Below are 144,179 nucleotides of genomic sequence, written 5' to 3' on the forward strand. Positions count from 1 at the left end.
CGATTGAGGAATATTTCGATGTTTGGTATATTTTGGTGTATTGTTTTAAAATATTTGATATTATTGATTATAGCATTTGATTGGATGATCACCTGCGTCCGTATCCTGATCTTATCTGCTTAATAAACTAGAAATTAAAAACGGGTCAAATATATTTACAATAACACGTGGAGTAGTACATAAACATGTGTTCTCTTGTCACTTTCACAAAGACTTCTGAATCTGCAAAGGATTTAAGGAAATAAAAAAAGGAAGACTTCGGAAAGGGCCGGAGACTTCTGCATGCGGGTACGTTAATGGTTGTAACTTCCCATTTAGTACAGAAGATGGAGAATGGCAACTGCTGAATTAATCCAAGCTGAGAAAAGTAACGCTCAAAAAAAATATTTTAGTCATAAAAAAAATTACACAAAATAATTAATAAACTCATTTAGTTTGCTATAGTTTATTAGATTATAAATTTATTTTTATTTTAAAATACATCTAACTTATTATATAAAAGATCATATCGATTTAGGTCTCGTTTAATTATATAAATGAGATAAAATTAAATAAAGTAAAAATTAAAAATTTAATAAAATATTATTTTTTTATTATTTAAAAAAATTAAATTATTTTTTATTTTTTATATAAATATTTAAAAAATTATAATAATTATATAAAATAATTATATTTAAATCAAACCAGGCGAATAATCTCTATACATCTGTGCTACTTTTAAAAGAAAAAATATACATTAAAGAGTGAATGATGTGACTTCACAACAAACAACCTTGGAGCTGTGACGCTGTCAAAATTTACTTTAAGGAAACGTCAGAGTGTGGGCATACATGCGTACAATTTCTCGATGAATAATGATAGGTATTACTACTACCTATCATTACTATTCTCGAAGTTAGATTTGAATTTTTTTATTGAGTTCTTTTTTAATCTATTTGAAATTTTAATTTAAAAATCCTAAATTCAATGTCCGAACGAGCTTTTATAGATACAGAATAGTTGAGATGGTTTATACGGAGAGTTGGCTTCCTATCCAAACGGCCTGTAACTTTCGCAAAACAAAAATTCATGTAGACGATTTTTCAACTTTTACATAGCTCTTCAATGATATCTAATTATATTACTGCATTTTGAATTTATTTAAGTTTTTTATTTGAATTTGATTCTTATCATGAATTCAAAAATAATAATCTTTTATTGAAATGATGCTAGAAATAAAAGTTGGAAAATATTTGTTTAAATTTCATTCCCCTTTACAAAAATGCATTTAATTTATAGAAAATGATATGATTATTATTTTCTTATTATTTATTTATTATTTTTTTCTATTTAATTTTTTTAAAAAAAATTATTTTATTTAATAGTTAAGAAAATGATTATAAGTAAAATTATATGTATTTTTAATGATTAAGGAGATTAAAAAAATATTTAAAAGGAAATAAATAAAATAAAATTTTTTTAAATACATATATGTAGAAGACCTTTTGCAGCAACCGTGGAATTTTCTTACATTTTGGGATTCGAATTTGAATTTTGAATTGGGGTTCCGAATGAGATTTTTTTTCACTTAAGGAAATAATTTTTATTAATATTGTAAATTTTTTATTTTTTTAAAAAATATTTATGATGATTTAAAAAATATATATATAAAAAGATACACTATTTGATAAACTTAGAAAATGGCTCATTTTCTTAGGCAGTGATCGGTGAAGCAAATGGATCAATTATTGACGGTCCCGCTGGTATTACAGACGGGATTCTGACTGTGACCGATTAACGTTTTGCTACAAAGTGGACTAGACTTATATATAGATGATAGATCGATGTTAGAGAGAAATCTGTTCATGACAATCATACTGAACAAATCAAGCCATCCATCTCAAGTCAACAATCGATTGATAACCGACTATCAAACTCTGCAGATCATGCAATCAAACACACGCCCGCAAGTTAAGGACATTTTCCTTGACTATCATTCATAATTATCTATAGGTACAGGGAAATGTTTGACAAATGCAGAGTAAAGTGAGCTAGCTGTCACGCATGTACATAAGACAACCCGTACTGTGTATGGAAAAATGCAGATTATTTTTCAATCTGCTTTAATCGATGTCCAACATAGTTGATTCTTTAGGCCAAGTAATTTGGAAGCTTGTGTCTTCTTCTAAAAAGAAATGTTTTTAAAAGATTAATGATACATACATAATTTTTTTACAATCTAAATTTATTTACGTAAATATGATATTAATTTTATAAATTATTTTACGTTACAAGATAAATTCAAGGTTACAAGATATATTATTTTACAATTCTGCTACGGGTACCCGTTGCGGAATCCGCTGACATCAGCTTTATATTATATTAAAAAAAAAAAGAACGGAAGAACAAAAATAAACCAGAAACCCAGAAATTCCTGCAGATTCGTCGTTCTCCATCTATCGTTTGTTCCAAAACCCAGAAATCATTTTTCTTGCGAGTTCGTCGTTCTCCATCTATGGTTTGTTCCGAAATCCAGAAACCATTTTTCCTGCGGATTCTTTCTTCTTTTTCATGTAAAAAAAAAAAAAAAAAAACAATTTCATAAGCAAGGAAATCCACTATCCCAGCTAGCGCCAATCCTTCATCTCAGGTCGTATTATTTGGATAGAATCTCAAAAGCAAATCTTCCAACCCACAATTCTACAAAGTGGCTGCCTTTTCATTTTTTTTTTTAATTATCTTCTATGGCCTAGTATTTGAAACCACAAAAAGCCATGGAAAAGTCTGAAGAGTTTAACCAGGCGACGAAAGCCCCACATTTGTGGAGAAACTTGCTCACAAAGCAGAATCCTGTTCTTTGGGTATACGAAAGGGAATGTTGCATTTCAGATGAGAAGAAGATGGGAAGAAAATGCGAAGAAGATGCAAAGGAGAAGACGAGAAGAAGAAGATGATCAAAGGTACTGAATCTGTTCTTCTATAATTTATGCTGCAAATCAAATGGGAATGCTGCGAAAAAAGTGAGAAGATGAAGATGAGAAGAAGATGCGCAGTAGATGCAAAGAAGAAGTGAGACGAAAAAAATGGGTTTGCACGAAGAGCCTGATCTTCGTGTTCTCTGTGGGAACGGAAAGCTTGCTTCCAAAGCTGTGTTCCTTCAGTCCTTTGTTTCGTCTTCGTGTTTGAATCAAGTTGCAGTGATTTTGGATATAAACGAAACGTTCCGTTTTATTTTGTACACGTAGATGGCCGTGTACGCCGGGTTCCCTAACCGTGGGTGCAAATAGCTTTTTTCATTATTTTATAATCATTGAGAAATTGTATGTATAGAGCTATTATACTCTGATGTTTCATTAAAGCCTTTCTTTCTTTCTCGTATTTTTTTTTCCTTTTTTAAGGTAGTGATTATAAAGAATAAAACACTGCACGAATAATTTCAATGGAAAGTTTTTACACACTTTCATTGATTCTCTGCTGAGTATTTTTATACAAGGCTAAAATTTTATCTTAGGAAATATACAACTTTTATGACTTAGAATATACAGCTATTACATAGTGTTAAATATGAATGGACAAATTGGTGAGATCACTGGTGATGTTATGTGAAGCTATCGAATCCATGAGCCATTTATTTTCACCTGCATGAGATGTAGCAATGCAATTTGTAGTAATCTCATTGGATTGCAATTGGGGGCAGAACTTGGCCATGTGGCCCAGTTGTTCACAAAGCTGACATTTGGGCTAAAAACGCCTATGATTAGAGTGGCTCGAGTTGTTTGATCGACGCTAATCCTTGTTTTGGCCATTGGGCGAGTGGGTTGGACCCTGTTGGCGAGAGGGCCCATTTTGCTTGTTAAAGCCTTTCGGTTGAGAGGCAGCTTAGAAACTAGATTTTCTAGTTGTGTAGTTGGCAGCAACAACAAGCTACTAGGTTGCCATCTCCATCTTACACAAGAAACTTTCTTGACCAACGAGCAGATCGTGGAGTTCTTCAAATGCAAGAGACTTTTCTCTTGCCCGAATAGGAGCTGCAATTTCCCTAAAATTGGGACCCAAGCCATTTAGGACATAAAGGGTGAGATCATCGTCTCAAATGGGATGATCGATGAGTGCGATCTCATCAACCAAGGCTTTGACAACGTGTAGATAATCCGGAATCGATCGATTCCCTCGCTGGATCAAGGTGAGTTCTTCCTTGAGTTGCATTGCTCTTGTGCGAGATCGGATTGTATACATGTTGTTCAATTTCTTCCATGCCTCATGAAAGGTTTTGGCTGTAGCAATGAGTGGTGTTATAGTGGTGGATGTGGATGCAAGAATAGCACTGAGAATAAGCTTGTCTTGCCTAACCCAGTGTGTTTTTTGGTTGGAAGATGAAGAAGTGCCATCGAAAGAGGGGCACTGAGACACCATTGACATAATCCATGAGGTTGTATTCAATGAGAAGTGCTTTAAATTGAGCAGGCCATTGTAGAAAGGTTAAGGGTGTAACTTTCTCATTAATCTGGGCAATGATGTTAAAAACAACAAGGGGACTTTCGTTGGAGGACGAAGGCTGCGTGTTTAGGTTAGACATATTTTAATTGAGGATCGGGATCTCGGTGGAGGATGAGTCTTCTGATACCATATAAAGAATAAAACATTGCACAAATAATTTCAATAGAAACTTTTTACACACTTTCATTGATTCTCTACAGAGTGTTTTTATACAAATCTAAAATTATATCTTAGGAAATATACAACCTTTATGGCTTAGAATATACAGCTGTTACATAGTGTTAATATAAAAACGTATAAGCATGATTTTCTCAATACTAATTGCAGAATATTCACACAGATTTCAGCTGAGAAGATTCATTTGTGATTGAATTGTGATCTGTGTCAATATCCTTAATAGTGATCAGTCCTTAAATTATTATTATTATTATTTTAACAAATTAGTCCTTCAATTAAATCCTTGGATATTATTATTAAATAGACCCCCTTAAGTTTAATTGGTGCCACTAGCAGAGGGAGTTATATTTGCAGAGTTGTAGAATATGAAAAATGCAAACTATTGTACTTATAATTTTTCTTCGATAACCATGAATATGAAATTCAAGCGCATCTTGATATGAAGTCACATCATTCCCTCGTAGCTGAAATTTTTTTTAAAACCTTGCAAGTCTTGAAATTTAGCATTTTGCCCTTCTCCATTCTCCTCTCAACTAATTGATAATGATCACCGACGGGACCGACTATCGTCGATGGGAACTAGCCATTGGAGTCCAAAATAGGCTAGAACAATTGGAAAACTAGTTGGACGGCAATAAAAAAATACAAGAAACCAACTTCGGCTGATCCTGTCTTGGTCAAATTACGTTGTTTCACTTAAGGGATTTAAACGGCATCATTTTATACCCACTGTTTTGAAAAAAATATAAATGAAACGACGCCGTTTGGTTTAACACACCAGACTAGAGCTTCAGCCCTTAGCCCCCGAGCCACCCCTTCCCCTCAGTGTGTCCTTCTTCCTTGAAAGAACTCTCTTCTCTCTCTCTCTCACATCTCTGATTCATTTGAGGTTTGTTAATGTGATTCTTGGAATGATTTTGTTGTGTAATGATTTTGCTGTGATGTTTGTTGTGAGATTTGTTGATGGGGTCTTTTAATTTTTCTAGTTTTCGTAATGATTTTCTTGTGAAATTCTTTGATGGTTTTCTGAAGTGTAAAAAAACAAGAATCGATGGTAACTAGCTGAAACTATGTCGACCAGTTTTATCCCCCCTTCATGAGCTGGTTTCGGTCGGTAGCATCCCCTCAAAAACATGTTAGTTTCACCCCTACTTTCTAATCGCCAAGTCTTTTTTTCTTTTTTTTTTCCCCCCTTACTTTTCAGATTCAGAAGTTTTTGTGAAAGTGACAAGAGAAAGAACACAGGAAAATGTGAGTTGAACATATAGAAGTGACTAATAAAAGTGATCGATTGAATTTTTTTATTTATTTTTATTTAATGATTAAGGAAGTGACTATTAGTGAATTTGTATTTTTTTTATTTTTAAAAATTTGTTAAAGATATATAAAAAAAGATTGAAAAAAGGAAAAAAAAAATACTTTTACACTTATCGTTGACTTTCTCGATAAATTCTCTCTATCCTCGTAGCATGGTCCAAGAACAACACACATTTGGGCTCGTTTGGGAAGTGAGATGAGATGCAAATTTTGTGAATAGTAGTGAGATAGTTTGTGAATATGTAATGACTCTGTTAAATCTAGTTATGTAATGACTGTTAAATGCGGGATGGTATGGATCTGAAATGTAGGAATGAACGCAGGCGCTCTATTTGTGGGTATGTTTGTGACGAAAAAGATAAGAAAAGAATGATATAGGGTCCTTCGAGGGCCCCTTAACCTCCAAAAGCTTCTATTCAATTTTGTGATAATTGTTCTGATGCCTTTTCCTGTGAATTTCCTTATTCTAATAACCATGCAGGAGCACTACTCAAAAGCAATAACATATGGACACCTATCCTAACTCTAACAGAAATAAAGCAAGAAAAGTCCTTACAAGGTTCTAGAACATCTAAAAGAAAATAACAAACAAAACAGTGCACTTAAACAACAATTAAAACGGTGCACTTTGGAACATTGAAATGTTCTAATGTCCACATGAAATGATGCGTTGCTCCTTACTGTTGCTATACGTTTTGATGCTTCAACCCAGATGGAACGCTGCGTTTTTGAATGGCTTCTCAACTCAACTTTCTTCCCAACACTTAGCTCTCGAAGTCTTCAGTTGTGTCTTTGTCTTCCATCGTCCTTACTCCTCTGTAATCCCTAAACCCCTCCATACTTCTCCTCTCTTCTCTATGGGGCCATCACAAAATAGTAGTGAAATAGTTTGAGTTGAATATTTTTTGAGTTTTGGGAAAGGAGAAAGAAAAAGTTGAACAAAAAATCTTATAAAATTAAAATTTTTAGAATATAGTTTTAGAATATTATTTTTGTTTGGAGATTTGAAAATTTTGAATTATTTTTTATTTTTTGTTTGAAAGTTTGGGAAGTTACAATGATTAGTTTAAAAAAGTTGTAATGATTAGTTTGAAAATGTTTGTATTTGAGTTATGTTTGGGAAGGAGATAGAATGAGATGAGATGAGATAAAATAAAAATTTTGGAATGAGATGTATTTCCAAACAAGCCTGTATACTACACATGTTATTGCATTTATATTTCACCCGTTTTTCTAGTACTTTACCTCAACAAATTCCAAAACACAAGATTAAGCAGATCAGAAGATCAGGATATAGACACAAGTGGTGATCCGATCAGGATATAGACACAGGTGGTGATCATCCAATCAAATGCTATCATTACTAAATGCTTCGAATCAAGAAAGATGGAGAATAAAATTGAGAAATACTACTCCCACCGCTTTTACCACCTGCTTGACATGGAATGCCCTTATGGCATGAATTTTAAAATATTAAAGAAACAAAAATTGAATATTTCCGTCTTTTTCTCTACTCTCAACGATTTTTGTTCTTCTCTCCCAAAGCCTAACTCTGCCTTCTTTGAATCCTCCATCCTAACACTTGGCTACAGACCGCCTTCGAATCCATCTATCCCAGTTCCTTCTTTGAATCCACATGTCTTTCCTCGACATTGTAGAAGGCATCCCGTCATTCTCACCTCCACCTCAGCAGGAACACCTACTTCTTGATTTAACATATGGACCTATAGACCAATGAGTTCAGGATCCGTCTTTTCCGCAAAGTCAATTCACAAATCAGTATCACTGTAAATTTGTTTTGAACAAAATTTATACTTTTCACCACTCTTATTCGGTAGGTGCAGACTGTTTGTTTTTTTATTTTTTTTGAAAAACCTAGTGTAAGCATTTTTTACTCTGGTCGGTCTCCTTAAAGACAAATGTGAACGCTATTGGTATGAACATTGGCTTGGATTTAGATGCAGCTCTGATATGCTTGTAAGGATCTATAAACACTAAATAGTAATAAAGCAGCTAGAAAACTTACTAGACCCCACAGGAGGTTACTACAAAAGTACATACGTGGGCTTTTGAAATGATAACTTTTCAAGCGTTTCCATGCTCTTGTAAAGAATTTTAGCCTGATTTCATATTCTTTTGGATTTTATGTTTTTTTTATCCACAGAAGTTTCGGCCGTAAATACACACATTTTTTTGGTTTAATGGATGTTTAAATTTAAAAATTTTGGAACCCAAAAAATTAGTTGGTTTGAAAGAATGATTCGATTTCATAAGCATGACAGCTTCATATCTGCCAGTGACAACCTTTCAGAAGATCGCACTCCACCTGCAAATTGACGAAGATACTGTGGAAGAAGAAACTAGGTACAATGTTCAAAGAATTAAACGATAGTAAACCTTTCCATCATATCACACATTGCATGCACTTCTTACATGAATTGAATTAACTAAGAGAAAATGGTGGCTTGAGAGAGAGAGAGCGAGAGAGAGAGAGAAAGAGAGAGAGAGGATGGGGTATGCTATTAATACAAGGAAAAAGAAAAAGAACAAATACAAACGAATTGTTTTCCTTTATGAGTCTGCCTTGTATTTTTATGTTGCTCAAATTTCGCCAAACATCTATATATGTCCATGCCTAATTGACAGTTGATCTACGTCAATGCTAATTTTGCAAGTTAATGTGATTTATGGTGCTTGAACTTCATCAAGTATGTTCTTACTTCCGTTCCCTTAAGAGGAGATCTTGGAATGAGAAATGGGTCTCGATGCAAGGAAAGAGTCCCCATTTATGTTTTTGTTCCATTCCTATTTTTTTTCTTATTATAATTACACATGGCATTACACGTCAAGCAGGAGGGGCGAGTAGGACGGACGAGCAATGGTCATAGAAGAACTCAATAAAATTAAGTAGGAAATTTTTTTGATTTATTATTAATTATTTGTTATTATTTTTTATTAAAGTGAGTATAATCTCTTGAGTAATAATTATTTTGATAGTAAATAACTCATTGAAAATAATTATTTTTTTTGTAACACGTCAATACTTTTGGTAAAAATTAACAAATGCTTCGAAAAGAGAAAGACCAAGTTGATGGACAACCTTCCTCGATCGAGCGATATTGTTGGTTGGTGGGGCATGTGTTTTCACAATAAAGACTGTACTTCTGATATCCAAACTCAAGTTTGAATACGAAAAGATAAAGAAGTCTCTTATGTATATATGTAAAGAACCTGCTGCACCCCTACAAGATCCAACATAGGAACCAAACCCCAGAAGCGAATACTAACATAGAGAATGAAGAATGAATGATGAAGATTCTATTGTAAATCTTGTAGAATTACAAGAACCAAGAATCGTCTCCAAGAGTAATCAACTAAAAGACTGAGAAGTGTTTCACCTCTGCTTATAAACTCATAGAGAGGAACTCATAGAATTACAAAGCGCATCGTTTTAACCAAAACGCAACCAACTTCCTATTCTTATTACAAAATGAATTGTTTCATTAATGACCCTTCCCACCAAAACGCACACTTTAAAACATAAAATGCTTTCCCCTTCTTATTTACAAAACTCACCGTTTCATTAACTCTCAATTACCTTTTCCTTTTCTTTGCAACCGTTATTCTCGTTACTTCATTCCTTGCATAGCAAACCCTCCTCCACCTATTAAAGGCCTTGTCCAGGCACCCGTGACAATCTCCACCTCTTCAAGGCCTTGCCCACAAGGCACCCATGACAACCAAGGGGAGCACCTAGCCACTTAATCAACACTTCAGTGAAGGCATGATTACCTACTTTTTTCATCCTTTGATCAAGAATTGCCTTAGGTTCAAGTTGCACATTCCAATCATTGTTTACTATAGGTAAAGTAAGTAATGGAGAAATTTGATCTCCCAGTTTTTTTTTTCAAGAATGAAACATGAAAAGCAGGATGAATCTTAGAAGAGGAAGGTAAATTCAACTTGTAATACCCTGTACCTATCCTCTCAGTGACCTGAAAAGGTCCATAATATCTAGGGGCCAATTTCATATTATGCCTCATTGCCACAAACTTCTTTCTATAGGGTTGTAGTTTGAGAAAAACCCAATCACCAACCTCAAATACTCTTTCAGACCTTTTCCTGTCAGCATACATTTTCATTCTACTTTGAGCCTTCTGCAAATTCTCCTTCAAAAGGGATAGTACTTCATCTCAAGATTTAAGCTGTTGATCCACTGCAACATTGACAGTGGTACCTGGAATGTATGTGAGTAACTTGGGAGGAAGAACACCATAAAGTGTTTGAAATGGTGAGATACTAGTTGATGAATGCGCAGTAGTGTTATAACACTACTCTGCCATTGGTAGCTAGCTGCTCCAGTTCTTTGGTTTAGTGCCAATGTAAGATCTTAGATAACCCTCCACACATTTATTCAAGGCCTTAGTTTGGCCATCAGATTGAGGGTGATAGGCTGAACTAAAAGCCAGAGTAGCTCTCTGCATCTTGAACAACTCTTTCCAAAACAGACTAGTAAAAATCACATCATGGTTATATATAATTGACTTTGGCAAACCATGGAGTTTAAAGACTCTAGCAAGAAAACCTTAGCTACCTTGCATGATGTGTATGGATGAGCTATGGGAAAAAATGACCAAACTTAGTCAGCTTGTATACAACAGTCAGGATAACTGATATGCCATTTGAAATTGGAAGTCCCTCAATAAAATCCAAAGTAATGTCAAGCCAACACTACAACAAATATGAGTTTTTTTCACGAATTCTTTTTCCAAGATACATGATCGTGGCAAATAGTAAGCTGATGACACGAAAACTGTTCGTGGAAAAAAAGACAAGCCTTTTGCCACGAGATAACGTTGGCGAGTAAAACTTTATGAGAAAACAACTTTTTTCCACGAAATAAACACTTTTTGAGGCGACTAAAAATCGTAGCAAATAAACTTACCAAAAATATCCGCCTTTCGTGGGTTATTAGTTTCTGCCACAAGGTTATTTTTTTCCGGCGACATTTTCTCGTCGCAAATAGTCTTAACCAGATTTGTATTGCTCTAGTGGGTAATGAGTTTTGGCGACGAGGTTATTATTTTTTCCGGCGACTTTTTCTCTCCACAAATGGCCCAACATTTTAATTCTGCGTTGTTAGTATTTGTGGCAGTGTAAGAAGTATTTGCGGTGATAAGAATCCGCCGCAAATACTAATAAAATTAAATCCCCCGCTCCATTCTCCCCCCCCCCCAAAACACTCCCACGACTCTCTCTCTCTCTCTCTCTCGCTCTCCTCTCAACTGTCGAGCCTCTCCCCCTTTCTGTGCCACCGCCACCGCGAACGGCTTCCCTTGTTGTCAAGCCACCGTGGGTCTTCCTCCTCAACTCCAGACCCTCTCGCCGACTCTCTCTCTCTCTCTCCCTCTCGGATCGCAGCAGATTCGTGCCCCTCCGCTTTCTCCAGCCATGGCTATCACCTCCCTCAGCCGCCCTACGGGTCCGCTAGTCACCATATGTTGCTCCACCCTAGCTCCCGCATCTGTCTCCCTCGCACGGTCTCTCTCGTGGGTCTCCAACGCACACCCCCCCACGGTTGTCTTATTACAATGGCCTTCCCTGCCGCCGTGAGCCGCCATCTCTGCCTCCAACGAAGACGTAGCACCACCACGAGCAACCCATGGACGCAAGAGCACCTCCCGCACGCCTCCTTTGTTGTCCAGCTCTTATGCATGGTAAAAATCCTACCTTTGTGTCTCAAGTGCATTATTTTAGTGTATATAGACGTGTATGGTGTGGTGTTGAGGGCTTAGGCAGATTTGTATCTATGTAAATTTACTATTTCAAATGTTTTCAACTAAATTGCACCTCACAGGGTTTTGAGTCTGCTTTGAAAATGGTTTTAGGCTAGTCGTGGATGAAAAGAGAGCTGAGGAGATGAAAGCACTTTTAAGATCCAAAATCCTTTTAGATAGTTTGCGTCCATTGTTCAAATTTGGATAACAAGTGTATGGGTGAGTATTTTAGCTTTTCTTTTCATAATCGAGAGAAATCTATACCATCTTGAAGTTCCAATTTTAAATTTTTTTTGACCCTAGCTTGGTGAATAACAACGATGCCACTTGGAGGTCAATAATGTGGTTGCCCAGAGTTGAACTTGATGATTTGGGATTTTTTCAAATCAGCATAACAAAACTATAAACAACTCCTCCCCATGGTGCAACAAACCAATACCCAGAGTATTTTTCCTTTGGAAATGCAAGTTGACATTTTCGGGGTTGATCATGCTTCTGTAAGTTTGAGGGCCTGGATATCTTGCTAGTTTTTCTATGTGAAAACAGTTGGCAAGATAAAGCTAAAGAAGTAGCATGGCTCTGAAGTATGCAATAGGAAATGTGTAACCTTGTAAATGTTTATAGGACCATATCCAGATGTATCTTTTTTCAAATTTCTTTCCCCCTTCTATTTTTTATTTTCAATTTTTACACCCCTTGTTTCTTTCAAATCCGACGGTTTTAACGACAAACCCATAGGATCTTGAACGATATTCAGTTTTTGCTAGAGACTGTATTTGTATTTTCTTTGTTCTGGGATAGGAACATAAGCAAATGCATGCAAATGTATGTGCATAAAGATACGACAACTTAAGGGATACAAGGCATTCATGTGTTTAGGTACAGCTACATGTATTCTTTGTCTTATCTAATATAAGAGAGTAAGCATGCCATGGAGTCCCCATGTCAATACAAGTTTGCGAAACATGTTGAATATCTCTAGGCAGCTTGAAGGTTTATTAAATTATGATCATATATGAGTTTGGAGATCAGTATCAGTTTGTGTGGGGAACCTACCATTTTACTACTACAGAGCAAAGTTGCAACTTCAACAATGTAACTTTGTATTATATTTTGACTGAACTTTGTTTGTGCTATGGATAGTGTAGAAGTTTGTTTGTTCCCTTGCAGTGCTCTTTATCCTGTTGAATTGACCTTGATGTAGTTATCTTTTGACATGCTGCTTATCATAATCATTTCTTGACAATGCTTCTTGGTCCATTTATGTTAGGTTCAGAGATGTTAACGATGCCTGCTGTAAGGGTTGTGCTCTATTCCAACATAATAGATGAAAAATTTCTCACTAAAAGGTACTGTTGGAGTTTATGCATTAATATACTTCAGGTCTGGAATAGGGAATGAAGCCATTGGTCCGCATGACATAGCTATCTTTGTATCATATTAAGATTCACTTTATATATATATATATTTTTTATCTATTTTGAAATTCTTTGGATAATAGATGCCTTGCTGCACCTTCTATTTCTATTCTGTTTTGTTTTTGAGTATTTACCTAGTGACTGATTTGAATCCTCCTCTCTCTCCTCTCTCCCTCCCTTCCTCCCCCCGTGTGGGCACCATTCTATATTGGATTCTACAATTTGTTTCTTTAAAATGTATGCCTCTGTGCCTAGTGGTGGTGTTGGCTGTTAAAGAAAATAGCTCTAATTAATTTCAAACCTCATTTAAGACTTCGTTATCCATTACGAATTCCAAGATACCTGCATGAATAATTAATTTTGTTAGATGAAAACATTTAAATTGAACCAAGTCAACATACCAAGATCTACATAATTTGGTAACTTTAACTTTAATTACATATTTATTAATTTTTAGTTAATTACATATATAATGGGGTATAGGATGATCATGTTGCTAGATTAGGAATAACAGAGCATAATATATATATATATATATATACACAGAGTGCATATTAAAAAAAAATGCTTTAAATGTCAAGGCTATGACTATGAAGTTGAGTATTGCCTTGTTAAAGTGGCGATGACATACAGGTTTATCTTAAAAAATATTAGTCCTTATCTATATCTTCCCTAGAAAAGGAAATCTTCTCTACAAATGTATGTACGTAATATTACATTATTGTTGTAATAATAGGTATAATGAATTTAGCAATACTTGCTAAACCATGGAAGATGATCCAATTAGTTGGAAAAATACTGGACTACCTACTTATCCACAGTTAAAAAAGGAAGGAATATAGTAATTATGATGCAATGTTTGTCTTTGTCAAACAAATTAATAAAAAGGGGGTTGTGTTTCAATCCCTACACCAGTTATGCACTTGAAAAAAAGTATTTTTATTGAAAAGATCGAGTGGGGGAGTTGCTTCTGTACACACAACTGCACTGTAAACCTTATAACAACTCAAGCAAAGTGACATTAATAGTCATTACTCGAGGGTGAAGAGTTGGTTGTGTTTTCCTTCATATTGGTGAGATCTGAGAAGAAGATAACGTTTTTGGAGATGGCAGGTGGATCTTTTGGTCCGGCTGGTGTGGCTAAAGAGAGAGCTGATCATAAAGCTTGAATGGATTGTATGATTGTGGTTTTGTAGAGCGAATTGTAACTTATAAAGTTTTGTGGTTGTATGGTGTATGTGTATAAATTGTTTGGACAATTTCCTCTCTTAGGTTCTAATTAGAAATTCTTATGTTAGCACAATTTTACATTTTTTTTTATATTATTATAAACGTGAATTTGGATCTCTAAGATTTGGATACATTTATTTTAGCCTCTATTAGACTATTTGTTTTGATTATTTTTGGCTTAGTCTCATTTTTGTATTTTACAATTTTTTTTTCTAAAATCTCTTAGCATTTGCCATGAATGCAACTCATGGCAAATACTAATTTTTTTTGCCAGAAGTGATTATTTCCCGCGATAACATTTCTCCATAGATAAGTATTTCTGATGAAATATTGTATGGAAAATATATATTCCCCAGGAAAGTATTTTATGGGCAAATAATCTTTACCCACGAAGACATGTCATGAGTAAATACTTTTTGCCTCAACCTCTTTCCATGGAAAATGGTGTTATTTCTCACCACATCATACCAAATGAAATCTTATTTGCCAGGAAGAAAAAAACTTTTAACCACCACGGTAGTTCATGGGTAAAAGAAAGTTTTTCCCATGAACTTGTGGTTTGGTGGAAAATGAATTTTTCCCCATCAGTTTTATGCCACGGGTCTCCCACCACACAAATTGGTGGGAAACATATCATTTTCCACGAAATCTAAACTTTTTCTGACCACAATCATTCCCCAGAAAAAACGAGATTTGTTGTAGTGCAAGGTCTTTGAGGAATGGGAAATGGTTGAAGCAACCATGTTGGAAGCACAATTTCATGCTTATTCATTTGACAAATTTGGAATCCTCTTACCATTTTCTTAATATACTTCCTCATGCCTCCCCAGTAAAATTCGAGCTTAGCTTTTTGAAGTGTCTTGTGGTATCCAACATGGCATGCTTCTGGATTTTGGTGAATGTACTGCAACACCTTCTACTGAAATGGTGAGGAGGGAACTATCACCAGTTTACATTTCCTGAAGAGGAGACCTTGTTGTAAAATACTCTTTAGGAACTTGCTCTCCTTGCTACAATGAAATAGCAATATTACTGATGTTAGTAGATAGAACATAACTCTGCTTCAATTCTTCTAACCACACGGGTGTAGGAAAGGATATAAGGGTCAATGTAGCTGAATCATCTTCCATCATCCTTGAAAGTGCATCAGCTACTTTATTGTCTCTGCCCCTTTTATACTCAATTCGAAAATCATAACCAATAAGCTTGGAAATCCACTTCTACTGAGCCTTAGTTGCAGCTTTCTGTTCCAACAAATACTTCAATGCCTGATGATCAATTTTGATCCTAAATGTTTGACTCAACAGGTATGGCCTCCAATTCCCAACTGCACAAACCAGTACTAAAAGTTCTTTCTCATACGTGGATATAAGTAATGCCTTACCTTTTAAAGCCCTTCTAAAGAAGGATATGGGTTGGCCCTCTTGCATTAACAGAGAACCCAGCCTCACACCAGATACACCACAATCAATTGTAAACTCAATAGAAAAATCTGGCAACCATAATGCAGGAGACTAAGCGACAGCAGCTTTCAAATGCTTAAAAGCCTCATCAGCTTCTTCAGACCAAAGGAAGGAATGCTTCTTCAATTACTCAGTTAATGGGGCAGCTTTGGAACCATAGTTCCTTTTGAATTTTTGGTAATAGCAAGTAAGGCCTGAAAAACCCCTCAATGCTTTCATTGTCTTAGGAATAGGCCAATCAAGCATTGATATAATTTTTGTTGGATTTGCCCTTACTCCACTACCAGAAATAATGCGGCCTAAGTAGTCCACCTCAATCTCCCCAAATGTACATTTAGACCTCTTGGAAAATAATGTATGCTGTTGCAGAACAGATAAAACTAATTTCAAATGTGTAAGGTGCTCAGAAAAATCTTGGCTATAAACCAAGATGTTATCCAAAAATACCAACACAAATTTTCTGAGGCATTATGAAGAACTCATAGTAGCCCTCATGAGTCCTAAATATTGTCTTAGCTATATCTTCCTCCCTCACTCTTATTTGATGATAACCTGACCTTGGATCAAGTTTAGAAAAATAATTTGCACCATAAAACTCATCAATGACAGGTATATGAAACTTATCTATGGTGGTTTCTTGATTGTGGGCTCGGTAATCAATACACATCCTCCAAGTGCCATCAGCTTTCTCACTAGCAAAACAGGTGAGGAGAATGGGCTTTGGGTTGGCCTTATAACACCATTTTTCAACAAATCCTGCACTATCTTTTCAATCTTAGACTTCTGATAGTGAAGATAACGATAAGGCATTACTAACACTGGTGGAGTACCATCTTTCAACAAAATCTGGTGGTCAAAGGCTTTAGGTGGAGGCAAACCCACTGGTTCATCATATATAGATTTAAACTACTGAAGAGCTCATTCAACTTCTGCTTGCAACTGAACATGTTCTACATTTGATTCTACTGCTACCAAATGAAACAACCACCCTTGCTTCATAACAAAAGAAGACTAACAAATTAACACCAGTCTCAACATCAATTGTCTTAGAAAATAGCCCCTGCAGTGATAGTTTCTTCCCATCCACCAAAAACTGCTTAGACATATATGTAAAATCCCAATTAATGGAACCCAATGTCTTGAGCCACTGGACACCCAATATGATGTCACACCCTCCAAGAGTCAATACATGGAAAGGAACCAAGAACTTAGCCCCTTGAATTTTAATAAGTTCCTCACATTTGCCTTAGTTGAGGATTTTAGCACCATTTGCCACCATCACCTGGAGTCCCACATCCTTAATCATATTCAGATTTGCTACTTCTACCACCAATGGGTCTAGGGAATTATAAGTACTTCTTGAATCCACTAGAATTCCAATTGAGAATGAACCAATTATACCCAACAACCTCGTAGCATTATTGTTGATACATCCAGAAATAGCATGAATTGAAATCTCGAGCTTTTCAATCCCTCCTTGACAGCCTGCATCAACTTCTGATCCCAACTCCCTTCCAATATTTTGTGGCATTTCCTCCTTAATACCATCATCCGCTTTCAACAAGTACACCTTTTAATTCTTGCACAAATGACTGGGGTTCACTTCTCATCAAAGTGGTGACACAATTCTTTTCTTTTCTTCTCATCCATCTGAAAAGAATAAATCTTTCTAACTTGTGCGCTTCTTCTTTGCATTTTACTAGCCCAATCTGTCACATTATCACCAGATAGTTTGTCCCTGAAACTCACATTGTGTTTCCAAGATCTTCTTGAGGATAACACATACCCTTCTTGGATTTTTGCCAATTGAATAGCAGCACCAGGTTTAGTTGGATTGAGCATCCTGTCTTGTAACCGAATCTCAACCTTTAAACCACTCAAGAAATAGATAAGATTATGCCTCTCAAATAAGCCTTTTAATCTATTTGTCAAGGTTTCAAATTGAGCTCTATACATAGTAACAAAAGAAGTCTGTTTCAACTTGGTTAATGCCTCCATTAGGTCATCATATGCTGATGGCCCAAACCTAACTTGTAACGACATAACAAAAGACTCCCATAAATTAAATTGACCACAATATAAGGCATCTTGGTACCAAACCAATGCCTCCCCCTCCATGTGATAAGAAGCCATTAAAAGCTTCTGATGAAAATGTGTTTGATGATAGTCCAAGTACTGGGTGACTTTAAAGATCCACCCCACAAGGTTATTACCATCAAAGTGTGGGAATTCTAAACACAATCCCCTATGAACAACACTTTTTTCCTCATAACCCACCATCCTAGGTTCATGAGACCCGTCACGATTAGAATTAACATGTGAAGATTCAACCAAAGAGCGAAGCATATCACTAACATGTGAAGATTCAACCAAACAATTAACATGTGAAGATTCTAAATGCAATCCCCTAGGCCCCGTTTGGATAATAAAATAAGATGAGATGATTTGTGAATAATATTGTGATTATTAGTTGGAATTAGATGAGATGAGATGAGATAAAGTGAGGTGAAATGGTTTCATCGCACCTCTGTATTCAAATGACCTATAAGTTTATCTAATCGTTCTGACATACCATTAATAGCCTGATATTGACTCTGCAGGTACCTATGCACCATTTTTTGTTGTTTCTGAGACCCTTCTTGCTAACCCTTCAAAGCTGCTCTTGTACCTTCTACCATCATAGGATCGACCACTGTTGATACCACTTGTAAAGAACCTGTTAAACCTCTACAAGATGGAACACAAGAACTAAACTGCAAAAGCGAATACTAACATAGAGAGTGAATAATGAATGATCAAGATTCTATTGTAAATCTTGTAGTGAATTTTCTTGGAATTCTCAACCTCCAAGAACCAAGAATCATCTCCAAGAGCAATCAACCAAAAAATTGAGAAGTGTTTCACCTCTGCTCATAAACTCGTAGAGATGAAATCATAGAATTACAAAAAGCAACCTATACAACCCAAAACACAACCAAATTCCTATTCTTATTACAGAACGAACCGTTTCATTAATGACCCTTAATGAAGTGTTTCATGACCGTTATTCTTGTTACTTCATTCCTTGCACAACAAACCTTGCCCAGGCACTCGTGACAATATAGTTAATTTATATAAATTTAATGTGCCTTGTAATTCTCAAGTGCATCCTCTCTCAATCTGGTGAGAATCATATCAGCCATTTTAGAACCAATTACCTCATCTTTTTCAGATAAAAGTAGAACAAATATAGAAAATGGGAATGGGGTGAACGCTTTGAAGCTTAGACTTGATATCCAATTAATGGGCAAAGAAAAGCCTAGAGAAGTTTCCTATTGCTAGAAGCTACTTGTGTTTGTTATCTGTTATTTATATCACTGTGTTTTAGGGTTAATTAATTAAAAAGTAAGTATCTGAATTTTTATATTTTTATAATGGAAAATGATACTCCGAAAAAATTTATTTTTTAGTATTTTTGTTAAAATACTAACAAAAATGATTTAAAAAGAATTTAATAGTACTACTGGTACCGATTTCAGTAGCTTTTATCTTCTTTTTTTTTTTTTTCGAAACATAACTCATTTCCATTCAATGAATCCAAAGGAATACAAGAGGGGAGAACCCCGAAGGTTACAAATTCATCATGGATGGAAAGAGCATCTTTTGCTAACAAGTGAGCCATTGTATTGCCATTTCTCCTAACATGAGAAACCTCCCATTTGGTAAAATTTTGAAGGATCTGTTTTGCCTCACTCACAAACATACTTACACTGTTACAACCTTCTTTATCACTTCTCAAGGCATTAATGACTTGTAATGAATCCTCTTCAACAATAACTTGAGATAGACCAAGCTCCACACCAAACTGAACTGCTTTAAGGGCTCCAAAAGCCTCTGCTAGTAGTGGATCAGAAAAGAGGAGTTTATTAGTTCTCATGGTAGCAATGGTATGACCAAAGTTGTCCCTAACTGCTACTCCAACTCCATGTTATTGGTATTTATGGAATAGTTCTACTAATGTATAGTACTTCTCATCAGTAGCTGTAGCTCCGTCCTTTCCTTTTAATGGAATAGTACTACTAATGTATGATTTTTGGTGTTTATGCAATTCAAGACCTCAATCAATTTCCTTTTACAAAAATGAAAATTAGAGGGTTGCATAGTATGTCAGCTTTCAATTAGCTGACATGGATATTGATCCTACGTATTAGCTTATTTAACTCAATACTTAATTAAATAAATATAATATTAATATTATTTAAATTAATACTTAATATTAATTCAATACTTAACCATTAATATTTAATGTTAATTCAATACTTAATATAAATTCAATATTATTATTCAATATTAATATTCCATCAAGTGAATAAAAATATTTAATTCAATACTTAATATTCCATTAATACTTAATATTAATTCAATATTAACTCCATACTTCTTTAAATAAGATAGAGTATACAGTCAGGATTGTAACTCAATATTTGTGCTCTAATAAACTCATCACTTATCCCAAAAATTTGTATTATGGAAGAGAAATAGAATTAATTATTTATATTATATTTATAAGAAGTATTAGAGGTTGTAAAAAATGATTATTTTAATATTGAATTATCTTAAACCGGTAATAAGTAATGACAAGTAGGACACTGATGTACCCTATAAATAAGCAGAAATAGTAGCAATGGGAGCTCAATATTATGCCTTGGAATATGTGCAAACCAGTTCGGCTACATACAAGCACAAGTGCGGAGGCACTATGCACGCCGCTGACGTGTTGTTTCGCCATGTCAACACTTATATTATTAAAAAAAGAAAGAACGGTGAAAACAAATGGAGGAAGAAGAAAAGCACATAATCTCCCTCTTAGCTATCTTCCTCTCTCTTAGATTGAAATCTCTTCTCTTATCGCTCCTCTCTCTCCTATTGCTGTTTGGACCGAGTGACTATAGAAATCTTCCACTCTCTAAGATTGAAACCTCTTCTCTTATCGTTCATCTCTCTCAGATCAAGGCTTATTTCTTGGACTGGTAAGTGGGTTCTGTTTGGGTAATTTGGTGGTCTATTTGGGGTTTTAAGTATGGCTGTTTTAGTGGGGTGTATGAAGGTTCCCTTGTTTCCTTTTTTTGGTGAGGCTAACATGTTCCTCTTGGATTCTCGCTAGGTTGTAGGTTGAGATGAGGTTGTGGGGTGAAGTATCCTCACGGGTAGTCTAATTTCATCTTTGAGGCCACTCAAGAAATAACTCAATTTGTATTGTTCTGATAATCCCCTAAGCTTATTGGAGATATTTTCAAATCGAGTTTTAAAATCCTCAACAAAATTGATCTGTTTGAGGTGTGTGAGGGCCTCCATGGGGTCGTCATAGCAATTAGGCCCAAATCTAGTGAGTAGGGCCTTCACAAAACACTCACAATCCACCAATCCCCCTTGATTTATCAAAGTCTTGAAACCATGTAAGGACTTTGCCCTCCATATGAAAAGAAACCAGTTGTAACCTATGTTGAGGTAAGGTGTTGTGAAAAGAACAGTGGATTTGATACTAATTTGTAACGAATTGAGAGATTTCTCACTTCGAGTGGACAGGGCCTCCAGGTTTAAAGAGAGAAGATGAAGAAATTAAAAGTTGTATTAATATTTTGGATAGCCTTCCATACAGATGCAATGTTCATTATAGAGGAACCATAACAGATTCTGTTGGACACTAGTGGGCCCCAACAATATTTGTATGTGATAACTACCGAAATTACAAGTAAATGAAATACGAAATGAAATGCAAATCCAAATGTAAAGTAAATGCAATTAACAATAAAATGAAATGCATCTTCCATATTCCCTTTTCCTTTAAGTGCTGGTGCGACCTTAGCCCTTGGTCTCATCAATGGTGCATAACTTTCCCGTTCCCTTCCCTTAATCGAACCCTACCCTTTCTTTCCCTCTCATCTGCCGCAATTAAGGTTCTCTTCTTTTCCATCGTAACACATTCCTAGCTAATTAATGAAGTTCAAACTGAAGCCTTGATCGTAATTTGGTGAAATTGCATGACTAGTTGTCATTTTTTCCCTAGCTAGCTGGCTTTCTTGAAAAGCCTATTCTGTGACCGGAAAAGGAACCTATTAGAACAGAATGCTGAGCGGGATATATCAAACCAAAGGCCATAGTGTAGGATAAAAAACAAACTAATTGGGATTGCGGGCGCTGCAACAATGATACGGATTGGAACACTTGTTTTGCTTTTAAAGACCAAAAAACAGGCTGCAGTAAAGGCTATCAGCATGCCTACTATTGAGATTAAAAGCGTAGTGAGTCCCAACGCCAACCTACGAGGTAATGATTTGAGGAAATCTTTTTCCGTGTAGCGTGACGTGAGAATTGATAAGAAAACTAATATTGAAGACGAAGAGAATAACATTGCTACTGCATCCGATACGAAGAATACCGTAAACCAGTTGTTTTCCAGAAACATAGGAATGCCTGTTTCTTGATTATTTCCACCTGGTACTGTGAAGGCAGTTGGAAAAACCACAGTGGCAATCAGTGCTGCCACGAGCATGCAAGAGTTTGCCCTGTTCCTCATCCACTTTTCACCATTCTTCTGTAGTTCTTCATGGGTCTTCACAAATCTATCCCTAGGCGTTTCTTCTTCTTGTCTCATCCGCTCGTTCACATATGACTTCGGCACGATCTTTTCTATCTCCTGAAATAATCAATTACTTGTAAATTAAAAAATATTGAAATGGTTTCAATAAAAAAAAAATATTGAAAGGGGAGAATGCATGCAATACGTCATGCGCGACGAGAAGAAAAGAAGTTGACATGATATTAATTAAAACCTTACGTACTTGAAACCACAACAACTCTCGTTGCATTTGAAGGGCTGCTCCTGATATGATATTTAGTCGATCTGAAGAAGGCAATTCCGCAGCTAAGTACAACATGTTGTTTCCTTCTTTGGCATAGTAGCTCGCAAGGTTGCCCTTCAAAACACCTATCTCATATATTAAATTAAAAACACGCTCTTGTCGATGTTTAATAGCAGCGTGAAATAAAGTTCCATATTTTTCGTCATCTATCCATATGAGATCGGGATAAGAGCGTATAAGTATAATTAGAAATTCAACGTTCCCTACTTTTGCAGCTTCAACAAGTAGTTCCGTATAACTGTCGTCTCCAAGCTCTTTCCAAAGGCGGTAAACTAATTGATGGGCTGATGCTCGCATCATAGCTTTGTTGCAGAACCGACCTCCGGAGCCTAGTTATAAGGATTAACAGAAGATCGTTAATTTGGTTAAAAGAAAACATAATTATAGATAGATTCCCAAAGAAGAGTACTTAATTCACACATTCTCATGAATTAATTGATGACTACCGTCTACCCTACTCTCAAATGAGTCAAATCGCACTGAAAAGAAGAGTTAATACTAAAAAGATTTAGTAAAGAATTAATATAATGGCCTCCTATCATGAACAACAAAATATGAGATTATAACTTTCTAATGGCAGCATCAGTCTACCACGACGTAGAAGGCACATGATCTGATCTATCTCTCTATGCATGATGAACAACAAAATATGAGCGAAATATTGAAGCGTCTGTAGGAGAATTAGCACAAGCAATCGGCCTAGTACTAGCCTCTTTGACCCCCCTGACTTTCTTAATTTTATGCGTTCCCCTTTATCCATGAAACTGAAAAAAAGTGATCAAGTGAAAGCTGGCTAGCTAGCTTCTACACAAGCAATATCTGTGTACAAAGGAAACAGTAAGTATTAGAATTGTTCAAGACATTTCAAATACAAAATAGCTAATTATCTAATCAGATGTCATCTAAAGAATATTTAATAAGATGAAGTAGTAAGACCGCTTTGTCATTCCAACGTGACTTGGTAACTTTTCATCATATTGTTATTATATATGTAGCCCAACAACTGGCTTGAAAGTTGGGACAAAGTGTCAATTTAATAAGCTAAACTGTTAAAAAACGGTGCTTCTTCACACATTTAAGAGTAGACACTTGGTAATAAATTTATATACTTCATTAATGAAGAAATTCCACCAGTCCAGTTATAAATATACATATACATATACATATATATATATATATATACATATAAATAGGCACACACAAGTACTAAAGTTATTAGTTTGGGTTGGAAATAAACTAAAAGGAGTTTAAGCCTCTTTTCCATATTGATGCCTGACTTTTGTTGCCAATTTCCGAAGGTTTTCTGGCCAACATTACCAATGGAAAGCAAAGAATTTGTATCTTCTCTTCAAGAGATGCTATGTTTAGAGTATCCAGAATTTTCAGTGCCGTATCTGTTCATAAAAACCAAATTAATACGATCATTTTCTTATATACATATATATATATGTGTGTGTGTGTGTGTGTGTGTGGCAATAAGTCTTGTGAAATCTATATATGATATACTTTTTAAGAATTAAAAATTCATGATCAGGTTAAACAAAAGGTAACGGTTATATTAATTGTAAATAATTTTGTTAATATATAAGTTAGTATTGATGATCATAAGTATTGATGCGTACGTAGGACATACATACCATACAAATCAGTGGAAATAGTAGCGATAAGGAGCTGACTGCGATCCATAGAAGCCAAGTCTTCAATTGGAGTCACAGAGTATAAATACGACACCATGTCTCTATTTCCAGTCATGATTGCCACGTATAGTGGTAAAGCTTTGACGTCATCCTTGGGCATCAATGGCAGATTTTTGTTCTTTTTCACCATCTCTTCTGCAATTGTAACGACTTCTGATTGGGCAGCAAAATAAAGGGCCGTGTAGTTTCCGTTGGTTGTCAATTCTAATTCTTTCTTTGTCATCAATTTCACCAGTTTTTTTACAAAACGGGTGCGTTTTGCAGCTGCAGCAAAGTGAAGAGCTGTCCCTTCCTCTTTTGTTATGGCGGCTCCAAGGCAGTTAATTTGAATCTTTCGATTTTTCTGAATAAAATCTTCAGCAGCTTTCCAGTCATCTTCTAGGGTAGCTCGAATGAGAGGAGCATAAAAGGCACGAGATTGAGATAATGTGCTATCACCCTCTTCCATTTTTTTCCTTGATCTTTTCTAAGAATATTGAAAATTAAAAGAATTAATACGATATAACATCTCATGTATGCATGGGATCGATGCTTAATTAGGTTATAGACAATATAATTATATGGGTGACGATTGCGTTAAAAAGAAAAAAACCAGAAAAATAAAAATCTCTGAAACACAGATTAATTTTCTATGTCGAAATACATTAATATTCATGCATGCATATATGTGATATATTAATTAGCAGGATGATCAAAACTTCGAACCTTAGCAATTAGAAATTGATCAGCTAGCTAGCTAGCTCCGGAGAGAGTACTTCTCTGCGTGTACTCCAAGGAAATGAAGAGTTTTGATGCTCTCAACCTTGGCCGAGAGTTTTGCAACAAAGCGGATTAGATTTATAGCTAGATCGACGCGCGTCCACCATCATGTTCGTGATAATGGATATATATTATATATAACAATGACTATATATCTATATATATTGTCCAAATTAATATACAGATAAGAAATGTTTTGATCAAATTAATCACCACAATCTCAGTGACGACTCATGTTTAATTTCCCACATTATATATGTCCGTATATTTTTATTTCTTTCGTTGGATATGTAAATAATTCCATCCATCCCGACATATATATACATTTGTAATTTTTAGAAACCTCAGTTATATTTGCAAATTAATTAATAGTTTTTTTCTTTATCAAAATTATTAAAAAAAAAAAGAACTTTCTTCTGTATTAAAAAAGCTTTTTCTTATTGTTTTTTGCTATAAACTGCATCGATCATGTATAAGATCATGAATTATATAAAACATCTGTATATCTTTTAAACATCGTTATATATTTTACATATATGTTGCGTATGTAAACCCTTTCTAATTGGATGCTCAATATTGTATACTATATATAAATTATTTCTGACTAATTTGTCGTAACAACTACAACTTTGACTTTGAATAATAAGATTAAAATTATATAAACAGCTTGCACTATTATTATTTTTACTCGAGTTGCTTAATTAATTCATTGGCAAACTCAAAAGTCTCCCAAATAATATTTAACTCATCAAGATGATATGATCAATTTTATAAGTGAAAGAAAGTTGATATATATCAGTTTTTAATGGCGATATTAAAACCCCAAGCTTGGAGCATATATCCAACATGTTCCTCGAAATGCAAATTATATAATATAATTTAATGGCGATATAATTTAAGTCTACTAATTGATGATAACGATCACCTACCTACCTGCATGCGGAAGTCTCCCTTTCCGAAGTCGATCCACGTTTTTTTTTCTTCGATCCTTTACAGATTCAACAGTCGAAAGTGAGAACGGGTGATGCTACACCCACAGACAGTTTCCACCGAATGGTGTAACTTTTGTTTTTTTTTTGTTTTTTTAAAACATTTTATAAATCTCTTTTAACATTTTTAAAAATAAAAAAAAAATACAAAATCATTAAAAAACACTTTCTGTAAGTAAAAAAAATTCGATGCAAAATTTCTGTACAAAATCTTGGTGGTTCTACCATTCTCTATAATATATTTCACCCGTCTTTCTAGTTTCTTTCAACAAATTCCAAAACAGGAGATCAAGCATATATATCAGAATTATCAGGATACAGATGCGGGCGATCGTCCAATCAAATGCTATAATCAAACAAATGCTTCGAATAAAGAAAGACCAAGAATAAAAGGTCAGCACTTGCGGCATGCAAGAATTAAAAAAAATGCTGCGAATACTATACAAAGATCACCAAGACGATCATGGACAACCTTCCTCGTATATACCATGTTCGTCGGTGGTGAATGTAAGGGATAAATCTACCAGCCCAAGATGGAAGGCCCAGTCCACTAGAAGGCCACCATACAAGAGGGAGGAATGGAAGTAAAAATCTGAGAAGAGGAGGTGATAGGAAGAGAGGAAAAATAGAGAAAAGGGCCAGACATGCAGTAAAGTCAGGCAGGAAAAAAGGGATGAGGGGAAACTATAAACAGGAGCTCAAAAAAGGGATCAGATCGACTAAAGTGCGGGGCGACTTAAGAAAGGGGAAGAGTGGGCTTCTTCAGAGGGGAAACTCCATTTTTAACTTCTTTGGGTAAAAGGGGTTCTGAATATCCCATTTATATTATAAGATATGAGCTAGAGACCATGAGACACTATAAAATATTCTTATTATAGTGACTCATGGATGTAGAATCAGTGTCTAACCGCATAAATCTGTATCTCCCACACTATTTATATTTGTTGCATTTATTTTATATTCACTACTATAGATATAGTACGGACACCGTATCATCGATTCGGACCTCTATCTAGACTTTAGACAACACCGATCAATATCGAGTGATAGTAGTGGGCCAAAAATGACTCTTTCTCTTACTCTCCCGTTGGAAAGATATTAGTAGCATTAGTTGAATTCACCTTCAAACGCGGTCATGATCAAGAAGATCAGGGGGAAAAAAAAATAAAGAATGTACTTCCGATATCCTAATTACTTAAGTTTCAATAGGAAAAGATAACAAGTCACCGATGTAATTTTATATATATAAATTTAATGCGTTTTGTAATTCTCAACTGCATCCTCTCTCGATCTGGACGTGAGAATCATATCAGCCATTTAATTAGAACCAGCCTCGTCCTTTTCAGATAAAAGTAAAATAAATACAGAAAATGAAAGTGGGGCCGAATGCTAATTTGAAGGTTAGGCTAATTCATACCCAGTGGGCTAAGAAAAGTGAGATTCACGTGAGAAGAAGTAATTTCCAACTGCATGCCGGAGGTGAGTACTTGTGTTTAACATCTGTTATTTATAATTTGGGGCTCGATTTTTATTTTAGAGTATAGGTCATGTGGTTTGGATCTTCCATTAGGGCGTTACAAATGGTATTAGAGCTTATCCCAACTAGAAATATGAGACTTGAGCTGTGCCACCTACGATTGACTGGCTCAACAAGGACGTAAAGAATTTAACGGGGGTAGATTGTGATACCCAATATGATAATAAGGATAAGGGTAGGTGGTGTATGAAATCTCGCATTACTTGGGAATGAGAAGTTTTTGCTCTTTATAAAATTCCAATGGGGCTCCAATTGTATCATTAACTAGTTCTTTTGGAGTATAGGTCATGTGATTTGAGTCTACAATTCGGGTGTGACAAAGTTTAAGTATCTTTCCCATACCGATGATGTTGGCTGATTTTTGCATGCTGCCAATTTTTGAAGGTTTTCAGAACAAAATCTCCAATGGAAACCGAAGAAGTTGTTTCTTCTCTCCAGGTTCGAACTTTAAGGTCTCCCACATTCATGATTAAATATTTGAATTATATACTTAACACTTATTCTCACATATGGGTCAGACTCCTTCTTAATAAGTCAATTTAATACATAGAATGTTTTATCGGTGTTCGAACTCAGAACCTCTACATTAATTATTGGGTTTTTTGCTCCTTGACTAATCTCACATTGATGGGAAATGAGAAATGGGCATGGTTCAAGGCTTATAAAAGGAGGCTTAACCTCCTTGGTTAAGTGCACCAGCCATAAGATTCTTTGCAAACGTGAAATGGCAATCTCTCTATCCTATGGCAAGTGTTATTCATGCAATTGTTGCTCATTCTGATCATGTGCCTATATTATTGAAGTTACAAGATGACATGAAATAGACAACAGGGAAAAGTTGTTTAGATTTGAGGCAATGTGGGTGGATGCTAAGGATTGTAAAAAAAGTTATTGATGAGGCTTGGAAGGGTGTTACAGGTACCAAGGAGATGAGTACTGTGATGAGAAAAACTCAAAGATGTGGAGAGAAATTGGAAGTGTGGAATAAAATTATCTTTGGGCATGTGCAAAAGAATCTAAATAAGGCAAAGCATCAGCTTTAGTTGATACATAATTCTGATCCCTTCTGCCATAATAGGGAGGAACATCGAGAAGCTAAGGCAAAGGTGCAAAAATGGTTGGAAAGAGGGGAGATAATGTGGAGGCAAAGATCAAAGGCACTATGGTTAGTTGAAGGAGACAAAAATACCAGATTTTTTCACAATAAAGCAACATAGAGATAAAAAAAAGAATCTGATAAAATGTTTTAGAGATTCAGATGGGAGGTGGCAAGTGGATGAAGGAAGGGATGCTATGATTCTGGACTATTTCAATTCCCCATCTCAAAGTGCTTCTGTGCCTGGAAGATTGATAATAGATAATGTGCTTGTTGCATATGAGTTGGTCCATTTTATTAGGAGGAAAAGCCAAGGAAAGAAAGGTTTTATGTCCTTAAAGCTAGACACGAGTAAGGCGTATGACAAAATTGAGTGGGGTTTTCTTGAGAAACTAATGACCAAGATGGGGTTTGGAGAGAAATTGCTAAGATTGGTGATGCAGTGTGTAAAATCAGTGTCCTTTTCAATTTTGGTAAACATAAGCGAAAGTGACCTATTTATCCTACTCGAGGGTTGAGGCAAGGGGACCCTATATCTCCTTATCTCTTCCTCCTATGCACTGAGGGTCTTATATCACTCCTTAACCAAGCGGATAGACATAATCAGATTGAGGGGATTTGTGTGTGTAAGGGAGCACCTAAGCTAAATCATTTATTGTTTGCATATGATGATGTGCTATTTTGTAGGCCAATTTGCAAACCAATCTAAATATTCTTCACCAACTGGAAATCTATGAAAAAGCCTTCGGACAGAAGGTCAATCATGACAAGACCTCCATGGTGTTTAGCAAAAATGTCCCTACCAGTCAGTAAGAGGAAATTATGCCATTTTGGGGAGTTCAACACTATCAAAATTATAACAAGTATTTGGGACGTCCACCTATGGTTGGGAGACAGAAATACAAAGCTTTTTATGATCTGAAGAACAAAGTGTGGAATAAACTCCAAGGGTGGAAGGATATTAAGGCAGCGACACTTTCTATCCCAACTTATACTATGAGCTGCTTTAAACTTCCTGCTTCTTTATTTTCTGAATTGGAGAGTTTGATGACTAAATTTTGGTGGGGTCAAAAGAAGGAAGAGAATAAGATAAGGTGGATGAGTTGGAAGAATATGTGTGTTTCAAAGTCAAATGGAAGGATGGGCTTAAAAAATTTGCAAATTTTTAACTTGGCCCTCTTAGCTAAGCAAGATATGAGGATTATTAAACAGGACACTACACGATTGCATAAAATTTAAGGCTAAATACTTTCCAAATTCTAGCTTTAGCAATTCTAAATTAGGTATGTTTGGAGAGGCATTTGGGAGGCAAAGAGTTATCTGCTACAAGGGTGTCAATGAAGAGTTGGAGATGGGAAGTCTATTAACATTTGGACTGATTTTTAGCTGCCTAACCACAGATTGATACCAATTCCAAATTCTGTCTCAACAACTCAGATGAATTCAAAAGTGGCTACTCTGATTGATAACAACATAAGATGGTGGGATGTTAAGAAAGTTAGGAGAATCTTACCACCTAGAGAGGCAATTGAGGTACTTCACATCATGCTGACTTTGGAGAGCAGGCCAGATAGCCTTGTTTGGGAGCATGAGAATAATGGTGTTTTCAGTGTGAAGAGTGCATATCGTTTGTTTCTTTCCCTTGGACAAGTGAGACAGTCTGGTGAGGCTTCAAATGTTGAGCAAAGGATGATTTGGAAGAGCATATGGAAAATGAATGTACCAAATAGAGTGAAAGTCTTTGCTTGGAGAGTGTGCAAAAATGGCCTCCCAATTCTTCAGAACTTAAAGATCCTAAAGGTATTGGTGGATGCACAATGTATGTGGTGTAATGAGGAAGAGGAAGATACCAACCATGCTCTAATTCACTACCACTTCAGTTTCCTTAAAGATACTGAGATCAAGATGGAGTTTACTCAGATTGTATCAACTGTGCTGAGTAGAGGAATTAGAGCATGGTTGGTATCTTCCTTAAAGATTGTATCAACTGTACTCAGATCAGGGTAAGTCTTCATGTGAAATCTCTATGATCCATAATCAACCATGCTCTAATTCACTACCAATCTTGCTTGGGGTATGTGGTATAAGAGATATCAAAAGCTCTATGAAGATAAAATTCTATCACTAGAGCAGGTTATGGATCATGCATTATCAGTATATAAGAAGCATCAATTTGTTGCTGATGAGCAAAGAAGAGGGATGAAGACTCGTTGATGTTGGCTGCCACCACCTGCAGGGGTCCTCAAATTAAACACAGATAGGGCTCTTTTCCATGATCAGTGCAGATCAGGTGTGTGAATGGTTTAAAGGGATGAAAAGGGGAGGGTCATTTTCTCTGCATGCAAACCAGAACATGAAGTGAAGGATCCTATGGAAATTGAATTTCTTGCTGTCCTGAGAGGCTTACAGTTATGCATTCCTTTGGGTATCATTGATCAGCAAGTGGAGAGTGACTCCCTTATTGTGGTGCAGGAATTGAATAGAGATGAATCTTCACTGTCCATATGGGGCAACCTGGCCTATGAGATTAAGAACATGTTGCAAAGGTTTCCGAAGTTCACTGTCCAACATAGAGGTCGTATGGCAAATGCAGTAGCCTATAATTTGGCAAGATATGCATGGAATCTTGAGGATCTGATAATTTGGTGGGATTCCTTCCCTGATTGTATTTTCCAAGTTATTCTGATTTTATGATGTAATGCCTTAATTGATGAATAAAACAATTTCTTTGTTATAAAAAAAATATTGCATTTGCGCGCTGTCTTTTTCACGAAAGAATGATTTATAAGATTAACTCCACCTTCGAATCTCGAAACTTTAATTGTTGTTTAATTTATTTTGTCGTTGTATCATTTTTTGTCATTAAGTTGATTCTCATAATAAATGGTCATTTTTATCGCAAGTAACTGATCATTCGCGCTAATTTTTCATGTAGCCTTCTACAGGGAAACAATTTTAGTCACAGTTAACAAATTATTCCGGCAAAAATTAACTTGCCGCTAGAGTTGGTGGGTAATAGATGCCCACCGTATTATGAACAGTATTTAAATATAAATACTGACCACTTTTTTTTTTTAATTCTTACAAGGTAGATTGCCTTAAATATTTTTACGATGTCTTTCGACAAGTCATGACCCTTGTAAATATTTAAGTTGGCGGTCTTGGAGAGTGAAGATTAATTGTGACCATTAACCAACACTAATATTAATAATTTTTTTTTTTTTTTAGTATGGATTGATCTTCTCTTTAGTTCAGTCCCGATTACATTTTCTCCCCCTACTTCGAATTTTAGTGTCCATCGTCTACCTCTGAAATGTGAAATCGAAGCTTATTAACTGTGAAATCCTGCAAAAATCTAGAGCTAAAGCTAGTAATACAATCACATTGAACCATTCCTTTGAAATGCCCAAATCCTTGTCGTATTTGAAACCCTCTTTCAAAATCCCCAAATTCACGTCTAAACCAAGAATTTGGAGTTAAGCTTTTAAATCAAGAAGGAGAGGCTTTCAAATCAAGGTTGATAACACAGAAAGACCCTTTGAACATGAGTTTCATTTCTTGCTTGTTCTCCCGAGGTTGTCGGCATCAATCTGATGAGACCCCATGTAGGCATAACCCAAGCTGATCGACGTTGAACTTACCCTGTTTCGAGGGTTCTTGTTGCCTTCCTCTAGGTTTGTCTCATGGGTCGTTTTTGCTTTTTCTTTTTCTTTAAATGTTTTCTCTCTTTTTTGTTTACATATGTTTTATATGACTTGGAAGCTGACAATCAAAAGATCCATGATTTAACCATTTTAGCCATTATTGCACTTGCTTCATCAATGTTGGAGTCTGAGCTATCTTTTGTTTTGTCAGAAAGTTAACTTATAATGATGATGTTTCAAGGACTTATGTCTTGGGTAGCATAGTATCTGAAGGCTAATTTTTTTGGCTTCACACCTGGTGTAATCGATGGACATATTTGGCTTGATATATATGGGGACAACTAGCTTCTAATCTCGCTTTACACATACTTGGGAATACTTGTGAGTTGGGGTCTTTTATATATTTCTTTGTTCATTTGCAACTCTATGCAAGTTGTTCTTTTGTTTTTTTTTTTTCTCTCTTTTGTGTTGCCTACTATTTTTAATTGCTTATTCCACATAATGCTCCTATTGTATATCGACTGCTATGATGCAATAGAAGATTCTATTTTCCAGAGAAAGGTCCATGGAAATTAATTGTCCCATCTATAGTACACGTGAAATTTTCTTAGGTAGGAATCGGTAAAACGCGGGGTTCGATTGATGGTCCTGCTAGTAATATAGACGGGTCTCTTATGTGATTGTGACAGATTAAGATTATGAAATATTGTGTGTGTGTGTATATAATGACAAACATCATAGAATTATCTTACAATAAGAAAGTTTCGAGAGTCCTAATTATTTAAAAGTAACAACTTTCATATAATAATTAGCAGCAGTTAGCACCCCAACAACTGTGGGTTTTACAAATTAAGGAAATTAATTAAGCACAATGAGAAAAACACACACAGAGTACACACACACACACACACATTTATATATATATGCACACACACACACACACACACATAAAAAACCAACAATATTCCTAGCTAATTAAAGAAGATCAAACTGAAGCCTTGATCGTAATTTGGTCAAATTGCATGACTAGTTGCTTTCCTTAGCTAGTAGCCAACCATCTTGCTTGCTTGAAAAGCCTATTATGTGACCAAAAGAGGAATCTGTTAGAACAGAATGCTGAGCGGAATATATCAAACCAAAGGCCATGATGTAGGATAACAAACAAACTAATTGGGATAGCGGGTGCCGCAACAATTATACGGATTGGAACACTTGTTTTGGGTTTAAATACCAAGAAACAAGCTGCAGTGAAGGCTATCAACATGCCTACTATTGAGATTAAAAGCGTAGCGAGTCCCAACGCCAGCCTACGAGGTATTGATACGAGGAAATCCTTTTCCGTGTAGCGTGACGTTAGAATTGACAGGAAAACTAATATTGAAGACGAAGAGAATAACATTGCTACTGCATCTGATACGAAAAATATCGTAAACCAGTTGCTTTCCAGAAACATAGGAATGCCTGTTTCTTGATTGTTGCCACCCGGTACTGTGAAGGCAGCTGGAAAAACCACAGTGGCAATAAGTGCTGACACGAGCATGCAAGAGTTTGCCGTGTCCTTCATCCACTTCTCACCATTCTTTTGCAATTCTTCATGGGTCTTCACAAATATATCCCTAGATGTTTTTCCTCTTTCATTTGTCTCGTTCACATATGACTTCGGCACGATCTTTTCTATCTCCTACAATAACGAATTACTTGTGAATTTAAAATATTGGAAGGGGAGACCATGCAATATTAATATGTGTACGTGCAAAGAGAAGAAAATTAAGAAGTTGACATAATATTTAACTCTCTTACATACTTGAAACCACAATAACTCTCGTTGCATTTGAAGGGCTGCTCCTGATACGATATTCAGTCGATCTGAAGAAGGCAATTCTCCAGCTAAGTGGAGCATGTTGTTTCCCTCTTTGGAATAGTAACTCGCAATGTTGCCCTTCAAAACACCTATCTCATGTATTAAATTAAATACACGCTCTTGTCGATATTTAAGAGCAACATGAAATAATGTTCCATGTTCTTCGTCAACTAGCCATATGAGATCGGGGTAAGAGCGTATAAGTATAATTAGAAATTCAACATTCCCTACTTTTGCAGCTTCAACAAGTAGTTGCTTATGATGTTGAAGCATATGAGTTGACGAGAAATTGTCATCTCCAATTAGCTCTTTCCAAAGGCGGTCAACTAATTGATGGGCTGATGCTTGCATCAAAGCTTTGTAGCATAACCGACCTCCAAAACCTAGTTAGGATTAAGAGAAGATCGTTAATTTGGTTAAAAAGAAATATTAATTATACATATACATATATATATATATATATGTATGACAAAAGAATATCATGATCAATTAAATGATTAAATTGACATTATCATGAGTTAATTATGTATGCTCGATTAATTAGCATTCTGTGTCAAATTTTGCATGAGTATAGATAGTTCTAGTATATATGGGTCGTAATGGAGTATAAATATTTGAAAACCTAGCACTTAACAATTTATTTTAAGAGTCTGAGAGATTAATATAACAGATCAGAAATGGTATTTATATTAATTGTACTTGTAGGATATGCAAGTCCGTACACTTACTTTTAAAAAAATAATAATAATAAATATGAGATTCACATGATAAAATTATTTCTTTTAATAAAGGATCCTATATTTTTTTAAAATGAGCGCGCAAACTATCATATTGTAGGACTCTATTTAACAACATTACTTAATGTAATATGTCTCCCAATCTACTTCTCAATGCCACGTGGGGTATATAACTGTGCATCATGAACAACAAAATATGAGATAACTTCCTAATGGCTGCAGCTAGCAGTTTACCACATTAGCGTAGACGGTACACCTGATCTCTATATATGCATGATGAACAATAAAATATCATCGAGGGAATGGAAAACACATGATTCTAGAAGGCAACTTGCTCGACGTTATCACTGCCACTAATTTCAGCTTTTTGGCAATAGACTAGAGGATCGGCCCTATAATCAAGGATATTAATTAATGCAGCTAGATTAGGCTTCGGTTGGATTCTCGTTAGATTCAATTTCAGACTTATCTTAACATCTAAATATAAATATTTTAAATCACTAACCATCATTTAACTTAAAACTTTTTTATATTTAGAATTCATAATTTTTTTCAACTCAACATCTCTTTACACGTGAGATCCATAATTTTTTTTAACTTCTTATAAATATATCTAAATTTATATTAATATCTAAATACAGTTAAATTAATATTAGATAGATTTCACAAAATTTATTCTATTATTATAACTCATTATTATTTATAAAAAACTTAATTCATCTTAATTCAACTCAATAAAATGTAGCAGCTCAAAAAGTTCACAAAGTGCCAACTTCACTGCCCACAGGCCACAACCTCGATCGCCAGTTGGGCTGCTTCCTTGGACATCATAAGGATCTTTCCCATGACTAGACTCCCCGTCACAACTACATCCCTCCGGACTTTCTCAATTTTATGTGTTCCCCTTTATCCATAAAAAGAAGAAAAAAAAAAAAAAAGTAAAGACAAAGGCTAGCTTCTACCCAAAAATTCTGATATGCTCTCGCATCTATGAGTACAAAGGAAACAACAGTAAGTACTATTAGAATCGTTCAAGACATTTCAAATGCAAAATAGCTTATCTAATCAGATGTCATCTAAAGATTTATCAATATTCCAAGGTGACTTGGTATAATTGCTCTTCATCAAATTGTTATTATTGTAATAAAACATGAACTGACCTGACACTGACGAAGTGTCAAATATTTAATAAGCTGAAAACGTGCTTCGATCTTCACGCGTTTAAGGCCGGACATGACTTCATAAATTTATATACTTGATTGAAAAGCTTCCTCCAGTTTTGTTATAAATATACACTTGGATGCATATAGATATATATATATATATATATATATATACACACACACATATATATAAATATAAATAGATGCACACATGCAAGTAAATTATTAGTTTGGGTTGGAAATAAACTAACAGGAGTTTAAGCATCTTTCCCATACTGATAGCTGACTATTGCTGCCAATTTCCGAAGGTTTTCTGGCCAACATTTTCAATGGAGACCAAAGATGTAGTTCCTTCTCTTCAGTTGTTAACTCCAGAGTATCCAAAATTTTGAGTGTCGTATCTGTTCATAAAAACCAAATTAATAATATGATCATTTTCTTCTATATATACACACACACGCAAACACGTGTGTGTGTGTGTATTTGGTGAGTCTTAATGTGAAATCTCTATGATATACTTGCTAAGAATTAAAAGTTCATGATCAGGTCAAACAAAAGACAATCGGTAATATTGTAAATAATTTTTTCATCGTCATTTAGCCTATTTTAAGTAACTACCATTTAATTGGTTGATATATGAAGTTATTTAAAATATGTCATATTACAAGATTAATATATAGCATTAATAATGTTCATTATTAAAATTCTCAAACTGATGATTCCAAATATTGATGCATAGGACGACATACCATACAAATCAGAGGAAATAGTAGCCTTAAGGAGCTCAATGCGATCCGCAGAAGCCAAGTCTTCAATAGGAGTCACAGAGTATAAATACGACACCATGTCTCTATTTCCAGTCTGTATTGCTGCGTAAAGTGGTAAACAATCGATGTTGTCCTTGGGGATCGAGGGTAGAATTTTGTTCTTTTTCACCATCTCCTCTGCAATTGATACGATTTCAGTTTGAGCAGCAAAATAAAGAGCCGTGCAGTCGTTGGAAGCTTTCAATTCTAGTTCTTCCGGCTTCATCAATCTCACGAGTTTTTTTACAAAACAGGTGCGTTTTGCAGCTGCAGCAAAGTGAAGAGCTGTATCTTGGTCTTTTGTTATGGCGGCTCCAAGGCAGTTTGGATGGTTCTGAATAAAAGCTTCAGCAGCTTTCCAGTCATCTTCTAGGATAGCTCGATAGAGAGTAGCATAAAAGGTAGGAGATTGATATAATGAGATATCACCCTCTTCCATTTTTTTCCTCGATCTTTTCTATGAATATTGAAAATTAGCAGAATTAAAACGATATTACGTATGTATGCATGAGATCATGCGCTTAATAAATAGGTGAATAGATATATATATATATATATATATATATATATATATACGAACACATATATATACATATACATACATATATATATATATATATGCATGGGTGAGGGTCGAAATATATTCATGCGTAAATGCATGCGAAATTATTAATGGTCATGATTTTTGAAGCAGATCAATATATATATATACTTAAATATATATGGATTGCAGAAAGTTAAAGAAAAGAAATCGGCCGTGGAGGCATCATGATCATGCATGAGATCTGGAAGAGCTAGCAATTCATGTGCTGAAGATTTAATATTTGAGGTGGTGAACATTAACACTTACAGCTTCTATTCTAGGCGCAGTTAGAAATTGATCAGCTGAGTACTTCAGAGAGACTTCGTGTAGTACGTCCACCATCACGTTTTTGATACCCTCAACCTTGGACGAGAGTTTTGCTACAAAGCGGATTAGATTTATAGATCCACGTTCAGCATCATCTAGATCTAGTCATGATCATCATGATAATTAAGACTAGATATATATTATTATAATGACTATATCGTCCAAATTAAGATACAGAAGAAAACACTTTTATTGATTCTTTAACCCAAGTATTATTTTGGAAATTTGTCTTCTTCTCCACGTTGTTTTATTATTAAAGTCTTCTTTCTACTGACGAGGTTAGCTGTTAATTCACTGTATATAAGGTAATTTTCTTTGGATATGAAAATGTCTTGAGATTTGAGAAATTAATGGTCACGTCCACGTGATATTATTATTGGAAAAATCTACTCTTCCGTTGGAGCTACTGTCTCCCGTTAAGATTTTTTATTTTTTTTATATAGTGATTAAAGAATTATTTTTTAATAATATTATGAATTTTTTATTTTTTAGAAAAATATTTTAAAAAAATGTAAAAGAAAAAGAAAACAACAATTATGTAAAATACACTAGCAGAGCTCCCAACGGTTGCTGTAGATTATTATTAGATAGAACAGTACACATCCGGCTCCCACCCCCATAATTAAAGTGCATCTTGATGGATCATTTCACATTACCTATTATCTATCGATTATTATTATAAAAAAAAAAAGGTTATATGCAGTACTTATAATTTTATTTATTAGTTTCTTTTATTAATTTTACTTTTAAATTTAAATTTTAAATTTTAAATTTCATAATTTTTAGCATATCAATAAGCAACACATAGATAATTAATTGTTTTATAAATTTTCTTAAATACATTTAGCATTTCTCTTACTATATATATATATATAATTTTGAAGGAAAATTGATGATATTTTTTACAAAAGTACCCTCCGCTTGAAATATGATCTAAACAAAGTTTCATCTCTATCCAACTTTCTCAATTTTAACATTTCTTAGATTCGAGTACTACGCTCTTCCCTAGAGTGGTGCGTGAGCCGTATAAGCTACCACTGCCAGTGACGGTCCTACATCTGCGTATCGGCTCATGTTCATGTTGTTATTTCTTTACGTTCCTGCTATTACTAATCAAGGATTAAGATAGTGGTCGTGAAAATCTCATTCAGTAGGACCATACTAGCAAATTAATGCAGCACACAATTATTAATTGCGGCTTTTAGTCATAGTTTTATAGTCTGTTCATCAGACTATGTTAAAACCATTTTAAGCGGCTTTTCTTTAGTGGGAAATATGTGAGAGTTACTGCGTTTGAATTTTGAATTGAGTTGAGTTGAGATGATAAAATATTGTTAAAATATTATTTTTTAATATTATTATTATTATGAAATTTGAAAAAGTTAAATTATTTATTATATTTTGTATTGAAATTTGAAAAAGTTGTAATGATGAGTTGAGACGATTTTAAGTTCAAAAAATTAAATTGTTTATTGAATTGTTTTGATCTTGCTTTTTTATTTTCTCTGGTGTTGCTTTTGTTGTTTTGGGATGATTGTTGGGGATTCTCACACTAGTATTGAATCTTATATTTTTGTAACACTTAGGTAATCTATGTTATGCTTAAAAAATAAAAAAATAAAAAAATAAAAAAAGCACCAAGCTGGTAATTGGTTGTTGTGAAGTCACGTCATTCCCTCCTAGCTGACAAATGTTTTTGAAGCCTTGCTAAGCTTGAAATTTAGCATTTGCCCTTCTCCATCGTCTCATGATCGATTTACCTAGCTAGCTATACCCAGCAGGCAGAGGTCTCCCTTTCAGAAGTCCCCTTTTCTTCTCTTTTCTTCTCTTTATTTATTTTTTCTTCCTTTTCAGATTCAAAATTCTTTGTGAAAGTGAGATCAAGAGAACACATACTTTTAAGTACTCCACATGTTATTGCAAATATATTTCACCCGTTTTTATAGTTTAATTCTTTCAACAAATTCCAAAACATGACGAGTAGTACGGCAGTGATCATCCAATTAAATGCTATAATCAATAAATGCTTCAAATAAAGAAAGAACAAGCTGAATAAATTAATGGACATCAGCACGAGTGGCAAGAATCAAAAAATGCTTCCAATAGAGAAAAAGACCAAGACAATGGACAACCTTCCTCGTAGCATGTTCTTCGCTGGTGCATGCATGTGTTTTCACCTTCAAGCGCGCGCGGTCATCAAGAAGCTGAGGGAAAAATTACAAAAATAAAGAGGCCCGATATCCTGACTCAACTTTCAATACGAAAAGATAAATTAAGAAGCATGCAGCATTGCATCGATCCTTATCTTTTTCAGATAGAAGTTGGGTGGCGCATGCTTTGAAGGTTAGGCTTGATTTAAAACAAATACAGAAAATGAAAGTGAGGGTCGAATGCTTGGAAGGTTGGGTTTGAAATCCAATGGGCAAAGAACATGAGTGATCAGAATAAGTTTCCTACTGCCAAAGGCGACTTGTCATGTTTTAACATCTGTTATTTATATCACTGTGATTTTAGGTTATTTAATTAAACACAATAAGTATATGAGTTTTCATATTTTTTATAATTTGGAGCCTCAATTTTCAATTTTCACAAAGTTAATATATGAGTTTTCACATTTTTCTAATTCAAGGCCTCTACAATATGGCATTATTAGTATGTCACATTTCGATTAGCTGACGTGGATATTAATCCCACTTACGTATTAGCAAATCAAAGACTAACATCATGGATTCACGTGGATATATAGTACTTACGATTTTGAGCAGAATTACATTTATTTACAATTTTATTTAAAATATTCATGAATTTAGTAATTCTCTTTTGAAATTTAAATTTTGAATTTTAAATTTAATAATTTTCAGTATATCAATATTGAAATGGGAGAAATAAATTTTTTATAAGTCTTTCATAAATACATTAGCATTTTCCTAAGATTTTATGTGATTTAACATCAGGCAACGAGGATGATCACGTGCTGTTCACATGCATGGTGATCAGCCATTGCAATTTTGGATAGCCTTGCTATTCCCGCTTAAGTGAGCTGTAACTCTTGATCCAAAGCCTTTACATATTATTTAGAGACTTGCGGAAAAAATAGTCTTCAAATTGTGCTTATTGATCATGTAATGAGACAACTGGCTTTGGGACAGTAGTACTGTCAACTTAATAAACTATTGTACTCTTAAAAAAACACGCACTTTCCATATTACTTAAAAGAACAGACTTCAACTTTTTAAAATCCTCGTAATTTTATTCTCCTCAAATATTATTTAAACGCAAAATACATTTTAGTTTTAAATTTTTAATTTTTTTATCTAATCATTATTCTAATACAAAAACTAATACAACTAGTTTGAAATTTGCTAACCTTGAAATTTAGCATTTGTCCCTATGGAGTCTGTATCCTTCATACCATTCATTCTATCAGAGTCTTTTAATATGGCGTGACTTTGTGAAAGCGTCATTAATGTGGCGTGTAGCTCGAATAGTAGTACCATTAATACGGCGTGCTTCCCTAATTTATTTTATCTTCGGTGGTCCGTCAATACTCCCGTATTAGAGGATTAAGGGTTCCCTACCTTTCCCTGCTCTACCATGTACAAGTCCCTGAGATCAAAAAGTGGCCAAGATATGTCAAGCCTCTGTCCCATCAGCCATCTATTTTCTTTTCCCTGTAGACACCTTTCTTTAGGGGTAAGGTTAGACCCTGGGGCCGAGTATCGGGCTGAGGCCTAGTGGGCTTGTGAAGTGGAAAAAATCTCCTTATAGTTACCTTGTCAATTCCTCTCGAATGAGTCCGAGGGGAATTCTACGTATCTTATGCAATGTGAAATGAATAATACATACAAAACTATAATATGGAGAATGAAACATGATGAATAACGTACTTGCAAATATCATGACATACATGGTACATAAACATTGGCGTTAATAATAATAATATATATAACTAGCTAATATAAATCCTAATTTATGATCAAGCTAGTTATCTCGCAACGTTAATATAATATTTCTGGCATGAAATCGATCATGTGAATTAGAAAGAGAGAGAAAACGTGAGGGATGTTGTGAGAGGAATGAGACAATTGGCTAGTAGCATGGTGAACGTGGGACACACACAGTGCTGGACTGGGTGTCTTGGGTTCGGTTGTTGCACTTACGGAGATTTATGATTTTTTCTAAATAACATACGGAATGAAAATATTTATAAAAAGATTTAGGAGAGAGTGCCAACGGGTTCGAGTTCGAGTTGGACTCGGTCGCATTCATTCAAGAAGAGATTTTGAAATAAAAAATATGATCTAGTAGTTCATTCAATGTAAGATTGACCATGATTGAGACTGTTTAGGAAACTTCAATGAGTGATGATTTTAAATTAAAATAAATTTTTAATGGCCGATCTTTAAATTCTAAAAGGAATCTAAATTGTTTAATAAATAATAAATAAGATTTAATATAGTTATTGAGTCTAATTAAAACATCTAATCAACTTAATAATTTATCGTCTATGGACTTATCCAATATAGCCCATTAAATATTATTTAGGTCCAATAAAACTATCAATATTCCAACCTTAGAATTATTAGGTCGGGTCGTTACAACTTTGCACCCATCCATAAAAAAGAATCATATCCCCACCGTTGGTTGCAACCTCCCAAATGTCACACTAGATAGATGGTCGGATAATTTCCTTCTCTATCATCTCTTCCTATAAGACACAATAAGTAGCCTATATATATGACTCACTTATTACGTACACTACTCTTACCTAATTACCTAATTACTTGTATTAATTGTCTACTCTTACATAGTGTTATTAGTATAACATATATTATTAGCTTATAGTATGCTAGACAACAAAATTAGTTGTTAGTTAGACTTTATTAAACTAATTAACAACATTAGATTAATATATATTGTATATATACTATACTAGTGCACTACGTACAAGTATAACTTATATAGTAATACATAGTGTTATTAGTATAACATATATTCTTTGTTTATAATATGCTAGACAACAAATTAGTTGTTAATTATACTTTATTAAACTAATTAACAACACTAGACTAATATATATACTATATATACAAGTGCATAGTGCCCTATGTACTAGTATACCTTATATACTAGTACATATTATTATTAGTATAACATATATTATTAGCTTATAATATGCCAGACAACAAAAGTAGCTATAATTAGACTTATTTAAATTAATTAACAACAATAGATTAATATATATTGTATATATTATAGATAAGGACAGTTCATCCTATTGTTAAACCTGCTTTGAAAATGAAAGGAATTTCTACTTCCTCTCAAGTTACTTCTGCTTTTTACTCAGCAAAAGGAGAAACTGGTTCATCACAAAACCAGAACATAAATGAAGAAGCAGACAAAGAAGATACGTCTTCCATGTCACCAACTGCTTCAGATATGCAAGCCCCTGTTGCACCTGTTTTTACAACTGTTCATCACAGTTTAAATGTTTTGAACAAATCTTTTAAAATTGATTTACCTGCTTTGTTAAAAGATTTTGCTTCCTCTGAAAACAAACAAAGGCGAAAAGCCTATGTTACAAAATTTTCAGATTTAGAAAAACAACGTGTTAAACGCAAATGGAAGGAAGAAATGAATAGGCTTCAACAGCATATTTCTCTTCTGGATTTTGTAGAAAATACATATATTTCAAAAAACACGTTGAATGTTGTTAAAAATGAATTTATCAAAGAAGAAGGTAGGACTGTGATTCAATCCAGTCATCCTCCTTTGGAGACTGTCGTTATCCCTTTTAAAGGATCGGAAGTAATTGCTTCCCCTTTCAAACTATCTGATACTATTGTTTCAAAAGATCCAGAAAAGGACAAGATTCTGAAAGAAACAAAAAAGATTATTTCTCAAAATAATTTTGCGAATCTTGCTCTTCGAACGATCGGAGAACAATTGGATCGGATTGAGGAAAAGGTAGAGAAACCTGTTTTTACCTCTCCTCCTATTTTTAAAAATGATCATCCTTTGGTCTTCCCTAAAGATCAGCCAAAGAAAAAGATTGAAAAACCTTTGATCAGTCTTCCTGAAGAAAGGCCAAAAATTGATTTTAAAAATCTACAGGCCACAAATTTAGAGAAAATTGATCAATTATTAGCTGACCTGAAGAAAGAACGCCCTTCTACCAGTACTCTTAACAGTAATGGTGATGGATTTGTTCATGAAGAAACTTCAGAAGAATCTTCTAACGAAGAATCCTCTGAAGACAAGGATATTGATCTTATTGAAAAGAATTTTCAAAACCTGGAAATAGCCAGATTTTCTTCAAAAGGACCTAAGCCAATGAGTCTGACGAAGAATTGGTATTCCAGACCCACACCTCCTGATTTACAGTTCGAAGAAAAAGTTTTTCAAAACCAATCTTCTTACTCTGCTGACAAAGTTTACGAATGGAATATTGATGGATTCTCTGAACAAGAAATCATCAATACCATGAGTAAAATGTCAATGGTTGCTAATGCTTATATCAACAATAACATTAGACAACCAGATATTGTTATAATTTTAACTCAAGGTTTTACCGGAGTTTTAAGAAACTGGTGGGATAAGTATCTAACCAGTGATGCCAGGGAATCCATCCAGCATGCAGTAAAATGCAATAAGGAAGGATTACCTATTTTCGATGAAGCTGTTGGGACTGCACATCCTGATAGCATCAACACTTTAATTTTTACTATTTTAAAGCATTTTATTGGAACACCATCTAATATAACTAGTCGTGTGAGCGATCAGTTGAATAATCTCAGATGTCACCAGATGTCAGATTATAGATGGTATCAAGATGTTTTTATTTCTCGAGTAATGCTTCGTGACGATAGTCAAAAGCCTTACTGGAAGGAGAAATTTATTGATGGATTACCTCGTCTATTTGCTTACAAAGTCAAGGAAGAACTTACTGGTGCTGATGGATTACTTAACTACGAAGAATACACCTATGGTGACATCTTCAGTGTTGTTAAGAAACTTGGCATTAGTATGTGTCATGATCAAAGAATGCTTCGTGAACAGATGAGAAATAGTAAGAAGGCCAAATACGAAATGGGCACATTCTGTGAACAATTCGGTCTTCCTAGTATTGCTCCATCTAAAAGAAAGCATAAAATTACTAAACCTCATGGTGGCTTCAGGAGAAAACCCCGTGATGAATTTTATAAGAAAACTTATAAAAAACCATTTACCAAATCTTTTCCAAAGAAAAGGAATTTCAAAAATTCCAAAGATGATTCTTCTGGAAAATGTTATTTATGTGGCAAGACTGGGCATTTTGCTAACAAATGTCCCAAGAAAGCCAAAGCTTTTAAAAAGAAGCTTAGCCAGATGGATATTAATTCCAATGATAAAGAAGAACTGTTTCGACTCCTAGAAACAGATTCATCTTCATCATCGGAGATTCTTGAGTACAGCTCTAGTGATTCAGATTATCACTCTGAAGCTACTACTCCTGATCCCTCTGACTTAAAGCTAGGTTGCAATTGTAATTCTACTCATTGTACACCCCCTAATAAGACAATCAATGTCTTAACCAAGGAGGAAGAAGAGGAGAATCTTTTGCTAACCTTGATTTCTCAAATTACTAACCCTGAGCTTAAAGAAGACTACCTTCTAAAGCTAAAGAAGTCAATGCTCCGTAAGGATCCTAAACCTTCTATTCAAATGGTTAATTTTCAAGAAACCTTGGAAAGATTTTCAAAGAAAAAATCCAAGAGTATTTCTGTTTCTGATTTACAGTTTGAAATAAATTCTGTCAAAAAAGAAATCCAAGATCTCAGGTCTGAAATAAGCAACCTCAAATCTGAGAACGAAGTTTTAAGACAAGAATTTTTATTAATTAAGATTGACAAACAACTTGATCAAGACATTCCTTCTGATAATGAACAAACTGAGGCTGGTTCTAGTCAACAGGGTTCCCCTAATGACAACCAGATCTGTTTAATTCGTCATTCTATTCCTCCTAAATGGTTTTCAAGAGTTAATATTATTATTGCTCATGATTTTCAATTTTCTGTTGTTGCTATGATTGATTCCGGATCAGACTTGAATTGCATTCAAGAAGGATTCATTCCAAGCAAATATTTTCAAAAATCTACTGAAAGATTATTCTCGGCAAATGGCTCAAAGATGACCATTAATTATGAGCTCAATAATGCTCATGTTTGCCAAGATAATATTTGTTTTCGGATTCCCTCTGTTTTAGTCAAAAACATGTCTGACAAAGTGATTTTGGGAATCCCTTTTATCTCTTCTTTATATCCTTTCATGACTGAAAAAGACGGTATCACTACCGACCTTTTTGGTCAGAAAGTAAAGTTTCACTTTGCTTCCCGTTTTGAAATTGATTCGGATAAGAGCAAGAAATCTTTGTTTTTAGCAAAACAAAAACATTTGAATTTCCTCCAACAGGAAATAAAGTACAAAAAGATTTCTGAACAATTATCCAATTTCATTTTGATTTCAAAAATTGATGCTTTCAACAAACGTTTAATTACAGATGTTTGTTCTGATTTACCCAATGCTTTTTGGTATAGAAAGAAACACATAGTTTCTCTCCCATACATTAAAGGGTTTAATGAAGCCAATATTCCAACAAAAGCTAATTCTATTCAGATGAATAGCAAGACGCTGGAATATTGTCAAAAGGAGATAACTGATCTTCATAATAAAGGCATTATCAGGAATAGCAAGTCACCTTGGTCTTGTCCTGCTTTTTATGTCCAGAAAAATGCTGAACTAGAACGGGGTACCCCTCGTCTGGTTATTAATTACAAACCCTTGAACAAAGTCTTAGAGTGGATTAGGTACCCTATTCCCAATAAGCAAGACTTAATTCATAGGTTGAGTGATGCTATAGTCTTCTCCAAATTTGACCTTAAGTCCGGGTTTTGGCAAATCCAAATAGCCGAGTCAGATAGGTATAAGACTGCTTTTGTTACCCCTTTTGGTCATTTCGAGTGGAACATGCATTTTAGTTTAAAAAACGCTCCTTCCGAATTCCAAAATATTATGAACGATATCTTCAATTCGTTCTCTACTTTCACCATTGTCTACATTGACGATGTTCTTGTTTTTTCCAAATCTATTGATGAACATTGGAAACATTTGCAAACGTTTCTTGACATCATCAGATTCAATGGTCTTGTTGTCTCGGCAACAAAAATTAAATTGTTTCAAACCAAGATTAGATTCCTTGGTTACGACATCTCTGAAGGCAAAATCAGGCCAATCCAAAGAGCTATCGAATTTGCTGATAAATTCCCTGATGTCATTCTTGATAAAAATCAATTGCAGAGGTTCTTAGGGTCTCTCAATTATGTTGCTGATTTCTACAAGGATATGAGGAAACAATGTCGTCCTTTGTTCAAACGACTCCTTTCTAATCCTCCTCCTTGGACAGAAATTCATACTAATTTAGTAAGGAAAATTAAGGCACATGTCAAAACTCTTCCGTGCCTTGGTATCCCTACTTCTGATTCTTTCAAAATTGTGCAAACTGATGCCTCAGACATTGGTTATGGTGGCATTCTGAAACAATGTGTTTCACCAGGTTCATCCGAACAAATTGTTCGCTTCCATTCTGGAACCTGGAATCCTGCACAAGAAAATTATAGTACTATTAAAAAAGAAATTTTGGCTATAGTACTATGTATTTCCAAATTTCAATCTGACCTTTTAAATCAAAAGTTTTTGGTCAGAATTGATTGCATGTCTGCAAAATCTGTTTTAGAAAAAGATGTTAAAAACATTGCATCAAAACATATTTTTGCACGATGGCAAGGTATTTTAAGTGTTTTTGATTTTGATATTGAATATATCAAAGGCACAAAAAATTTTATCCCTGACTTTCTCACACGTGAATTTTTGCAGAAACCTCACCATGGCCAGCAAAAAGAAACCCCGAGAGAGAGAGAAAAAGGTGAATCCACCACCACCAATGCCCAGTATAAACCTCATCAAGAGTGAGGCTGGATCTGCTTCTACTAGTGCTGTTTCCACAGCACTTGATATTGCCAACAGGTTCCAACCACTTGGCAAACCTATTCAACCACAGACTTTCTCGTCTGCGGTAACTACTTCTTTTGACCCATATGTGAAAGCAATTGAGTCAAAACCCATTCCTATTACCCCTCAATTTTTCCTCCCAAAAGGAAAAGCTGAGTTCTTGAAAAAGAATTTTGTTTCTTATCTGTTTCATATCGAGCCCAATAGCACGATATTTACAGATCCCTTCAAAATTTCTTCTTCATATTTTCCTCCTCTTTTTCACTGGATCCCTGAAGATTTCTCAAAAAATCTCCAGTTTTATTCCAGTATTTTAATCCAAACAAATTCGTTGGTTATCAAACCCATCACTGACAAGTTTGATCCCAACAAACTGATTTATCACAGTGCCTATATCCACAAAGTCATTACTCAAGCAGAATGGGGATCCTCCCCATATGCTACAAAACGTCTTGACCAAATAGACACTGCTTTTTCTTATTTTGATTATATTGATGCTTGGAAGCGCTTCATGTTCTTCCAAACCCCTGCTATGGACCATTCTTGGTTCTTCTGTTTTGATAAAAAAATTCAAAGGAAACCTTCCTCTTTGGTTCATCCAATGGTGGAACCAATATGGATACGCTCCTGAAATACTTCCGGATGAGCTCTTCAAAGCTTATCAACAATTTTCAAAAGTCGCTGGTCCAACTTTAGATCAGCACTCCAGAAAATTTCACCATACTTTACTGTTTTGTAAAAAATACCATTTCCCGTGGATATTTAAATGGAACTATGAAAGAAATGGTGATGTTATGACACGAGTTTATTTCACAAAATGGTGGGATAAATTCGCTTATGTCCAAAAAATTGTTGATTTCTTGATCAGAGATTTTCCCCAGTCTGCTCCAAATTTGCAGAATATTACGAAATTTCCACAGATCATTACTGCCCCATCCAAAGGACCTGAATACCCACTTTTACTTCAGGCCCCTACTTCTCCACCAAAATCCAGGGGGGGAAAGGACAAGGACAGTTCATCCAGTAAATCCTCTAAGTCCAAGAAGAAAACAGACTTACTCTTCGACAGACTTAACAAAAAGGATTTAATCAATATTTTAAAAGAAGAATTATCAAAGTCTTAAAGCAAATCTGAAAATGACTCAGACACAGCATCAGAGGCTTCATACAGCAATCTCTTTGGTAATTCCGGATTTGTCGGGATAGACACAGATGAAGAATAATTGCTACCTACTTTCGACAGAAGGTACCACTTCTGTCAACTACTACTTGAGTTCAAAGAGGACTGGATCCACCAGTCTCCTTTAAGCTTTGTCGTTTTGTGCCAAAAGCAGCTTCAGCCGCCAGACACAATGATGACACCCGTGGTTAAACAGTACTAACACTGTTCACTCACGGATTTACTTTCTGCTTTTACTTTCCTGTGCTTCAACAGTAAATGACAACTGTGAGTCACGGATCCCATGTAAATAGGGACTCCTTCATCTATAAAAGGAGAACCTCATTTCATTTCTAGGCAGAGATCATTTTAGCGAAAACAATCTTGTAAGCTATCTATACCTCTCTGCCTATTTCCCCTTATTTTTCAAGAGCAAAGATCCTTTGGTGATCGCTCTACCCTGTGCCATAAACTTTGTAATCTTTGTTAAAGTTTATGAATATGTTTATCTTCATACTATCTGTATTACTTTCATTATTTTGCATTGCATTCATGCATATGGTCGGTTCAACCGCCTGCCTTTAATTGTGCATATTTATCTGCTTTATTCTTCCATATTCTCCTTCCTTCTCTTCTTCTCCAGTTCCCCTTCTCTCCATTCCGCTGTATATGGTATCAGAGCCTTTCTGGTATCTAATTGTTGCACATTATTCTTCTTTATTCTATCTTGTTTTGATCATCTTCTACCGGGTGCGGGAGTTTCTGCACTAGGTGGTTCAGTACAGTGTCTGTGTTAGACCTAGCACCTTTATAAGACCCGTTTCCAGCCGAGGTAGGCGTCCAGGGCATACTGGGTGGACCGTTTAATCAATCAAGGTATAGTTCGCAGCCTCTTTGAGATGCAACCTTCCCTGTAGATTAGAATCAAAACCTGTTAGAATGAGGAGGAGTAATTCCTCAATTAGTTCCAGGACGACTTTGCCTCCTGACATTGTTAATGAAGAGGATTGCTCTTATGGAGAAGAGCTATCTCCTGATCTAGGATCGTGGAAGATCCCAGATATTAAACCCACTGATATTTACAAAACCACTTGGTTTAAAAATACTTTTTTGAATACTTTGAATGTTCGAACAGTCGAACAAACCTATAGTATATCTAAATCCCAAGAAAAATGTTATCTCCTCAATGAGAAAGACATTTTAAAGTATATAACTCAGGGATTTAAATATATTCACATAGGTTCTGTGCAAATTGCTGCTAAACCTTTAACCAGGTTAGGCATCAATGCTTCTGTTCTTTTTTGCCTAAGAGATGGCAGATTCCTCGGGTTTGAGGATAGCATTCTCGGAATGGTCCAGTCTTCTTTATCAGAGGGACCAGTCCATTTTGATTGTTTTCCTAATATTACTTTAGCTTTAACTGACAACCATATTTTGAAATGTTTGATCTTAAATATTTTAACTTCTGGATATCATATGATTGAAGGAAGTAAACCTCTTGCTTTAATTTTCAGGATTTATTATCGTCTTTTAAAAACAAATTTAGATCCAAAAGCTATTGCAAAACCTTCTGGAAAGCATACTCTCCTGATCCAGAGTAGCTCTTCAGATGTGGATATTAAAATTCCGAAAAGGATTTATTGGGATGAGATTTCTCTTCCTAATGAATGGATTTTGGAACAAGAAATGCCCTTGCCTCTAAGGAATATTGCTCCGGATGCTGGTGTTGACATCATCCAACAATATCTCAATGGAGATGTTAAAATTTCTTTTGATAAATCTGAAACCTCCAGTAGTAGAAGAAGAAATTCTTTTGCTGGTTCCAGATCTAGTTTTGTTGGCCCTGTTCAGAACAATCCAAGAAAGGATATTAATTTCCATCAATTTCTTGAAGATTCTGTAATATATTATACTAGTGCACTATGTACTAGTATAACTTATATACTAGACTAGTATAACTTATATATTAGTACATAGTGTTATTAGTGTAACATATATTATTAGCTTATAATATGCTAGACAACAAAATTAGTTGTTAATTAGACTTAATTAAATTAATTAACAAAATTAGATTAATATATATTGTATATATACTATATTAGTGCACAATGTACTAGTATAACTTATATACTACTACATAGTGTTATTAGTATAACAAATATTATTAGTTTATAATATGCTAGACAACAAAATTAGTTGTTAATTATACTTTATTAAACTAATTAATAACACTAGACTAATATATATAGTATACATACTAGTACATAGAGTATAAATATCTGGCATTGAGTAAAAGCGTTCGCGCGTACTAATATAACGTTTGCATGTAACGAAAATTAAGTAATTAAACGTTTGGAGATTATAATTGAAACATTGGGATGTCTTTCTCCCTCATCAATTCAAGTTCGCACGTTAACTATTAAACGTTCAAACGTTAAGTGTATAAAGGCTCAAGTCCGAACGCAAAACGGCACAACTCACATTTCCCTCAAAACTCAATCCGTAGCCTCTGTCGCATACCACAGTCAAACTCCACCACAACCGTCACAAAAGAGGTAGGCATCCCTCTTTAACCTTTGGATACATTTTTTTGGATGTTTAATGAAGGTTTCGGTGGTTCCTGAAACTCAATGGTGGTCGGACTTTCATCTTCATTTTCTGGTCACCACGAATTGCCAATGGCCAAACGGCCACCGTAGAAAGTTTTCTTGAAGTCTATACTTCATTTCTACGGTGACATTTGACCAATTTCCTGGTGTTTGACATGTATGGGAATGATTGAGTCGACTCACTTATTTTTGTATCATAACGTTTGAACGTTACATTATAACGTTCGAACATTATATCTTCGAAATGAGGAAGACAACATACACGTTCGCACGTTAATCATATAACGTGCTAATATTCTACAGTACGTGCGAACGCATTTAGTATGCATGTGAATTTAAATTGTACATGCGAACGTACGTTTATAACATTTGCACGTATGATCGTTCATATTCTTGAGCGGCACATACGTGCGAACGTTAATATTACGTGCAAACGTTATTTGTAATTCGTGCAAATGTAAAACCTTTCAGTTGCCATAAACCAAATATACATTCGAACTAATAGTTATGTACTTTCGCATGTATTATTAAATACGTTCAACAGCTTTCTCACGTGCGAACGTGATATGCTTTATACGTTCCAACATGTATTTGAGTCGTCAAGTTCAAACATTTATCATATTACATTCGAATGCTTACACTAGATAATCTAACGTGCGAACGTAATAACCAAAACGTTCGCATGTATAAGCTTATCCTCTTAACGTTAAATTTTACGTTCGAACGTGTACCAGAAATAATTTAGATTAGAATACATAATATGTTTCATAATATTAATATTGCTCAATTTTTTTTTTCTTTCAGGATATGACTCATTTTCTGACTACTAGGAAAGGGGGAAGAACAAGTGATGACACGTCTCAAATTGGGGGGGCTCGAGCAGTGATGTCTGAACAAGAAGTCATGATCAACCACTTTCATGAACTCATATGGGAGCAGAACAGCGTTCGAGACGTGTTCATTACGAGAGGTTGGATGGTATTTGCACATTGGTTCGGGAGTTTTATATGCAAATGTGCTCCATACCTAAGGATACATCCTCTCATACCGTGACACTACAAGGTGTTCAATTTGAGGTCTTGGCGGATGTCATTGCTAAACTTTTGGGGATCGGTCACATAACTGAGATATCGACTGCTAGAAATGCTCAGCCTATGGATGGATCCCGAGTAGATGTAGATGTAGGCACTTCTGCATCATCTACTGGCCTAGTTGACCAGTCGGAGGCTAGGGATACTAATGAGGAGGATGGCGACCGAGATGAGGATTTCTACATCCTCACTAGGATTGATCAAGACCGGATCGATAGGAAGAACTCCTTCAACAGGTACAGCTACCCCATTTTTTCCGCATGTTGCATCTTATTATTGCAATAAATATGGATCATGTGGGACATAAGGCCACATTTAGCCGAAAACGTGCACAGTTCCTTATACAAGTGGCACATAACCACATCGACTTGCCACTTCGTATTTTTTAAAAGATCCGTTACGAGGCGAACGTCGTCTCCATGGACAACCTCCAATATGGAGTCCTTATTACCAAGCTATTACTGGCCCGGGGTATGCAACTCATGGTGGAGGAGTGGAGGATAGATCATATGAGCCCATTGACATTACCACAGTACACCGTCGAAGCATTGGCCAAAGGAAGGGGCATGCTCGACGTCATTTTGGCTCTGTACTAGATCTTGTTCCTCTGATCCAGTCCGAGCCCGGTGTTGGGAGTACTAATTAGCTGCCGACGGGTACATCTATGAGAGATGCGCGACCTGCTTGGGTTGATGCGATGGTTTCAGATATTACACATCGACCGAAAGATCGAGTTAGTAGAACAGAGTGTTGGAGATTTTGTCGCCGATATTCTCCATCGGATAGATATCCTAAACATAAAGGTCAACGCATTGACTGACGATTTTAATAAATATGTAACCAACATGTTTTGAGAACAATATTATTATTTAATATATCTGCTGTTTTTGAATTTCAATTCTTAATCTTTTTTAATGTTAGCTTATGCAACTTTAATATTAAATCACTGCATTTCAATTTTCAATCTTTTTTAATTTGAAATGTCTAATTTTAATATTAAATCAATTAACATTCGCACATGAGAATCAATAACGTTCGAACGTGGTGCCAAAATTTTTTACGTTTGCACGTAAATAAATCCCACGTTCGAATGGTCAGAGAACGTTCTAAAGTGAATATGTATATGTTTGAACGTAATGCAATTTCTCAACTGCTTTTAGTGAAGGTTTCCACAAACTTGTGACGGTTTGGGCATTGTCACAATTACCAAACCATCACAAAAACTAATTTTTATTGTAGTGATTTTTATAGCCTATATTGAAAATTGATACATACTAACGATATCATTATCTATTATTCTAGTATACATACAAATAGTTAATTTATAGCTAGATATATTAAAAATCTCTAATTTATATGAATGAGCTCCTAGCTAACGAATGCTGAAAAGAATATTTGGCGTTAGTGAGCCTAGTCTAGTTGAAGTAATGAGCGAGTTTAATTAGGTATGCGTCATTTACTAAGGTTATCCTTCATGATTCAAGGTTTTACTGAGCGCATATTGAGTGAGTTGCCAAATAGACAATATTATAGAGTACTATTTCATGATTTTCATGAATTCTAATTGCATCAAATTGTTTAAAATATTTTTGTCCTTTTTGTCTGGTTAATATTAAAAAAATGAGAATATTCAACAACATATTACATGACAAATGGGAAAAATTACAAACATCATAGAAATCTTGTAAGAGATCATCTACTTTCGAGAGTTCTTTATAATTAATAGCAGCATTCATACAATCAGCCAACCCGTACGTGGACGGTTTTACAAAGGAAAGCATGATATATAACGAGAAACACATAGATGCTGCGCGCACACACATAAAAAAGCAACATTCCTGGCTAGCTAGCTAATTAATGAAGATCAAACTGAAGGCCTGATCATTTGCTTAAATTTTGTACCGAAACGTAATTGCATGCAGACTGGAGATTGCCATTCTTTCCTAGCTTCAAAAAGCTTATGCTGTGACCGGAAAAGAAGATTAGAAATAAATGCTGATCGGAAAATATCAAACCAAAGAGCATAATGCAGCATAACAAACAAACTAATTGGGATAACCGGCGCCGCGACAATTATACCGATCGGAACACTTGGTGTTTTGCATTGAAACACCAAAAAACTGGCTGCGGTAAAGGCTAGAAGCATGGCCACTATTGATATTAAGAGCGTACCTAGTCCCAACGCCAACCTCTGAGGTAATGTTTTGATGAAATCCTTTTCTGTGTAGCGTGACGTAAGAACTGACAGGAAAACTAAAACAGAAGACGAAGAGAATAGCATTGCTACTGCATCTGATATGAAAAATATCCTAAACCAATTGGTTTCCAGAAAGATTGGAATGCCTGTATCTTGATTGTTGCCACCCGGTACTGTAAAGGCAGCTGGAAATACCACAGTGGCAATCAGTGCTGCCACGAGCATGCAATAGTTTGCTGTGCCCTTCATCCACTTTTCACCTTTCTTCTGCAGGTCTTCGTGGCTTTTCATAAATATCTCCTTAGGTGTTTGTCCTTTTTTATTCGTCTCAATCACGTAGGAGTTCGGCATGATCTTTTTTATCTCCTGCAATAAGCAATACATGTGTATTAAGATATGATATAAATAATAGAATCTACCTAGCTAGCTATTTTCAGTACGTATCAAATATAGCAGAGATATAGCATGATCGATTCATTCTATTAATTAACTATTTTACATGTTGAATCCATCCGCTTGTACCTGAAACCACAGCATCTCTCGTTGCATTTGAAGAGCTGCTCCAGATACGATATTCAGTCGATTTGGAGAAGGCAATTCTGCAGCCAAGTGAAGCATATTGTTTCCTTCTTTGTCAATATAGGTTGCAAGGTTAGTCTTCATAACACCTGTCTCATATATCAGATTGAATACACTCTCTTGTCGATGTTTAACAGCAACGTGAAATAAACTTCCATATTCCTCGTCAACTTGCCATATGAGATCGGGGTAAGATCGTATAAATACTTTTATAAATTCAACGTTCCCTACTTTTGCAGCTTCAACAAGTATTTTCATATGATTTTGGATCGTGGACGTTGACGAGAAATTCTTGTGATCTCCAAAATCTTTCCAGAGGGCTTCAACTAAGTCATTGGCTAATACTCTGTTGCTCATCAACCCTTTGAAGCCTAGCTAGGAAATTAAGAATATCAGAAGAAGTGATTTAATTTGGTTAAAACAAATTATTAATATTTCTCTCTATACTACTCTTAGAATTATATGAGCTAAATGATTAAACTCATTTTTTTCATCAACTAAGTTCGTAATTAGCTTTTGGACAAAATAATTTATTGAAAGATCAACAAAAAAACCGCAAAGATGATATTGCATCTATTATGTAAAATCGTTTATGTTAATTATAAGACAATTAATGCATCATTGAGTTCTTACAACTGGTGTTATAAAAAAAAAAAACACACACACGTATGTATATATATATATATATATATATATATATATTTATATATATTAGGAGTGCTACGTACCTCCATAAAGAAATTTTAAAAATACAAACTTGCAAACTGCCAGTGTGGATTAATATGTTATATTAGATTGTAATGTTCTTTTTATTATGAAGTAGATCTGATATATCATATAAAGTCATGCTAGTAATTTGAGAGTTTATTTCTGTGAGATCTTTTTGTGAATAAAACATCTATATATAAGCACATATATATATATATATATATATATGATGTATCGACATGCACAAAAGTAAAGTGAGTTTGGGTTGGAAGTAAACTAACAGGAGCTAAGCATCTTTCCCATAGTATTGATGCCAGCGGCCGACGTACTTTTGCTGCCCATTGCCGAAGGTTTTCTAGCCAACATTTCCAACGGACCCCGAAGTTGTCCCTTCTCTTCAGGACTTTCTAACTTGAGATCTTTCAAAATTTTTAATATGCCGTATCTGTCCATAAAAACAACTTGGGCTGATCATGATTTAGATAGCAAAATCCCCTTATATCAATATCTAAATATTATAAATATAAACACTTTTCAATTTTAAATTTTAAATTTTTTTATCTAATTATTACCTAATCATTATAACTTTTCCAAACTTCCAAACAAAATATTAAAAAAAAAAATCAAAATTTTGAAATATCATAATAGAAATAATTTTAAATAATTATATTCTAACAATATTTTAATTTTATAATATTTTTTCTCAACTTTTCTTCTCATTTCTCAAAACCCGATAAAATATTTTAACTCAAATTATTTCATTATTATTCACAAATTATTTCATTATTGTTCACAAATCATCTAATCTCACTTCACTATCTAAATGAGGCATTTTTTCTCAGCATCTAAATGAGGCATTAATTAATTAGATTCTTTTCTTTTACATATTGTAAGATCCATCGTTAGCAATCAACCAATATAATTCATGTGTCATTTCATTAAAAATAATCTCAATTTTATATTACAGCCGTTCATTTTAAATAGAATTATAAAATAGCTATAAAAGAGACGTTGCAGAACATACCATACAATTCCGTGGAAATAGCAGCATTAAGAAGCTCAATGCGATCCTTAGAATTCATGTCCTCTTTACCAAGAGGAGTGAAAGAGTATAAATAGGACACCATGTCCCTATTTCCAGTTTTCACCGCCGCGTAAAGCGGTAAACGCTCGGCGTCATCCTTGGGAATCGCCGGCAGTTCTTTGTTCTTTTCCACCATCTCCTTTGCAATTGCTACAATTCTTGATTGAGCAGCAAAGTAAAGGGCCGTGCAACCTAAGTTGTCTTTCAATTCCAAGTCTTCTGGTTTCATCAATTTCACAAGTTCTTTTACAAAACGAGTGTTTTTTGTAGCTACAGCACTGTGAAGAGCTGTCCTTTGCTCTTCTGTTATGGCAGCTCTAACACAGTCTCGATCTTTTCCAATAAAAGCTTTAGCAGATTTCCAATCATCTTCTAGGGCAGCTAGAAGGAGGGGAGCATTTCTGGCACGAGATTCCATTAATAATTTGTAGCTCTGATCCTCTTGATCCATTTTTTCCGTCTTTTGCAAGTTTATAAATACAAAAATTAATACGTCAGTATATATGTGTACGTATGCCGATGCTAAATCAGGTAAATACACAAAAGGGGAACAATTGCTTGAAAAAAGAAACAGAGATCAGAAGTGTTAGGTCTACAAAGCAATTCTACGAAAGTAAACTTACAAACTGACTGTGTAATACAAATGCATGAAATGTAGTGGCATTGCACATCAACCTTTCATATTTTTTTTTTTTTAAATAAGAGGTGAAAAAAGTACCACATTTTATAGAATGAGATTTGAGTATAGTATTCAGTAGTATAACTCTGAAAAGAGAAAAATTGTGCTGAAGATTCATTAATGGAGGTGGTAGACAACACTTGCTATAATTCTATTCGTGCAGTTTGAAATTGAGCTTCACGGAGCAGCTGACTGCGCGCGAGACCTCAAAGGAAATGGAAGTGTTTTTTTCTGCTCTCAACCATGCACGAGAGTTTTGCTACAAAGTTGATTACATTTATAAGTACCATTAAACAAGTAAGGAATATATTGCAATGACAACATTGCCCAAATTAGAAGACAGAAGAAAACATGACTTTTTACTTCCAATATTGACATACTGATCCAAAAATTCCCCCAGGCGCGCGGTTTCTTCATTATTTATTTTTTTTTTCATTTTCTTTTAAGAAGAGTTTAAGTTTTTTTTCTTTTTTTAAAAAAAAAATCGAATTTCTTAATAGTTTTTAGCTTTTATTTTGTACTTCAACATGTTTGCCTCAGTAGTACATAACTTATTGTTGAATTTTTATGTGGAATATGTGCTATGCACTTCATCCAAGAATATGTCAGGATAGACTCCTTTTTTTTTTTTTCCTTTTAGGAATAACTTCTTGACAACTCCAAGTCCAACACGTGGCTAGCATTGAAAAAAAGAGACTGACTGTATATAAAAGAGGTAACATATTTATTCTAAAAAACTCTGTTATTAATAAAAGAGACTGACTTAACTCATTGAAATCATTAACGTCTTCTACTTTTACTCTCAACTATGTCAAACATAGGTAAAACAATGCTACCCTTCTTTGTAAATGTAATAATACATTTTAAATAATTTCATATGTGAACCATTAAACTAAACGATTGTCAATAAAAATATGTTGCATCAACGATTGTGATTATTGGATATGAAAAATATAGGACAAAGAACAGCGCTATTTGATCCGGAAATGTCAAACTGGTGTTTACAACAACCAACTTAACTGGAATCATTTACAGAGCACGCATCATAACAATCCTTTAGTTCAATATATTTGTATCTTGAACTAAAAATATGGATCATTGTGTACAATCAACTCTAACTTGTAATAGGCTTCTCATAAATTTCTCTTGGGATAATCGAGCAGTTCTGTTTACCTCTCTTTGGCAGTCACGACAGCAGAAGCAGTTGCTCTTATGGCTGCTAGCTAGCAAGGTCCATTGCATTTGTATCACAACACGGCACGCAATTAAAGATAAGATAGGGTTATACAACTTTTTCCCCATAAATTCGTATCAACGCAGGTGTAGGAATATATTGAAAGCATTAGCAGCACTAGCTAGATTGGAACGACAAAATGTTACATGTTACAGAACATTTTGAGCCATTGCCCATTATCATTACAAACAGCCTGATATTTGGAACCGAGCATCATCATCTGGCACTAAAGGGATAAATCTCTAATGTTGAAGTTTAATAATTAAAGCATTAAAACAAGAGAAATGTTTGGTCTATATAGAGGTTTTATAAAAATAAACTTGCAAACTGATACGACTGAATGTAAAACGTCAGATCTACTTTATGTTAACGAGTTTTATAATCTAATGTACCACATCAAAACACGTCAATAAGTTGTTATAGCTTAGGCATAGCTTCTCAATCACATAAAGGCTCCTTAACAAGAAGATCCATTTTCTCTTGAAGAAATTTGAGTACATCTTCTCTACCTTCCTTTAGAAGCAATTGTCGCAACCTCTCAAATGTCCACCTTGATGGTCGGATTCCCTTCTCTATCATTTCTTCCAATAAGACACAAGCTTTAGTAGCATTCCCCTTCTGACACAGTCCATTAATAAGAACAGAAAATGTGTGCATGCTTGGGACAAAACGCTTCAATCTCATGTACTTCCACACTTTAAGAGCCATATCTACCTCATCTCTCTCACAAAACATCTTTATCATCATTGTGTATGTGTCTGCATCTGGTTCACATACCTTGATCATCCTACGAAAGATTCTAAATGCCTCATCCGTCTCCCCACCAATGATCAAGCTATTTAGAATAATGTTGCAAGTTCTAGAATTGGGTGTAATGCCCTTGGAATTCATATCATTTAAGACCCTATACACATTCTTTAACTTTTTTACGTTACAGAAAGCACTGATCAAGGCATTGTACACTCCCACATCAGGCTTAATTCCATTTCTTTCCATCTCTAAGAACGTATCTACGGCATCTTCAATGCGGTTTTCTATCCCATATGTATGAATCAAAACAGTATAAATTAAAGATGTTGGCTTGCAAGCACTAGTATCCATGTTCTTAACAATTCCAATGGCCTCGTCAACTCTCCCTGCCTTGCAAAGAACGTCAACCATGATGCCATAAGTAACTATATCAGGGTTGCATCCCACGTCAACCATTTCCCGGAAAATCTCCCTCGCCTTCGGCAGATTTGGAGCCTTTCCCCATCCCTCAAGTAATATACTGTAAGTCTTTGAGTCGGGAATAAATCGATCCTTCATACTGTCAAAGATCTCCTGAGCCTTCCTTATATTCTTGGACTTGCACAAAGCACTTAGAAGGCCATTGAATGCTGCTAGATTTGGGGGGATGTTATATTTCTCCATGACATTAAATGTGTAAACTGCCTCCTCCACCTTCTGAGATCTGGCATACTTCCTCATCATAATGCAAAATGTCTCAACATTTAGCATCCCCATGTTCTTCATAGTATTCACAAGGTCCCACATTATCTGATACTGCCTTATCTTGGCCAGGGAATTGATCATGGTGTGGTAAGCCCTGACACTGTGCACATAATTTTGTTGTTTCCCAGCCCATTCAAAGAACCGATATGCCAACATACCAGCATTCTCAAATCTCTTGAGGACATCCTCAACTATATCTGGAGCAACCTTAATACCACTTTGGTTAAGAGCAGTATCAAGAGCTAATGCCGGGCAAGACATCATAATTTCACAAATTCTTTTCAGGGGATCTGAAACCTCTGCTCTTAGTTCACTTGAACTGTACATTCTGGTGGACATAATCCCTCTAAAAAGTAATTTGTTGCAGAAGCTGTAAATCATACTCATATTGTTGATCTGAACAGAGTATCACAATTCACCAGAAGCCCTGACAAGTAGAGGATAATAAATATCATGGTTGAATATTCGAAGGAAACAACCCTCAACCTTCCGGGGTATTTCGTCATGATTATGTGCAACACAATGGAAGAGTGGAATTATCTTAACATTAGTCATTACAGATAGAATTCCTTTTTCACTACAGATTAACATGCTGATATTGTGATATTACTACCTATTTGTAGGAAAAGGACTGTTTTCCCAACACTCAAATACACAATATTAGTGTTTACAATAGCATGGATGGGAAAGCTTCAAGCACCCATATCTAAAGCACTACCTGAAAGTAGATGGAATTAATTTCTCAAACAGGAGGAGCCGTTCTAAAGCACTCAGAAGAAATGAGAGAGCTTTCAACACGGCAATGCAGAATCCCCCATCAAATGTCATAAAAAAGTTCTCACGAGGCCATTTCGGGTGAACTGCAGGAAAGAAAAGACAGAAATTCAGTATCAATTCGGCCCCTCGCTACCTGCATAGCAACAAAATAACAGTAACAAGAACGACAATAACAATGTGTAACCTCAGCTAGAATTGAGGAAAACAAAGATTTCCAATGACTCCACCCAATGTTTATATTTATTTTAAACTTTGAAGGAGCAATGCCACGCTAGTATGAAACTAACTAAACGACACAGCAGGCGCAAGGTTCTTTTGGAAATGTGAAAACCACTTCTTACCATTATGTTCTGGACCTTTTAAAGTGGAAAGCAAGCAAAGCCAAGCCAATCAAATTCTTACCAAAAGGGGCAACCATGCTTCATTGTGATTTCCCAAAATCAACTGGAAAGCAAAAATAATGTGTTTAATGGGACACAAAGGTACTCTTTCCATTTCTTGGAAAATTTATCCCCATGGGATTGGATTCATTGTAGCGATCCAGAATATGCACCACATTTTTTCAATCGAACGCTTGCAAGATTAAAAAAAAAAAATGTGCTGTCGTCACTGAGATGCAGTTTCACTGCTACAGAGAAATTTGGTCAAACACTTGGTCTGCCATACATAAAGTTGTTAGATTGTTCTCACAAAGCTTCTCTAAATCTTGCCAATGGACCCACGATTCGACAAGGCCAAGCTTCAAGAGAGTATTGGAATTACCTATTGGGCGTTGAATATGGTGGAGCTCAGAGAAGTGAAGCACTTCCAGAGAGAACTTGTCTGTGATCAATTAACCGCATCGTACTTTCTATAGGTACGCCGCAAAACCCCAAATTTATTTACTTTCTCGTACTTTTGTTTATGTCGGAGAAATTACGCACGCTGGATTGAGATCGGGGCCTGGAGCACAGGACTCGGCTCAAAAACTCACTCTTGTGTGCATCTGCTTTTGTTTCCGCGCAGAACTAGTTGCGAGATTTTCTGGCGTTACGTAAAAGTTAAAACTGATGGGTAAATTGGATTGGTTAAAAAAAAAAAAAAAAACTTTTTTTTAAACTTTTTTTTATACTTATAAAAATAAAAGTAATAGTTTTAGAATGTATAAATTTTATATAATTTTTTTAAAAAAATTAAATAAATTTTAGATCTATATGAAAAAATCTCTCGAAAAATGGATCTCAATTTTTTTAAATAAAGTGTGCAAAATTTACACACTTTAATACTGTATTTGATATTACTCTAAAAATAATGAGTTTTATCAAAATGTTTTTTAAAAAATAATTTCCCAAAATATAGTTTGACTTTTTTGTGAAAGTGGTTCTAATTGTGTATTATTTTTTCGTGAGAATGCAAATGAAGATGTGAAATTTTAATAGATATGAAAATCATAATCGATTTCCTCACCCTCCTTGTATTTTTTATTTTTATTTCTAATGAATGTTATGTGTTCACTAAAAAAAGAAAAGAAAATATTTTAGATGACAAAGCTATCACTTCTATCTTTCATTGCAATCTGTCCATGTGATTTCAGAGTTGACTAGTACTATAAACCGGGGAAAATAAAAAGAAAATAAAAGGAAAATAAAAAGCTTTAGTACATGTCAACAACAGCCATCTTTGAAGATCTGATTTGAATATTCAAAAGTTGGCTGGTGGGTTTGGATGTTTACCCAATAAAATGCAAACCCAAAAAAATTTCTCACTACCAAGTTTTTCAGAGTCTCGTGCAAAGATATCAAATCTACACACTGCTAATGCTTGAGCTGAGCCTTGATATCTCACTTCTTGGTGTTGACACACTATTCAGCAGCGAAGATCTAAAGGACTCGTGACTAAGTGGCAATGGCCTGTCTGGTAATTTAGGAATATCAATGTCACCCTCCAACATTTTGAGTGCCTCTGCAATGGTAGGCCTAAAAGCCACCATAACATGGGCACAAAGCATCCCCACAAGCACAAACCTCTCCATCACACCTTTTGGCCCTTCTTCCCTTATTGATTCATCAAAGATTTCCTTCACATGTCCTGATTTTGCAAGCATCCAAGCCCAATCAGTGATCAGCAGCACTGAGGAGTTTGATGTGTCCAGCACTTTCCTTCCACTCATAATCTCAAGAATCACAATCCCAAAGCTGTAGACATCGCTCTTCTCTGTTAGTTGTCCATAGAGTGCGTACTCAGGTGCCAAATACCCATGTGTGCCTGCAACTCTGGTGGTAAGATGAGATTGGCCTGCATTGTTTTGCTTTGCTAACCCGAAATCTGCAACTTTAGCCTTCATTTCCGAGTCTAAAAGTATGTTGGTTGTCTTTATGTCTCGGTGATAAATGGCGGGTTGGATTCCATGGTGTAAGTAACCAAGCCCTTTGGCCACATCAAGGATTATGTTCTTGCGCTGAGGCCATGTTAGTTTCTTTCTGCTATGTTCATGATAGGAGCCAGAAGTATACAATTGGTCGTTGAGACTGCCATTTGACATGAAATCATAAACCAAAAACCTCCTCTTACCTTTCAGGTTATCGCTTGTAACACAGCAACCTCGAAGAGAAAGAAGGTTTCTGTGCCTTATTTTGCTAATGATCTCAACTTCATTGCAGAACTCCTCATCCCCTTTCGAGTCCAGATCAAGAATTTGCTTCACAGCAACCAAGGTGCCATCTGCAAGAGTTCCTTTGTACACAACCCCAAATGAGCCTTGGCCAATCAAATTCCTCTGAGAAAATCCATTTGTAGCTTGTTCAAGCTCCGATACCTGAAACCACTTTGCCCCTGAGTTAGGTAACACACTAGCTCTGAAACTGCTCACATATTCTTCATGCAAAGCATTTTGCCTTTGTTTCTTTCCCCATTTCCTGTACAGGATGACCACTCCCAAAGCAAGTAAAACACCAAGAACAGAACCCAAGCATCCAAAAATCAACTTGGTTGAAGTCTTTTTGCTCCAATGGCTCGATGATTTGTCTGCTGAGCTAGACAAAGATAAGCCAAGGATGCAAGCAGCAGTCCTAGCATCTTTTGGACCGAACTCATTAACAATTCCTGCAGCATATAAGATTGTGAAGTAAAAGCATTTTGTGCCATTTGGGTCTAGGCCTGCCAACTGGGAAGTAACCCTCATGCCAGCATCCACGCAGGAGCTACATCGAGTTAGTCCTTTCAAGTCTCCCTGGCAATACTCGTCCAATGGAGTCATTGAACCAAGCTTTTCAGTCCAATCTTGGGTTGTCATGATTCCAGCACAACTGGAATGATTAGCAACGAACTGAGTTGAATTCTCAAAGCAGATGGGGACCAGAGAGGGTTGGATTGACAAGGAAACGAGCTTGGTTTGGAGATCGGAAAGGCAGGAAGATGAAGCTGCAGCATCTGGGAGTTGGAACATGGAGGTGTCTTTGAGGTGTTGCGCAAGTCCCATGCCAAAAAGGCTGAGAAGGGTCTGGCAGCAGTGCTTCACATCTGGTCCTTGACACAGTGTAGTGTTCCATGGGAAGGTTTCAACATAGCTGAGATCTATGGGACATGAGGAATTGGTTGAACCAAAAATGGAGAAGGATAAGAGAAAAAGTATAGAAAGGAAAGAGAAGCTGGACGCTCCCATATCCCCCAAACTCTCTGTGTTGATGCAAAACAAAGTGTTAGAACCACATGGAATACATGTCTTACAGAATTGGATTTTGGGGAGCAAACCATCAAAATTGACTGCCTTGGCTGGCTGTAGTTAAAAGGGCACGTGGGATTTGACATTTCTTAAATAAGTACACTTTCTGTTGGTGGTCCAATATTTAAAAAACCCAAGTTAGATCTTTGGGCATTATCCAAAAAGAAAAATTATATATAATATAATATTATTTTATTTTTATCTTATTTATTTAATAGTGATAAATATATCATATATTATTTAATATAATTAAAATAAGATAAGAATGTAGTGTATAATATTATTCATTTGTTAAATTATAAAATTATTTTTTATTATAAAATAAATCTAATATAATTAATAAGTTTATTTTTATATGATATTCATGTTTGCGTTATCTTGTTTTCAAAAAGTCAAGCTGCTCTTCGTTGAGCAGTGACAGCTTTGTCTTCACACTGTTCATTTTGGTCAAGATTTTACATCGTATAATAAATACCATAACCACCGGCCACCAAGGCAGGAGGAAGCTTCCACGAGGCATGAACACCTAAATTCATATTTTAAATATGGTTTTTGGAATTTGGTTCAAAGGCCGCAATCTGCTTTGTTGAATAAACTATTCATACTCCGTGTTCAATTTGAACTATATTTAGGACAACTTTGGTGCACGAAAATACTTGGGCATAAAATGATATTTGGCCAATAAACATTGACATTTCTTTCTAGAAAATTCAAAATTTCCTTTAAAATTATTAAAAAATATATATGAAAGATTCAAAGAGTTTTCGAGTCTCATATTATCTTGATGTGATTATTATGATAGAGTAGTGCTATCAACTTTTCTTTTTATTATTATTCTTCTGTTATCTTATGATGTAATATTTAATAATTAATATTATTTATTATATTAATTCGGCCGAATTCTTTAATATCACGTCAAGAACTGCTGAGCGACTAAGGCTTCGTTTGGATCTTAAATTCATCTCAACTCATCATTACAACTTTTTCAAATCTCAATATAAAATATAATAAATAATTCAACTTTTTTAAATTTTAAAATAATAATAATATTAAAAAATAATATTCTAATAATATTTTATCATCTCAACTCAATTCAACTCAACTCACTTCAACATTCAAACACAACATAACGTTAAAATATTATAAATAGAGGTTTTCTTAAAATGTTTTAGTTGTTGCTGGATCAATTATCGTTTTGATTAAGGTTGTTTTTAGAGGAGAGACAAGCCCACAATCAGTGATGAATTAAACACTTTTAGCCCACATCCATATGGTGATCAACCACACACGTCCGGCCCACAAAGTAAAAATCGAGCAATATACAAGACTACAAGTCAATAACGTGTAAAGTTTTTTTTTTTTATAAAAATATAATCCACCATAAATTTAAAAAAAAAAAAAATCAGTTATTCAGGTGGGTCGCAATTTTAAAAAAAAATTGTACAAAATTTACACATTTGTTTTCTAATACTAAAAATTCATAAAAGTGGATAATAAATAAATGATTTCGCCTTAGGTGTGCTTATTGCGAAAAGAATTTCTCATAAAAAGGAAAACAATTGAGAAAATAATGATGTTCATACCTTCTTACCACTCTTTTAATTCTTTTTTTTTTTTTGATAGGGTTCATACCTTCTTACCACTCTTTTACTATTCTTTTTATTTTTTTTAATTATTTTTATTTACTTAATAGTTAAGGAAGTGATTATTAGTGAAATTGTATATTTTTTCAATTTTTTTTAATGATTAAGAATATTAAAAATATACTTAAAATAATAATAAAAAAAAATTCAAATACACAAGAGTAGTAAATGGATGGTAAGCGGGTAGTAAGGTTTTGTCAATTTCCATTTTTTATTTTTTACTTAATGATTAAGTAAATTATTATTAGTGAAATTATATATATTTTATTTTTTTAATGATTAAAAATATTAAAAAATACTTAAAAAAAAAATTTATAACTAGTGGTATACCTAACAGTAAACACTGGACAGAACACTAACACCATCATTTGATTATTATATAATTTGTGCGCGTAATAAATAATAAGTATTAGAATTTGAAAGAATGATTATATATGTCTAGTTTTTTTTTTCTCTGTAGTATTAAAAATGTTTAACCTAGTGCAAATTTAAGATAAGAAACTTTGGATTAAAATGCTTTTAATTTTTTTTGTTTAAAATTAAAACTTTGGGTGAAAAAAAAATAGTAATATAAAATGAATATTACATTATTTATTAAGTCGTGAGATTAATTCAGATTTATTTTAATTTATAAAATAAATTTTATTATTTTTATCAAATTATAAAAATTAACCTATAATTAGTTTATGGAATTTGCAAAATATACTAGAAATAAGAAAACATAGAGGTTCTCAGAGTCACCGACAAAGAAAATATTTGGGAAAAATTGAAATTCTGAAGGCTTCCGCATATTGTGCGCACCGCACAACGTTGTAGAGTAGAATCCACGTCGTCGTTTCCCAAGCTTTTGCCTTTGCCTCCGACAGAAAAGGACCAAGACAAGAAACAGAGACCTGTGCCGAGACTCTAGTAAGAGAGCGAGAGGAATCTCTGATCCAAATCTCTCCTGTAAAATCTCTTTTCCCTATCTCTCTTCGTTACCCAATTCCCGCCAGACCACTTGAGTCCCAAAACTCTCTCTCCCTGCCATTCGTCTGGAAATTCATCGAAAATTACGGTTCGTTTTCTGATCCTCAGCGCAAAGATTACTCACTCCCGTTATTCAACCTTTTTCATTCCATATACAAAACCTCACAGTTTTTCCACAACCCATATTTCAAGTTCCTGTAAACCAACCTCGGTTGGTTGCAATTTAGCCTCAACTTTAGAATCCAATTCTCGAGATTTCAATTCATAAGCGCAAAAATGGACGAATTTGACGTCCTAACAGAGCGGTTCGGCTTGAAACCGCAAGGGAAAGCTGCTCCAATGGCAGCGTCGAAGGAATCAAAACTACCCACCAGCTCGAGCAATTTCCATAGCCGCAATTTGGGATTTGATTCTGGCTTTAACCCCAACCCGTCCTCCTATTCATCCAGATCTTCCTCGCTTTCAAATACGAGAACCCAGAACTATGGAGGATTTGATGATTACGGTGATTTATTATTCCGGGGACCCAATAAGTCCACGAAGCAATCTGATACTTCATTTGATTACGATTCCATATTTTCGAATAATTCTAGTGGGGGTCCTTCGTCGTTGCCTATTTATAATGGTGACGATATATTTGGAGGAATGCCCGGGTTGAAGAGCTCCGTTTCTGCGAATAATGACGATGTGTTTACGTCTTTTGCTTCGCCACCGAAACAGAGTGCTTCGATCGATGATCTGTTGGGTAATTTCGGTGGAGGAGAGGCAAGATCGAAGAGTCGGAACCAGAATGGATCAGTGAAGAATGAGAGTGATTTCAATGACTTGATACCTGGGTTTGGTGGAAGCAGTACACCAAATAGTGGGTATGTAAAAGTATTATATAGACTTTGGTAGAATGCCCATGTCCATAATGCCAATAACAATAATAGTACCGGGTTTAGTATGAATTCACTACGTGATTTTGGTTCTTGTAAAATTTATTCAATTTGCTAGATATGTTGGGGAAATTTTTCTCTGTGAATAATGAATTTTATTGATAGCGAGGAGTGTTTGAGAAGAACATGAATAAAAGTGAAAATCTTTATAATAAAAAGTGTTTCCAAAATTCTGTAGGCATTTCAAACTGGGTTAATTGAAATGTTCATATTTAGTGGAGCATCTAGTGGAGAATACGTTTACTGATTATTGCCTATCATTTTCATGTCAAAACCAGAGATTGTTTCATAAGTGTCTCATAAAATTCCCTCAATTTTGGTGGACAGATATTAGTTATGTAGAAGGAAGTAATTAGTCATGCTCTTCATTTACCCTTCTGTAGTTATGGTTCAGCTGGTATTAGCTTATGCAAGTAGTACTGTTGTTCTTTGTTCCCGAGCAGTGGCATGTGGAGTTTGTCACTTCTGAAGATCACCAAATTTAGATTCTTTTCTGATTAGTAGTGCATATAAATTCTAAACCCTCCCCTCAATTTGATTATTTCTCTGAGAGTGGAAGATAGCAGTGTACACAAGTGAGCTGTATGGACTTGTGGAATAATTGTTCAGAGTATAGATAACAGTAAACTACGGGTTATTAACTGGTGGTTGTCATAATTATTACTTTGTAGTTGCTTTTTTATTTTTTTTCATTACTAGCAGTCCTCACTGAACAGCTATGGTTGGAAAAGCCTATGGTAATGCAAAATTCCTCTGTCTACATATTTTTAGACAAGAAGATTCTATGGAACATGTGCAAGAAAAATATACATTTTTTAGTTCAGGGGTAAAAAAATCCCAAACTTACCCACATGTTGCATGGATTACCCAAAATTTTTAGGCTAATACAATCTCAGCTGTACCTGATGGAATGAAGAGCATGACCTTGCAGCTCTGATTGAAAAGAGGTGCTGTGCTGGGAGGGATCATTTGCATCTTATTTTAAGTTTATCCTTCCGATCGATTACTTTCTAGTTCTTTTTTTGAATGTGGTTCTATTACTTTTTTAAGTGCCTTTCATTATAGGTATTGTTTTTCTTGTCATTGTTACCATTGTTGTTATTTCTATTTATTAGACCGGATAGCCAGGAAAGATCTGTATCTGTCTATGAACCCTGGCTGAAGTGGTAAAGGCCTTGGTCTTGGTGGTATGCTCCCTCCAGGTATAAGGTTCGAATCCTCTTAGGTGCAAACAATTTTTAGGGGTTATCGGACTGGGGGTAACTTCCCCTTGAATTACCCGAGATGCACTTGCGGGAAACTTTTTGCCGACCCCCGGGATTAGTCGAGACTTTGTTCTCAGACACCCGAGGCCAATAAAAACAAAAAAACAAAAAGATCTGTATCTTTCTATGAATATGTGGCCCTGTCAAATATAGCTGCTTATTTTTTTTGTTAATTTGTTCAACAAATCCGTTATTCTTAGTTTGATAATTTTTTCACATGACAAATCTTAGGAGCAGGACTAGTCAGCCTCAGCAATCACGTGTTCATTCAACTAAATCAACCTTTATTTATTCGGAAGATCCTTTCACTGTATTAGAAACAATCTCAAAGCCAGCATATACCTCCTCAGAACTATTCTCCGATCCCCTTGAACTACTTAGTAGGCCGAATAAATCTGAGGGCACGAAACTTGGTGCTATCCCTATATTGAGGCCCCCTCCAAAACCAATGCAAGTTATGAATGCACAAAAAGGTTCTTAGCTTTTCCCTAATGAAATTCCTCTTTTTCTTTCAGTTCCCTCATAACCTTAATAGTTACAAGATGGTTTGTTTGATGCAGTTAAAAGCTCTCACGCATCTTCAATTGACGAACTTGAGGACTTTGCCATGAGTAGAGTGCGAAATAAAGCCGGCAAACAATCAGATGTACGCACTAGTGAAAAGGCTGTAAAGACATCAGACACCAAATCTAGTTTGCATAATGAAGCTGAATATGCTTCAAGCCACAGTATGCAGCAGGGTGGAGATGATCTAGAATCCTTTTTCAGTGTAGGTTCTAGATCAAACAGTGTACCAAGATCAAGGGCTACTACTTTGGTGAGAACCATGGATGTGACAATCATCACCATTCTTATTATAACACTAATCAGATTATATTATTCACTTTCTCTTGCACTTTTTAGGACACTCTATTTGATGCACCAGTTCACAAGAGAAGTCCTGAAGTGCCCCAGAGGATGCCGTCTGAGGCCTCAGCCAGCATAAAGAAGTCTTCTTCTGCACCATTCATGGTTGATGACCTTTCTTCGATGTTTGGAGGTAATTTCTTATTGATGTGTTGTTTTCATTTCCAGCATGGTAAATTTTGTTGGTATCTTTTCTAAAGCCAATTTCTTTAATGTTTTTTGTTTGCAAAAGCTGCTCCATTATTTGGAGAATTTCAGGACGTTGAAGGAGAAAGTGAAGAAAGACGAAGAGCCAGATTGGGCCGTCATCAAAGGACTCAGGATCGTGCGGTGTGTGTTTTCACCCTTGTCCTTTCTATACACTTTTCTTCCTTAGGTGACACTACATTTTATATTCTGGGATGGATGAGCTTATTTTGTCTCTCTGTACTTATTTTTTTAAAATGAAATATATAAATATGTTCATTGATTTCCTCAATTTCCATTTATTCAGTTATAGTCTGAAATGGTGCATTCCAGAGGCTTTGTTGCCATTCTATTCCCTGTACTGCTTTGGCCTTCAGAGCTTGACATATCTACGATCATTGGTTAATTATTAGGCAATTTAATTATCTAGCCTTTCAGCTTCAAGACTTAGCCTTTCAGCTTCAAGACTTAGCTTCATGGCCTTGATGTTAGATTTGCTACTGGCCAATTTCCCTTGTGTATCGGCGTACACTATCTATTATTGAGTTTTTGTGCTATATGTCTATACGCGTTAGTGGGATGGTCTGATAATTTGTGGCATTTGTGTTTTCAGGCACAAGCAGTGGCTGATATGAACCAGCGTGACCTTCAAACACAGTGGGAGCAAGAAGAGAGGCGTGTGAGTGTTTGTTGTGTTGAGCCATATGTTTTGTATATTCATCTAGCATCTATTACAGCATGGTTTCTAAAATTATTCATCGACAAATCTTTTTATCTCATTTTTTAAATTTATTTACCTTTTCCTCCTCGGTTAGGTGGGGTGGCATTTAGTTTTCAAGCAATGCTTATCTGTGCTCTGCCATATAGCTACTTAGTATTTTATAATCATAATGTTGGCAGAGGATTGCTGAGACCGTGGACATTCAAGTAAAGCGGTGGGCAGCAGGGAGGGAAGGCAATATGCGTGCATTGTTATCATCATTGCAATCTGTGCGTTTCCCAACATATAAACAGTTATTTTTTTACTTGTCAAGAATTAACTATTGATGCTCAATTTTACTCATCACAATCTACTGTAGCTTCCTAAAGTGGTTGGTTTTTTCACATCCTTGATCATTTTGTAAGTTTGCTTTTGTAAGATCTATGTGTGGACCAAGAATCTCTTTCAAAACTATTATATTAAGTAAAGTTCAGAAAAGAGTCTCTAAAAGTTCCCATACAGAACAGTAGCTGAACAGTATTCTCTCGGTAGGAAACCATCAGTTGTTTTTTGCTTGAATGAGGCTGACCTATTCAACTACTGAATCCTTACAAGTGTGGTATTTGATCCTTCTAACTATAATAACCATAAATACAATATATATATATATATTTATACACACATATGGCTACACACTTTTTGAAGATAACTAAATTCTTCATCTTTGGAATGATAACAGGTGCTTTGGCCTGAATGTGATTGGCAGCCCGTGTCTCTGACAGATATGATCACCTCTGCCTCAGTTAAAAAGGTTTATAGAAAGGCGACACTATTTATCCATCCTGATAAGGTTCAGCAGAAAGGTGCAACTCTCAAGCAAAAATATACAGCAGAGAAAGTTTTTGATATCCTTAAGGTACCTTATTGGTATTTCACAGATATTTAAAAGAAAGACCTGATATTGGTAATTCATGTATCTGAGATGCATTAGTCTTTAGATTTCTTCATTCTATTGATATGACCTTTTCCCATTAATGTATTTTTTTAGCATATGGTGATCTTATTGGTATGTTTGTTGGAACTTACAACCAGTAATGATCACGTTAGTCACCCCTCAACCGCAGAATGCAATTATGTTACTCTTGAATGATGTTTCATAAATCTGGTACAAATTTGATTATCTCAAGTGTCTCCCCCTTTCTGCTGTCTATGGATGAACCCTGCAGTTATACAAGGTTCTAAAACAGTTGGTAGAAAAAAAGATAACCACTAATGCTTTCCCCAATTTGACCCCTTGATGATGATTTAAATCTGTGACGTTTCCGTAACTGGTCTTGAAGAGAAAAGTTCCTACCGTCATTTGGGCTACCCTAGATGATGGATTGTAGGTAATGGATATTTTATTTTTCTCTAATTTCTACCAGCAACAAAATGGTGGTCTTCTCATTAAATGGCCACACATGCCTCATGACAAGTGTTTGGTATTATAAAATGGTTTGTGGTTTACTTGACAATGAAAAAGTGGTGTACAATAGTGGTTCTTTAGGACATTGCTAATTAATTATATTTCTACCGAATACTAATTTTGTTAATTGTCCAGCACAGTCCTTGTTCAGTTAACATGACCCCATGTGCGTTTTAGTAATTTCAAACATTTGTATAGAGAAGATATAACCTCCTGAGGTAGTTTAGCTAACAAAAACTGCTAGCAGGTCTACCAGTCAAAGAAACCATTCCGTACTAGTTTTTAATTAAATTCAATCACCAGGAATAATTTGCGAATTCATATGAAAAATATGTAAATATATATGAAGTGCCTATTACATGATCTGAATATGATTCTTTTATAACCATATGTCTACTGTTGCGCTATTTCTCATCTGATCTAATAATTCTTCATTCTCAGTGGGAAAGTACATATAGAAATTGTCATCCTCTTTTTTCCCTTCGACAACTATTGCTGCATCTTGTTACGTGCTGGTTTTCATTCTTGATTTGATTTGATTCTAATACAGGAAGCTTGGAAGAAGTTCAGTGTGGAGGAACTTTCTTAGATATCGCTGGTGATTTGTTCATTTTGTGTTTTTGGAACATATTGGATTTGCAGTTTCAAGTTCCCCTTTCACCATGGAAGAGGCAGTGCTTTACCAGTGGAATTGCTTTTCTGCCGGTTTTAAAATACTGCCCCCGACTGCCGGATGCCCGATAAGGTATACTTGAATATAATGTAAGATAAATGTCTTTTGGGAAGTCATGTAAAGTAATGAAGTTTGTAGGAAATTCAGATTTTACAGGATACATCCCCCCCCCACCCCCCAAAAAATATGTTTACAGTGTTCACAAAGTTGTTGATTTTGAAGTATAAATGTCACTTGTATCCAGATCTTTGGACAGCCCCTAATTGGCCATTGAGCTTATGATTTATTTTGCTTATGACAATTTTTCATGGATCATATTTCTGAAAAGAATCAACATATCGACAGATACTCAAGCGATCGGAAGGGTTATAAGTAGCCCATGAATTATGATACAATTCATTTTACCTGCTTTTTTGGTCTAATTTATCATATTCGACAATAATTGACTTGATTCCAAGCAAGATTTTTTTTTTTTTAAACAAAGTGGACGATATCACGTAATTTTATTTAGTGTTCTTAATTGCAGGAAAGATTGACAAAATATGGCTTTTTTGTGCACAAGTGTCTATGTTTGCTCTCAACAGCATTTTCAAAAGCAAGCAAATTGTCTATGTTTGCTTCCCAAATTTCCAAGTTTGACTGATCCCTTGGATGTTATTAATCATAAGAAAAAGTAGTATTCTTTAAATTTATGGTAGACAAGTGCAAAAATCCCAATATTGACTTGACGATTCAAAAACTAAAACCGAAAAAAAAAACATTTTAAATAGTTAAATATTTTATAATACATAAAAAGAGCCAATAAAACATTTTTCCATCATTACAGACAAAGAGGGGTACTTCCATGGAAAACCCACCCCACCATTGACATTTTTCTCTCTATCCTCGTGTTTAAAGTTTTTTGTTGGAAAGTACCTTACTTCCATCCTTATGCTGTGCATGGGAAACGTGCAGAAAGTATTTCAACAACCTCTCATGAGCACTTTGTGGTAAGGCCTGAGGTGTCTGCTTACTGATCAGGAATCTCCAAATTAAAGGGTAGCGATCGTTAGTTTCTTTCCCCAAATAGATTTCATTGTGTTTATATTAGAGCATGTGAAAAATAAAATAAAAAAGAAAACTTTTTTTCTCTTTTTCCAGCATGATGTCGAAGAAAAAGTGGTAGGAAAAGTGCTCAACAGCTACACCTTTTCTGCAAATGCTCCATTTCTTTACTTGATGAAATCAAAACATAACCATCTGTTTTGTATATTTCCCTTTTATCATCATGGCTCAGGTACTTGCACCAGTTACTCAATGAACATGGAGTTTGACTGTTGAGTAAGTAGTGCTGCACATGTTTCAAGATCCAGCACTCTCTTGAACGGCTGTCTTGGTTTGCCATTTCTTTCTAATTCTTTCTTAGTACACACTGCCTTTCTGGCTGTTCAGTTGGGATTAAAAGGACACTGTGCCCATTGAAAACTAGTATCCCTAAAAGGAAAAAAAAAAAAAAAAAAAATCTCTAGGTGTGGTATTTGTCATATATGGATCTCATTTTCAAGTGATGTTTTTCCACCACCATTACTCTTTACTGGTGGTGGGGCTTCTCATTCAGATGGATAGTTGGTTAATGGCTGCTGAAGCTGACCCGTCTCTTACTGTTAGAGATTCTAACCACATCTTGGATACTCCTACCATGATTGTCATAACTTTACTCCTACTAGGATTAACAACACCCATTTCAGCTTGTTAAGACCATGAACAAGAACTGAAATCCCAAAGATCAATTCTCTCCTTGCTTTAGATCAATTGTTCAGAAATGGTGACAGCATTAAATCTCAACCTTAGTAGGTGGGCGAGAAGGGCTTATAAGACTTAAGATCAAGAACAACCCCTGCAATTGAGCCAGCTGCAGCAGCTATGGTGACGATGATGTAACGCCCCGTCCCCGAGGGTCCGGAGAGTTAACTCATATAACCTGATGATTAACTCTAACAAGACTAGAGTACTTCCAAATTCAAGGATATATATATTTTTCTCAAACCTCAAATCAAATGTAAATACTTCAATTAAATAAACCATATAGACTCATCTATCAAATTTCCAATCCAGCAACTCAAATAAAATCAACTTTTCTTCATGTCTCAATAACAAACTAGAAATAATGAAACATTAACATAAGTCTCCATAAACCGTCTAAATCCACTGAAGCAAAACTTAAGAAACATAAATAACTTCCAACATTAACACTAATATCATGAGATACCCAACAATAAATCAATGCTAATCTTCTCCATAGACTTTAATACTGATCCTCAGCCGAACCATCAATGTCATCTGAAATATTATGGAGATAAGGGGGGTGAGTTATCAACAACTCAGTAAGCAGAGAACATATACCAGTGTATAAACATGAGCATTTACAGAAATCAGAATGCAGAACAAAACATTTTCATTTTCAGAGTGCGGAAGCAGAACATGTTATCAAATTATCAGAGCGAAGATTTAGAAATAATTTCATTCAAAATATTCTTTGGCATAGCATAAATGATCATCGTCATCATCAAAACATCATATCAGAACAGAGGCCATGTATAACCCCCGTGGTAGGGTTGTGCATCTGCGGATAGCCAAGCAGAACATAAAACACTCTGTCACCAAGGTGTGCACTCAAAACAGAGACCACTACTATAACCCGTGGCAGGGCCGTATCCACTATTATTACCCGTGGTTGGGCCGTATCCACTATTATAACCCGTGGTTGGGCCGTATCCACTATTATTACCCGTGGTTGGGCCGTATGCCACTATTATCACCCGTGGCAGGGCCGTAACTGAACAGAACAGAAACAGAATCAAATTCAGAATCAGAGAGTCATGCCAAAGGTTTTCAGAAATCACGTCTTTTCCAAACAGTGTACTGAACAAAATTTTTCGGAACAGAACAAAATCATATCACCACATAATTTATGCACAAATTTCATATTCGCTCTCATTTTCAAAGTTCAGAAATAAAATATCAAAAATAAGCTCATGTTTACACCAGTCATGACAGAAAATACGTTATTCTTAAACAGAATCTCATGAGTAATGCAGAACAAATATCTGAGGTTGTTTTCAAATTTCTTTTCATAGCAGAACATGCACATTTTCCAAAAAGGACCTCAGTTCATTTTATTTAATGCAAAGTCTAGCATAGGAACCCCGCTTACCTGAACTTCTTAGCTTTTTCGAAATTCCTCAAAACGTCGGACAATAATTAATCGTCACCTATAAAATAATCAAGTAATTCCCGTAAATTCTCAATCAATCACGTATTTCGTATTTGAACCTAAGAACCTATTTAAATCCTCAAAACCTAGAATTCTAAAAATTTCCTATAATACCACCATTATCTAAAAACACCAATATTGTTTACTCTTAAAATAAACATTTACTTAATAATATAAAAAAAAATACTTAGTGATTTACTTTAATCATAAATAAAATGTTCAAAATACACTTTCAATAAAATAATCGTTGCACATAGTATAATTAAAAAAAAATACTATATAAACTCGGTACAATATCCTATACATCCCACAAAGGGTAAAAAAGTAATTATCAGACAAAATATTTCCTAAACTACGGAAAGTCTACGGAACAACACAACACAAGCAACGTGACCATGCCGCGCGGTTGAAGAGTAACGGAGGACCTACCGAGAGAAGTGGAGCTGCGACGGAGCTGGGCGGGTGTGCTAGTGGTGGTGGGTACTGCGGCGGTGCACTGGAAGAGAGAGAGAGAGCTGAAACCGAGAGAGAGACGGTGAGAGAAGGAGGGAGAGACCGAGAGAATGGAGACACCAACAAGAAATGGCGTGAGCTTACCGGGGAAACAGAGGCTGCGTGCGGCGGACAGGGGTGATGAGACGTCCTCCTCTGCAGTTTCTGTGTGGGCACAGCGCGGAGGGGCTTTCGGTGGAGGATGCTTTCAGCGGCTCAAGGTGGCTGGAAATGCTCTGTTTTTGGATAACAAAACAGAGCAGTCCGATGCTTGCTGAAGAGGCTACGGGAACGCTAGGCGACAGCTTCGCGTGACTGGGCAGTGGGCACGGTGGTTTCGTGTAGGTTTACGGCGGCTTAAGGAGGTATGGACCTGGCGGCTGCGGTGGCTTCCCGCGGTATGCAACTCGGTGCACGGTAGGCTGAAGGCAGAGGCTTTTCTGTTAACTGGCATGGTGCTTTCCGAAAGGGTGAGGACAGGCTGCGGTGATGCTGGGGCGGCGACGCGGTACGCGGATAAGTTTTGGGGTGCTGCACGACTCGGGGTGCGAGGAACCGAGGGGATGGAGGCTGAGGAGGAAAAACTGGGCTATGGTTCCGCGTGGGAAGGCAGCGGCGCGAGCCTTCATCGTGAATATAAGTAGACGATTGAACATGAAAAGAAAACCCTAGATGAAAACCAAACGGACGCGGGACGTGCATGAGGGACGTGTGTGTGCCAGCATGCCGTGAACGAAAACGTGCGTGTATGCATGCTGTGCGACGGAAAACAAAATAAGCCGTGCGAAAAAAATTAAAATAGACGGAAAGAGAAAGAATTAAAAAAAATGAAACATGCGGGAAAAAAATAAAATAAACGGCCAAGAACTTCAAATTAAAAGAAAATAAAAACGCTACTCAAAATCGTAAATTAAGAACTTAAATAAACAATCAAGTTATAATAAATAAATAAATAAATAAGTAAAAATCTAAAGTCCAACTATACCAATATTGGGTCCGGGTGTTACAGATGAGGCATGCGACGCTCAGGATTTGAAGGCAAAGCCATTTTGTGCTCCACTTTGGTATCTTCTTTTGCCCAATATACATCTCCACAGGGAAGTAAACTGTGAGAGGCCAAAATCCTAAAGCCCCAAGAAGTCCAACAACATCATTAAAGAATGGTAGAAGCATTGATATCACAGTGGTTATGATAACAAAGATTGTCCTCCAAATCAACCGGAAGAGGTTGAGTCTGTAGGAATGAAAACCGGGGATTGGGATTCTGATTTCTTTGGTGATGAATTCACTGTCCGGGAATCTCTCTTGTGCGTTTTTCTCAATCAAGGCGAAAAGGGGTTGGCAATAAACTTGGTATGTACCAACAAGGTGGATTACTAGGGCAACATTTGCCATGTCCAGCAGCCAATATGGGTTATAGAAGCCGAAACCAGTGAGGAGGTTTCCAGGGGAGAGATCCCCAAAAGCAGCATAACCCATGCAGCCACATAGCATGTAGAAAATGGTTGTGACAGCAACGCTAATTAGGGTGGCCTTATTCATTGTCTTGGCCTCTGATGGTGGGCATTTCACTGTGTCCTGTTTTAAATCAGTATAAGTTAGTTCAAAATACTACTCTCGTTTACAAGGAGAAAAGACCGTTGTTGCTCATAAATCTCTAACGGAAATATACCTGGATTTCGATGAGGATCATGGAGTAGGAGTATGCAAAAGCTATGTCTCCGAGTGCTTGGAACATCCTCCATATCTTTTGCGTTTGAGTCACATAGCCAATGCTTACTCCAGTCAGACTTCCCCTGAGCTTTCCAGCTTCTGGTGTTTGAGCAATCAAGAAACAAAACACCAAGTCAGTGCATAAGTTAAGATTCAGGAAAATGAAAAAATGTAAGACAAAAAACATTAACATGGACCTGCTACTTTTGCGATTCCGAGGCCAATACCAATTGTTGAATAAGTGAAGGACATCACGGCTGCGACGCTGGAGAGCCACCACAACTGATCAAAGTCGGGAATTTGGGAGAAAACTATTTGAACGACGCCAAATGCAATCATATATGGGTTGCTGTTTATTTGACATGGATTTTTGCCTTGACTGCTGTGGAAACAGTTAGACCTTTTGATTGCCCTGTTCGATCAAAAGCTAAAAGACCCATTAGTCTCCCATACACAGAGTTCCAAAACCCCATCTATATATGATTTCAAACTTACATCATGATTATGGATGATGCTATTGTGCAGCCAATGCCAGATCCAAAAAGGTTTAAGTACTGGACTAGTCCACATATCTTAACCTTCGCTCCACCTAGAAAATCAAAACCCACAAATAGATTGAGAATTAAAACTTCAACAAAAGCAACCACATACCATATTAATTTATTTGCAGAAACTAAAAATTTAGCAAGATTTACCGAGGTTTGATCGCACAGCATCCATGTAGGTATAGTTTCTCTTGCAAGTGGCAGGGTCCCCGGAACGATAACATGCAGAGAGGAGCGTGGAAGTGTAGTAAGTCACGAGGGAGAACAAGAACATGAAAACGGGACCAGCAACCCATCCCAACTGAGCTGTGGCCCAAGCCAAGGACAGAACCCCAGACCGATCACAGCTGTTATTATATGAGCACTAGCAGTCCAAACAGTCCCTGAATCATGAACAAGTCACACGGAAAACAAACAGAGTTAGTAACAAACACATTCAACTCGAAACTATTTTTGGTTGGCATTTATGGGGAAAGCAGTTTTAAAATGCTAATGGAAGAATGATAGAAAGATTATGCTGAAGTAATTTACCAGTTCGCTTTAGACGGCCATCGTCGTCGAAGCAGTTGGAGCTGCCTTGTGGATTTACGTCGACGGAGACGTTGAAAACTTGGTTGTGGGGAAGATTGTTCTTTGTAGTAGTGTTACCAGACATCTTTGTTCAGGAAAGGGAGCCAACACAGACGAGGCTTTTTTTGTATGAGATCCAAAAGAATCACGAACGTTGAGTATGCGCACCACGTAACATGCAAATCTAAGAAGTTATAAACGGAGAGTTCAAGAAAAGGGGCTTTTCTGTGATGGATCTAAAGCAGAGTTATTGTTAAAATAAGAGATGCGAATGATGGATAAACTTTTATGTATCATTTACAGAAAAATATCTGTATTATCTTGTACAACATGGAGAAAATCAACACAAGAAACCTACACAGCTAAGGAATATATACGAATCTATAAATGGAAATAGGGCCAGCATACTTTACAAGGAGATGAGTATATTCAGTATTACTCGCCCTCGAGTTGAAGAATGAAGGTTCCGAATGCCCAACTTGCCAATGAGATATAGAAGTTGTTCACGATCCAAGGCCTTCATGAAGACATCGGCAAGTTGGGAAGTAGTGGGAACATGAGCCTTGGAGATGAGGTGAACACGTAATTTTTCTCGGACGATGTGGCAGTCAATTTCAATATGCTTAATGCGTTCATGAAAAACTGGATTTTCTGCGGTATAGAGCGACGCTTGATTGTATCTCACATTGAGAAATGCTATCTCAGGTTGAGATAGGTATTGTATTCCTTATATTCATGAATTTCATGGTGTATATTGCCCATTAGAATGGGTCTGTACATGGTTGCTACTGTTATGGAAACAGAGAATTCCTGATATCATGCATGTACAGGTGGGCCTTGCGAGAATAGGTTTGATTCTTGGCTGGAGTATTAATTAGCAATGCTTGAATCATAGGAGGTGATTGTGCTTTCTCTGTTTATTTCTATCTATTTGAACGGATAATCAGGTCCAGATCTGTACCTGTATATGAATACGAAGCATACCTTATGCGACCCTTTTCCTCTATCAAATATAGCAGCTTCAACCTATTTGTATTGTTATTCTTAGTTTTATAAATTTTTGTAAGTCATCCAGAAAAGAATTACACAAAAACAATCTCACAAATTGAAGTGATTTTATCTGATCCGTTAGATCTAATTTACAATAAAATTAACTTTATAAACTGACTTACCACATCAACCTACATCAATTTATAGAATTATTTTTGTATAATTCCTTTTATGTTATCCCATATAATAAGAAATGAGAAAGTTCTTGCTTACTATAAGGTTTCAATGGAATTCTAATTATATCATTAACTAATCATTTTAAAATATAAGGCATGTGATTTGTGACTCCGGTACACCCTTTGTGGTTAGATGATTTTCCAAAGTTTTTCACATGATAAACGTTGTGAGCAGGACTAGTCAGCCTCAGCAATCACCTGTTCACTTGACTAAAGACGCTTTCGCAGTAGAGACAACCTCAAAGCCTGCATGTGCCTCCTCAGAACTGTTATCCGATCCCCTTGAACAGCTTAGTAGGCCGAATAAATCTGAGGGCACAAAACTTGGTGCTATCCCTATATTGAGGTCCTCTCCAAAACCAATGCAAGTTTTGGATCCACAAAAAGGTTTTTCCTTAAACTTGTGAAATTCTTCTTTTTCTTTCAGTTCCCTCGTAACCTTTATAGTTGCAATATGGTTTGTTTGAAGCAGTTAAAAGCTCTCACGCATCTTCAATTGACGAACTTGAGGACTTTGCCATGAGTAGGGTGCGAATTAAAGCCGGCAAACAATCAGGTGTACACACTAGTGGAAAAGCTAGTAAAGACATCAGACACCAAATCTAGTTTGCATAATGAAGCTGAATATGCCCCAACCCGAACAGAGGCCACAGTTTTACACTCGTGGTGAGGTCAGAACGGAACAGAAACAGAATGTTATGTCAGAGGTTTTCAGAAATCACATCAGATCATATCAAAGTACAGAAAATCTTCAAAACACTACATAATTTATGCACAAAATTTTATATTCGCTCTATTTTTCAAAGTTCAAAAACAGAATGTCAGAAATAAGTTCATGTTTACACCAGTCACGACAGAAAATGATTTCTTCTTAAACAGAATCTCATGAGTAATGCAAAACAAATAACTGAGGTAAATAAAATTTCTTTTCAACATCAAACATGTATATTTTCCAAAAAATAACCTCAGCTCATTTTATTTTAATGCAAAGTCTAGCATAGGAATCCCGCTTACCTAGACTTTTTAGCTTTTCCGAAATTTTCTCAAAAATACCGAACAAATATTAATCTTCACCTATAACACAATCACGTAATTTTCATAAATTTCCAATCGAACACGTATCTCAATATTTAAGCCTAAGATGCTAAAATAACCTATTTTAATTTCTCAAAAACCTAAATTCTCATTATTCCTAAAATACCAACATCACTTTCTAACTCATCAATATCCAACATAATAACTCCGACTAAAACATTATATTCCAATTTATTTACAATTGAGATCTTACTATAATTTATAAAACTAAAATAGCGTAACTATATCGAAATCATTATAAGTAGAAAATCATACTTTTATTTAAATCAAAAATATTCTTCTAAAATGATTTAAAGTAAGATTTTACACATCAGTATTTTCATAAAAATATTTCGTTAAAAAAAAATCAGTCTTTTACAAAAACAACTTAACAAAATAAACCCACATGTGCCTAAGTCTAAAAAAAAAAAAAAAATCACATGCAGTCCACTTTATAAACCAATGATTTCAAAACCCAAAGTACATAACATAAACTCATTAAATTAAACACCTGAAAAAATAAAATTGGAGGCATGCTTTAAGGGGTAAAAAGGTAATAATACTTCCTACTATAGTTCATGTAAAATACATATATATATATATATATATATATATATATATATATATACGCACATCTTGTAATGAACTACTAGAGAACGGAAATAAGAAAACTCAACAACAGTGTAGCGGCAACACTTACGGAGAGATGGTGGCACGACGACGTGGAGCTAGCGGTAGACTACAGAAGATGTGGGGTGGCGCCTGGTCACTGGCTGAGAGAGGAAGAGAGGGCGACGAGCAAAAGAGGCACACTGTGAGAGAAAGAGGGAGAGACCGAGAGAACAGAGACACCAACAAGAAATGGCGTGAGCTTACCCGGGAAACTTGAGGCGGCGTGAGGTGGACAGGGGTGATGAGACGTCCTCCTTGGTAGTTTTTGTGGGGCATAGGGCGGAGGAGCTTTCGGTGGAGGGTGATTTCAGCGGCTCAAGGTGGCTGAATATGCTCTGTTTTTGGATACCAAAACAGAGCAGGCTGAGGCTTGCAGTAGTGGCTACGGGGCGTTGGGCAACAGCTCCGTGTGGTTGGGCACGGTGGTGAGGTGTACCACGGTGGTTGAGAAGGGGTGCGTTGTTTGCAAAGAGGAGGAATTGCTGGGCTACGACTTCGAGTGGCAGGGCAGCGGCGTGAGGCTTGTTCGCGCAGAGGGTGACTCGTGATGATGATCTCCCTCTGCTAGTCGTGCGTGGTGGAGATTTCCAAAGTGGGTTATCTTTCGATGTTGGTGGTTTGTGATGGAGGTTTTAAGGTGGCAAAGTCGACGAGCATAGAGCCGAGAACGTGGAGAGGCAGTATGAACGAGAGGGAGTTAAGCGTGGTTTGCGTCGACTTCGTATGGGGCAGTGAACGTAACAGAGCAGTTTCTCTAAGGCCAAAGTGTGAGTATATATGATGCGAAAACTCTAGAGATACGAGAGAGACGTGCGTGTGGAGAGTGCTGAAAAAAAAAAAAACGTGTGCATGAAGTGGACGAGAGGAAACCCTACGGGATTTAAAAAAAAATAGACGGAAATAGAAATAAATAAATAAACATGCGGGAAAGAAATTAACGTGTGAAAAAAAATATAAATATAGTTATAAATATAAAAAGAAAATGAGCTTGACTCGGTCCGAGTGTTACATGAACTGCCCCAGAGGATGCCATCTGAGGCCTCAGCCGGCGTTAAGAAGTCTTCTTCTACACCATTCATGGTTGATGACCTTACTTCAATTTTTGGAGGTAATGTCTTATTCATGTGCACGTTTCATTTCCAGGAAGTTGAAGGAGAAAGTGAAGAAAGACAAAAAGCCAGATTGGGCCGCCATTGAAGGACTCAGGATCGTGCAGTGTGTGTTTTCACCCGTCCTTTTCAATACACTTTTCTTCCTTAGGTGAAACTTATTTTATGTTCTGGGATGGATGAGCTTAATTTCTCTCTATTTACTTATTTTTTATGAATGCGATATATAAATATTTTTTTTTTAAGAAAGAGTCGAAGGTCACATGTCCAATAGTGATCCCGTCCCAATTTTATTGATACCCTCACTTTTGGCGGAGGAATACCGAGGTTACATCCAGAGGTCTGGGGTTACAAATATAGAACTAAGACCAAAACCAGACCTCAAAAATCCAACTTAATTTAACAACGGTACAAAAAAAACCAAAGGATACAAAACCGAGACCCAAAGTATTAACCTGTAATAAAAACATACCTGGATCAATGTCCCCCCTAGCCAATTCTACGAACTTTTCGAATATAGGGAAGACCCCATCTATCAAGTCTAATGTTACCTCTAATGGGAGCAGGCAACTCAGATAACGTAGCCCAAGAACCAGTTAAACCTTTTGCCCCCATTTTAGCCAAACCATCAGCAACCGAATTACTTTCTATGTAACAATGAACTAAAGAAACTTGAAGTCCAGCTAGCCTTTGTTGTACTTCTTCCCAATAATCCTCCATATACCATAGACCACATCTCTGAGCCCTCAACCAGTTAAGCACTAACAAGGAATCCAATTCAATTTCCACACATAAAAAACCCAACTGATCAATGTGCCGAAGCCCATGGAGTAAACCCATCAATTCAGCAAAGTTATTAGAATTATAACCAGTCGTAGCGGCAAACCCACAAATCAAATCCCCTTTATAATCCCTAATAATTCCACCCGCACCCGAAGCACCGGGATTTCCTAGAGAACAACCATCCACATTCAACTTAACCCAACCTGGCTTAGGATGTTTCCACATAACCGAAATGGCAATCTCCTTTCTCATGGAAGTTAAGGGCAAATTGAAACATTGTAAAATACCTTCATCTCACCGAGTGAGCACATTTACCTCCCTAAGCTTTAAAGTAATCCAAGACACCCAATATTTTATGGAACACCAAACCTGTTGGACCGAATCCCTCACACCTTCCATCCTAGCCTTACAACGACGCCCCCATAGCCTCCAAGTAATGATAGCCGGGAGAATACCAAATAATTACCCAGGACGATTAGAATTCCTCGCCCTCCAATGCCAGCAATCCACCCTATGTCTCCATGAACTACCTACCATCAAAGGTACTCCCAGAACAACTGAGCAAATGCTCCAAATTTTTTCTGCAAACTCCCATCTCGCAATAATATGATTAAGGTCCTCATCACCATATGACAAACAACAATCACAACGGGAAACTATAGGAATGCCAATTTTCCGTATGCAATCATCCACCGGAATGTGATGCGATATATAAATATGTTCATTGATTTTCTATATTTCCATTTACTCATTTATAGTCTGAAATGGTGCATTCTGGTGGACTTTGTTGCCATTCTATTCCCTGTACTGCTTTGGCCTTCAGAACTTGACATATTCACGAGCATTGTCTGTATTTTTTTTTTCTTCGCAAGTAATAGACTTCATTAATAAATCAGGATATACAAGCAATGTATGTAGACTAGAAAATAATTATATAGGAGATCCTTCCCACTATGAAAATCCAGCAAACATTGTAGAATTTTTATTAGCAGGATGCTTCCATACATGTTGTTTAAAGCTTCCAATTGCATAATGGAATGCGCGCATCGATTCTAAAATCGATGTATTTTTACTGCTCACTGGCTTTCAAAATTCTGGAGTAGGAATCTTGTATCTCTGGCTATACCTTCCAGTATCCAGTCTGATGCTTTTTGAGGCTGCTCTATGGCTCTGATGGTTACTAGCATTTGTTAATTATTAGGCAATTTAATTTCCTAACCTTTCAGCTTTAACACTTTGCTTCATGGCCTTGATGTTAGATTTGCAGCTAATAGCCAATTTCCCTCGTGTATCAGCTGTGACAGTCTTTTATTGAGTTTTTGTGCTATCATATGTCTATACACGTTAGTGGGACGGTCTGATAATTTGTGGCATTTGTATTTTTAGGTACAAGTGGTGGCTGATATGAACCAGCGTGACCTTCAAACTCAGTGTTTGTAGTGTTGAGCCATGACTTCTAAAATTATTCATCGACTAATGTTTTTTATTTTTTATAAATTTATTTACCTGACAGATATGATCACCTCTGCCTCGGTTAAAAAGGTTTACAGGAAGGCAACATTATGCATCCCATTATGCATCCATCCGGATAAGGTTCAGCAAAGAAAGCTTTTGATATCCTTGAGGCTTTTCTTTTTTAAATTAAATAACTGTTTTTATTGATATCCATCCTGATAGGCAACATTATGAAAACCCTCACTTATGATGGAGGAAAACCGTGGAAACAACCTTCATCACACCAGAAAAAAAAAAAATGAACTAATAAGAAAAGCTCAAAACCCTATTACTTACAACGTATTTCCGGCAATCCTATCCTATCCAATCTCAACAGGCCTATTATCTCCTTTGGGGCCCGCTCAAAATCCATTGTATTTCCTTTGGTACCTTCTTTAGCGAGACCTGATATTGGTCTTGATATCAATATTTCCTTTGGCACCTTCATATTTCACAGATATTCAAAAGAAAAACCTGATATTGGTAATTCATGTTTCTTTTTTTTTTTTTTTAAATAAGAGGACGGGACCCCAGTTTTATTGATTGTCTTCACTTGTGGCGGAGGAAAACCGTGGTTATAAACACGACACCTGGAAGTTACATAAAGTTAAATCTAGAAAAGGATAACCCAGACATCAAAACCAGTATAACCATATAGAGTACACGGCCTTAAGAAAGATACATAACCTACATTCGAACAAGCCAAAGAGGGGAACCTGCAAAAAACCAAATACACAAGAACAAATAGACGCAAATAACGAGAGAGCAGTGAGAGACAAGCAAATAATGCAAAACAAACCTGTCACGAAACTTATGATATCCTCAGGTAGGGCATACCCAATTTGTCCATGCGAGGAAGACCCCTCAACAGGCTGGGCAGCATGTGGATATCAGACCAATCAGAGTTCAAACCTTCAGCCCCACACTTAGCTAGAAAGTCAGCCACAACATTACCTTCACGAAAAATGTGATTCACTGTAGCTTGAGCAAATTGAGCAATTTTACCTTTGTCAAAAGAATTCTTAAGGAGACGAGATAATCGGAGTCCCTCTAGCTTGAGCAAATTGACCAATTTTACCTTTGTCAAAAGAATTCTTAAGGAGGCGAGAGAACACCTCTTGCATTATAATAAAAAGGTAAAGCGATAAGGGGTCACCTTGTCTTAGGCCTCGCTCTCCTTTAAAGAAACTCATGGGGGTCCCATTCATCATGACTGAATACCACGGCGAAGATATACAGGAGTTAATTAGGTCACAAACATTAGAAGAGAATCCAAAACTAATCAAAACATATAATAAAAAATTCTAATCCACTCAATCATATGCCTTGGACATGTCAAGCTTAACCAGAACATTACCCCCAATGGACTTCCTATGAATAGAATAAACAATTTCCTGAGTTAAACTGATATTCTCAAAAATACTGCGGCCGGGCATAAAAGTCCCTTGCTCCTGCGATATTATTTTAGGGAGCAAACTAGTCATACGAGCCACAATAATTTTTGAGCAAATCTTATAGACCACGGAATAAAGGCTAATAGGCCGAAATTTATCAAAGCCAGAGGGTTTGTCCACCTTCGGAATTAGCACGATATAAGATGCAGTGAAATTTTTTGGGAGCATATGGCTATGGAAAAAATCAACAATGGCTGAGAGGAGATCATCTTTAACCAATTCCCAACAAACTTTGAAGAAACCTGAACCAAAATCATCTGGCCCTGGGCTACTATCGATGGGAATAGAAAATAGAGCATCCTTTACTTCCTCTATGGAAGGATCTCTACCAATAGTCAAGTTATCCTCATTAGTAATAATGGGAGAAATCAGGTCACTCAAATTCGGGAGAGCACGGGAACTACTCTGACCCAGAAAGTCCTGAAAGTGATCAACATCGACTTTATGAATGTCAAGAGGGGACTGTAAGACCCTACCATCTGACATACTCATCTCCTGAACTCTTTTATGCACTTTGGCCTTTAAGTAAGCATGAAAGAATTTAGAGTTCTGGTCCCCATCTTTCAGCCAGTTTTTCTTGGCCATATGAGCAAGCCTAGTATCCTCTCTACCCAACCATGTTAAAAGTTCAAGCTTGGATGCTGCGAGGTCAAGATCATCCTCGGCATGAAAGGCAACTTGAAGACGGCTGTCCAGATTATCAATACAAGCCTCTAGACCTTTGATTATAATGTTAGTCTTACCAAAGACACTTTTATTCCACTTTTTTAAAGCCACCTTGACCCTTTGTAATTTAGAGGACAAGTTGATTAATCCATGACCTAGGCCCTCACGTTTCCACACCCCCTCCACAAAACTATAGAAATCCAAATGATCAGTCCACATATATTGAAAGCGGAAAGGACTAGGACCATACCTGAATAAATTCTCCCCCATTTGAATAACCAAAGGGGAATGATCCGAAGTAGAGCGCGCCAAGACCTGGTAAGAAACATTAGAGAAAGAATTAAGAAAATTAGTATCAATAAAACATTTGTCTAACCTAGCCCAGCTGCGCTCTTGTCCGCATTGACCATTGCACCAGGTCATATTCGGGCTTTTGGAACACATCTCTATCAGACCACAGGTTTGAATACACTGGTTGAACTCTTCCATGGCCACAAAAGGGCGAGGACGACTACCTCTTCTTTCTGAGTTATCCTTGATGATATTAAAGTCTTTACAATTCGTGAATGTCATGTATCCTTAGCATTAGTCTTTACAATTCTTCATTCCATAGATATGACCTTTTCCCATCAATATATTTCTTTAGCATATGGTGATCTTATTGGTATGTTTGTTGGAACTTACAACCAATAATGTTCACATTAATCACCCAGAACCGCAGAATGCAATTATATCACAGTTGAATGATGTTTCATAAATATGGTACAAATTTGATTATCTCAAGTGTCTCCCCCTTTCTGCCTTAGTTTTTCATTAAACTCAATCACCACGAGCAATCTGCCAATTCATATGAAAAGTTTGTAAATATTTATGAAGTGCCTATCACATGATCTGAATATGATTATTTTGTTAACCATGTCTACTGTTGCGCTATTTCTCATCTGATCTAATAATTCTTCACTCTCAGTGGGAAAGTACATATAGAAATTATCATCCTCTGTTTTACCTTCGACAACTATTGCTGTATCTTATTGCATGCTGGTTTTCATTCTTGATTTGATTTGATTCTAATACAGGAAGCTTGGAAGAAGTTCAATGTGGAGGAACTTTCTTAGATACCTCTGGTGATTTGTTCATTTTGTGTTTTTGTAACACATTGGATTGCAGTTTCAAGTTCCCCTTTGGCCAAGGAAGAGGCAGTGCTTTACCAGTAGAATTGCTATTCAGCCAGTTTTTAAACACTGCCCCTGCCTGCAGGATGCCCAATAAGGTATACTCGGAATCTAATGTAAGATAAATGCCTTTTGGGAAGTCATGTAAAATAATGCTGATACATGAAGTTTGTAGGAAACTCAAGGTTTAAAGGATACATGCCCCCATTAAGATTGAATCCAACATCCCAATTGTTCTTATGCTAGAATCTTTAGTCCCCGTACGGTAAATCTGCAGTCTTAACATTTTATTTGGGCGCGTTGTTTATAGTGTTAAAAAAGTTGTGTTATTGATTTTGTTTGCAAGTATGAATGTCACTTGTATCAAGATTCTTAAGCAGCCCAAAATTGGCCATTGAGCTTATGATTTATTGTGTCATCCATATGTTGCTTATGTATGCACATATCTCACTATACTGCATCACCTTGAGGTGAGGTCACAAGTTGGCAAGATGATAAATTCATATGGAATAAAAATATAAAATCATGGATTAATTCAAACGTATACTCGATGTAGCTTCACTTTGCTAATTTATTAAAATCAAAAGGGCAAAGTGTGGCACAATACAAAACTCATGATCTGTGCCTTGTCTTGCTCTAGCATTAACAAGTCCCAGCGCAGATCCTAGAGTAAATTTTGAGAGACTTTTCATCTTCCCTTTGAATCTTGGAGATTCTTCTTTACCTCTCCACCGCTGATAAGTAATTATGATACACAAAAAGAGCCAATAAAACATATTTCCATCATTACAGGCAAATATGGAGGTACGTCCATGGAAAGCCCCCACCCCACCCCACCATTAACAACAACCCACTAGTGGGTCACTGCCTTGGGCCCTTAGAAAAGTACTAAAAGAATTCTTTTAGCCACATCCGATGGGGTTACCACCAAACGCCTACCACTTACCTCCGGCTGCCGCTTGGTCACTTTCCTCCTGCTCCACTACAATCAGACATATCAAAGTATGCATGTGTGTATATACATCAATAATTTGTTGGGGGTGTCAATAAGCGAACTTGTAAATGGATTTTTTCTCTATGCTGAGCATGGGAAACGTGCTGAAAGTATTTCAACAATGTGTCATGAGCACTTTGTGGTAAGGCCTGAGGTGTCTGCTTACTGATCAGGAATCTCCAAATTAAAGGGTAGCGATCGTTAGTTTCTTTCCCCCAAGAGATTGTGTTTGTATGTGCGTGTATTAGAGCATGTGAAAAATAAAAGAAAAAAAAAATACCAGACCAGCTGGCTGAGATCTTAAACCCAAGAATTTTCTCTTTTTCATTTACTGAAAAGGTTTAGCTGTTTAGTGTTTAGCATGGTGATTACTGATTAGATTTTTTCTTTTTCTTTTTCCAGCATGATCCCGGAGAAAAAGTGGTAGGAAATTAAGTGCTAAACAGCTAAACCTTTTCAGCAAATGCTCCATTTCTTTACTTGAAATCAAAACATAACCATCTGTTTCGTATATTTCCTTTATATCATCGTGGCTCAGATACTTGCACCAGTTACTCAATGAACATGGAGCTGACTGTTGAGTAAGTAGTGCTGCACATGTTTCAAGATTCAGCACTCACTTGAACGGCTGTCTTGGTTTGCCATTTCTTTCTAATTCTTTCTTAGTACACACTGCCTTTCTGGCTGTTCAGTTGGGACTAAAAGGTCATTGTCCCCATGGAAAACTAGTATCCCTAAAAGGAAAAAACGTTTTCTAGGTTTGCTATTTTCCATATATGGATATCATTTTCAATTTTCCACCGCCATTACTCTTTAGTGGTGGTGGGGCATCTCATTCTGATGGATGGTTGGTTAATGGCTGCTGAAGCCGACCCATCTCTTACTGTTAGTGGTTCTAACCGACATCTTGGATACTCCTACAAGGGTTGTCATAACTTTACTTATGGTTTCTGTCTAGCTAGTCCCATACCTTACCATCAGATCAATTGTGCATTGGATGGTCTTGATTGTCGATGCCGCTTCCCTTCATTTGTCAGTGAAGAAATAAGCGGTGCACCTTCAAGGGTGCTCATGAAGGTGCCGTATCTGTATATTTATGTACGTTGGCCATCTGATGGGACCTTTATACTATGAACATTGAACTGTAGTTGGATTTGCAGTAAGATTCATTAATCGCCATTCACTGCCAATTGGTACTAGGAATCAGCATCATATGGTTTAAACCAAGACATGGTTGAATCCCCACGAACAGAGGCTAGGCCAATGAAAAATGCTACTCTACTTGGCGTTGCAGACTTGCAGTCACATCCCTTTTTTACATGCTTTATTGGATACTGCATGGGATATTCTGCCTTTTGAGTTCACCTCTCTTAAGATATAAATTAAATAATAAAATCTATCTCTTCTTCCCGGCCGCTTAAATCTTTGGGATAAGTGGTGATATTCTGCTGGCTCAATTGCAGTGGTTATTGATGATCTTCATTCTGACAAGCCCTTCCAGACCAGCTTCAATGCTATCACAATTGATGAATAACATGAATCGGTCATTATGATCGATTTCAATAATTGTTATGCTACTAGTAGTTCAACATTTTTTACTATTATTATTGTTATTTTACTGTTAGGAGTTCAACACTAGCCAGTGTCTTGGATACTCCTGTAAAAGGATCATAGTTGTACTTATGGTCTCAAGCTATTTTGGTGGTGATATGGAGTGGATGGCCTTGATGCCATGTCCCGCTGTTTAGTTGTCAGTGGTGAATATAACATTTGCACTTTCATAGGTACCAATTATTCCATGCATGTATGTATATATGAATTTAGGTGACTGACTAAATTCACAGTGTGCAGATTCAATTACTTTTGATAGCTAGTTGGATTCATCAATCACCACACGCCACCAATTAGTAGCTGCAACCAAGCATCAAATTCCTTCGTAATCTTGTGCAAGCGATATGCCACTTTTCATCCAGAATTTTTTATACTACATCGTTTGATGTCGCTTCTTACATCAACTTGTGTAATTGGGAATGAAGATATTGAGGATGATGAAGAACAACATTTTCCCATATATAATGATAGACGTTAAAAATGGTTGTTGAGATACTAGTCTGAAGAAATGATAAGCTTTGTTTAACTTCTTCATCGTGGATATATATTGAGAAAACTGGGGTTAAATTCCAAATACATAAATAGGGTCCCGCCTTTCTTTTCTTCAAAACAGTTAAAAAAAAAAAAAACAGAAGTCTACTGAGGAAGAACCATGATAGTTAACAACACCCATTTCAGCTTGTTAAGACCATGAACAAGAACTGAAATCCCAAAGATCAATTCTTTCCTTGCTTTAGATCAATTGGTCAGAAATGGTGACAGCATTAAATTTCAACCTTAGTAGGTGGTCGAGAAGGGCTTATAAGACTTAAGATCAAGAACAACCCCTGCAATTGAACCAGCTGCAGCAGCTATGGAGATGATGAGGCATGCGACACTCAGGATTTGAAGGGAAAGCCATTTTGTGCTCCACTTCGCTATCTTCTTTTGGGCTATATACATCTCCACGGGGAAGTACACTGTGAGAGGCCAAAATCCTAAAGCCCCAAGAAGTCCAGCAATATCATTAAAGAATGGTAGGAGCATTGATATCACAGTGGTTATGATAACAAAGATTGTCCTCCAAATCAACCGGAAGAGGTTGAGTCTGAAGGAATGAAAACCGGGGATTGGGATTCTGATTTCTTTGGTGATAAATTGACTGTCCGGGAATCTCTCTTGTGCGTTTTTCTCAATGAAGGCAAAAAGGGGTTGGGAATAAACTTGGTATGCACCAACAAGGTGGATTACTATGGCAGCATTTGCTATGTCCAGCAGCCAATATGGGTTATAGAAGCCGAAACCAGTGAGGAGGTTTCCAGGGGAGAGATCCCCAAAAGCAGCATAACCCATGCAGCCACATAGCATGTAGAATAGGGTTGTGACAGCAACGCTAACAAGGGTGGCCTTCTTCATTGTCTTGGCCTCTGATGGTGGGGATTTCACTGTGTCCTGTTTTAAACCAGTATAAGTTAGTTCAAAATACTACTCTCGTTTACAAGAAGAAAAGACCAATAAATCTCTAACAGAAATATACTTGGATTTCGATGAGGATCATGGAGTAGGAGTATGCAAAAGCCATGTCTCCGAGTGCTCTGAAGCTGCTCCATATCTTTTGTGTTTGAGTCACATAGCCAATGCTTATTCCAGTCATAGTTCCCCTGAACTTTCCAGTTTCTGGTGTTTGAGCAATCAAAAAACAAAACACCAAGTCAGTAAATAAGTTAAGATTCAGGAAAATGAAAAAAATTAAAGCCATAAAGCAGTAACATGGACCTGCTACTTTTGCGATGCCGAGGCCAAGACCAATTGTTGAATAAGTGAAGGACATCACAGCTGCGACGATGGAGAGCCACCACAACTGATCAAAGTCGGGAATTTGGGAGAAAACTATTTCAACGACTCCAAATGCAATCATATATGGGTTGCTGTTAATTTGGCATGGATTCTCGCCTTGACTACTGTGGAAACAGTTAGACCTTTTGATTGCCCTGTTCGATCAAGAGTTAAAATACCAATTAGTCTCCCATAGACAGTTCCAAAATCTCATCTACATATATATATACATATATATATATATATGTATATATCTGTGTGTGTATATGATTTCAAACTTACATCATGCTTATGGATGATGCTATTGTGTAGCCAATGGCAACTCCAAAAAGGTTCAAGTACTGGACTAGTCCACATATCTTAACCTTCGCTCCACCTAAAATATCAAAACCCACAAAAAGATTGAGATTTAAAACATCAACAAACGCAACCACATACCATATTAATTTATTTGGAGAAACTAAAACATAGCAAAATTACCCAGGTTTGTTCGCACAGCATCGATGTAGGTGTAGTTTCTCTTGCCAGTGGCAGGGTCCCCGGAACGATAACATGCAGAGAGGAGCGTGGAAGTGTAGTAAGTCACGAAGGAGAACAAGAACATGACAACAGGACCAGCAACCCATCCCAACTGAGCTGTGGCCCAGGCCAAGGACAGAACCCCAGACCCGATCACAGCTGTTATTATGTGAGCACTAGCAGTCCAAACAGTCCCTGAACCATGAAAAACAGAGAGTTAGAGACAAACACATTCAACTCCAAACTACTTTTTGGTTAGCATTTTTGGGGAAAGCAGTTTTGAAATGCTAAAGAATGATAGAAAGATTATGCTGAACTAATTTACCAGTTCGCTTGATACGGCCATCGTCGTCGAAGCACTTGGAGCCACCTTGCTGATTTACGTCGACAGAGACGTTGAAAGCTTGGTTGTGGGGATTGGGAAGGTGGTTCTTTGTAGCAGTGTTCCCAGCCATCTTTGTTCAGTAAAGGGAGCCAACACAGACAAGCCTTTTTTGTATGAGATCCAAAAGAATTAAGAACGTTTGAGTTTGCGCACCGTGTAACATGCAAATCTACGAAGTTAAAAGAGGGTGTTTTCTGCGATTGTCAGTATGTAATGGTTTTATCTCTGATACTGAGATTGACACATCCCCCAAGAGTCACAGAAATCCAAAGATTTTCAGATTTCAGAGGGGTGTAGTTTCAAAAGAGAGGAGATTTGAGGTCGTGTCTCAGAATGATCTCTTGCAGACTTACAGTTGAACAGTGAATTGAATTTTGGGGAATGGGAGTGGGGTATATTTATAGCTGGAGCCTGGAGCTTGCTGCTACGTGTGGTAGGCGAAAAGTTGATCGAAGTTGTACGGTAAGAGGTCTATTTAGAGTGAAACAATAAGTGAAATAAGGAATTATTCGAATCAAATTAATATGTGAAAAAAGATATCGAAGTTGATCGGGTTGATAAGATATTACAAGAGAGAAATGATATTTATAGTTATAAAGTATGTAAACGTTATAATTATTTTTTAAAAATTGAATAAATTCAAAATCTATGTAAAAAAAAAAATTAATTTTTTAATAATAAATTTCACTTTTCCCAAAACAATTACAGTTAATCCACCTATTTTCCACGTTCTTCGCACACAAAATACCCAGGGCCACCTCTTTGACTCAAACCAGCTTCATTCTCTCCTCTTTTCTTTTTCTTTTTTTTTTTTTTTATTTCGTGCAATTAATTTAGAGCATTCTCATTAGATTAGTCAAAATTAAAAGACAGTTTTGATAAATGTAAGAAAAATTTGACTTTTAACTATTTCATTCATATAAATCTCCACATTAGAATAGTTATTTTTTTATTATATAATAATAAAATAATATAAGATGAATTTAGTTTTAGTTATTCACATCAAATCTCCACATTAGATTATATATTTATTCATTATATGATAATGAATAACTAATAATTTTAAAAATATTTAATTTTTTTAATTATTAATTTATTTAATTTTATCATATTTTATTATTCTATTTATTATATGTTAATTAATAATCATGTTCTTATTAAATTAATATATCACTAAGTCAAATTAATATATTAATTGTGATAAAATATGTTATAGAAAGAAAGGAAGAGAGAAATAATTAATAAAATATGTATTTGATGTATGTACAGTAACCTTCAAATTTGAAAAAACTTTTGAAAGTCACTATAACCAAATTCCAAATATTTAGAATTTAACTAATCTAATGTGAGTATATTTTATTTTTTAATAGCTAAATATTCATTAGATTTAGTTTTTAACTAATCCAATGAGAGTGTTCTTATTGGCAAATATAATATATTTTTTATACGAAAGTCTTTAACATTAAACAATAAAAATTATATATATTTTATAACTTTATTTATAATTATAATAAATCTTACAGTAAATAGTACTGTGATAGATGCTATAATCTCTTTATTTATTTTCAAATTGATGGCATCTATTTATTGTAAAATATGGGGGTTTGTCATTCAGTTATAAATTTAATAAATTTTTAGAAATATAATTCCTCTTTCGAAATTTAAAGCGGATGCTCAATCTAAATTTCTAAGATTTTTAGTTAAAACTTTAGAACAATAAAATAAAAGAGATAAACACGTTAACGTGCGGTTTGGATAGTGAGATGAGTTGAGATGATTTTAGGTGAATTGAATAAAATATTATTATAATATTATTTTTTTAATATTATTATTATTTTAGAGTTTGAAAATTTTAAATTATTTATTATATTTTGTATAAAAATTTGAAAACTTTTGAATGACGAGATAAGATGAATTGAAGTGATTTTTGAATACTAACCGACAATTTATATTGTGCATAAGTACTCTACTTGAGTTTGAATGATAGTATCAATGGCATTTAATCCTTAATTTTACATCACTTTGTGAGTAGGTTACTAATCCATATAGACATTATTTTAGAATTAAAACATAAAGTGTGAGAGATATATTTATAATCAAAAGGCTTTGACTCTAAAATTCGAACAACACTTTTTAAGTTTTAAGGGATCTTGACAGTTAAAATTTGAAACTTTAACATGATGCACTTTATTGCTTTTTTTTATCCACTGACCTCATACATAAATGTATGCACTTTACAAAATAGAAAAGAACCCGGATAATTTTAAAAAAAAAAAACAAAGTTACTCATTTTTAGATTCTTTTAAGGATAATTAAATGCTTTATGATAATTTGCATGAGGTTAAATTTGTTTCGCGCCATTTTGTTTCAGTCCTTCTCTTTTTATGTTCTCGGACTCCATTTTATTATAAATATATTTTTTTAATAAAACACGTGGCACCAAGTGATGGTGCCACATCAATGAGACGACACAGTAGTATTTCTCTTTTAAGTCGTTTATTTTAATTTATAATAATTACACATGGTGTTGGACCTCTATTTGCTAATTCTGATCAAGCTAGCTTCACTTGCAATGCATATACTATTTTAATGGTGGAATAAAGATTACAGTGTGCAGAACTTTGTTTAAAGTAAGGTTCCTTAACCAGCTTCTTTACTTAGGCTTAGTAGGATCAAGTAAAAGTGCTTTATATCTTTTTTACATGCATGAAATGCTACCTTTTATATTTCAAGGAATCAACATATCATGACAAGTTTTGGTTAGACCAACCTTAATTTATTTGTACTTAATTGGTGACTTTATCTAATTAATGAGAAACTTATGCATTTAAACCCACCAAAAGGAGCTTTCCATTATATATTATGTTATCAATCGTTTTCAACTTAATATTGAAATTATATTTTAGGATTTATGCCTCTCATTTTCATCCTACATCGTAGTACGTGAAATTATCCATCAATTCTTATTATTTACAAAATAAAAAATAGATCAACAAGTAAAAATAAAAATATATACACATGAATCAAATCTGACAATATTTATAAATATTACTCGAGTAAATTGCTTGAAAATATCTATTTTCTCATACTTAATATATTTATTTAAAGAGAAATTTTTTAGCTCCAAAGAGATTCTATAAAAATAAACTTAAAAATTGACGTGACTTGTTATGATATGTTAGATTGTAAGACTAATTTCAATATAAAATAAATGTAACTTATTATATGAAATCATGTTAATTTATAAATTTATTTTTTCACGTAAGATCTTTCACTTCTTTTATTTAAAAGCGGATTTTTGAATATATATGAGAAGTACTGTTACGTGTGGGGCTCCTCGTCCAGCCTTACAGAAAGAGAATATGGTTCCCTCGTAATTCATGGCCAATATGCATACGACTCATATACGTGAGAGTATACATAAGCCATTGAAAAGGAAATCAGTATCAGATAATAATCTTTATTAGACCATCACTATTAGAACAAATCATTGCCGTTGATTGGTGGACAAGTGGGATTCTATTCTCATCTCTTATATGGTTCCCAATTACAGAGGAATGATTGTTATTTTTTTATTTTTTATTTTTTAATGGGAAAGAAAGTTATTAGACAAAGGGGCTTTGCTCTTGAAAGAGTATCTAAGAAGTGCTAAATTTTTCCACCAAATTCGGAAAATTTTTGCTTTTAGGCTGGAAATCAGCACACACGTACGGTGATATCTATGAACAGAAGTATTATAATTATAAAAATATTTTAAAAAAATAAACTTATAAACTGACATGATTTTAAGTATTGAGAATTATTATTATAAGGTAGCTCCACAATAGGTACATGTGGATATATATTATCATCCTATCACAATAAGATATGCCATTAAAAAAGCCAGTGCTTGTTTGAGGAATCTGAATGACATTGCGTGATGTAATAGAATAGGAAAATGCTAGTTGAACAGATAAAAGTGATTGATTGAATTTTTTATTTTTTATTTTTTACTTAATGATTAAGGAAGTAACTATTAGTGAATTGATATATTTTTAATTTTTAAAATTTTTTAAAGATTTATAAAAAATGATTGAAAGGAAAGGGAAAAAAATAAAAAATAAAAGTTCATTTGCCTTATGGTTGATTTCCTCGGTTAAATTATCAATCCGAATAGTACCGTGTAATCTATATATATATTAAGAATATCGAATAAGGTTGTATTGGGATAGTGAGGTGATTTTAAATATTTTGTGAATAGTAGTAAAAAAATAATGATAAAATATTAAATAGTAGTGAAAAGTAAATAAAAAATAATGATAAAATAATAAATAGTAATGGAGTATTTACAAACGGAACCTTAGTGTCAAACCACCACTCATAGAATGAAGTACCAAGAGAGGCGATTTGAGAAGTAATATATTTTTTTATAATTGGCTGGAAATTAACTATGTTTTATTTATTTATTTATTTTTGATAAGGAAACTATGTTTTAGAATGGTAGGATTAATCCTCTATATATATTACTGTGCCGTTGGCCAACACGAATTCTATAAGAACAAAGAATAATGATATCCTTTATTTTAGATTTTATGTAGTATAGTTTAAGTGATATAAAATTTAATATATTAAAATGTGTCACATTAATTGATGTAATCGAGAATAATAAAATCTAAGACAACAACCATATATGTCCAAGAAGAGTAGGGGATCTCCAAGGTCGACTAGCGGTTCCCTTCCCAGAATACTGCATGCCCCACAGCAGCCCCTGTGTTCCGTTTCTCTTTTGTTACAGTGTTTTTTCTTTGTAGTTTTATTTGTGTAATGTAGTTTCTAGGTTAATAAAAATCTAAAAAAATTAGTACTTTCGGACTTTGATCCGAATGGAGTATTAGTCTCCCCTCCGCGTTGACGGGGTTGTTGGGGTTTGGTACACCCTACCTTGCTTAATCGGGGTATGGGGCTTTGTAATCTCTGTCATGGACAAAGAGGGTATTTTCTCTAAAGATTTAGGTCTTTATAGATTTACTGTCTGGACTAGACCATGTCAGTCACGAAAGTGTACTGAGGAGTTATTAACGATTGTAATTGATTTGTTTTTCAAATCAACTTTGTAAGTCCTCTCTTAATGAAGGTTGACACCTGTCTACTAAAAAAAAAAAAAAGAGTAGGGGCATATTAATATTCAATTAGATAAATGATAAGCTACCTATCTACATCATGTGTCTATGGCTCTCAATTCGTTTAACTTAAAATATCTTGTCTGATTGATCATTTTCGAAACAAACAAGCCAATACGTTGTGTACGTAACAATTATGATATTCGACCAGCATCGGTTCAGATACCACTTAATTGGAAAGAGAGAAAAACCCGTCCAAGTTGGGATCAAATCAGTCAAAAAGGTATTCTTAAGCAGCAATGTTTGAATAATTGGCTTTAGAACTTAGAGATCGATCGATAAGAGAGCATGACACTGATCTTTCAGTAGGTATTGTAAAATATCCACTTGTCGTTTTTCCTATCTATCTAGCATATTTATTTATTGATGTTTGAGTAGTACTAGTACTCCGTTAACATCAACATTAATTGATGTGTTTATTCTTTCATGTATGCACGGATTTTAATGGAAGTTGTTCTAGTCATTCGTGTTGAAATCTGTTGCTTCGATGTTGAAGATGGGTTTATATATTATATTTATATAATTATATTATGGTTGTATAGTTCGTGAGGCTACATTAATTGTTTGAGAGAAATTGTGGTTTACTTTAATTCAATACTATAACACAGTCAAACGCGACTAGCGATGAAACCACTCCTCTTGACTAATGGATGAATTTCTTGTTTAGAAGAATATAATTAAAGAAAATCAGTTTCACATATTCTTTTTTAAAAAAAATAAATAAATATAAGATATATATAAAAAAATATCGGCACCATTTTTTAAAATGAGTGTGTCCGATATTTGTATATTTTAAAACTGTATTTGACATTACCCTAAAAATAAACCCAAGATGAAATATATATATATATATATATATATATATATATATATACACACAAACGTACACAAAAAGTCACATTTGTATTATGATTACATAATTTAACATTAAAACAACAATAGAATATTTACAAGAAAATTATTTATTTATGACAAGTTATTTCGAGTAAAAATAATTATTTTTTATTAAAATAAATCTATTTTTATCATAAATAACTGTTATTATTATAAATAATTCGTAACAAATATTTTTTTTTTTTTTTAGTGTATATATGAACGATAGAAAAACGAGTACTAGATCTTTTTCAAGGTTTCGTGTACGGAAACATCATTAATTCACTTTTAAAATGAATGATACGTACCATGTTTTACAAGTTAGCTCAAAATACAATGAGAAAAGAATCATTTAAATGCTAAAACAACCGATCGATAAAAACAATTGAATGTACATGATCATCAAGTGGCATGCAGTAGTGGCCATGTTGAAGATTTTGGATGGGGATTTGCCAAAGATGGATGGCCTTCATCATTTCTATGGACTTTGGTCATGACTCTCAAGTTGTACTTTGAGATCATCAAGGGCCCCCTTTTTCTCTATTATTCCATTGCATATATTTCAACGCCTCTATTGCTCATGTGTGTAGACTTTTGTTCACTTACAGGCAAAAAGTGCGATGCTTCCATCAACGTTACACCTTAGTAATGTATATTTATATTCAAATTTATATATAGCCCGACCAACTAAAACTTCTACACATGCATGATCTAATAATTTTCAAGATTGGATTGTCCAATTCAAAGAAAGATCTAAAGACACGAAATATAAATAAAAAAAATTATTCTCATCAGTCACTATTTACTACCTCACACCTCATATTCTATGAAAAACACTCCGTTACCTTATGAAAAACATTCATATATCCTACGAAGAAAAAATTATAGATATAGGGTATGAAAATGAATAGTGACTGACATATAAAATTTATCTATAAATAATGTCTATGTTGGGTCTACAAAATTCGAAAGTACTCTTGCATTGATATCATTAAATTCAACTATAAGATCAACAATTATGATTATTTCTCTCTAAATTAAACCATCCAATTTGGAAAGACAATAATGAAGACCCACGACCTTCCAAAAATTTAAATAAAAAAAATATTTTTAGGCCTTTTCTTTTAGTTTCTTTAAAAGCAGTTCTACTTGTATTTACAATTTTACGTACAAAATTCATGATTTTATCAATTTATTTTGTATTTTAAATTTTAAATTTAATAATTTTTAACATATCAATAACTAATACGAAGAAGTAAACTTTATTTTGTAAGTTTTTCTAATTATGATTAGTATTTTTCTTTCTTTAATTGGCCACGAAAAGGGGGCAAAAGATTGGAGAGGATCTTTGCCTATGCAAATAAAGGACCATTTAAAGTAGCTTAATCTGATACTTAATTGCTCAATAATGAAGAAAACCTTCATTCTTTCTTTTCGTCTTTTGCAAAAGAATAGAAAAGTAAAATGGGATTATTATTTAAAACATACCCAAAAGGTCGGAAAGTGGTTATGCAGTTTCATAAAGATTTTGAGTTTGTATTGACTTTGTTTGTTTTTGTAGATGGGATGAGATGGAATGAGTTGAGATAAAAGTTGAAAATTAAATAAAATATTATTAGAATATATTTTTTTAATATTATTTTTGTTTTAAAATTTGAAAAAATTAAATTGTTTATTTTATTTTGTGTGAGAATTTGAAAAAGTTATAATGATTAGATGAAATGAGATGAGATGAATTAAAAAATTTTATGAAAACAAACGAGGTTTATTCAATATATTATCAAGCAATGTTTTGAATACCGTACCGGACGCTGTACCGGTCAAGGCACTGGAACGAAATATTTCAGTACCGGTACCGTTTCGGGATAGCGTTTCAGGATAACATTTCAGGATAATCGATATATAAATAAATTATATTTCAAAATAATAATCTATATATAAATAAATTATATATAAATACATATATATATAAATTATAAATAGTTTAATATGAATTGGAGGTCAAAAAATTAACTTGTAGTTTGAAAAAATAAAAAATAAAAAAAATGAAAGCCAAAATATAGGCCGGTACAGGCCGAAATGGCTGGTACCGACCGGTACGGCCGGTACGAAATACAGGTAGTACTTGTACCGGCCCAATGGCCGGTACGGTAAATACTGGCCGTACCGGCCGGTACGAAATGATTTTCACAACTTTATCAAACATTCGAGATTGGACTAATTCCTTTGAATTTTTGGTAATTACTCTTGATTTCTCGATAACCATCAACAAAAAATTTACGACCAATTTTCTAGAAAGAAAAAATATTCCCCAAATCCAAACCTATATATAAAAAAGACCACAACATTCAAAACCAAAAGCTACTAAATATCATCTCAAGATTGTCTTCAACTAATCCAATAAAGTAGTATTTGTAACATGTGTTTGGTAGGAAATTAAAGGCCTTTTATGGAATGAGAATCCGCGGAGTTGGAAAAGTGCTTTTATAAAAAGAGATGAGTGGGGACATTCAAACATTGTGGCGTGTGATTCTTGTGGAACTCCAAAAGCTTGTTCTTTGCATTATCTGAAAGTTTTTGAAGTGTTTCCTGTTGGGTTTTTCCTTGAAGGGATAGTTTATGGAGATCAACATCCAGCCACTTGCGATAGAGTTCCACACGTACCCACAGCCCCTCTGCTACCCTCCTGATGTTGAGCAATTCTTCTCTTGTGTCCAGGTTGTTTTCTAAAAGTCTTATAGACGTCAAACCCTCGTTCACACTACATAGTAATTCTTCAACTAATGTAGGACTGATGGTTGGAAGTGCTGCTTCAATACATGTTAGTGTCACCACTGGAAGAGCCCAACAGTTTGGCGGTTCTTCAGTTTCTAAAGAAGGAACTAAATTCTTCATCTTTGGAATGATAACAGGTTCTTTGGCCTGAATGCGATTGGCAGCCTGTGTCTCTGACAGATATGATCACCTCTGCCTCAGTTAAAAAGGTTTATAGAAAGGCGACATTATTTATCCATCCTGATAAGGTTCAGCAGAAAGGTGCTACTCTCGAGCAAAAATATACAGCAGAGAAAGTTTTTGATATCCTTAAGGTACCTTATTGGTATTTCACAGATATTTAAAAGAAAGACCTGATATTGGTAATTCATGTATCTGAGATGCATTAGTCTTTACATTTCTTCATTCTATAGATATGACCTTTTCCCATTAACGTATTTTTTTAGCATATGGTGATCTTATTGGTATGTTTGTTGGAACTTACAACCAGTAATGTTCACATTAGTCACCCTTCAACCGCAGAATGCAATTATGTTACTGTTGAATGATGTTTCATAAATTTGATTATCTCAAGTGTCTCCTCCTTTCTGCTGTCTATGGATGAACCCTGCAGTTATAAAACAGTTAGTAGAAAAAAAGATAACCACTACTGCTTTCCCCAATTTGACCCCTTGATTATGATTCAAGTCTGTGACGTTTCCGTAACTGGTCTTGAAGAGAAAAGTTCCTACCGTCATTTGGGCTCTACACTAGGTGATGGATTGTAGGTAACGGATATTTTATTTTTCTCTAATTTCTACCAGCAACAAAATGGTGGTCTTCTCATTAAATGGCCATACATGCCTCATGACAAGTCTTTGGTATTATAAAATGCTAACAAAAGTGCTAGCAGGTCTACCAGTCAAAGAAACCATTCCGTACTAGTTTTTAATTAAATTCAATCACCAGGAATAATCTGCGAATTCATATGAAAAATATGTAAATATATATGAAGTGCCTATTACATGATCTGAATATGATTCTTTTATAACCATATGTCTACTGTTGCGCTATTTCTCATCTGATCTAATAATTCTTCATTCTCAGTGGGAAAGTACATATAGAAATTATCATCCTCTTTTTTCCCTTCAACAATTATTGCTGCATCTTGTTACGTGCTGGTTTTCATTCTTGATTTGATTTGATTCTAATACAGGAAGCTTGGAAGAAGTTCAGTGTGGAGGAACTTTCTTAGATATCGCTGGTGATTTGTTCATTTTGTGTTTTTGGAACATATTGGATTTGCAGTTTCAAGTTCCCGTTTCACCATGGAAGAGGCAGTGCTTTACCAGTGGAATTGCTTTTCTGCCGGTTTTAAAATACTGCCCCCGACTGCTGGATGCCCGATAAGGTATACTCGAATATAATGTAAAAAGAGCCAATAAAACATTTTTCCATCATTACAGACAAAGAGGGCTACTTCCATGGAAAACCCACCCCACCATTGACATTTTTCTCTCTATCCTCGTGTTTAAAGTTTTTTGTTGGAAAGTACCTTACTTCCATCCTTATGCTGTGCATGGGAAACGTGCAGAAAGTATTTCAACAACCTCTCATGAGCACTTTGTGGTAAGGCCTGAGGTGTCTGCTTACTGATCAGGAATCTCCAAATTAAAGGGTAGCGATCGTTAGTTTCTTTCCCCAAATAGATTTCATTGTGTTTATATTAGAGCATGTGAAAAATAAAATAAAAAAGAAAACTTTTTTTCTCTTTTTCCAGCATGATGTCGAAGAAAAAGTGGTAGGAAAAGTGCTCAACAGCTACACCTTTTCTGCAAATGCTCCATTTCTTTACTTGATGAAATCAAAACATAACCATCTGTTTTGTATATTTCCTTTTTATCATTATGGCTCAGGTACTTACACCAGTTACTCAATGACACATGGAGTTTGACTGTTAAGTAGTGCTGCACATGTTTCAAGATCCAGCACTCTCTTGAACGGCTGTCTTGGTTTACCATTTCTTTCTAATTCTTTCTTAGTACACACTGCCTTCTGGCTGTTCAGTTGGGACTAAAAGAAGGTCATTGTCCCCATGGCAAAACTAGTATCCCTAAAAGGAAAAAAAGTTTTCTAGGTGTGCTATTTTCCATATATGGATATCATTTTCGAGTGGTATTTTTCCACCACCATTACTCTTTAGTGGTGGTGGGGCATCATATTCAGGTGGATGGTTGGTTAATGGCTGCCGAAGCTGACCTGTCTCTTACTGTTAGAGATTCTAACCACATCTTGGATACTCCTACCATGATTGTCATACCTTTACTCCTACTAGGATTAACAACACCCATTTCAGCTTGTTAAGACCATGAACAAGAACTGAAATCCCAAAGATCAATTCTCTCCTTGCTTTAGATCAATTGTTCAGAAATGGTGACAGCATTAAATTTCAACCTTAGTAGGTGGTCGAGAAGGGCTTATAAGACTTAAGATCAAGAACGACCCCTGCAATTGAGCCAGCTGCAGCAGCTATGGTGATGATGAGGCATGCGACGCTCAGGATTTGAAGGCAAAGCCATTTTGTGCTCCACTTCGGTATCTTCTTTTGCCCAATATACATCTCCACAGGGAAGTAAACTGTGAGAGGCCAAAATCCTAAAGCCCCAAGAAGTCCAACAACATCATTAAAGAAAGGTAGAAGCATTGATATCACAGTGGTTATGATTGTTGAGGATTCCTTAGAATCTTCCCCAGATTCTTAGCCATCCTCCCTAAGTGGTTGTAGTTGACCCTTAATTGTTGCCTTGTAATATTCTAGGATTATTCTTTCCGTTATGATTTGTACAGCTACAATATTTGAATTCTTTCCTTATCAAGTTGTACAGCTCACCTTGTATTCATCCTTATATAAATGACATTCGGACTCCACCCAAAAGTGTGGTGGTTTTTCACAAATATTTTCATGGTTCACATGGTCACCATTAAGCTCTCGGCAACCAACTATTTACTCTGGAAAAGCCAGCTTCTGCCCCTGCTTCAGTGCCAAGATTGTCTCTGTTTCGTTGATGGCACCATCACCAAACCGTCCGAAACTTTGCCTAACACTACCGATGGCACCTCCATGCCCAACCCCAGGTTTCTTGAATGGAAACTCAAAGACCAGAAAATTCTCAGCCTGTTGCTATCGTCTCTGTCTGAAGAAGCCATGGCCGCTGCTGTTGGTCACTCCACTTCTCGGGATGTCTAGGTTGCACTCGAACGTGCATTCAGTCATGCATCCAAAACTCGTGAGCTACGTCTCAAAGACGAACTTCAGCTAATAAAAAAAGGAAACCGATCCGTTGCTGAGTTTGCTCGTGTTTTCAAAGGTCTCTGTGACCAGTTAATGGCCATTGGACGCCCAGTTGATGAACTCGACAAATCTCACTGGTTTCTTCGTGCTCTCGGCACCGAATTTGCTGGTTTCTCCTCTGCACAGATGACCCTTACTCCGCTGCCTTCCTTTCATGACTTGGTTCCTCTGGCCGAAAGTTATGATATTTTTCAAAAATCACTTGAAACTAATATTTCTCCTGCAGCTTTCACAGCAAACCGATCAACTGGTCGTGGTGGACAGTTTCGCTCCACAGGAAATCGTCGCTCCAAAGGTGGCTCAAATGGCAGCACGGGAGGATCTTCCTCTAGTAATTCTGGTGGCCACTCCTCTGGAAACAACAATCGATCTCGTCGCCCATATAATCCCCGTTGCCAGATCTGTAAAACAGAGGGACACACAGCAGATAGATGCCGAAACCGATATACTCGTGCGGACCAGTCGGCCCAACTTGCTGAAGCATTTCAGCATAATTCTCTCTCCGATGGACTTTCCAGTTCAGATTGGTACCTTGACACGGGCGCATCTGCTCACATGACACCAGACTCGACTGCACTCGACACCTCCGAGCAATATGTTGGTAAGGATAAAGTTGTTGTGGGCAATGGGGCTTCCTTACCCATCACCCACAAGGGTACTTCTCAACCTTCCCCCCATTTAAAATTGCTTGATGTTTTATTAGTTCCCCATCTCACCAAAAATCTTCTTTCTATTAGTAAATTGACTTCTGATTTCCCTCTTCAAGTCACATTTACTAACTCTTCTTTTGTTATTCAGAACAAGATCACAAGAAATGTGGTGGCAACCGGAAGACGTGATGGCGGTCTTTACGTACTAGAGCGTGGCAATAATGCTTTTGTTTCTGTCCTTAATAAATCTGCTCTTACGGCGTCGTATGACCTATGGCATGCGCGTCTTGGTCATGTTAACCATTCTATCATTTCTTTATTAAATAAAAAAGGACAGTTATCTCTTACTTCTATCTTGCCTAACCCTGCTATTTGCGCTACTTGTCAATTTGCTAAAAGTCATAAGCTTCCATTCTCCATCACTAATACTCGGTCCACCTCAATTTTGGGTCTTGTTCATTGTGACATATGGGGACCGGCCCCTGTTAAATCAAAAATGGGCTTTACTTATTATGTCATATTCATTGATGATCATTCGCGTTTTACATGGTTTTATCCTATGAAATTTAAATCTGATTTCATTGACATTTTTCTCCAATTTCAGTCATTTGTGGAAAATCAATATTCTTGCAAAATCAAAATTTTCCAAAGTGATGGTGGCACTGAGTTTTGTAGCAATCATTTTCAATCTCAACTCCGCTCCTCAGGCATTCATCACCAAATGTCTTGTCCATATACTCCTTCCCAAAATGGACGCGCTGAACGCAAGTATCGCCACGTGACTGAAATGGGCCTTGCGCTCTTATTTCATTCACGCGTACCCACTTGCTATTGGGTCGACGCTTTTAGTACCGCGACTTATATCATTAACCGGTTGCCCACACCACTTCTTGGAGGTATTTCTCCTTTTGAAATTTTACATGGTAAACCTCCACTCTATACCAATTTTCATCCTTTTGGTTGTAGAGTTTATCCTTGTTTACGTGACTATGCCACTAACAAGTTTTCTCCTCACAGCATTTCTTGCCTATTTTTAGGCTACAGTCCTTCCTATAAAGGCTTCCGCTGTCTGAACCCTCTCACCTCCAAAATCTACGTCACCCATCATGCCAAATTTGATGAACAAAATTTTCCTTTACTACCTGCCTCTATTGCCCAGCCTCTCGCCTCCTTAGATCTCTCTCGTTTCATGGAACCCATGAAACAGCATGATTTAAATTTACCCCCTACCCCATTGCCTCCCACAACTCTATCTGATCTGCATTCTCGGTCTCTGTCTAATGCATGTCGTCTCTGTTCTGACTCTTTTTCTGAGCCTATGCAGGTATCTACTGAGTCTCCTGCCCCCACAGCTACTGAGTCTCCACCGCAGTCTGATGCTCCAGTTGCTCCTGCTCAGTCTATACCTTCATCCTCTCACCCGATGGTCACTCGAGCTAAGGCAGGCATTTTTCGCCCACGATATCCTGCTTACCTTAGTCATCATGTCTCAGGACTCTTACATGCGCTTCTTACAACATCTGAGCCACGTGGCTTCAAAACTGCTGCTAAAAATCCTGCATGGCTCGCTGCTATGGATGAAGAGATCAAAGCTCTACATGACAACTGCACTTGGGATCTTGTTCCTCGGCCTCTCAAAACAAACATTGTGGGTTCTAAATGGGTCTTTCGCACAAAGTACCTATCTGATGGATCCATCGATCGTCTCAAGGCCCGTCTTGTTGCCAAGGGCTACACTCAGCTTCCTGGCCTTGATTACACCGACACTTTTAGTCCAGTGGTCAAAGCCTCGACTGTTCGTGTTGTCCTCTCTCTGGCCGTCACTTCTGGTTGGCCTCTTCGCCAACTCGACGTTAAAAATGCTTTTCTTAATGGCATTTTGCAGGAACATGTTTATATGGAACAACCTCCTGGCTATGTTGATCCCCGCTTCCCTCATCATGTATGCAAACTCAAAAAGGCTCTTTATGGTCTTAAGCAGGCTCCGCGTGCTTGGTTCCAGCGTTTTAGCTCGTTTCTTCTGAAACTTGGATTCACTTGCAGTCGTGCAGATACCTCTTTGTTCATTCTCCATCGTCAGAAACATATCATTTATCTCTTACTATATGTTGATGACATTATTCTCACTGGTAATGACGAGTCATTTCTCAGCAGTTTCATTCGGCAGCTTCACTCAGAATTTGCCACTAAGGATTTGGGTTCCCTCAGCTATTTCCTTGGTCTTGAAGTCACTCACACCTCGACTGGTCTTTTCCTCAGTCAGACCAAGTATGCTCGCGATATTCTTGCACGCGCTCAGCTTCTTGACTGCAAACCTGTAACCACTCCTATGGTTGTTGCTCAGCGTCTCTCTTCTGATGGTTCTCAGTTTGCGGATGTCACTCTTTACCGCTCTCTTGTTGGTGCACTGCAATATCTGACTATCACTCGCCCTGACCTTGCCTACTCGGTAAATTCTGTTAGTCAATATTTGCATGCTCCAACCGATGCACATTTTCAAGCAGTAAAGCGCATTCTTCGTTACGTCAAGGGCACTCTGCACTTTGGTTTATCATTCACTGCCTCTTCTTCCACTACCATTACTGCCTACTCTGATGCTGATTGGGCCGGATGCCCTAACACTCGACGCTCCACTTCAGGCTACTCCATCTATCTTGGTGATAATCTTGTCTCTTGGAGCGCCAAAAAGCAACCAACAGTATCTCGTTCAAGCTGTGAATCCGAATACCGTGCTCTGGCTTCCACTGCTGCTGAAGTTCTATGGTTGGATCATCTTCTTCGTGACTTGCGTGTCTCCACCACAGATCGTCCTCTTCTTCTTTGTGACAACAAGAGTGCCATCTTCTTAAGCTCAAATCCAGTCTCTCACAAGCGCTCCAAGCACATTGATCTGGACTATCACTTTCTTCGAGAACTTGTAGTTGCTGGTCGAATTCGCACTCAACATATTCCTACAACACTTCAGGTTGCTGATATCTTTACCAAGAGTGTCTCACGACCTCTCTTCACGTTCTTTCGATCCAAGCTACACGTGTGCTCTAATCCCACGCTTAGCTTGCGAGGGGGTGTTGAGGATTCCTTAGAATCTTCCCCAGATTCTTAGCCATCCTCCCTAAGTGGTTGTAGTTGACCCTTAATTGTTGCCTTGTAATATTCTAGAATTATTCTTTCCGTTATGATTTGTACAGCTACAATATTTGAATTCTTTCCTTATCAAGTTGTACAGCTCACCTTGTATTCATCCTTATATAAATGACATTCGGACTCCACCCAAAAGTGTGGTGGTTTTTCACAAATATTTTCAATGATAACAAAAATTGTCCTCCAAATCAACCGGAAGAGGTTGAGTCTGTAGGGATGAAAACCGGGGATTGGGATTCTGATTTCTTTGGTGATGAATTCACAGTCCGGGAATCTCTCTTTTGCGTTTTTCTCAATGAAGGCGAAAAGGGGTTGGCAATAAACTTGGTATGTACCAACAAGGTGGATTACTAGGGCAGCATTAGCTATGTCCAGCAGCCAATATGGGTTATAGAAGCCGAAACCAGTGAGGAGGTTTCCAGGGCAGAGATCCCCAAAAGCAGCATAACCCATGCAGCCACATAGCAAGTAGAAAAGGGTGGTGACAGCAACGCTAATTAGGGTGGCCTTATTCATTGTCTTGGCCTCTGATGGTGAGGATTTCACTGTGTCCTATTTTTAACCAGTATAAGTTAGTTCAAAATACTACTCTCGTTTACAGGGAGAAAAGACCGTTGTTGCTCATAAATCTCTTAACAGAAATATACCTGGATTTCGATGAGGATCATGGAGTAGGAGTATGCAAAAGCTATGTCTCCGAGTGCTTGGAACCTCCTCCATATCTTTTGCGTTTGAGTCACATAGCCAATGCTTATTCCAGTCAGACTTCCCCTGAGCTTTCCAGTTTCTGGTGTTTGAGCAATCAAAAAACAAAACACCAAGTCAGTACATAAGTTAAGATTCTGGAAAACGAAAAAAGTTAAGACAAAAAACAATAACATGGACCTGCTGCTTTTGCGATGCTGAGGCCAATACCAATTGTTGAATAAGTGAAGGACATCACAGCTGCGACGATGGAGAGCCACCACAACTGATCAAAGTCGGGAATTTGGGAGAAAAATATTTGAACGACGCCACATGCAATCATATATGGGTTGCTGTTTATTTTGCATGGATTTTTGCCTTGACTGCTGTGGAAACAGTTAGACCTTTTGATTGCCCTGTTTGATCAAAAGCTAAAAGACCCATTAGTCTCCCATACACAGAGTTCCAAAACCCCATCTATATATGATTTCAAACTTACATCATGCTTATGGATGATGCTATTGTGTAGCCAATGCCAGATCCAAAAAGGTTCAAGTACTGGACTAGTCCACATATCTTAACCTTCGCTCCACCTAGAAAATCAAAACCCAAATAGATTGAGATTTAAAACTTCAACAAAAGCTACCTCATACCATATTAATTTATTTGCAGAAACTAAAATATAGCAAGATTTACCGAGGTTTGATCGCACAGAGTCCATGTAGGTATAGTTTCTCTTGCAAGTGGCAGGGTCCCCGGAACGATAGCATGCAGAGAGGAGCGTGGAAGTGTAGTAAGTCACGAGGGAGAACAATAACATGAAAACAGGACCAGCAACCCATCCCAACTGAGCTGTGGCCCAGGCCAAGGACAGAACCCCAGACCCGATCACAGCTGTTATTATGTGAGCACTAGCAGTCCAAACAGTCCCTGAATCATGAACAAGTCACACGGAAAACAAACAGAGAGTTAGTAACAAACACATTCAACTCGAAACTATTTTTGGTTAGCATTTATGGGGAAAGAAGTTTTAAAATGCTAATGGAAGAATGATAGAAAGATTATGCTGAAGTAATTTACCAGTTCGCTTTAGACGGCCATCGTCGTCGAAGCAGTTGGAGCTGCCTTGTGGATTTACGTCGACGGAGACGTTGAAAACTTGGTTGTGGGGAAGATTGTTCTTTGTAGTAGTGTTACCAGACATCTTTGTTCAGGAAAGGGAGCCAACACAGACGAGGCTTTTTTTTTATGAGATCCAAAAGAATCACGAACGTTGAGTATGCGCACCACGTAACATGCAAATCTAAGAAGTTATAAACGGAGAGTTCAAGAAAAGGGTCTTTTCTGTGATGGATCTAAAGCAGAGTTATTGTTAAAATAAGAGATGCGAATGATGGATAAACTTTTATGTATCATTTACAGAAAATATCTGTATTATCTTGTACAACATGGAGAAAATCAACACAAGAAACCTACACAGCTAAGGAATCTATACGAATCTATAAATGGAAATAGGGCCAGCATACTTTACAAGGAGATGAGTATATTCAGTATTACTCTCCCTCGAGTTGAAGAATGAAGGTTCCGAATGCCCAACTTGCCAATGAGATATAGAAGTTGTTCACGATCCAAGGCCTTCATGAAGACATCGGCAAGTTGGGAAGTAGTGGGAACATGAGCCTTGGAGATGAGGTGAACACGTAATTTTTCTCGGACGATGTGGCAGTCAATTTCAATATGCTTAATGCGTTCATGAAAAACTGGATTTTCTGCGGTATAGAGCGACGCTTGATTGTATCTCACATTGAGAAATGCTATCTCAGGTTGAGATAGGTATTGTATTCCTTATATTCATGAATTTCATGGTGTATATTGCCCATTAGAATGGGTCTGTACATGGTTGCTACTGTTATGGAAACAGAGAATTCCTGATATCATGCATGTACAGGTGGGCCTTGCGAGAATAGGTTTGATTGTTGGCTGGAGTATTAATTAGCAATGCTTGAATCATAGGAGGTGATTGTGCTTTCTCTGTTTATTTCTATCTATTTGAACGGATAATCAGGTCCAGATCTGTACCTGTATATGAATACGAAGCATACCTTATGCGACCCTTTTCCTCTATCAAATATAGCAGCTTCAACCTATTTGTATTGTTATTCTTAGTTTGATAAATTTTTCACATGATAAACGTTGGGAGCAAGACTAGTTGAACCGGTTAAAAGCAGTGCTTGGGGACTTTGCCATGAGTAGAGTGCGAAATAAAGCCGGCAAACAATCAGATGTACACACTAGTGGAAAAGGCAGTAAAGGCAGTAAAGACAATCAGATGTATCCAAATCTAGTTTGCATAATGAAGCTGATTATGCCTCAAGCCGCACTATGCAACAGGGTGGAGATGATCTAGAATCCTTTTTCAGCGTGGGTTCTAGATCAAACAGTGTACCAAGATCAAGGGCTACCTATTGCTTTGGTGAGAACCATGGATGTGAAAAGCATCACTACTCTTATTTTATCACTAATCGGATTATATTAATCACTTTCTCTTGCAGTTTTTAGGATACTCTATTTGATGCACCAGTTCACAAGAGAAGTCCTGAAGTGCCCCAGAGGATGCCATCTGAGGCCTCAGCCAGCATAAAGAAGTCTTCTTCTGCACCATTCATGGTGGATGACCTTACTTCGATTTTTAGAGGTCATGTCTTATTGATGTGAATGTTTCATTTCCAGGAAGTTGAACGAGAAAGTGAAGAAAGACAAAAGGCCAGATTGGGCCGCCATTGAAGGACTCAGGATCGTGCAGTGTGTGTTTTCACCCGTCCTTTTCAATACACTTTTCTTCCTTAGGTGAAATTTCATTTTATGTTCTGGGATGGATGAGCTTAATTTCTCTCTGTTTACTTATTTTTTATGAATGCGATATATAATTATGTTCATTGATTTCCTCAATTTCCATTTACTCATTTATAGTCTGAAATGGTGCATTCCAGGGGACTTTGTTGCCATTCTATTCCCTGTACTGCTTTGGCCTTCAGAGCTTGACATATTCACAAGCATTGGTTTTTTTTTTTTCTTTGCAACTAATAGACTTCATTAATAAACCAGGATATACAAGCAACGTATGTAGACTAGAAAATAATTATACAGGAGGATCCTTCCCACTATGAAAATCCAGCAAGCATTGTGGGATTTTTATTAGTGGGATGGTTCCATACATGTTGTTTGAAGCTTCCTATTGCATAATAGAATGCGCGCATCGATTCTAAAATCGATGTATTCTTACTCCTGACTGGCTTTCAAAATTCTGGAGTAAGAATCTTGTATCTCTGGCGGCTATACCTTCCATTATCCAGTCTGATGCTTTTTGAGGCTGCTCTATGGCTCTGATGGTTACTAGCATTTGTTAATTATTAGGAAATTTAATTTCCTAACCTTTCAGCTTCAAGACTTAGTTTCATGGCCTTGATGTTAGATTTGCAGCTGATAGCCAATTTCCCTCGTGTATCAGCTGTGACAGTCTATTATTGAGTTTTTATGCTATATGTCTATACATGTTAGTGGGACGGTCTGATAATTTGTGGCATTTGTATTTTCCGGCACAAGCGGTGGCTGATATGAACCAGCGTGAGCCTCAAACTCAGTGTTTGTTGTGTTGAGCCATGATTTCTAAAATTATTCATCGACAAATGTTGAAGGAAAACCGTGGAAACAACCTTCATCGCACCCAAAAAAAAAAAAAATAATAAAAGCTCAAAACCACCTATTACTTACAACGTATTTCCAGCAATCCTATCCTATCCATTCTCAACAGGCCTGTTATCTCCTTTGGGGCCCGCTCAAAATCCGTCGTATTTCCTTTTGCACCTTCTTTAGCAAGACCTGATATTGGTCTTGATATCAGATATTTCCTTTGGCACCTTCGTATTTCACAGATATTTAAAAGAAAGACCCGATATTGGTAATTCATGTATCTGAGATGCATTAGTCTTCACAATTCTTCATTCCATAGATATGACCTTTTCCCATTAATATATTTTTTTGGCATATGGGTATCTTATTGGTATGTTTGTTGGAACTTACAACCAATAATGTTCACATTAATCACCCAGAACTGCAGAATGCAATTATGTTACTGTTGAATGATGTTTCATAAATCTGGTACAAATTTGATTATCTCAAGTGTCTCCCCCTTTCTGCTGTCTATGGATGAAACCTGCAATTATACAAGTTCTAAAACAGTTAGTAGAAAAAAAGATAACTGGTCTTGAAGAGAAAAGTTCCTATCTTCATTTGAGCTCTACTCTAGGTAATGGATTGTAGGTAATGGATATTTGATTTTTCTCAAATTTCTACCAGCAACAAAATGGTGTAGTCTTCTCATTGAATGCCCACACATGCCTCATGACAAGTGATCTTTGGTATTATTAAATGGTTTGTGGTTTGATTGAGAATGAAAAGGCCAGTGCTCTACAATAGTGCTTCTTTTAAGACACTGCTAATTAATTATTTCTACCCGATACTAATTTTGTTAATTGTCCAGCATAGTCCTTGTTCAGTTAACATGACCCCATGTGCGTGAAGCTTGGAAAAAGTTCAATGTGGAGGAACTTTCTTAGATACCTCTGGTGATTTGTTCATTTTGTGTTTTTGTGACACATTGGATTGCAGTTTCAAGTTCCCCTTTGGCCAAGGAAGAGGCAGTGCTTTACCAGTAGAATTGCTATTCAGCCAGTTTTTAAACACTGCCCCTGCCTGCAGGATGCCCGATAAGGTATACTCGGAATCTAATGTAAGATAAATGTCTTTTGGGAAGTCATGTAAAATAATGCTGATACATGAAGTTTGTAGGAAACTCTAGGTTTAAAGGATACATGCCCCCATTAAGATTGAATCCAACATCCCAATTGTTCTTAAGCTAGAATCTTTTGTTCCCATGGTAAAGCTGCAGTCTTAACATTTTATTTGCAAGTATGAATGTCACTTGTATCAAGATTCTTAAGCAGCCCAAAATTGGCCATTGAGCTTATGATTTATTGTGTTATCCATATGCTGCTTATGTATGCACATATCTCACTATATTGCATCACCTTGAGGTGAGGTCACAAGTTGGCAAGATGATAAATTCATATGGAATAAAAATATAAAATCATGGATTAATTCAAACGTATACTCGATGTAGCTTCACTTTGCTAAATTATTGAAAGCAAAAGGGCAAAGTGTGGCACAATACAAAACTCATGATCTGTGCCTTGTCTTGCTCTAGCATTAACAAGTCCCAGCGCAGATCCTACAGTAAATTTTGAGAGACTTTTCATCTTCCCATTGAATCTTGGAGATTCTTATTTACCTCTCCACCGCTGAGAAGTAATTATGATACAAAAAAAGAGCCAATAAAACATTTTTCCATCATTCAGGCAAAGAGGGAGGTACGTCCATGGAAAGCCCCCCCACCCCACCATTAAAAACAATACACTAGTGGGTCACTGCCTTGGACCCTTAGAAAAGTACTAAAAGAATTCTTTTAGCCACATCCGATGGTTGCCACCGCAAACGCCTACCACTTACCTCCGGCTACCGCAGGCTTGGCCACTTTCCTCCCGCTCCACTACAATCAGACATATCAAAGCATGCATGTGTATATACATCAATAATATGTTGGGGGTGTCAATAAGCGAACTTGTAAATGGATTTTTTCTTTCCCTCTATCCTCGTCTTTATAATTTTTTATTGGAAAGTACCTTACTTCCATGTCCACATATCTATCCTTATGCTGTGCATGGGAAACGTACAGAGCAGCAGAAAGTATTTCAACAATATGTCATGAGAACTTTGAAGTAAGGCCTGAGGTGTCTGTTTATTGATCAGGAATCTCCAAATTAAAGGGTAGCGATCCTTAGTTTCTTTCCCTAAATAGATTTCCTTGTGTTTGTATGTGCGTGTATTAGAGCATGTGAAAAATAAAATAAAAAAGAAAACCACCAGACCCACTAGCTGAGATCTCAAAACCAAGAACTTTCTCTTTTCCAGTTGCTGAAAAGGTTTAGCTGTTTAGTGTTTAGCATGGTGATAAGATTTTTTCTTTGTCTTTCTCCAGCATGATCCCGGAGAAAAAGTGGTAGGAAATTAAGTGCTAAACAGCTAAACCTTTTCAGCAAATGCTCCATTTCTTTACTTGAAATCAAAACATAACCATCTGTTTCGTATATTTCCTTTATACCATCATGGCTCAGATACTTGCACCAGTTACTCAATGAACATGGAGTTGACTGTTGAGTAAGTAGTGCTGCACATGTTTCAAGATTCAGCACTCACTTGAACGGCTGTCTTGGTTTGCCATTTCTTTCTAATTCTTTCTTAGTACACACTGCCTTTCTGGCTGTTCAGTTGGGACTAAAAGAAGGTCATTGTCCCCACGGAAAACTAGTATCCCTAAAAGGAAAAAAAGTTTTCTAGCTGTGCTATTTTCCATATATAGATATCATTTTCAAGTGGTATTTTTCCACCACCATTACTCTTTAGTGGTGGTAGGGCATCTCATTCAGATGGATGCTTGGTTAATGGCTGCTGAAGCTGACCCGTCTCTTACTGTTAGTGGTTCTAACCCACATCTTGGATACTCCTACAAGGGTTGTCATAACTTTACTTATGGTTTCTATCTAGCTAGTCCCATACCTTACCATCAGATCAATTGTGCATTGGATGGTCTTGATTGTCTATGCCGCTTCCCTTTATTGTCAGTGAAGAAATAAGCGGTGCACCTTCAATGGTGCTCATGAAGGTGCCGTATCTGTATATTTATGTACATTGGCCGTCTGATGGGACCTTTATACTGTGAACATTGAACTGTAGTTGGATTTGCAGTAAGATTCGTTAATTGCCATTCACTGCCAATTGGTATTAAGAATCAGCATCATATGGTTTAAACCACGACATGGTTGAATCCCCACCAACAGAGGCTAGGCCAATGAAAAAATGCTACTCTACTTGGCGTTGCAGACTTGCAGCCACATCCCTTTTTTACACGCTTTATTGGATACTGCATGGGATATTCTGCTTTTTGAGTTCACCTCTCTTAGGATATAAATTAAATAATAAAATCTATCTCTTCCCGGCTGCTTAAATCTTTGGGATAAGTGGTGATATTCTGCTGTCTCAATTGCGGTTGTTATTGTTGATCTTCATTCTGATAAGCCCTTCAAGACCAGCTACTAAGATGAAGCTCAATGCTATCACAATCGATGAATAACATTTATCGGTCATTATGATCAATTTCAATAATTGTTATGCTACTAGTAGTTCAACATTTTTTACTATTATTATTGTTATTTTACTGTTAGGAGTTCAACACTAGCCAGTGTCTTGGATACTCCTGTAAAAGGATCGTAGTGGTACTTATGGTCTCAAGCTATTTTGGTGGTGGTGTAGAGTGGATGGTCTTGATGCCATGTCCCGCTGTTTGGTTGGGAGGGGGGGGAACCTTTTGGACCTCATATGACTGAAAGTCTGAAACACAGTATGCAGATTCATTTACTTTTGACAGCTAGCTGAAATCAAGCATCAAATTCCTTCGTAATCTTGTGCAAGTGAAATGCCACTTTTCAGCCAGAATTTGTTATACTACATCGTTTGGTGTTGCACAGTTTAAATGGCTTCTTACATCAACTTGTCTAATTGGGAATGAAAATATTGAGGATGAAAGAACAACATTTGAGATACTAGTCTGAAGAAATTATAAGCTTTGTTTAACTTCTTCAACGTGGATATATATATTGAGAAAACAGGGGTTAAATTCCAACTACAAAAATAGGGTCCCGCCTTTCTTTTCTTCAAAACAGTTCAACAAAAAAAAAAAAAAAAGAAAAAAACAGAAGTCTACTGAGGAACAACCACGATAGTTAACAACACCCATTTCAGCTTGTTAAGACCATGAACAAGAACTGAAATCCCAAAGATCAATTCTTTCCTTGCTTTAGATTAATTGGTCAGAAATGGTGACAGCATTAAATTTCAACCTTAGTAGGTGGTCGAGAAGGGCTTATAAGACTTAAGATCAAGAACAACCCCTGCAATTGAACCAGCTGCAGCAGCTATGGAGATGATGAGGCATGCGACACTCAGAATTTGAAGGCAAAGCCATTTTGTGCTCCACTTTGGTATCTTCTTTTGGGCTATATACATCTCCACAGGGAAGTAAACTGTGAGAGGCCAAAATCCTAAAGCCCCAAGAAGTGCAACCACATCATTAAAGAATGGTAGGAGCATTGATATCACAGTGGTTATGATAACAAAAATTGTCCTAAAAACCAGCCGGAAGAGGTTGAGTCTGAAGGAATGAAAACCGGGGATTGGGATTCTGATTTCTTTGGTGATGAATTGACTGTCAGGGAATCTCTCTTGTGCGTTTTTCTCAATGAAGGCAAAAAGGGGTTGGCAAAAAACCTGGTATGCACCAACAAGGTGGATTACTATGGCAGCATTTGCTATGTCCAGCAGCCAATATGGGTTATAGAAGCCGAAACCAGTGAGGAGGTTTCCCGGGGAGAGATCCCCAAAAGCAGCATAACCCATGCAGCCACAAAGCATGTAGAAAAGGGTCGTGACACCAACGCTAACTAGGGTGGCCTTCTTCATTGTCTTGGCCTCTGATGGTGGGGATTTCACTGTGTCCTGTTTTAAACCACTACAAGTTAGTTCAAAATACAACAACTCTCGTTTACAAGGAGAAAAGACCGTTGTTGCTCATAAATCTCTAACAGAAATATACCTGGATTTCGATGAGGATCATGGAGTAGGAGTATGCAAAAGCGATGTCTCCGAGTGCTTGGAAGCTCCTCCATATCTTTTGTGTTTGAGTCACATAGCCAATGCTTATTCCAGTCATAGATCCCCTGAACTTTCCAGTTTCTGGTGTTTGAGCAATCAAAAAACAAAACACCAAGTCAGTAAATAAGTTAAGATTCAGGAAAATGAAAAAAAAAAAAAAAGGCATAAAGCAGTAACATGGACCTGCTACTTTTGCGATGCCGAGGCCAAGACCAATTGTTGAGTAAGTGAAGGACATCACAGCTGCGACGATGGAGAGCCACCACAACTGATCAAAGTCGGGAATTTGGGAGAAAACTATTTCAGCGACTCCAAATGCAATCATATATGGGTTGCTGTTAATTTGGCATGGATTCTCGCCTTGACTACTGTGGAAACAGTTAGACCTTTTGATTGCCCTGTTCGATCAAGAGTTAAAATACCCATTAGTCTCCCATAGACAGTTCCAAAATCTATTCTATATATGTATATATATGATTTCAAACTCACATCATGCTTATGGATGATGCTATTGTGTAGCCAATGGCAACTCCAAAAAGGTTCAAGTACTGGACTAGTCCACATATCTTAACCATCGCTCCACCTAAAAAATCAAAACCCACAAAAAGATTGAGATTTAAAACATCAACAAAAGCAACCGCATACCATATTAATTTATTTGGAGAAACTAAAACATAGCAAAATTACCCAGGTTTGATCGCACAGCATCCGTGTAGGTATAGTTTCTCTTGCCAGTGGCAGGGTCCCCGGAACGATAACATGCAGAGAGGAGGGTGGAAGTGTAGTAAGTCACGAAGGAGAACAAGAACATGACAACAGGACCAGCAACCCATCCCAACTGAGCTGTGGCCCAGGCCAAGGACAGAACCCCAGACCCGATCACAGCTGTTATTATGTGAGCACTAGCAGTCCAAACAGTCCCTGAATCATGACAAACAGAGAGTTAGTGACAAACACATTCAACTCCAAACTACTTTTTGGTTAGCATTTTTGGGGAAAGCAGTTTTGAAATGCTAATGGAAGAATGATAGAAAGATTATGCTTAAGTAATTTACCAGTTCGCTTGATACGGCCATCGTCGTCGAAGCACTTGGAGCCACCTTGCTGATTTACGTCGACGGAGACGTTGAAAACTTGGTTGTGGGGATTGGGAAGGTGGTTCTTTGTAGCAGTGTTCCCAGCCATCTTTGCTCAGGAAAGGGAGCCAACACAGACAAGCCTTTTTTGTATGAGATCCAAAAGAATTAAGAACGTTTGAGTTTGCGCACCGTGTAACATGCAAATCTACGAAGTTAAAAGAGGGTCTTTTCTGTGATTGTCAGTATGTAATGGTTTTATCTCTGATACTGAGATTGACACAACCCCCAAGAGTCACAGAAATCCAAAGATTTTCAGATTTCAGAGGGCTGTAGTTTCAAAAGAGAAGAGATTTGAGGTCGTGTCTCAGAATGATCTCTTGCAGACTTGCAGTTGAGCAGTGAATTGAATTTTGGGGAATGGGAGTGGGGTATATATAATTATATATAGCTGGAGCCTGGAGCTTGCTGCTACGTGTGCTAGGCGAAAAAAATAAACTACACTTCCATTGTTCTATATTTAATTGAATGAATAATTGTACGGTAAGAGATCTATTTAGAGTGAAAAGGACAGATTTGGAAGGGACATGAAAATTTTATATTTTATTTTAAAATTTAAAATATTATGTTTTAATATTATTATTATTTTAGAATTTGAAAAATGTGTATTGAAATTTGAAGAAGTTGAATTGTTTATTATATTTTATATAGAGATTTGAAAAAGATGTAATGATGAGATAATATGAAAATTTTATGTTTTGTCTTATACTCCAAACCTGCCCTAATAAGAAATTATTCGAATCAAATTAATATATATCAAGAGAATCTATTTAGTATTCTAATTGAAGTGATATACATTTACATTTCTTGAGTTTGTAAAAAGATCACGAAGTTGATCCGGTTGATGAGTAGATCAACATAATCTACGTGGTATCCTAATTAAAGTGATATACAGATCAACATAATCTACGTAATATCCTAATTAAATGGTTGATGAGTAAATCAACATAATCTACTTAGTATCCTAATTAAAGTGATATACAAATCAACATAATTTACGTAGTATCCTAATTAAAGTGATATACAGATCAACATAATCTACGTAATATCCTAATTAAAGTAATATACATTTACATTCCCTGAGTTTAAAAAAAGATAACGAAGTTGATCAAGTTGATGAGTAAATTAACATAATCTACGTAGTATTCTAATTAAAGTGATATATATTTTCATTCCCTGAGTTTGAAAAAAGATCACGAAATTGATCGGGTTGATGAGATATTATGAAAGAGAAATGATATTTGTAATCGTAGAGTACGTAAGCGTCGTAATTATTTTAAAAAAATTGAGTAAATTCAGAATTCACGTAAAAAAAATTAATTTTTTAATAATAAATTTCACATTTTTCAAAACAATTGCTCTTCTTCTACCTATTTTCCGCGCTCCTCGCACACAAAATACCCAGTGCCACCTCTTCGACTCAAACCAGCTTCAATTTTCTCTCCTCTTTTCTTTTTCTTTTTCTTTTCTTTTTATTTCGTGCAATTGGCTTATTGACAAATATAATATATTTTTTATAGGAAAGTCTTTAACATTAAACAATAAAAATTATATATATTTTATAACTTTATTTATAATTATAATAAATGTTACAGTAAAAGAATCTCTTTGTTTCTTTTCAAATTGATGGCATCTATTTATTGTAAAATATGGAGGGTTGGTCATTCAGTTGTAAATTTAATAAATTTTTAGAAATATAATTTCTCTTTCAAAATTTAAAGCGGATGCTCAATCTAAATTTCTTAGATTTTTAGTCAAAACTTTAGAACAATAAAATAAAAGAGATAAACACGTTAACATGCAGTTTGGATAGTAAGATAAATTGAGATGATTTTAGATGAATTGAATAAAATCTTATTATAATATTATTTTTTAATATTATTATTATTTTAGAATTTAAAAATTTTAAATTATTTATTATATTTTGTATAAAAATTTAAAAAAATTTAAATGACGAGATAAGATGAATTGGAGTAATTATTGAATCCTAACCGACAATTTATACTTTGCATAAGTACTCTACTTGAGTTTGAATGATGGTATCAATGGCATTTAATCCTTAATTTTACATCACTTTGGTATCAATGGCATTTAATCCTTAATTTTACATCACTTTGTGAGTAGGTTACTAATCCATATAGACATTATTTTAGAATTAAAACATAAAGTGTTTTTATGTTTTAAGGGATCTTGACAGTTAAAATTTGAAACTTTAACATGATGCACTTTATTGCTTTTTTTATTAACTGACCTCATACATAAATGTATGCACTTTACAAAATAGAAAAGAAATGATACCTTTTTTTATTCACCAGCTTCTTTACTTTGGCTTAGTAGGATCAAGTAAAAGTGCTTTATATCTTTTTTACATGCATGAAATGATACCTTTTATATTTCAAGGAATCAACATATCATGACAAGTTTTGGTTAGACCAACCTTAATTTATTTGTACTTAATTGGTGACTTTATGCATTTAAACCCACCAAAAGGAGCTTTCCATTATTATGTTATCAATCATTTTCAACTTAATATTGAAATTATATTTATACGATTTCTGCGTCTCATTTTCATCCTATATCGTATACATGAAATTATCCATCAATTCTTATTATTTAAAAAATAAAAAATACATCAACAAGTAAAAATAAAAATATATATGCATGAATTAAATCCGACAATATTTATAAATATTGCTCGAGTAAATTGCTTAAAAATATCTATTTTTCTCATACTTAATATATTTATTTAAAGAGAAATTTTTTAGTCCCAAAGAGATTCTATAAAAGTAAACTCACAAATTGATGTGACTTTGTATGATATGTTAGATTGTAAGACTAATTTCATTATAAAATAGATGTAACTTATCATATGAAGTCATGTCAAATTTTAAATTTATTTTTTCACGTAAGATCTTTCACTTCTTTTATTTAAAAGCGGACTTTTGAATATATAAGAGAAGTGTTACGTGTGGGGCTCCTCGTCCAAAGAGAGAATATGGTTCCCTCATAATTCATCCCAATCTGCATACGACTCATACGTGAGAGTATATATAAGCCATTGAAAAGGAAATTAGTATCAGTCAAATGGGTCTTCTGTGCGTTGGTATTAGAACAAATATATTAGACCAGCACTATTAGAACAAATCATTGCCATTGATTGGTGGACAAGTGGTATTCTATTCGCATCTCTTATATAGTTCCCAATTTCTTCTTCTTCTTCTTCCTTTTTATTATTTTTTATTTATTATTTTTTATTTTTTATTTTTTATTTTTTTCTAAATCGGAAAGAAAGTTATTAGACAAAGGGGCTTTGCTCTTGAAAGAGTATCTAAGAAGTACTAAATTTTTCCATCAAATTGGAAAAAATTTTGCTTTTAGGCTGGAAATCAGCACGCATGCTGATATCTATGAATAGAAGTATTATAACTATAAAAAAAATTTATAAAAATAAACTTATAAATTGACATAATTTTAAGTATTAAAAGTTATTATTTATTATAAGGTAGCTCGATCCACACTAGGTACATGTGAATATATATTCTCATCCTATTACAATAGGATATGTCATTAAAAAAGCCAATGCTTGTTTGAGGAATCTGAATGACATTGTGTAGTGTAATAGAATAGGAAAATGCTAGTTGAACAGATAAAAGTAATCGATTGATTTTTTTATTTTATTTTTTACTTAATAATTAAAGAAGTGACTATTAGTGAATTGATATTTTTTTTTTTAATTTTTAAAAAATGTTTAAAGATTTATAAAAAGTGATTGAAAGGAATTAAAGGGGGAAAAAAAATCATTTGCACTTATGGTCGATGTCCTTAGTTAAATTATCTGTCCGAATAGCACGGTCCAATAGAATATGAATAGTACCGTCTAATCTATATATATTTTAAGAGTATCTAATAAGGTTGTATTTAAGTAATGAGGTGATTTTAAATATTTTATGAATAATAGTGAAAAAATAATAATAAAATATAGAATAGTAGTGAAAAATAATAAAAAATAGATAAAAAAAAATAATGAAAAAATAATAAATAATTGTGGAGTATTTCCAAACGGAATCTTAGTGTCAAACCAACACTCAGAGAATGAAGTACCAAGAGAGGCGATTTGAGAAGTAATTTTTTTTTTATAATTGGCTGGAAATTAATTTAACTATGTTTTATTTATTTATTTATTTTTAATTTTTTTGATAAGGAAACTATGTTTTAGAATGGTCGTAGGATTCCTCAATATATATTACTGTGCCGTTGGCCAACACGCATTCTATAAGAACAAAGAATAATGATATCTTTTTTTTTTAGATTTTATGTACTATAGTTTAAGTGATATAAAATTTAATATATTAAAATGTGTCACATTAATTGATGTAATCGATGAGAATAATAAAATCTAAGACAACAACCATATATGTCCAAGAAGAGTAGGGGCATATTAATATTCAATTAGACAAATGATGAGCTAGCTGTCTACATGTGTCTATGGCTCTAATTCGTTTAACTTAAAATATCTTGTCTGATTGATCATATTCGAAGCAAACAAGCCAATAAGGCGTAGATACATCAAACAGCCACGTTGTTAGGCCAAACTTAGCATGATTCTGCCTGAGAAACTCTTATATTTTCTATCTTCAATCGGATCAATTCGAATGCCCATTCTTCAGTTCATATGGTAGTATAGAATGACGCATACATACACGCAATATAAGAATTATCAAGATATGATAAAGACAAAAAGGGAAAAGAAACTACTTTAATTATATAAAATAGAGTTTTTTTTATTTTCTTGAAAATGTTATTCTTGCTTATGAATACGATTAAGAAATTAGGAATTTATTTAGCCATATATATCTTGATAATTAATGAACCCGTCACAAACTGACTACAACTTAGAATAAAGATGATAGAATAATTTTGACATAAAACATGCCAATAATGTGAACTTTAATATATACCAATGCATGCATGTACGACTTCATTTTAAATAGTTTTAGAATATAATAATTGTATATGAGACATGTACCAAAGTACATACGTACTATATATATTTTCTCAGTCCTACTACATGCAACCGAGGGTGGGAACTCCTGGGAATCAACTTGCCACGTATATTTAAAAATAAAAAATCATAGAACTAGGGGTGTAAATTTAAACCGGGAAACCGGAAAACCGGACCGGACCGGACCGAACTGGACCGGTTGGTCCGGTTTTGAACCGGTCCGGTCCGGAACCGGTTCCTATTTTATGAAAACCGGCCGGTTCCGGTCCGGTTCCGGTTCCGTAGTTTTTGGGACCGGACCGGACCGAACCGGACCGGTTGGAAAAAAAATATATAAAAATTAATTTATATATTATACAAAATATTTATATATATAATATATATAATTATATGTTAAATTTTTATATATAATATATATAATTATATATCATATATGAAAAAATTTTATATTATAATTTATAAATAATAACATAAAATGTTAATCTTAAATATGAACATTTGTAATTTATTTGATCATATGTTATTAATATAATTATATATAAGATAATGTTGTTATAATTTATAAAATAAAAGTTTAATCTTAAAGATAAAAATTTAATTGATCAAATGCTTTAAGCATAATATATATATTAAATTTTTAATAATATTTTATAATAAGAATTAACACTTTATTATATGTTTTTTACATTTAAAAAAAACCGGAAAACCGGACCGGACCGGACCGGAAACCGGTAAAACCGGAAGTACCGGTTTAGGAGGGTAATCGGGGCGTAATCGGTTTTGAAAAATACAAAATCGGTAAATACCGGTTCGGTCCTAGATTTTGTCCAAAACCGGACCGGACCGGACCAAACCGGTTACACCCCTACATAGAACAAACGAAACAAGAAAGAGGGAAATTTCGAGTCTAGAAGAGCTCTGCGTCGTCTTCGTGTGGGTGTCTCCATGGGTGTCTCTTCGTGTGGGTGTCTGAAGATCTTATTCAAGTCACAAAGTTGTTGCTGGAGTGAGTGAGATCTCACACAAAGAACAAAATAAAAGTAAACTGTTTGGTGGAAGTCAACATCACAAAAGGAAGAAAAAGGGTTCTTTGTAACGACAGTTTGGAAGAAAAAAAAAACTTTAGAAAAAAAGGTTCTCTGTAATGACGGTTCTCTGTAATACAAACTATAGAGTTCAATCGACTCTAAACTGATGCAGTTTGGGAAAAAAAACAAAAAACAAAAAACTTTGGCCACCCAGCAACGCACAATTTGCCAGAAGCCGTCCAGTCCACTAGGTTAATGGCGGGTGGGGCTCGCTGGAATCGGAATTGGGTTGATCAGACTAGATGTGTTGATTCAATACTATGCAACTGTGGCTTTGCTGGCGAGTTGCCACATCGAGGTGGCAATGAGTGGACGGGGTGTGCCAACCAAGCATCAGACACCAACGCGGAAATGGAGAAGATCAGAAGGAGACAAAACTCATGAAGATGGAGATGGAGACAATCAGTTGCAAAGGATCTTGTGAAGATGGAGATGGAGAAGACCAGAGGAGACGAAACGGTGAAGAGCAGGGGAGAAGGAGAAGGAGAAGGGAAAAAGCTTTGTGGTAGATTAGAAAGATTACTAGCGAATTGTCTTTTCGAATGAAATGAATCGTTGAATAATTTTGAATGAAACAAACCGTTTCATTAAGCCGCCACGTAGGACATGATTACGCACCAGTTCCTCAAGCCGGTTGCATTCAGCATTTTTCATATTTTCTAGCCTTTCTTATCATAAAAAAACATATGCATGAATTATCAAAGAGAGGAACTAAAATAATTTTAAAGTGTTTTAATCATAAAAATAAATTCACAAATTGATATTGGTTCGCATGATATGTTATATCTAGTTTATAGTGAAAATAGTTTTATAATCTAATATACTGTATAAAGTCATATCAATTTATAAATTTATTTTTATGTGATTTTTTTATATTTAAAACATTTCTCATAATTATTATTCAGACCAGATCGCAAGATGACAAAAACAACAAAATTGAAGATAGACGTTGTGTACATAACAATGATATTCGACCAGCATCGGTTCAGATACCACTTGATTGGAAAGAGAGAAACCCGTCCAAGTTGGGATCAAATCAGTCAAAAAGGTATTCTTAAGCAGCAATGTTTGAATAATTGGCTTCAGAACTTAGAGATCGATCGATAAGACAGCATGACCCTGATCTTGTCTCAATCTCCAAAAGAATAATACTCCCTGTACTACTTATTGCGCATCTAAAAATCATGATCAAGAGCCTAAAAAAAGGTTCTAATTAAATTGGTAACCCCACAAATATTTAAAGCCATTTAGGCCCGTTTGTTTTTAGAGATGAGATGAGATGAGATGAATTGAGATTAAAGTTAAAAAGTTGAATAAAATATTATTAAAATATATTTTTTAATATTATTGTTGTTTTAGAATTTGAAAAAATTGAATTGTTTATTTTATTTTGTGTAGAGATTTGAGAAAGTTGTAATGATGAGGTGAGATGAGATGAGATGAGATGAGATGTTTTTGAAAAACAAACAAGGCCTTAGATTATCAAGGAGGCAATTTCTTTGCAGTTTTTCAACTTCTTAAAAGTGTGTTAGGTGTGGTTGCTCTCCTCAAAATAATGTACGTGCCTTTTGAAAGTTCTGCAGCAAGATTTTTAATTAAAGCCAGATATAACTGCCGACCTAAGAAATATTAGTCAATTATTTCAACTCTATCTCCTCCAATTTAATATCCCCACTATATGTCTGTCAATTCATTATATATATATTTTTTCTCAAGTTAATATGTAGAGTCACTTAAATTATAAGATTTGATTTATAAGATTCAAATATTAAAATTTATCTTTTAAATTAAATTATGACACGTAAATATTTTATTAACTGTACTCTACACACTAGTTTAATAATATAATTCTTCTATGTGTAAAAATACTATATATTCAAGTTGCAAAATACCAAGTAAATAGATAATAAGGTTTCTATCCTCTATTCGATGTATTTATTAATAGATAAGATGAGTTCTTAAGCATCAATTCTAGCCTTTTATTTCTCAATTTTTTATAATATTCTATTCTTTAGGTGAAAAGGATGGTATTGTAAAATATCCGCTTGTCGTTTTTCCTATCTACCTAGCATATTTATTTATTGATGTTTGAGTAGTACTAGTACTCCGTTAACATCAACATTAATTGATGTGTTTATTCTTTCATGTATGCGCGGATTTTAATGGAAGTTTTTCTAGTCATTCGTGTTGAAATCTGTTGCTTCGATGTTGAAGATGGGTTTATATATTATATTTATATAATTATATTACGGTTGTATAGTTTGTGAGAAATTGTTGTTTACTTTAATTTGACTTTAATTCAATACTATAACACCGTCAAACGTGACTAGCGATGAAACCACTCCTTTTGACTAATGGAAGAATTTGATCTTGTTTAGAAGAATATAATTAAGGAAAATAATGTTCAAACGTGAGGCTAGAGTATTTGAGCGATGAAACGTCCAGTCCTTTAATTCAATACCATAACACCATCAAATGTGACTAGCGATGAAACCACTCCTTTTGACTAACGGATGAATTTCTTGTTTAGAAGAATATAATTAAGGAAAATAATTTGTACAGTATTAGAATATGCAAGTTTCTCACATTTTTTTTGAATAAGTAAATAAATATGAAACCTATATAAAAAAAATCTCAACCCCATTTTTTTAAAATGAGTGTGCACAATATTTGTATATTTTATAACTGTATTTGACATTACTTTAAAAATAAACACAAGATAAAAAAATATATATATATATATATATATATATACGTACACACAAATTCACATTTATTTGTAGTATGATAACATAATTTAAAATTAAAATAACAATAGAAGAAAAAGGAGTACTCTTTTCTAGGGCTGCAAATGGTCCGATCCGGTCTGACGATGGATCGAATATTTTCGATCTATCATTTTTTCGGACCGGAACGGACCGAACATCCAAAGGGACCGGACCGGTCTGGTCCAGTCGGTCTGACCTATTTTTTTTTATTTTTTATTTTTTCAAATAATTAATAAAAAAATTATTTAAAATACTAAATTAAATTAAGTGAGTTATTAATATGGATTATGTAACAAACTCAATAAAAAAATAGTTAATATGGTCAATGATAATAAATTAGATGAAAACTATAGTATTAATTTATATAATTACTATATAATTAACTAATTGATATTATATATTAGTTAATTCAAAGAATATTAACAAGTGTTACTAACATATTTAAAATTTTATATCGTTAATAGTTATAGGTTAGATGAAAATATATATAAAATATTGTTAATTTATAGAATATTAACAAATATTAATAACATATTTAAAATTTTATATTGTTAATTGTACAATTATTATATAAAAAATATATATATAATATATTTTTTTTATTTTTCATTCGGTCCGGTCTGGAAAAATCCTGGGCTGTGGACCGGACCGAAACTTTTCGGTCTTCTAAAATGTGGACCGGACCGGACCGGTCTTAGTCTCGGTCCTGTCCAGTCTGGACCAAAACAGTCGTTCCGGTTGGTTCGTTCGGTCCGACCAGACCGTTTATCACCCCTACTCTTTTCCAAGGTTTCGCGCGTGTACGGAAACATCATTAACTCACGTCTAAAATGAATGATACGTACCATGTTTTACAAGTTAGCTCAAAATACAATGAGAAAAGAATCATTTAAATGCTATAACAACCGATAAAAACAAATGAATGTGCCTGATCAAGGGGCATGCAGTAGTGGCCATGTTGAAGATTTTGGATGGGGATTTGCCAAAGATGGATGGCCATCATCATTTCTATGGACTTTGGTCATGACTCTCAAGTTGTACTTTGAGATCAAGGGCCCCCTTTTGCTCTATTATTCCATTGCATAAATTTCAACGCCTCCATTGCTCATGTGTGTAGACTTTTGTTCAATTGCAGGCAAAAAGTGCCATGCTTCCATCAATGTTAGACCCTAGTAATGTATATTTATATTCAAATTTATATATAGCCCGACCAACTAAAACTTCTACACATGCATGATCTAATAATTTTCAAGATTGATTGTCCAATTCAGAGAAAGATCTAAAGACATGATATATAAATAAGAAAAATTCTTTTCATCATTTATTATTTACTACCCCACATCCCACACTCTATGAATAAATGAGGAGCCAACTCCCAAATAGGTCACAAATTATAGATTTACTCCATATAGAGAATTTTGGTACTGAATTATATAAGTTGATAACCAGAACTAAATTTTCTTTTCTTCTTTCCCTTCCTTTCAGAAGACAATGCCTTCAATTTTATAGAGATTTATAATGTTTTCGTCAATGCAAGCATGAAAAGAGTTTTATGTGCAAAGCAAACAACATGTTTATCATGGGCATAATAATACTACATCCTAATCAATTTCACAAACCCAATCACAAAACCTTAATATCACAAACACAATAATAAACACAATCACAAAAAATCTTAAATTTTGGATTAAAAATTCCTAATATCACAAAACTGAAAACCCAATCACAGATTCACAAAAATCTCAATATCACAAAACTCAATCACAAAAACCCTAATATCACAAAAACTAATCACAAAAATCCTAGTATGTAATTTTTTTTTTAAAAAAAAAAAAAAAAAAAATTACCATTGTACCATTGATGGGGCAAATCGGCAGAGAGACAAGGGTCGAGCGAGTTGAGAGAAGAGAGATTGAGAGAAAACACACGAGAGAGTTGAAAGACGAGAGAGTGAGACACGGGAGAGTTGAGACTGAGAGCGTGAGAGACGAGGGACTGAGTCACTGAGCCGAGGCGGAGGCAGAGAGTCAGAGACGAGAGAGTTAGCGCACGAGAGAGTGAGAGACGAGAGCAGTAGCACTAGCAGTAGTATGAGAAGTGAGAAACGAGAGGTGGAAGCTTAGAGACAGACGATTTTAGGGTTTAGTTATAGGAAAAATGGAGCCGTTTGGCATTTTCTATTTAATTAATATTTGATTATTTTCAAATTTCAATGTGTTTTTTTTAATGATAATTAAAATTTATATATATTTGTAATACATTTAATATACACATTTAATATACTATAGTCTAATAGTATTAATATTAGCCTATTAGTATAGTTATATATTAGTATTAGTTATAATGATTTAATATAACTATATTAGTATAAGTATAACTATAGTCTATAGCGTATATTAAACTATTAGTATTAGTTAAATAGTTATAGACTTATAAGTTATATATTACTTATTAGTATACCTATATAATATATTAGACTAGTCTAATAGTATTAATATTAGTCTATTAGTATAATTATATATTAGTATTAGTTACAATGATTTAGTATAAGTATGACTATAGTCTATATTAAACTATTAGTATTAGTAAATAGTTATAGATTTATATATTATTATAGCTATATAATATATTAGACTAGTCTAATAGTATTAATATTAGCCTACTAGTATAGTTATATATTAGTATTAATTATAGTGATTTAGTATAACTATATTAGTACAACTATAACTATAATCTATATTAAACTATTAATATTAGTTAAATAGTTATAGACTTATACATTGGTATAGCTACATAATATATTAGACTATATAATAGTATCAATATTAGCCTATTAGTATAGTTATATATTAGTATTAGTTATAGTGATTTAGTATAACTATAGTCTATATTAAACTATTAGTATTAGACTATTAGTTAAATAGTTATAGACTTGTATATTAGTATAGCTATATAATATATTAGATTATATAATAGTATTAATATTAGCCTATTAATATAGTTATATATTAGTATTAGTTATAAACTTTTAGTGATTTAGTATAGCTATATGAGTATAACTATAGGCTATAGTCTATATTAAACTATTAGTATTAGTTAAATAGTTATAGACTTATATATTATTATAGCTATATAATATATTAGACTATTAGTATAGTTATATACTAGTATTAGTTATAAAATATATATTTAATATTAATATTAGTTATAAACTTTTAGTATTTATTATAAGTATAACTATAGTCTATAGTCTATATTAGACTATTAGTATTAGTTAAATAGTTATAGACTTATATATTAGTATAGCTACATAATATATTAGACTATATAATAGTATCAATATTAGCCTATTAGTATAGTTATATATTAGTATTAGTTATAGCGATTTGGTATAACTATAGTCTATATTAAACTATTAGTATTAGACTATTAATTAAATAGTTATAGACTTATATATTAGTATAGCTATATAATATATTAGACTATATAATAGTATCAATATTAGCCTATTAGTATAGTTATATATTAGTATTAGTTATAGTGATTTAGTATAACTATAGTCTATATTAAACTATTAGTATTAGACTATTAATTAAAAAGTTATAGATTTGTATATTAGTATAGCTATATAATATATTTGACTATATAGTAGTATTAATATTAGCCTATTAGTATGGTTATATAATAGTATTAGTTATAAACTATATATTAGTATTAGTTATAAATTTTTAGTGATTTTGTATAGCTATATTAGTATAAGTATAACTATAGTCTACATTAGACTATTAATATTAGTTAAATAGTTATAGACTTATATATTAGTATAGCTAAATAATATATTAGACTATATAATAGTATTAATAATAGACTATTAGTATAGTTATATATTAGTATTAGTTATAAAATATATATTTAATATTAGTATTAGTTAAATAGTTATAGACTTATATATTAGTATAGCTAAATAATATATTAGACTATATAATAGAATTAATATTAGACTATTGGTATAGTTATAAGTTATATATTAGTATTACTTATAATAAACTATATATTTAATAAGTATTGGTTATAAACTTTTAGTATTAATTATAAGTATAATTATAGTCTATAGTCTATATTAGACTATTAGTATTAGTTAAATAGTTATAGACTTATATATTAGTATTAACATTTTATGTACTAATTTATAAATTATAATATGAAATTATTTCATATATGAATATAAATAATTATATATATTATATATAAAAATTTCACATAAAGATTTATAATTATATATAATATATAAAACTTATATATATATTAATATTAATATATATAAAATATTTTGTATAAAACTTATATATATAAAGATTATTATTTATATTTTTTTTTTATCAACCAGTCTGGTCCAAAAAATCTTAAAATCGGAACTGGACTGGAACCAGCCGATTTTCACATTCTAAGAACCGGTCCAGGCCTGGACCGGTTCAAAGCCAATAAAATCGGTCTAGTCCGATCCAGACCAATGTTCCGGTTTGAATTTACACACCTACTCTCAAGTTGTACTTTTAGATCAAGGACCCCCTTTTGCTCTATTATTCCATTGCATATATTTCAACGCCTCCATTGCTCATGTGTGTAGACTTTTGTTCACTTACAGGCAAAAAGTGGCATGCTTGCATCAATGTTAGACCCTAGTAATGTATATTTATATTCAAATTTATATATAGCCCGACCAACTAAAACTTCTACACATGCATGATCTAATAATTTTCAAGATTGATTGCCCACTTCAGAAAAATATCCCTACATCCTAGAAAAAAAACTATAGGTGAGAGGTGTGAAAGTGAATATTGTCTGACGCATAAAATTTCTCTATAAATAATGTCCATGTTGGGTTTAGAAAATTCGAAAGTACTCTTGCATTGATATCATTAAATACAACTATAAGATCAACAATTATGATTATTTCTCTCTAAATTAAACCATCCAATTCAGAAAGACAATAATGAAGACTCACGACCTTCCAAAAATTTAAATAAAAAATTATTATTTTTAGGTCTTTTCTTTTATTTTCTTTAAGAGCAGTTCTATATGTATTTACAATTTTACGTACAAAATTCATGATTTTATCAATTTCTTTTAGAATTTAAAATTTAAAATTTAAATTTAATAATTTTTAGTATATCAATAACTGATATGTAGATAAATAAGATTTTTTTTTAAAGTTTTTCTTAAGTATGATTAGTATTTCTTTCTTTAATTGGCCACGAAAAGGGGCAAAAGATTGGAGAGTTGCCTATGCAAATAAAGGATCATTTAAAGTAGCTTTAATCTGATACTTAATTGCTCAATAAGGAAGAAAACCTTCTTTCTTTTTTTTTTCTTTTGCAAAAGAATATAAAAGAAAAAGGGATTATTATTTAAAACATACCCAAAAGGTCGGAAAGTGGTTATTTAGTTTCATAAAGATTCCGAGTTTACATTTTACAGATGAGATGAAATAAATTGAGATAAAAATTAAAAATTAAGCAATATATTATCAAGCATTTGAGATTGGACTAATTCCTTTGAATTTTTTTGGTAATTACTCTTGATTTCTCGATAATCATCAACAAATAATTTACGACCAATTTTCTAGAAAGAAAAAAAATTCCCCAAATCCAAACTTATATATAAAAAAGACCACAACATTCAAAACTAAAAGCTACTAAATATCATCTCAAGATTGTCTTCAACTAATCCAATAAAGTAGTGGTATTTTAACATGTGTTTGGTAGGAAATTAAAGGCATTATATGGAATGAGAATCCCCAGAGTTGGAAAAGTGCTTTTATAAAAAGAGATGAGTGGGCAAGATATATATTCTTATCTAAGTCCATTTCAAAAAGAGTACCATAATCATCAAGAAGTTTATTTAATATTCATCATATAAAGAGATTTAAAAATAAATACAAAGAGAGAGTGAAGATAATAATGCATGTGGGGATTTGAGATTTCATATTATAATAATATGAGTAATACTCGAATTTTAATCTTATTCTTTTTATATTCCGGCGTCATTTTATTTTGAATATATATTTTTAAAATTATTTTAATAAGACATGTGTTAACATATTGTAGTTACACGTTAAGAGAATAAAGTGAGTGGTATAAATTAAGAAAAAAGTACATTTTTCAATTTGGAATAATTTTATAAATTAATCAATTATTGTATTAATAAAGAGCTATAACATGTAAATTAATTATAAGAGTGCAAACAAAATAAAATAAACTTTAATTAATCAATTTCTATACTCTACACGAAATTTTAAAAAATAAAATAAATTAAAGAAAACGTGAAGAAAATGTCAAACTATTTATAATCGTGGGACCCACACGAGGACCACACGGACAAAGCTTGAATGATACAATACGGCGGTCAACTACGGTGTCTCTAATCATTTATAAAATATACACCGTTGAATTTCCGCATCTCTTATAGCCAATAGGAATGGGACTCATCTACACATATTGTCTCAACGATTGATAGCAACTTGCACTTGTAATTTGTATTTTCTAATTCCTTCCAATTATATTCTCCTCAATCAGCTCAACAAAATGTTTGACTAAATTCCATTTATGTATATGTATATATATAAATATATGCAAATATTTGGATGATTTTTGTGATCAAGTTGTCATATTTTTTTCAACTTTTATTTTTATATTTATTTATTGTAATATATAACTTAAAAATACCAAAAAAAGAAACTAAAGATCTTTTAAAATCAATTAGCCTCGTTTGTTTTCGCAAAGGAGATGAGATGAATTGAAATGAGTTGAGATTAAAGTTAAAAGTTGAATAAAATATTGTTAGAATATATTTGTTTAATATTATATTTTTTTTGGGATTTAAAAAAGTTGAATTGTTTATTTTATTTTGTGTAAAAATTTTAAAAAAATATAAATATTAGATGAGATGAGATGAATTGAGCAGAGTTGTGAAAACAAACTAAATTCTCAAAAGATTGAATTGAAAATTCTCTCAAGAACTTTACAAAAATTCAATTCCTCTATTCTCTAAGCCTTAGCTTTTTCTTCCTGATGTAATATATTTATTTTTTCTTTTAATCTATTAATTTTTTTTTTCCTTAAACAAAGATCTTCCTTTCCATGATTGAGATTGTAATGCCTAAGTCACATGATCTATATTCTATACTCTAAAACGATCGATTTATAATATAATTAAAACTCCATTAGAACATTACAAAGAGTAAGAACTTCTCATTTTTAAACAATATATGATCGATCATTGATCTCATACATTACATACCCTTATCAGTATCAGAATAGGATATCACATCGATTTCTTTCATTCCATATTTTTTTTTTTTTTGAAAGTTTTTTCTTCATTCCATTTGATAGGCATTACTTGATCCGTTTAAATTCATATTTATCATGTCTGCTATATTCTACCCTTTTGCGATAGTCAAATATTGTTTGTTGACCTAATAATTATAGATTAAAAAAATATATAGGAGTTTTAAAGTAAGAAAAATATTATGTGTTGCACCCTCATTTCACTCTTATTTCTAAATAGTGATATTGTATATCCGTCATCTTTGAATTTAATATCTTAAGATTAAAAAATTAATTTAAAGACAAAATTGACAATCATATTCTTACAATAAAAATAAAATATAATATACCGCATGAGATAAGCCGATATTCTTTGTGCTTTTTGGTGGGAGAAGGTAGACTCGGGATTGACTCAGTTGTTCAACGCGGCGAACCGGCCTGGTCGAGTGGAGTTAGGCCCAAAACCTGTCTTTGTCATTAGACTCCATGAGTCACGAGCCATGGCCCATGACAACCACCACGTGTCTCATCATGTTTGATGCACGTGAGGTATAATAATTATTATTTTTATTACCTTACTTTATTTATTTATTTATTTTTGAATGGTACAGACACGGTGGATTCGGGCCCAACATCAACATATTGTTGAGAACCAAAAGTTCAGCCCATGAACAAGTGTATAATAATAAAGATCCAGACCTACCTATGGCTGGGTATTATGGTAAAAGTACGAGGTTCAAAATCTTTGCAAATATATATATATATATATATATTTTTTTTACTTTTCTTTTATTAACATTTCCAAATTTTCTTGTATTGATTATTTTCAAAATTTCTTTGGATTAAGGATGTATTTTATTTCTTCCAATTTCCCATAGTCAAAGGAGGATATTAATAGAAGTGTTATAAATACAAATAAATTTACAAATTGATGTAGTTTCATGTGATCTACTATATCTATTTTACAATAAAAATAATTTTATAATATGATATATCGCATTAAATTACATCAATTTACATGTTTATTTTTATATAATTCGCTCAAAAACTTCTCATATATTAAGGGAAAGAGAGATACTCTTCATCATTCTATAGTTTATCATATTTATTGATGCAGCATATTTTAAATGATTATTCATTTAAGTAGTAACGTATAAAATCACATAAAATATGTATAATTTGATAAAACAAAGTGAAATATTAAATCTATCATTTAAAATATCAAGAAAACGATGTATATATAAATACATATATATAAATTATAAATAGTCTAGTTTGAATTGGGGGTTAAAAAATAAGCTTGTAGTTTGAAAAACGAAAAAAAAACAAAGGCCAAAATATTGGCGGATATAGACCGAAATTGAGGTCGGTACAAGCCGAAATTGAAGCCTGTACGAGCGGTACGGGTGGTATTTGGGCTGGTACGAAACATGTATGATATCTGTACCGGTCAAACGGCCGGTACGAAAAATATCGGCCGTACCGATCCGTACGGTACGAAATCCAAAACAGTGCTCTACACACCACTTAAAAATATGTGATTTTATTTTTTTATCCTCATATTTTTTTATTCTCATGAAATATGAGGATAAAAAAATAAAATCACATATTTTTAAGTGATGTGCAAGAGTATGAGGCTTATATTTAGAATATTTCTTCTTGTATAAATCCTTAGGCTGTTCTTTCAATAGACACGATGATAAATGAGAACATTTTCTTCTCACAATCTTTTCTTCACTGGGTATCTTTGTCTCAGCCTTTTTCACCCTCTCTACAACTTCTTTACTTTTTTTTAACATGGTATTAGAGCCAGCTCTGTGATATGTGTTCTTTCTTTTCTGTCATCAGTCATCTTACCTCCCCTTCACTTCTTTCCCTTCCTTGTTAACTCTGTCATTCAATGGCTGAAGAAAATTCATCTTCTCGCACACATTCTCTTCAAAATTCCTCTCCTTCTGAAGACCCCAACAATCCTTTTTTTCTCCACCACATCTAACAGGTTCTAATTATCTTTCATGGCATGATCCTTCACTTTAGCCATTTCCATAAGAAAAAAAAAAAAAAAAAAAGCTTGGATTTCTTGATGGAAGCATTGAAACACCAAAACTCACCAATGCCCTCTACATACCTTGGTTGAGATGTAACAATCTCATACTGTCTTGGATCCTTAACTCCATATTGAAAGAGATTGCATCCAATGTTTTATACATTGACTCAGCTAAGGAAGTATGGGAGAAGCCCAAAGCCAGATTTACTCAACTAGATAATGTCAGGATCTATCAACTTCAACACCAACTTGGTTCAATTGCACAAGGAACTCAATCTGTAAGTGACTATTTCACTCAACTTACTGTTGTTTGGGAGAAGCTTTATAACACAGGCCCTTTCCTCATTGCTCATGTGGGCTTTGCACTTGTAAGGCCTTAAAATCCATTGGTGAGGCTCAATAGATAGACTATATTTTCAAGTTTTTAATGGGACTGAATCACATATGATATCAAACTGATAGAAATGACTAATTTTATGTAGACTGCACTAATTGATCTCCATGCTCTTCTAGCCTTCATTTATTGCCAAGGGCGAGTAATGATGCTTAGACAAGCAATCATCCCTCGGGATCGGGACACTCAAACTTTGTTTGAGACAAGTGTCTCGCCTTGCTCATTCCTCGAGCGAGCAAAATTTATTGTTTGAAGCTCGTCAACATTTTATTTGATCAATGTGTTTACACTTTATCTATTTTATCTCAGTGATATAATTTCTTCATTAATGCACACAATACTATATATAAAGAACTAATTATACTGGTCGAGAGAAAAGCTACTGGGCTGCCCGATTTATACCACTAGTTTTGCCCCCTTGACATGGTATTAACACGTGACAACCACATTGTCAACTTGTTAAAAAAAAAAAAAGTAAAAAGCAAATCAAAGCTAAGTAGCACGTTGTCACCCATAAGCATTTGAAAATGAAATACATAGCCCCATTTGGAACCCTAGATTGTGTCATTCTTTCCAAGCTGCAAACCAAAAACTAGGCAGCTCGTCTCGTCCCGAGCATTTGAAAAATTGAAGCCCAAAAATGTGTGGTATCCTGAGTATCATAGTCGTCGCCCTTTTTATCAAGAAACTCCACCCTCGGGCCCTTACTGGACCTTTTACCCTACAACCATTTGAACCTCCCCTCGGGCTAGGAAACCTTAACCCCTTAGGCACAGTTCTACGATCCAAGTAGAAGAAGCAATAAATCACAAAGAAAGTAATAAAAAAAAAAAAAATCACAGAACACCCTTGGTTGGATGGCTTAAACAATCTCAAGTGCTTAATTTCCTGAAAAATTCAAAAACTGGCATGACTTTGATGCAAACCCAAATTGAAATGAGGTATCAATTATTTTTTCCCAAATCACTTCAGAATATAATATCAGTTATTTTATCTCAAATCATATATTTACGCTCATTCTTTCCTTATTAGTAAATATTTAGTTTCAAGTTTTGGAAGTGATTCTGATCTCGAGTTTGACCAAATTTCTTGTAGGATTTTTGTTTATTTATGTATTTAATTTTCATCCAATAATTTTAAGTTTTACATTTTTGAAAAAATCATCATAATTTCTAATTTTGCAATTATTTAAGTCCGGCTTGTGGGCTTCATAAAATAATTTTGAATTTTATTATTAATCAATAATTTTCAGTATGTGTTTTTGGGCGAATATCGTCTTGTCTGTATTGATCATCTGTTGAAACTAGCCGTCATAATTAATCTAATCAGAGCTTAATCATCTTTTCTTGGGTTATATCTCATCAGTTTTTATGGCGGGTGGTCGTGGTCGTCGTGGGCATGTTTTGAACGAGGAAGTCTTGTATTGTGCTTGTAGCGTTCAGGATGTGATGATTGATGATTTGCATAGACAAGTAGCAGAGTTAACTCGGGCTCTAGCGATGCAAGATATTGGTGATAGTGAGATGGAAGATCACGATTCCAATTCCAGTTTTGAGAACGCGTATTATAATCGTGCTCTATTCTGAGAGTACCATGGTAGGTAGGAGCGTCTTGGTGACCTCAATTTCAAAATTGATTTAATAGAATTTTCTAGTACACTTCAGGCTAAAAGTTTCGTTTATATATTGCATGAGGTTGAGTGACTTTACTACTATGAGGAAGAAGAGTTTGAGTTTGGACATTCTTCCATAGGATGAAACTCTATACCAATTTACGATACTTATCCTGATGAAAATAACCTAGTAGATGAGGTAACTATTTTTAATTAAAATATAGAAAATTTGAAAAAATAAAATGGTTGTGAAGTTTAAAGATCATGAAATGACTTTCGAGACAACTAACTATATTGATTTTGTAGAGTTGAGGATTGTTTTTCAAATTCTTCTATGCAAAATATTTTTTTTGGATTTGAGATGTGGGAAAGAAGCTTAATTTTGGAGTATAAGATGTTCGATATTAATTACATTGACCCGATCAAATCAATTTTAGTTTGTCCATGATCATCGGGATGATACAACAAGAGGAAATAAAAATTGGTCTAATTGGATATTGAAAAGATCGACAATAAAGTTTAGAATTTGAGGACGAATGCTCTACAACCCGGTGAGAATGATGCAAATCCAAATTGATATGGGGTATCACTTATTTCCCCCCAAATCACTTCAGAATAATATCAATTATTTTCTCCCAAATCATATATTTACGTTCATTCTTGCCTCGTTAATAAATATTTGATTTCATGTTTTGGAAATGATTCTGGTTTCGATTTTGGCCAAATTTCTTGTAGGATTCTTGTTTATTTATGTATTTAATTTTCATACAATAATTTAGATTTTTTCATTTGTAAAAAAATGATCATAATTTTGAATTTTACAGCTATGGAAGTCCAGCTTGTGGGCTTCATAAAATTAATTTCGAATTTTATTATTAATCAATTATTTTCAAAGTTTTCTTTGTGTTTTTGAGCGAATTTCTTATATATCTTCTTTATGTTAATCATAGTGACTGTCATAATTAATCAAAATTCTATCTGGGGTTAGACTTCGAGGTCCTGCTTAGATGATTTCTCTGATATTTGAGCTGAAGAGCAGATTTTGGAATATGGTTATTGTTCCTCGGGGGGAAAAGATACAATCCAGATAACAAACAACAACAAAATTTGTGGGACGTAGTTGGGTGAAAAAAGCAATATGTGAAGTCATAAATAGGTGAGTTGAACCATGTGATCATCTTGAATTGGCTTTGCTTATTCGATCGGTCAGTATCATTTACGCTATAAATGCCCAACTCAAAAAGATCGAGGAAGACAGATGAGTGTAAAGGAAGCATTAATTATGGCGGAATTATTTTTACTTTCCTACTTTACAATTCACACACATATACAGAAGATGGTGGGAAAAAGAGAATTGTTTTACTATAATAGAATAGAGTACAAAGACAGATGCACGGAGACGACAATGAATTAGTTTTGGGTTGCTTTCTACTTTTTTTTTTCTCTTTTATTTAATTGAAACACGGAGATCAGTAGTTGCAAAAGAAGTAGAAGCCACTTTTCTCAGAGTAAAAACTTTGCACAAACATGAAAATCATAAGCTGTCTCTCTTTGCAGCTCCACACTTGCTAATTAGAGTCAATGATTAGGTGCAAGTCACTTGAACTTGAAGAAGCTGTCTCACTCTCTGACGGCAAGGGCATTTGCATGTAAAATAAACGCCATTCTTCAATGCTTGCCATTTGACAGGGATCTAAATCGGGAAACGAAACATTTTCTTGAAGTTTCAGAATCTTCTGTGCTTTACCAAGAATATCAACTG

At 35.0% G+C, this 144,179-nt stretch overlaps 10 protein-coding genes and 1 pseudogene across 11 annotated transcripts in view; 1 reads left to right on the forward strand and 10 right to left on the reverse strand.

The window, feature by feature from the left end:
• Nucleotides 1-33,521: 33,521 nt before the first annotated feature.
• On the reverse strand, nt 33,522-37,488 carry LOC109014667 (ankyrin repeat-containing protein ITN1-like). Its single transcript, XM_018997169.1, has 4 exons — nt 36,993-37,488; nt 36,495-36,644; nt 34,287-34,726; nt 33,522-34,163 (listed from the first exon to the last, which is right to left on the reverse strand). Exons 1-4 carry the CDS (start codon nt 37,486-37,488, stop codon nt 33,522-33,524), a joined length of 1,728 nt encoding a protein of 575 aa, XP_018852714.1.
• A 17,241-nt stretch (nt 37,489-54,729) lies between these two features.
• On the reverse strand, nt 54,730-55,725 carry LOC109019019 (ankyrin repeat-containing protein ITN1-like). Its single transcript, XM_035686072.1, has 2 exons — nt 55,585-55,725; nt 54,730-55,428 (listed from the first exon to the last, which is right to left on the reverse strand). The coding sequence occupies exons 1-2, from the start codon at nt 55,723-55,725 to the stop codon at nt 54,730-54,732; spliced, it is 840 nt and encodes a 279-aa protein (XP_035541965.1).
• Nucleotides 55,726-57,335: 1,610 nt separating this feature from the next.
• LOC109019015 lies at nt 57,336-57,884 on the reverse strand. The gene has a single exon (XM_019001231.1). It carries the CDS (start codon nt 57,882-57,884, stop codon nt 57,336-57,338), a length of 549 nt encoding a protein of 182 aa, XP_018856776.1.
• Nucleotides 57,885-59,435: 1,551 nt separating this feature from the next.
• On the reverse strand, nt 59,436-62,635 carry LOC109019018 (pentatricopeptide repeat-containing protein At1g77360, mitochondrial). The gene is made up of 3 exons (XM_019001234.2): nt 62,380-62,635; nt 61,559-61,700; nt 59,436-61,267 (listed from the first exon to the last, which is right to left on the reverse strand). Exon 3 carries the CDS (start codon nt 61,225-61,227, stop codon nt 59,785-59,787), a length of 1,443 nt encoding a protein of 480 aa, XP_018856779.1. The 5' UTR covers nt 61,228-61,267; nt 61,559-61,700; nt 62,380-62,635; the 3' UTR covers nt 59,436-59,784.
• A 523-nt stretch (nt 62,636-63,158) lies between these two features.
• LOC109019014 (probable receptor-like protein kinase At1g11050) lies at nt 63,159-65,311 on the reverse strand. Its single transcript, XM_019001230.2, has one exon. It carries the CDS (start codon nt 65,255-65,257, stop codon nt 63,401-63,403), a length of 1,857 nt encoding a protein of 618 aa, XP_018856775.1. The 5' UTR covers nt 65,258-65,311; the 3' UTR covers nt 63,159-63,400.
• Nucleotides 65,312-67,762: 2,451 nt separating this feature from the next.
• LOC109019017 (auxilin-related protein 2-like) lies at nt 67,763-74,357 on the forward strand. Of its 2 annotated transcripts, none has more exons than XM_019001232.2 (9): nt 67,763-68,795; nt 70,364-70,605; nt 70,693-70,949; nt 71,036-71,171; nt 71,271-71,368; nt 71,838-71,903; nt 72,125-72,214; nt 72,664-72,840; nt 73,940-74,357. In XM_019001232.2, the coding sequence occupies exons 1-9, from the start codon at nt 68,206-68,208 to the stop codon at nt 73,976-73,978; spliced, it is 1,695 nt and encodes a 564-aa protein (XP_018856777.2). In that variant the 5' UTR covers nt 67,763-68,205; the 3' UTR covers nt 73,979-74,357. The 2 variants fall into 2 exon arrangements, with proteins under 2 accessions (XP_018856777.2, XP_018856778.2); XM_019001233.2 differs by having other exon boundaries at nt 67,765-68,795; nt 70,370-70,605.
• Nucleotides 74,358-75,888: 1,531 nt separating this feature from the next.
• Nucleotides 75,889-80,720, reverse strand: LOC109019016 (annotated as a pseudogene).
• Nucleotides 80,721-93,592: 12,872 nt separating this feature from the next.
• On the reverse strand, nt 93,593-95,958 carry LOC108983463 (amino acid permease 3-like). The gene is made up of 6 exons (XM_018955097.2): nt 95,550-95,958; nt 95,186-95,419; nt 94,988-95,081; nt 94,646-94,860; nt 94,407-94,546; nt 93,593-94,321 (listed from the first exon to the last, which is right to left on the reverse strand). Exons 1-6 carry the CDS (start codon nt 95,677-95,679, stop codon nt 93,668-93,670), a joined length of 1,467 nt encoding a protein of 488 aa, XP_018810642.1. The 5' UTR covers nt 95,680-95,958; the 3' UTR covers nt 93,593-93,667.
• A 10,761-nt stretch (nt 95,959-106,719) lies between these two features.
• Nucleotides 106,720-113,426, reverse strand: LOC108999059 (amino acid permease 3-like). The gene is made up of 7 exons (XM_035686003.1): nt 113,303-113,426; nt 112,919-113,152; nt 112,722-112,815; nt 112,424-112,638; nt 112,186-112,325; nt 111,710-112,090; nt 106,720-107,132 (listed from the first exon to the last, which is right to left on the reverse strand). Exons 1-7 carry the CDS (start codon nt 113,424-113,426, stop codon nt 106,851-106,853), a joined length of 1,470 nt encoding a protein of 489 aa, XP_035541896.1. The 3' UTR covers nt 106,720-106,850.
• Nucleotides 113,427-119,969: 6,543 nt separating this feature from the next.
• LOC108999074 (amino acid permease 3-like) lies at nt 119,970-122,542 on the reverse strand. The gene is made up of 6 exons (XM_018975874.2): nt 122,101-122,542; nt 121,733-121,966; nt 121,535-121,628; nt 121,229-121,443; nt 120,987-121,126; nt 119,970-120,889 (listed from the first exon to the last, which is right to left on the reverse strand). The coding sequence occupies exons 1-6, from the start codon at nt 122,228-122,230 to the stop codon at nt 120,236-120,238; spliced, it is 1,467 nt and encodes a 488-aa protein (XP_018831419.1). The 5' UTR covers nt 122,231-122,542; the 3' UTR covers nt 119,970-120,235.
• Nucleotides 122,543-143,985: 21,443 nt separating this feature from the next.
• LOC108999054 overlaps nt 143,986-144,179 on the reverse strand; it is a 2,250-nt gene continuing 2,056 nt past the window's right edge. Inside the window, exon 1 of the mRNA XM_018975847.1 lies at nt 143,986-144,179. This exon is cut by the window's right edge and continues 2,056 nt beyond it. Coding sequence (XP_018831392.1) covers nt 143,986-144,179 — 194 coding nt within the window.

The sequence above is a fragment of the Juglans regia genome, chromosome 15 (genome assembly GCF_001411555.2).
Source record: "Juglans regia cultivar Chandler chromosome 15, Walnut 2.0, whole genome shotgun sequence".
NCBI classification, from domain to species: Eukaryota; Viridiplantae; Streptophyta; class Magnoliopsida; order Fagales; family Juglandaceae; genus Juglans; species Juglans regia.

What these genes read in the sequence shown, in the direction of transcription:
- LOC109014667 (XM_018997169.1), bottom strand. Translation starts at nt 37,488, where the DNA reads ATGGAAGAGGGTGATATCTCATTATATCAATCTCCTACCTTTTATGCT. An exon ending in GGAAAGATGCTTAAACTCCT is followed by an intron (nt 34,727 to 36,494) that starts GTTAGTTTATTT and finishes AATCCTAACTAG; the next exon opens with GTTTTGGAGGTCGGTTATGC. An exon ending in GAGAGTTATTGTGGTTTCAA is followed by an intron (nt 34,164 to 34,286) that starts GTATGTAAGAGA and finishes TCGTTATTGTAG; the next exon opens with GAGATAGAAAAGATCGTGCC.
- LOC109019019 (XM_035686072.1), bottom strand. Translation starts at nt 55,725, where the DNA reads ATGAAGACTAACCTTGCAACCTATATTGACAAAGAAGGAAACAATATG. An exon ending in GAGAGATGCTGTGGTTTCAG is followed by an intron (nt 55,429 to 55,584) that starts GTACAAGCGGAT and finishes TGCTTATTGCAG; the next exon opens with GAGATAAAAAAGATCATGCC.
- LOC109019015 (XM_019001231.1), bottom strand. Translation starts at nt 57,884, where the DNA reads ATGGATCAAGAGGATCAGAGCTACAAATTATTAATGGAATCTCGTGCC.
- LOC109019018 (XM_019001234.2), bottom strand. Translation starts at nt 61,227, where the DNA reads ATGAGTATGATTTACAGCTTCTGCAACAAATTACTTTTTAGAGGGATT.
- LOC109019014 (XM_019001230.2), bottom strand. Translation starts at nt 65,257, where the DNA reads ATGGGAGCGTCCAGCTTCTCTTTCCTTTCTATACTTTTTCTCTTATCC.
- LOC109019017 (XM_019001232.2), top strand. Translation starts at nt 68,206, where the DNA reads ATGGACGAATTTGACGTCCTAACAGAGCGGTTCGGCTTGAAACCGCAA. An exon ending in CCTTTCTTCGATGTTTGGAG is followed by an intron (nt 71,172 to 71,270) that starts GTAATTTCTTAT and finishes TGTTTGCAAAAG; the next exon opens with CTGCTCCATTATTTGGAGAA. An exon ending in AAAGGACTCAGGATCGTGCG is followed by an intron (nt 71,369 to 71,837) that starts GTGTGTGTTTTC and finishes TTGTGTTTTCAG; the next exon opens with GCACAAGCAGTGGCTGATAT.
- LOC108983463 (XM_018955097.2), bottom strand. Translation starts at nt 95,679, where the DNA reads ATGGCTGGGAACACTGCTACAAAGAACCACCTTCCCAATCCCCACAAC. An exon ending in TGCTGTGCGAACAAACCTGG is followed by an intron (nt 95,082 to 95,185) that starts GTAATTTTGCTA and finishes TTGATATTTTAG; the next exon opens with GTGGAGCGAAGGTTAAGATA. An exon ending in CGGCATCGCAAAAGTAGCAG is followed by an intron (nt 94,547 to 94,645) that starts GTCCATGTTACT and finishes CTCAAACACCAG; the next exon opens with AAACTGGAAAGTTCAGGGGA.
- LOC108999059 (XM_035686003.1), bottom strand. Translation starts at nt 113,426, where the DNA reads ATGTCTGGTAACACTACTACAAAGAACAATCTTCCCCACAACCAAGTT. An exon ending in TGGCCGTCTAAAGCGAACTG is followed by an intron (nt 113,153 to 113,302) that starts GTAAATTACTTC and finishes TTCATGATTCAG; the next exon opens with GGACTGTTTGGACTGCTAGT. An exon ending in TGATCCTCATCGAAATCCAG is followed by an intron (nt 112,091 to 112,185) that starts GTATATTTCTGT and finishes GGTTAAAAATAG; the next exon opens with GACACAGTGAAATCCTCACC.
- LOC108999074 (XM_018975874.2), bottom strand. Translation starts at nt 122,230, where the DNA reads ATGGCTGGGAACACTGCTACAAAGAACCACCTTCCCAATCCCCACAAC. An exon ending in TGGCCGTATCAAGCGAACTG is followed by an intron (nt 121,967 to 122,100) that starts GTAAATTACTTA and finishes GTCATGATTCAG; the next exon opens with GGACTGTTTGGACTGCTAGT. An exon ending in CGGCATCGCAAAAGTAGCAG is followed by an intron (nt 121,127 to 121,228) that starts GTCCATGTTACT and finishes CTCAAACACCAG; the next exon opens with AAACTGGAAAGTTCAGGGGA.